Consider the following 144179-nt stretch of genomic DNA (forward strand, 5'->3'; position numbering starts at 1 on the left):
TTAAACTGCAATGTATACCTCTCCAGAAAGTGGTTTAGAGTGCATTTCTGAAAAGAAAATTGTTTAAAAAAAATGACACCTTCTTATCCATAGATTTGTGACTTTCTATGTTTATTTCAAGAAGATTGCTGGGTTTTGGTGACAAATGCACTTTATTACTGCTGTAGCCAAGACAACTGCACAGCAAAGAGGCAATGAACTGTGCATTCCATCCTTTGTGTGTGTTATCATCAGAGTCTTTTTGCTGCCTCCAAGAAGTTGTGCCTCTGTAAAGCCATTGAAAACAATCACATTGAAAAAAAATGCTTCTGAGTGCAGTTAAGGCTGAAAAACTTTTGCCTTTGCTGTAAAATTAATTTAAGATTTCCAGCTCTTAGCCCAAGTCTTGCACACACAAAATAATCTATGAAGTGGAACAAGAAGGTGCTTTTAAGTACACAGAGTAGACTGGTCTTTATAGATGAATAAAATGGCATCTATGCTCATGTGTCTCATTAGATTTTTCAAGTAAATTGTTTTGTGGTTCCATCTAATTCCTAAAGGTCTGTCAATGTCTTGCTGAAATCGCATCCCGTTTTCTGTTCCTCAAAAGGAGGCATAGAAAGGCACAGAGTACAGCCCTACCAAGAATTTGGCATTCCGATTCTAGGACCAAAGGCTCTCTCTGTATCAACAGACAACTTCAGGATCAGTCCCTGGCTCCCTGATAATCCACCCTGTAGTGCTCATTCAGGCTGAACACCAGCACATCCTGGCTGGCCATCCAGACACGGTAGTGGGTTCCGATATGCTATATGGATGTCCAAATATTGAAAAGGTTGGATCTGTATTAAATCCGGTCACCTCCTTGATGCCCCAGCAGGTTTTGCACCCTCTTGTGTTCATCTGTTTCCCCTGTGCTCTTTCCATCAAAGAACCCTTCTTGCTAACCTTTTTCTGGAAATTCATTTCAGAAACACCACAGAGTGTGAGCACTGAAGTCACGGAAACTCATGTCTTAATGGAGATAGCATGGACACACCTGAAATTTTGCCACTGGAAAAACCTGTATGTGCCGTGCTTTGACATCGGATGTGATCTGTGACATATCCCAGGAGGAAAGGGTGAGGAAAGGCAAGAAAGGGAAAAGGGAAGAGAAATAGAATGAATGCAAGCCACAAAATTTGAAACACGAACACTTGTATGGCTAGAAGAAAGAGACTGGAACCTTTTGTACTGGTCTGCATATGAGATAAATATGATACTTCACAGTATCCTGGATAAACTCTCCTCAGTCCTTCAGAGCTCCAGCGGATTGACCAAACCTATCCTGGGCCATATTGGTGTGACAGGCATTTGCAATGAGGATGTTTTGTTATGGGAAATGAGCTTCCAGCAAGAGCACAGGGTGTGATGACGATGCCAGTTAGTGCCAGTCTTGCTCAGAGACAGTGCTGTGCCCTTTTGATCTGTGAAGGCCACCCAGGGCCTTTGGGGAAGGCTAGCAGAGCAGGTGGGTACCTCCTTGGTGGGCACACAGACAGTTGACTTAGCTATGCTCAGGATGAGTAGGGATGCAGCCACAGTGTGGAAAGACTAGCAGATATGTTGGGTTGTTGGTCTTGGGACACCATAACCTCAAGCATTTTTTTTGAGGGGTTCAATTTCTCTTGGATTTTTTTTATTTAACTCTTCAGCCAGACTGATATTTAAATGTGTCTGGTCTCCAGAATATTGTATCGGATTATGGGAGGAGTGTTTTATCTCTGTTGTGTTTGAGACCTATAGGAGGCTCTACTGAGGTGGAAAGCCTTCATTTAAGACTGCATAATGGTTTGTGGAGCATCAACTACACATTGTACGTTTTCTGCTTTTGTTTTGTCTCCTTCAGGACAATGTGCTTAAGACTGGAGTAGCCCCATGTGAAAATGACTCAGTTCCTGAGTCCATTTCATTTGGAAACCGCTGAGAAGCAATAAACATAGAATTCCACATTGGCATTAATGCAAAACCACTTTTTAGAGCAGACGTTGACATTACCAGGCGCCAACTGATGGCTATTATGAGCCACTGACAAGTGCTATTTGTGAAGAAAATTCAGCATATTAACTGTGTGTGGGGAGTAGGAAACAGGGTTGCTTTGTTTTTATCAGATTATTTAGCATAAAATCATCACTTTTGCTTCTTAAATGTTGACTTATTCCTCTTGCTGCTGCTTTACTTGAACAGATTAAGTCAAATTTGTCTAGGGTGCAATTTTTACTTGAATTAAGATAAAAGCCACCTTTAATCAAGTACCTTATGCTCTGTAGCTTCCCAGTGATTCTTTATTTCTTTGCCTACGCATTGCCCACTTCTCTGTAATTTTAATTTTGTACCAACAATTGCCAAGATCGGTTGTTACTGTCCTCCCCGACCAGCAGATACTTTATGAGAAATTATTTGGAATGAGCAGACTTTCAAAAAAAGAAAACAAAGTTTTAGAAATATTGGTTAGTGTTTAGACTTGTCCCTAGAGCCTTTTTGGCGAGTATAGTATTCTGTTTTTTTTAGACAAACTTCTAGTTTTCCGGGGCCTTCTCTATTTCCATACAAGTTCAATGCCTTGGCTGATAAAGTGAGAGAAATCTGAAAATATTTCTCTGTAGACAGATGTTTTGTCCCCTTGTAACCCTGGAAAGAAGGAGAGGTGGCTCTGGGTGGCAGAAGGAAGCTCCCAGGCAGTACGTAGGGCTGGGCTTTGAGCTTTTGACTTTGCAGGGGAGCCGGGCATTATCCCCTCATATATAAGCTTTCCTGTAAACAGAAACACAAGCAGGGCTTCTAAAGTAGGCTGTAGAACTTATCACAAAAGCAATATCTCCAGTTTGGGGTGATTACTTTTTATCTTTTTTTTTTTTTTTCCTGAACAAGATTAACACCTTTACTGGCATTTGCCTTCGGTTTTCCCACTATTGCACCAAAACAACTCATGTGGCAATGGTAGGTAGGAGAACTAGTACAATCTAAGCCAGATCTTTGAAATGGGGTTCCTGACTTAAGTTTGTTCCTTATTTCAGAACTTCGACTGGGCTATGTTTCAGAGAGAAATGATTTGATGTGATTCTCTGGAGAGGCCTCCAGAATCACCATCAACTTTAGAAAGTGCAGAAGAGTAGTTGAAAATAATTGTTGTCAATGGAGATGGCACTGCATATACCCCTGTTGGATTTCCCCTCATCTTCAGTGGGATATGGCGGGAGTGAGTGTCGGTAATAACACAAGCAAACAGAAGTTTATTGTCCTCAAATAGCTAATGAGATATGCTGACCATACATATCTGTTTTATAGTTTTTGAGACTTTCCTTCCTCTTCTCAAAATGAGTTGACAGGTCAAGGCACAAAACAATCATTTTGGGCTGTGATTTGGATTCCTATGGCTTGAGAGACATATTGCTGTGACCAGGACATGAACAAGACACTAGAACACAATCCTTGTGCAGAGATCTGTCAGTAGAAGCTGGTCTATTCCTAATAACACCCAAATATTTGCAGTCCAGTCTTCAGAGAACCCATAAGAGGACCCATTCTTTCAGAAAAAGAATCACTCCTGGCACAAGGTACTTCAAAAAAGAAAAAAATGGAGCAGCTTTGAGCTATTAGATGTTGAAAACAAATCTGAATAAATGGAACATTTCTGATTTTGATGCACAGCATTCAACCCTATGAGCCCCAACACGTTACTTTAAGGGTCTATTTTGTTCTTAACTGGTTTTCAGTGCATTTGGAACAGGCTCTGAAAATGGGAGGGCGTCATATAGGTACAGTGTTACAGTCTGGGCTGGAGAGATACAGAAAAATCTATGCAGTTTGATTTTCAGTCTATGGTCTGTGGTCCCCTGGAGGGAGGATGAGGGCAGGGGGCTAAGAGAGTCTGCACTTACTTCTTAGGGATCCTCAAGGAGTAATTAGGAAAAAAAAATGCTCAGGCTAACTTCACTATCCAGGGGTTCCTGCCTCTGTGGGAAATGTCTGAAGGTCTGCAAATTGTGAAAAAAGAAGAGTTGAAAACCACTAAAATATAGCAACATTGGAACAGCTCAGCATTTTCAGACTGCTACGAATTTGCTCGCTTCCAGGGGATGCTGAGTGAATAGTGTGTAGCAAATAATTTATTTCACCTATTTGATTGTGGTTTTTTTTTTCTTTTTCTTCTTTTATTCCGTCTGTTTATTGATCACAGTTTTCAATTGTGCCTCTGGGCTTGTTCGTAAAATGAGGGCCCTAATGCTCACTTATCACAGAGGGGTCCTATGAGCATAGGTGGATGAACTCCACAGAGTCTGATGCTCCGGCCCAGTGCTGCAGGCTCTTTGAAAGTTCAATGCACTTCGGTGTTGAAGAAGCCAGGTGGGATTTGCCTCATAGAGCTGTGCAAACAGCCTCACTCTAGGTCTGAAAAGGCTTTTGAGGATGTTACATTGGGCTTTGTGAGTGCAGATCCAGCTTGTACGGATTTAAGGCTCTATGCAAATATTTAGAACAGCTCTAGTTGCTAGGCTTTGTTCATTCACTCTGCAAAGCCCTCTTGAAGGATTAAAGGTGTACATGATGAATTATTAATTCATAATAAATGTACCTAATTTTAAGGATACTCTGCACACAAAGAAGCCATGACAGCTATAAAAAAACCCACACAAAAAACAGACTGGTACTTTGAAGAATGGCTCATGCGTAAGGACTCATGCGTATATTATTATCAAGTCATGTAGAAAACATCCCAAGGCTTTCTTCTTTGTCTCATATAAATAGGAGTCCTGGGCTAATAGTACTCTGCCATCCCATGGGGTAACAACAATGGCCCACAAATCACTTGCATGACTTATTGATGCTTGCTTGAGCATATGCTAATTTGAAAGAGCAGAGCTTGTCTTAATGGGAAACCGATGGCAGGAGGTTTAAGTTTTAGATCCAAATGGTGTGTTAAGGAGGACATTCCCAGAGGTCTTTGTTCTGGGACAGTTCAGCACTGGATTGGGACATCCTCCATTACATGCATGAGTATAATGGTGAAGAAAGTGCAGTCTCATAGCTAATGCTAGTTACGTTTTTAAGGCTTCCTTTTGGACCAAAACCTGAAAATCAACAAATACATAATTTTCCACTTAAAACTAATTTTATATAAAATAAACCTCTATAGTATCAGTGACACTCAAGAAACCACACCAGAAATTTCAGAGAAGCTGAAGTTTTCTGAGTTTTTAAATAAACTTTGGGTCTGACTAAGCTGGGTGCATCACGACAACAATATTTCTGAGAGTATTTTTTATTCTAATCATAGACAAATCGAGAGCTATAATAAAAAAAAAAAAAGCAAGCATGAATGCTTTTGTTTATATTCCATCAGCTGGATACAGGTCTATGTGGCTTCTTGGTGCTAATCTCAGCTACTGAGCATTACCAGGCAAAGACTGCACCCTGACTGCTGGTTAACCAGCTCTAGTCAATATGTCTATCTCTTCGAGGAAAAAATGTTGCAGTTTGTTCTCTGTGAAAGAAGTCCTGTTACTGTTTTCACTAGGGAAAAAAAAAAAAGAAAAAATTCCTACATAAAATAACATGATTTATCTGGGAGAGATATGATGAGGATGTTATTTTTAATGATAGCTCAGCTGAAATAAAATGTGCAATGACTCTAGGAGGTTATCATTTGAGAATCAGAATCTCACGAAGACAGAAAAAGGGCAGCATGAAAAATTGATCATAGGGATACCTATCTCACACAGAAGACATTTTTCAAAGGGGAACACCTTTCATGCTTTCAAAAGGAGCCCTAGCACTTGAAAAGGCATTTATCAGAGATAGGAAGCACGAGTGCTGGGAAACTTGCAGTCTGAAACTGAAAACTGCAGAAACATGTTCCTGGTTTTATTGCAAACTTGAGATTTTGGATGTATTCACTGAAATCTCTGTGTAAATTTGTACTAGTATTTGAGTGAATCTGGGCAGGTTTATGGGTGTCACTGAAAACTAGATAGTTCAGTAAGAGAATGTTTTTGTTTTCCGTATCTTGAAACATCCCTCCCAGGATACAAATCTTCAAAGAAATCCTGGCCTTAGTCATGATGTGTGGAAAGGGTCTATGTGAACACTAATGAAGCTCTCCAAATCCAAGAGTTTCTGGCTGGAAGATGGAGAGATAACATTTTAGTAACTTAGGAAGTAAAGTTTTATCTGAGTGATAGGGTCAGCTTGGCCATCCCCAGTGATGGCAAGCAGCTCAGTGGCTCACAGCCCCTAGCTTAGCTCAGGCCAAGCGTCCCAGTTTGACCACCAAAGCAGCTACTGAAGCTGCCCACTTAAACAACCATGGGTCAGGTGATATTGTCCAGTTTAGAAATCAGAGTGAAAGAAATTGATTTGCAAAACTGTGCAGGTGCATTATCGTGTCTCTTATTAACACTTGTGATGTTTGCAGTAAGTAAACAGCGTGCCTTTTTCTCTCCTCAGACATCAGTGCTCGGTTGCAACCCAGAGCAGAACAGCTCTGTAGACAGTGCCGTTGTGCTGATGTTTCCATGAATATGTCTGAAGACAGAATTAACTGATGTAAGCAATTATAAGACTACAAGATTCATAATCGACCTCTTTTGGAGTGACTATATAAGATAAATGGCTATAACGTCACTAAACTGCTCTCTGATTATCTTTTAAAATCACAAACACTCTTGCAGGTAACACTTGGGATGTTATGTAGGAACATAAATACAAAATTAATTGATGGCATATTGATTTTATACAGTGACTCAAAGCATTTATCTTAGCTCTACTTATTACTTATCTTAACTCCAAGGATGGCAGCAGAAACAGATTCTCACTAATGGAAAACGTTTTTCAGGTTTCTCTGAAGAGAGATACAAATTGTTTTGTAACGGTATTTTGCATAATCACCTCTTTAAATAATTACCAATATCATCCTCCTGCTGATGTTCTATAATAAACCTAATGATTTCTGAAAACATTGTATACCTTCTCTAACTGGCTCAGACATGTCAAGGTTTTCTGGTCTAGCAGTCAGCAAGGTGAAGAAATTGTGCTTTGCATGCGTAAGACATTTTCCTCCAGTGTCAAAGCCAAACTTTTCTTGCCAAAACTGCTTGCTCATATGTAGTTTTTTCTGCACAGATCCAGCTGATACTGCCCTACATCACAGAGCATCTGGGTTGCTTCTTAGACCAAGAAGAGAGAAAATAATTTTATCTTTGGGATTAATCTAGTGATTAGTCTTTTGAATTTTCTTTTTTTTTTTTTTTTTCAGATAGAGTAACTATGGTTACTTGATACTGTTGTTTGAATTTATGAGATTTATATACTCTTCCTGAAGGGGAAGTGGGAAATCAACTCCTCAATATGGTTGAAAGTGTGCTGAAATAAACAGCAGTATAAAATGCCAGGCGTGTTGTGATTTTATTTTCCCATTCCTTTCAAAATGAAAGAAAATATGGAGAATACGTTTCAGTGGAAAACTTACTTTGCTTTAATTATGGTAACATTTAACCCTAATGGAAGCCTGTAAGTTTTCTGCTCTGACACATTGAATGCTTATGGTAGGCAAGGATGGTGGCACGCAAAATATTCATAGGTGTGCAGATCTCTTTTGCTGATTCACAAGTATGTGGACCGGGTGGGTTCCTTTGGTGTCCCATCGGTGCACAGTGTTAGAAGAGTTAACATTTGCACTTGAAATGGTGAGACTGTCCCTCATAAGGTGAAAGGTCCTCAGTGAAAACAATCTGAAGATTGTCAGCCTAGAATAAGAGTTAAGATCTGTTTCATGTTTCAATCAACCCAGAAGAAATGTCCTGGAAAAGAGAGGCACCATAATAACTCAAGAAGTTCCCAGCCCCTTGGGGACAGGCAGCGTGCTCCTACTCCTACTCTGGAGCACATCTCCTTCAGCTATGCCTGCCAAGCTGTGCAATGGATCAAACAACAGATCTGCGTAAAAAATATCTTCTCCCCTGCCTCCTTTTTTTTTTTTTTTTTAATTTTTAGCCTGATTCACAAGGCCCCATCATTATTTGTGACACCATCACTGAGAATGCGGTGTTTAAAAGTAGGGTAATAGAAACCAGCACTGCAGTACCATCACTTGTGGCTTCAGTAGCATCAAACCATGGCTCCAGTCTTAACACTTCATGATGGCAGTGGCCCATCCCTTTCCGGCTCTGCTTGCTTGGTGGTTTACTTACTGGTACTTGCCTTTTAAATTGAACGAAGACGACATGTTTTAATTATCCTTCTCAGTTTAGTGGAAGTGAGATCATTATTTAACTGTTTAATATTTTCTGTGTCATCTTCATTATTTTTCCACTAAATGTCCTTATCTTCTGTTGTGCTTTTAAATTCCTGAGAAGATTACAGGTCCTCTGTAGGATGAAACTTTAAATATATTCATGTTAAAATCTGCAGATAATGACTGCCTGTCAACAAACACTGATTTTCACTTATTCCAGATATTTCACCTAACATTTTTGTTCTCAGAAATTAACACTCAAAAAAGTTATGCATTCCTTTAGTTTCTGGGGGAATCTGTTACACTGCTGAGTGCAATTGTCATTCTCAACCTGTTGTGAAACAAAATACTTAATGTTAAAGACATCAGGGATGCTAGGTATTTGGGCCTCCCTTTTAAAAGCACACTGGTCTGTATGCACTGGAGTTAATGCAGTCTGTTTTCCCTTGGTTATATCTTGTGGTTGGCTGTCTAGTGTCTAATGAAGTGTGTGTTCATGTTGCATCTTTTAGTACTTTACAAGCTTTTGTTGGCAGCCAATTTTCATGAAACATCTCTGAGACTTCTGCTTCTGTGTTGTACTTGGGTTTATTATAGCAGGACTGTCACACAGTCTCTCTCTCTTTTGCACACACAGAGGTACAGAAAGTAACTGCTTAAATTTTGTATCCTTAGAAAAAGGGTTTTAGTACTCTCAGCTGCAAATAGTTAAGCTAATTCTGAATTTGCTTACAGGGCTTGCTTGTGTGCAAATCACTGTTGCAATACCTGACTTCTGCATTCTCTGGATGTTGCACAAGTTCGTGCCTTGACCTTCCAGTGACGTTCTTGCAGAAGAAGGTTGCCTTGGGATTGTTTGTATCAGGGAAGTGTGAAGTCTATGAATACTATTGAAAAGAATTTTCTGGTTTGGAGGGTTTTCTTTTGTTGCTAGGGGGTAACATTTTGTAGTTTGTAACTTAACCTGGTGATTGCAGTGAAATTACAGCTCATGGCAGAAACAGATGGTGGTTGTATCTGCGATGCAGAGTCAGAACATTTGAGTGAGGTTTTAATGAGGCAGAATATTGTTACCCAGCCCTAGATCCAATAGCTTGTCATCTAGTTGTGAGCAGAATAATTACCAGTGATAAGGATTCATTAAAAAGGTAAGTTGCTTTTAATAGGAACTGCTGTCTGAAGCTCAGTCTTTGGGCTATCAAACCTCTGAGTGGGACGCAGGGGAAGGCAATGAGATAGCACTCCATGTGCAGCCTGGAAGACTGGGATGGAGCAGAACACTTTATAATGTCACCCTCCATTTGCTAAAAAAGCACATTAGAGAGAAGTAAGAGGAATACCCAGTTGTAAGAACTGCAATGGGACTTACACTCTCAACCTTGTAACTACAGAAAATATGAAGGGCTCAATAATATCCGGCTCCTCAGATGTGCCCAGACTAAATAGCAGGGACAAAGGCAGCAAACTGGATCTGAAATGAATCATGGAGGAAAAGCATTTAGAGCAACAATGACTCCAGGAGCTTCAGAGGTGAAGAGGCATTCAAGGAGACAGGGAGAAAAAGGAAATCCTTTGTCCCTTTTAGGGACAATGTCTTCACAACTTTTTTTGCCCTTTGGGCTTGTGAAGGAGTGATTTGTCTGACTGGCAGAATAGACAGAGCTGTAGAAGTTTGGTGACCTCTATGCACTTAGGAGAAGGATTGACATCACTTTTTGCCCTCTCACTCAGTCACTTGGTCAGAGACTCATAGCTAAATGTCCAGAGATGAAGTTAGGACCAAGTATGCTTTATTTTGAGACTGGTAAAGCATCTTCCTCCATTGCTGTATGGGACTGACTGTAGGGAGGGGACTGTCATTTGGGGAGAGGACAGGCTCCCTTCCCTACTGCACCTCGGGCAAGCAGCAAGGGGCTAATGTAGGAGTATGCTCATGTTCTTACAATGTGACTGGTTCCTGCATTTAGACCATCCAGTTTGTAAAGCATTTCCACGTACTCACAAAAGCTGCCAACCTGTTGTGATTTCACTAGTGGTGTGAAGGCTGGGAGATGTGTAACCAGCTCTCCCCTCTCCAAGGAGGTACAAAAGCCAACTATTTGTCTTGCTGATCTTCAGTGACTGGTTCAGTGCTCAAGGGCAACTGCCTTCGTTGTGTACAGGCTTCAGTGCATCGAAGAGAACATTACCTTGAGAGTCTCCCAGCTCAGGTTTTGGGTATGGTTTCCCTGACCATGATAAACCGAGAATCCTGCTTGGTTCAGAGAGCACTAAAAATTATCTGCTGTGGGCTTTTTCTTCCTGTTCTGATCATTCTTTCCCTTTGGAAATCTTATCTAATGACACATTTTTCCTCTGACTGCCACTATTTCAGTGAAAAGCACAGAGGCTTAATTGAGGAGATGAAAGGGAAGGCTTTGGGGTTTTTAGACACTTTTTAATGGGAATTGTCAAATTTCTCAAGCCCACATTCACAATAGAAGTGGAGACAGACCAAAAAATTGTAATAGCATTATTATACACTATGCATTTTATGTATTGATATAGTTTTACTTTATTAGCAGGTTAACTGTATGGCTTTTTAGTAATTCTCTAGGACACTATCCCCTTCTGAGCTCACCAGTTACATTATCTCCTTCTCTCTATGTCTGGAAAGGCTTTTGATGTAGCTCATTCAGAGAGTAAGGGGATGGTCCACCCTGCACTCTCTGCTCTGGGGGCTTTCCAGCACCCTTCCTCCTGGGGTCAAGGTGTCTCTTCTGATATCTCTCCGTTTACCACTTATACAGCCCTTCTTATACTCTTCAAGGGCATGTGCTGTGAACTGGATACCCCCAGGAACAAAGACAGCAGGATGTCATTTGCATTTCTTTGGGTGTCGGACCATCCTATCTGAGACTGCTCAATGCGTTTCCGTTCTGTAAGTCTAACAAATATTTTGCAGTTAGGGTTGAGCAGTAAAGCTGAAATCCCATTCCTTCTCTCTCTTTACTGTTGTGGTCCTGCAGAGCACATTTTAAAGCACATTTTTGTGCTCTGCTTTAAGAATACAGCACTGACCAGGGGCGAATGGTCCCTGTAGCTCTATTAATGTTAAATGAAGCTTTTCATAAATCATGAGTGAATTTCCTATGTTATATTATGCCAGAAATTCTTATCTTAGTGCTTAGTGAAATTAAAGTAGCAAACAAGGATTGATATTTAAGTTGCAAATTGACCTAAAAATATATTACAAACTCCATTAAAAAGTTGAAGATAATCTAAACACATTAATTTATATTAAGGCCATTAAGTAGAAATACAATATATTTTTAATGCTAAAAAATGTTTATCTGGCAGCTTAATTAAATATTTAGAACAAACAGAAACAGCTGAGATCTAATTTTCAAATGCTACTCAGTCATATTTGAAGAAGGGTAAATATACCTGCATCTGTCTGCCTTTCCAACCAAAAAGGTTGCTAGCTACGGGGGATCACTAGAAGATTTATGTTTCTTTTCATCTTTCATCTACCTAAAACAAATAAAATTCTTGCTGCAGCTATAATGATGGAAGTAATAATGGAAACGGTAATCAAGCAGAATTTAACACTCTGAAATAGTGTAGAAATGAATTATTTTAAATGAATGCTTAAACTGTGTAATAATTTTATTGGGAAATTGGAAAATGAGGACTCATCAGGCACTGCAGATAGAGAGACAGAGAGATAAGGGTCATCCGTTTCCATGAGTTCAGCCCTTGCTGATGAAAATGGTCCTCCCACTGGTTACTGTGAGTTGCCCACCTCGTTCTGCAAGGCTCAATCCCTATTTGAACCTTTACACTTGAGGCCCTATCATGTTCATACCACTTTGGGGCTGGTCTGCACAGCCTTTTCCTCTCACATCAAACACTGGGCTTATAAGAATTGGTGCAACTGTCCTACACTGTCTAGCACTTGTTTGTCCCAGTCCCTCCCTGTGTGTAGACACTGGTTCCTCTGCAAAGGGAAGGCAGCACATAAACGAATGCTGGGAGAATTTATGGTTTTTATTTTCTTGGCCCAGTTGAAAATGTCTCCTAGGGACAAGGCTGGGGGGGTATCTGTGTGGCTGAAGAAGCCAGAACCATTTGATTGAAGGGGAGAAAGCAGTGTCTTGATTCTCTTTTGCTCTTTACAGTCACTTGCACATTCATCAATCAGTGTGGGTGTACTTCAACACATTCATACTGCTGAAATCAGAGGGGGTAATGGAGAATCCCATCTTGGGGCCCTTCAGTGTCTTCAGACTGCAAATAGGGCAGGAGTGTGTCACTGTCTTGGCTAAACCTCCTTGGGTCACTCTGGCTTGGGCCAGTCTGGTGCAAGACAAGCCTTAGCACTTAGGTGTGAGACGAATAGAGATGTTCTGCAAAACTTGCTCTCTCTGCCCCCCCTGCTGTAACTCCCACTGTAGGAATTATTTTTACTGAATGAGAACAATTCAAACTCAGAAGAAAAAGAGTTATTGCTAGTGGCAGTCAGCAAAAGTGGATTTACTAGTGTGGGGTGGGGCTGGTGACGTTCTCAGCTGGTTCAAACTTTGGTTCATGATTGAAGCTTTTCTCCTCTCCTTTCTTAGTGTTTCCCTTTCCTGAGAGCGTTGAAGAGCCTTCCCTGATGGAAAATTTCTCAGGAAAACATGACTCATTTTGGCTGCCCTTTCCTCGTGGTAGTTACAAACATGGCTAAGGGAAAGATGGTAATTGCCAATATCCAATTCCTGCCACATCCACGTGGATCCACAAGACACAACTCGCAGCAGCAGTACGGCTGCTCTTATTTATGGCCAATCCTGAGGAGACATCTGTTGTCATCTGAGACATCTTTGCTCATCTAAGCCATCCGCATGAGGCTGGCAGATATTTTGTAAGGCGTAAGAAGGACCTCATTGTTCCAGGCAACAGCCTCCGCATATGAACAAGCTCTAATAAAGCATATGATAATATTTTTTTCAGGAGTGCTGGCCCCAAAAGGGAGGATCATCCTTATGCTGGAGTCTGCAGACTGTGACAATGCACCTGCTTCTGCGGCAGCATCCCTGGCTGTGTAGTGGTGGTGCGTTTCTCTGTTTCAAAGAAGTAGATTACTGTTTGAAAAAGTTCAGTGGCCTTATAAAGAAATGTTTCAACTGGGAGAAATATTTCTGGCCCTCTGTTATTTTTGTACTCGCCAGCTTCCCCTGTGGATAAGTTTTTCCTCCCTTTGTTCAGAGGCTTAAAAAAAGTCATTAAAATTGCCACAAAGCTGTCTGTTGTGAGCAATTCCTGTGTGTGAAAGAAAATAGACAGGAGGATGTTGGAAGAAATGTTTAGTTTTGAAAAACTCCTTTCATTCTACCGATCTCCTTGTCCTCTTCAATCATGTGAAATAGAAGCAAGCATTTAACTAATAAGACATTTGTTTAAAATAACTTTTTTCTTGCCCTTGTTTTATATTATGTGAATCTATCAATTTTCCCTGCATAAACACTCAAGACGAATAATTTCTGGATGTTTGAGAATGTATCTACCTGTTAGCATCAAGCCCATTCAAATGATTAAAAGAAATAATAAGAACGGTGTTTCATGTTGACTAAAATGTCTGTTATTTGGGCATTAAAGCACTGTGGTCCTTACTTACAAACACCCTAAGCAATTAGATTCTCATGAGGTAGGTTAGCCTTTGAGGGCTAATCAGAAGCCCAACAGAAGTACATTTGAAGGGGCACACGTTTCAGGAGCTGGCTGAAGGATGGAATTTAAGAGGTAGCTTTGAATGCAAATTGCTCAGAGCAGAAAACGGTTTGTTGTCATCAGAATTGAGTGTGAATCCATTTTCCTGTCTTGTGAAAAGCTTCAAGGAGTTCTTCATGCCAAACCCATATGCATTGGAGACCTATGAAAATGTTGTGTTTACTTATTTATTTTTTCTGAGAAAAGAGGAAGAGAGTTGAGGGACAAAGGAGACTTGGGACAGTCTATAGCTTAGTAGTTGAGTTGCAGTCCATTTGGTGAACCACAGTGACCATTTGGGAAAGGTATCATTAAATGGGCAAATTTCTGCTGTTGAAGTCAGCAGGGGTCCACATAGTTTGGGACCATCACCCCAGCCAGGAAGGCACAGAAACATGGTGGTGCTTTTCTATTTCCCCTTTCTTCCTCCTTCCACCCCACTCTCCAAGTTCAGTGTTTCAGTGCTTCTGGGTGCCTGAACTGAAGAAATTACCAGTGGGTGCTGCTAACCTGGTAGATACCAGCAGTGTTCTGGTGGCACTCTACAGCCCACTCTGATACATGCAGAGCTCAACACATCTTTGTCCTCTGTCATATTATACTGGGCTTGGTCTAAGTCATAAAGTTCATGTCTCTCTCTCTCTTTACTTTTCAATTATTTTCTTTCTTTTGGCCTATGAATATGGGAAAGATTTTATGCTGGGTTTATCTTCAGTTCAACCTTCATCAATAAATACTATACAAGTCAAAATTTACCAAAGAAAACTTATTCTGTCAGCACAAACATTCACTCAAGTCATACTGGCTTGGACGGGTGGATGAGGGGAGCATTATCTGACTGACTTCAGAAGGGTTGCTCCGGCAAGTGTCACGGCTGCTTGAATTTAAAATGTCAGAGACTTGCTCCAGTTATGGCTCCTGCTGGGCACCAAAGCCTGTTGAAAAACCCTAAAAGACAGCTGGAAAGGGAATATTGTAGCAAATGTCAGTGTGTTTTAATTGACTGGTCTGAGCAAGGAAATCCACAAAATACCGAGAGGCCAAGTCCTTGCCCTCAGATAGTAGGGTTCAGGAGAACTTGCAGGTGCCTTCAAAGTGTACGTCATGCATCCCTGTTGTCTAAGAAGATAAGAGCCTAATGCAGCTGGTGAAGTTCAGCTTTGAGTTTGAGAGGTGTAGATCTGTGTTCAGCTCCACAGGTCAGGGGTTCAAACCTTGCTAACGACTCTTAAAGAAGCAAATCTCACACATCTATGGCAGAAATCAGCCCCAGAAGTTTCACACTGGAGAGTTCTCAGTAATCTATTGAAAAGCAATACTATGAAGAAGGGAAACTTTCTGCCTTTGAAAATGCAATCTCCACACCCTGCTGTACCTGAAAATATGCTTTAGCAGTGGTGAAAATGTCACCTTATCACCAGCACTGAGCTCATCGCATTGGACAGACTTGCTCAGAGCAGATAGGGGATATTTGACACAGTACTGCAGTGGTGGAGATACTCAGTGTTCAGTGCATTTGAGGACTTTGGCTGAGCTAGACTTCAGCCAACCCAGTGGGGAAGTCTGCTCTTATTTTCCTTAGTCATCTATCTCTTCACACTTGTTCATAACTTTCTTCTAAGGAAAGTAGAGTGTGGTGAGGTGTCCTACTCTTTAAAGAGAAGGCAGGAGAGCTAGGAAGATATGCTATTGGGGAGCTAAGGCCACAGGCACAGGCAGGATCACACAGGTTAAAACATCTTGACTCCCCTTTCAATCAAAGAACCATGAAAGCTTCTGAAAAAAGATAAATCCCTCAGATATCACCTTCTGAGGGGATGCTACAATGCTTTTTATATAAAAATAAGGTCAGTGTGCAGTGATCACTTATTTTTCTCATTTCTCTCATGCTGAGGTTTTGCTCACTTCCATGTATGGGCAAAAACGTGTATTTGAGCTTTATTTCTAGTAATAGTTTTGTGCAGGGCAGAAATGACTGCTAGAGGCTGGGCTAAGAAATAACAACATAGATGCATCTTCCAAATATCTGGGACATACGCAGCATGTTGTGATGTTCATTGGCAAAGACAGACAATATGGGAGAGGGCACCAGCAGCCAAGGAAATTTGGTATCAAGCAGAAGGGGCTTAAGTAATTTAGAGAGAAGATATGAATACCTATTCCCTTTGAAAGTGAGAAAAACCTACTCTACTGTAAATCCTCTGGCATGATGCAGAAAGAAGTAAGTGCTGTGCCATAAGGCACAGCACTTATAAAGAGTGAAAAACATGCTTTTTCTCCCACGAGGTTTACTGCAAATGAAGTTCCAGTTTTGGCTTGTGAAGAAGCCAACCTTGCTGCTCCTTTGCAGCCCTGCTCCCATGTGTGCACACACACTGTGCACAGAGAGAAAAGCTCACACTCCTGAGTGATGCATCTGCTCATGACAACACTCAGGGCAGGAAGGAAATAGCTCATCCTTCAAGTGGGGGTGGAGAGTTAAAACAGAAACATAACTTAAGAGGGTTGGTAGATTTTTTGTGTTGTGAGAAGCATCAGGCATCAAAAAGAAATGAAAGAAAAATCCACTTCTCTCCTCAGAGATGCTGGCAGCCTAAACAGACAAGTGAACAAAAGGTGGGAGAGGAAAGGGGTGCCTGGAGAGGTGAAGCAGTGACCCAAGTCCACAGAGCCAGGGCAGAGTTAGCAGAGGAGCCAAAGTTCTCCCAGCTGCAGCCTAGCCTTTGTCTATTTGTTGGATGATCCTGACTTAAGATGCCTTTTTCAAAGCCAAGTTAGCAACTATAATTGCACTACGGTCATCTTTACTGCATTCTTATAGTTTACTCAGCCAGCCTCATAGGCACAGCGCTTTATGGACCTCTAAAATGGCAGATATCTGCTGTGAGGAGCTCAGCTTAGACTGCGCTTAGCACTGTAAAGTGGTGACAGACAATAAACTAAAGACGACAGGAGGGAGGGCTGTAACATTGAATGTGCTGATATATCAAAGAAAAGGTAATGAAATCCTACGTGGCCAGATCATCCTTCATCCATAAAACAGGACAGTTCACAGCAAGGGAGGATTACATTTAAATGCAGTTCTTCCCTACTAACATTTTTGGCCATCTTCCCTTCTCTCTTGCCTGGGCTGTGATGACCACTAGACTTCACCTTTGATCTCAAGCTTAGTGGTGAACAAGGAAAGAAGAAGGTTTTTGTAACCTTTAAGGATAAAGCAAATATAGGTCAAAACCTAGCTGTTTATCTGGCATCAGTTCTCAAAAAAGACCGTGAGGCTGGACCTGGAAGTAAAGGTGTGCTGGCCAGTGAGAACGCACATATGGAAAAATACATTGCTAAATATGAAGAAATAGTGAACACAAAGACATTAATATGTTTTGCTTGAGGAGACTGGAGAATCACTGTCCTGCAATACCAAAAGCCACGAGGGTGATACTGCGTTCACAGTAGTAATTCTATAAATTTATACTACAACTGTTGGAGAATACAGTATTGTCATTGAGAAATAAAGCAGGGAAAGGGATAGAAACAACTAAACACTAATAATATGATTGTAATTCCACCAAACAGTTCAGAATTGGTGTGACAGCAAGGAACAACCAAAGACATGGATGTGAGCAGAAAGCAAACTGAAAAAACCCACAAGTTTATCACATGAGAGCATGCCCTACTGCCTGATACCTTCCTTTGATATAGACATTATATACATGGGAATATATCCATCACATTCATTTGTATAGAAAAAAAATAAAAAAAACTTTTGAGAGAGTGCCACATGAGAAACTATCAGTAAAATCAGAAAAGATAAGAACTGAGAACATGAGTGCAAGAACCGTGCAGTGAGCAAGGAAATGACTGAAAAGGAGGCTTTAATAGTTGCACAGAGAAGTTACTGAAAATCTTTCTCAAGAATCCTTGCAAGATTGTGTGGTAGACAATAAGGGAAAAATTATGTAGAAGGGGAAACACCTTCTTTCACAAGACAGCTATGAGCCACAGATTGGCATGGCTATGAAAAAGCAAATAGCTTGGTATGCTGTACTGGGAGAAGCACAGCCAGTAGAGGTAGGTAAGTAGTGACACCACTGTGTAAGGCACTGGTCAGGCATCAGGAATTGTAACATTTTTCTATATAAAATGTAAATGTAAAATTTTGGCCATCTACATTCAAGTGAGATTAGTCACAAGTTGACAGAAGCAGGAAAGTAAAGTGGATAAAAGCAACAGAGTGTCTTTTACAGAAAGAGAGTAGATGTGTGTAACTCTTACAGCCTAGCAAAAGAAGAATGAGCAAATACATGACTACTGTCAGCAAATATGTGAGTATGAGCAAATACACAGGACGGGTACTCGGCACCAGAGAAGACAAGATTAATGCAGGTGAAAGAACAGACTAGCTGGGGGTAGTCTTGAGCTAGAAACTTCTAACCATCAGAAGAATGAGGCTCTGGAACAGTTCCTGGATGAGGTCAGGGTATAAGACTAAATTATTTTGAACATGGCACATAATTTAGATGCCTGCAACATCAGGGTCTAGATGCAATGATCTGGGGGATCCCTTCTAGCCCTGAGATCCTCTACATTAAGAAAGAATGGGCAACTTTATGGGTGCCCATAAGGATCTAATCTCCACATGAATTGTTGTTCACTGCCCTCTGGTGAGGTTTTTTTGTGGCTGTTTTGACAGTGTTTGAACATCGCCTGACTGAGTCTTGGATGTGATACCTTTTGGTGTAATCTGCACAGCTTTCTCTGGCAGCCCTGAAAACATGTCATCCAGCGGGGAGTGCATGCCTGAGCATCCTGGTCTCCAAGGAGATATGCCCAAAGGAGCTGGATTTCACTGGGAGAAGGCAATACGTCATTGAGGCATAAAGGCAGGTGTGTAGCTGTAAGAGACGTTCCGTTTTATGCATCTGTTGTGGGGAAGAGGTAGTGCAAAGTGCAGAAAGTAAATTGTGGGTTGAGCACTGTCTTTATGATTACTAAGAGATTTCACACTCCATCAATTCTAGGAAGACCTCTGGTCTTTAATCCAATAGCTGAGGCTTACAAACAACTTGCTACCATAACTCACTAAATCATCATGACTCTCTGGGTCAGAAATGCAGCTCTGGTGATTAGAATTCAATAGATCTCCATCTCTTTACACCAGGATTGTGTCTGGCCACACAGTCATCCTCGTGGCTTTTGGCTTAGACTATGTATTAATTTGGATACAGCATTTATCTTTGCAGTTCAGCAGAGTAAAGTTATCAGTTATCTGAATAATGTAATATGAAAGGGCAATACAATTTCATTTAGAGATCTACAGGGATAATTTAGTGTTCCAAATAGCCTCTTGACAGATACCTGCAAATTAAAGGTTAATTTCTTTCTCAATTTAATAACAGAGCTCTCCTCGATGCATCCATCTTAGTGAAAAAAAAAAACACAAAAGAAATAAAATTCAAGATCTAATTTAGCAAGTCCCCACATAGTAATGGGGTATATATAAGCAAGTAATATCTAAATTATTTCAGCCTTTAATCTATAAATATCACTTACAGGAGCAGATACTGAGATTTCTCCTTCTGTGAGCTGGAATCACTGGGCTACCATTCAAATCCTCCCCAGCAGCTGGGCTTCAGGTTTCTCTCTCCACAAGGAGCTTCTAAATATGGCCAAATCTAAGTTTATAATTTTGAATTATATTAGTTGTATGCAGTGTCTCAGGGCATATTTACGGACATATCTCAAGATTTTCCTAGTAAAAAAGATTATAATCTTATGGAAATAAGAGTGTCCCTTCTGTGACATGTAGAGAATAGCTGTCAGATCTGTCTGAATCCCATCCAGTAGCAGGAGCTTTGCTTTTGCTAGCCCTGCTGATTTCATTATTCAATGCCCAGTTCTCAGCCAGGTTATGGCAAAGACAAGTTCCCAGAGCTCTCCCTCTCAATTCGCTCCGTGAGTATCTGGGGAGAGAATGTGACTTCCTGAACTTGGCAGTGGATCCAAATACTTTGAAGGCCACCACCACATCACCCTGAAGCCCAGACCAGCTGGATGAGATCTGGACTACTGGCAAGCACTGTATAAAGACTCGAAGGCTACCTTGGTCCTTAATTGGGATCTTTGGATGGTGGCACAGTTGGAAAAACAACCGGGAAGCTTTTGATTTGCAAGGCTATGACATTAAGGGTACAGAGAATGAATAGGCCAACCTTATTTCAGCAATTCTCTTAAATTGTGCTATCAATTGTGTCACAACTTTTGTTTGGAAGGATGTGAATATGTCTTGGTGCTTATCTGGAGACAACACTTAGAGTGAGAGGAGCATCACTTGAGAAACAGAAGGCAGCAGCTGCTGGAAATGAACAGTCATTTCTTATCATGCCATTGAACACATAAATTTTGTCCTTGTTTTGACCTGCTGAACTTGAAAAGTTTGTACAAACAAAAGTCATTTGTATGAAAGTCTTGGAAGACTTAGAGAGGGCTTTTGAAACATGTATTTGAATGTATTTCAATTAAAATGTGAAAATGTAAAGTTGAAAGAAAAAACACAGAGTTCCTTTGTCACTGATAATCGTATCTTTCCACCCAGGAAAGGAAAGATAAGATATCTTCTGAAATGAAGAATTCTGCTCATTGACACTTAGGCTTCTATGCAAAAAAATTTTGCCAGCATTTGCTGGTCAATGTGATGAGATGATTTCATCTTGAGCCTGGTGTCCAGGGGAAAGCCCCTAGTTCATCTGCAGTTACACTGCCATTCTGGTGATACAGTTTATGTCGAGATGAATGAACGGTTGCAGGATATGAACTGAGACCCAGATTCTGAAAGGATGCCACTCAACTTTTCCTTACCATCTTACTGATGACGATATCAATTCATTCACTTTCTGTGTTCCAGCAAAAAAGCTTCAGTAGCAGCAATATAGAGCTCAGACAACATACATCTCTTGATCAGTTGCCAGGGCTTATCATCGTGGCCCTTCCCATCATACTCGTGTCTTCCCCTATGTCTGAAAATTACTTGCTTCAGTGGCCTTCTTCAGTGTGCTGAGTGGAGGTATTTGATTTCTGCTAGTCTTTCACATCGTTTTTGGTCCAGCTGCAGGGGACTGCAAACAAAGCAAAGACAACAAAGAATTATCTTGTATCTTGAGCTTAGAGTATCTTTATAATAACCTAACCCGCTGCTAGAATCTGAATAGAAGGTCACAGAGATTTCCATCTCAACTAGAAGGTGGTTGTTCCTTTCACCAGATAGCCAATGTTTTAACATAATAAATTCATAAATTAATAGCATGCTAATCACAATGCATCTCTCTGCATTCAGGAAAATGAAGATGGAAACATAGTGTTGTTTCATTCCTGTAGCATTTCCTGGGATGTAAACTTCTCTGGATCACTATCAAACTACTTTTCTGCAGTCTTCTGGATCTCTGCTCAAAGCTGGGTTTCAGACCAGATCCCAGGAAACACTGAACATTTTATATTCCTGTTGAAAAGGATACATACAGTGACAGTCTTAACACCTGCTCAGGTCAGGTACTTCTTTGATTCTGCTACAAAAGAGGGAAGCTGTGAGCTGCAGTTCCCACAGAGTTATTCAGTGTTTATCTCCAAAGGGGTATGACATTTGAAGCTTAGTAACAAGCACCTATCCTCCTAAGCAGACAAAGCTAAATGCAAATTTCATGGCAATGCAAATGCAGAATTTCCATTTCATGCTTGGAAGAAGGGGATGGCTTTGTATGACCTGATTCAATTTCAGAGTCTTCCTGAACTGATAGATCTCATCTGGTCCAAACTAGCTGCTGCTGCCCTTGAGTGCCTGCAGTCCTTGCTGTCTTCTTGCTGTTTCTGTGTTTCTTTCCTGCAATCTGATCCTCTGCCCTTCCCTGTCCCCCAACACTGACACTATTTCAGCACTTTGTGAAGTTCCTCCTTTTCCCCCGTGGGAGTTCATTTAGGAGCCCACATTACTAGTTTGAAGTTCTCTCTTTGGCCATGCCAGCCCACTCCAGCCTCTTCAAATTCTCATGTCTCCCTATCTACAGCATTAATATTTCTACTGCCCTTCCCCTATCAAAGCATTAAAATAATTTCCCATAGGGGACAGTCCTGCTGGCTGGTAGTGATTACCTGGATAGCAGGTTTAAGGAAAGATAACAGACATTTAAGCTGATTGATGATAATTCTTTATTGTGGTACCACTTCACTGTATTCAGCAAAAAGCCCTGTGTGTGGTACCAAGCAAGAACTTGGGAGCCACCAGCATCTTCCTGCCCTGATGAAGCTGCCCACTGTAGCTCATGCAGAGTAGTGTGAAACCGTCTGGACCTAACACACAACACACACTTCTAAAGCTTCCTTTTCACTGCAGCTGGGGAAGCGCCATGGCTGTTGATCAAATTCCTCCCCCAAGGAGCCATCCATACAGTCTGGGTCCTCTCACTGCAGTGCATTTATTCCACAAAGTGCGCCGTGCGCACATGAGTGAGGTACTGTCTTGCTAACTATTCCTCCCAATAAATTATTGAGAAAGCTTTTCCTTGACAGATTGCAAAGCCAGGGAGCCCTGAGCAATTCTGCTCCTCCCCTAAAATGTTCTAACACTTGTATTTATCTAAAGAACATATGCATGTTTTTCCTGATGACTGTGCAGCTTTTTGAATTGTCATCTTCCTCAGGAACACAAATGCTTTGGCTTCCTGCAGAGAGGAAAACCACTTTCACCCCCTCTATACTCAACTTTTCACGTTGCTTTTGGGTTTATTAGGGAAATACTCTACTGGAGACATGACCGGACTGCTTACTGACAGATCATGAAGTATTAACTCTAGGCTGACAGCTGGCTTTGGTATAAATGAGAACAAAGAAGCAAGTTAACACACAAACAGTATTTTAGCAGTAGCTAACTTGTGCTCACATTGCTCTGTGATCTTGCTGGCAAGGGATGAAGGCAGTGCAAGCTCCAATGGGTTCCTTAAGGAAAGCCCTGTTGGCCAATGTGAATGAGCGGAAAGCAATGGGATTGACTGCAAAATATTTAAACTCCTTGGTTCTGATGCCATTTTTCCCCTGTTTTTATACGCTGGCCATGTATGTGCTGAATTTTCCCCTCTGCAGGACTGTATAAAACCTTCTAGCAGACCACAGAAATGATCCATGAGATGTGGTAAAAGTCTGGGAGTCAGGATCATCAGATTTTATTCAGGAAACCATCCTCACTGCTGTGTGATACAGGAAACTCATTTAGCATTTTCTTGACTCAGCTAATCCATCTAAACCAGCAAACAGTGTCGAATGCTTTTTAAGTTTTAAAAGCATTATGTATAATTAACAGATGTGTGCAGAATGTGTGGTGATTCTCAAAGGAGAGGCCAATTCCAGCAAGATTGAAATTGTTAGTGGTTTTATTACTCCTGGTTCCCACCGAGAGCACAAAGTTTTTCACTGTGGTGGGGCAGTATTTCACAGGTTGTGTTTCTGTGCAGCTGGATATCTGAACAGCCAAAGAGCTTGGGATCATTCAGGTTTTATAAATGCAAGATGTTCTCAGGACAGTAGGAAAACATCATTTTAGTAGTTTTCCCAAATATAGGCTCAAATTGACCACCTGGGAGCCAGCATAGCAATGTGAGCTTCTCAGCAGAGTGCCTGCCCCGAGTCATCCTTGTGTATCTTAGACCATTAAAACATGAGGCAGAGACATATCTCTGCTGGAAACTGAGATCCCCAGGAACGCTCTGACTACAGTAGGCTGTTGCCTTGGAGGTCTGTTGGCAGCCAAAACCTGACTTATCTCTAGAAACAGACAGAGTAACCTTCAAATGGCATCTTAGAATATATTTTATTGTTAGTAATGCCACATAAAGCACTTGCTGTCCCAGCCACAGCTCAGATTGAGCTGGGTTTGGGGGACTCAAAAGTGCTTGAGCTGAACAGGCAGGCTGGGGTAGGCAGCTCTGCTGGAGCCATGCCCGTGCACAGGTCATGTCATGTTTGCTGGGCTCTATTGATTACTGGAAGTTGATGTGCAGTTTTTAGAAAGTGGGGTAACCATCAAACGTCACATTCTTTCCAATTTTCCCCAAATCATCTTTCTAAATTTCTGCATCCATATTCTTAAATATTCCCTTTTTAGTCAGCAAAATCCCCTGCCATTTCCATATTTAACTTCGGCGTTATTTTTATCTGCTCTGTTTTATGCTTCTACAGTCAGGTAGAATCTTTTTCATCTCTTTGAAAGCTGCAAACGCTGCACTGCTGGTCTGGGTTTGTGCTGGTTCTAACCACTGGTTTCATGAAGAAAGCTCCTTCAAATTCCCCAAGGAAGGGGGTATAGAAGGGAGGAGTGTTTGTAAAAGCAGGTGGAGGCTGGAAGGTAGTTGACGCTTATCAGCTCTGTTTCTGTGAGTGGTTACATATATTCTCGTTTGAAGCATTCAGAGTTGTCAATGACAGTCCTCCCATGGTAAGAGCTTACACCTTCAGAGTTTTCTTTTTTAAATTTGACATAATTTTACCTCCGTAAGCCATCAGATATCATAACCCAATGGCCATTGTTTCCTTGCACCAGAGACAAATATAAGCTATTTTTCCTTCAGTATCCTTGTCCCACTGGGCCAATCCTTCATTCACAATGTGAAGTATTAGAAAATTTATGCATGACTGTTTTTTCCCTGTATTTTTCACTATTACCAATACAGGCTTTCAAGTAAAATCCACATATACTAAAAAAACCTCTTTTCTACTTCTTCTTCCAGACCTGGTGGTCTGGCTCAATTTTTGATATGTGGATAAAACTTAAAGGTACAATCTATTAACCCCATGTTATTTTTGCATATCTCTTTTGCTGCCTGAGACCTGCATTTTAAACTTCAATCCAGAGTGAACTGATAGGAAAAACATTACTGCTGCCTAGAAAGAGTATTTCTAATGCATCTTCATCAAAGGTGGGCTCATTTCATCCTTCTTAATCCTAAATTACAACCATTTTCTGCACACCTGGGAAAAGCAGTTTATATTGAAAATAAACTGACTGGAGTGGCCCAGAGCAACATCTGTGGTAGCAATTACCTTCCCAGATGATCCCTCCATTCAGCTTCTGAAGGTTACAGTTTTCAGTGCCAGGGTCTTTTGGGATCTTCAGTCAGGCTTATGAATTTTCAGGGGTCTTGTTTTCTAGGTGGGATCTGTTTATATAACCTTTTTTTTTTCCTTTTCTTAATTACCTGTGAATGCTTTTTAAGTCACCACTGCAAAGGACACTGACAGAAGTGGGACCTCAGATACCCCCTGACCTGTTAGACATATTGCAAAGTACTGTCTCTAACTATTTCTAACTATGAACACAGTTCCTGGGTCCTCATCTTGGGAACAAGGGACTTATATCTGAAACTAATATTGTAAGATTAATCTGAATAAAATCCCTCAGTTTGAGCATCTCAAAATAAGATCTATTCTCATTTACTTGACAGGTTTTGGAGAAAAGTTTCTCAAAGTTTCAGCATTCCCAGCTGTAACTCATCAATTCATGCCCCTGGTGAAAGATTTGCAAAGGCAGCAGGCATGTGACGACCAGCTGTGCCAAGGACTTCTGGAGTCCCACAAACCATAATTGGGGGACCACTGGGTTTGAGCCTCATGGGCATGTGCTGAACAAACTGACTACAAGCAAACACTGAATGACAGTCTTGGTCCCCAAAAATTTGCAACCTGAAACACAAGTACTTTATTCCAGGGACATTTTAAAAACTGAAAGTGTGATTTCACTGCCAGTTTTGTGCCTCAGTAATCTAAATTATGGTATGTCAAACTGTGGGTTAGAATATAGTACAGAGAAGATGAGGGCAAGCAGTGATAGCACCATGTGAAGATGCCAGCTGTGGTCTGGCAACCATAAAGATGTTTAGGCGATGGTCCAGCTGACCTACCTTTCATTTCCACAGGACATACTAGCTCAGATGCTAACACATTACACCACTTCTAGTTCTCAGACTACCTTGGTCATCATCAGCTCCGTACAATTCTCAGTCTAAACGAGCAAACAGCTATGTCCCTGTTCCAGAACTTCTTTTAATTGTCCCCCCTCTATAGTATATACTCAGCCTTTCATCTCACATTATACAGAATCATCACCTCTCTTCCATTGTTAAACAAGGGAGTTAAACCTAAGGTAAATGGCTTTAGACTGAGAGGAGATCAGACTTACTGTCTCAGAATTGCACAGCAAATCTCAAGCACCTCTTCCAAACCATGCTTGTTGTTCTAGATAACAGGGGACTGGAGTTGGGCAGTGAAGTATAAAAGACAGGGATTTGCTGATTCCTGCAGAAAAAGCACCTATCCTGCTGCACCATTACGGGAAATATCTCATCTGAAAAGTCCCTGGCTCACAGTGACTGTTTTCATGCTGAATCCCCTGCTCCCCCAGCCATGCTATTTTCCAGTCATGTGAGACTATTCGCAAACCAGCAAGCTTTTTATATTTCCTGCTATCATGGTTAGAGTTTATGTGTTGATTTTTTCCAATATTCTGGTTTGGAAATTTTTCAGTCCCCTGAGTTTACTGAAATCTCTGGACACGGGTTTTACCTGGGATATGACTGTGCTCTTCCACATGTGCTCCATTCTACTGGTTGCCTGGGTTTTACAGGCTATTCTGCATCTTCCTCCTTATTAAAATAAGAAGCACCATGCTCATTTCATGGTTTGTCTAGGGCTTTATTCGTCAATCCATAATGGCCCTGCCTCTTTTCTTTTTCCTTTTAATAACTAGACACCTTTCACTACCTCTCATTCTTTTTTTTTGCCAGAAATAACTCAGTTTGACTCTTGGCATCTCTCATCTTGTTGACAGCATTAACAGATTGAATATTTTGCTAATGCTTCTGAGATGATGGTGCCAATTTTCCTTCCTTATTCAAGTTGGATTATAGGAGTCATTTGCTAAAGGCGAATAAACAAGAACCCTTTACTTATAAACAGAACTTAACTGGTAATGGAATAATTTAGAGATAACATCACGGTGCCCTTCTGGTGTGGGATGAACCATCACTTTCATGCTCATTGATCCCATTTAATTTCCATGGTATGCAGACTGCAGCTCCCATCAGACCTCCGGAGCCCATCAAGTAAAGGTCACTATATATCTGACACATGCATTTAATTTAACATTTCGCACAAGGGACTGTCCTTTAATTCCCCATTTCCCTGTCTCCCACCTTCAGTGACATGCAAGCTCTGCTGGACAGGCTCAACTTGTTCATTTGATGTGTGGACATCATCCATTCCAGGAGAAGTGCATCTCCCTACAAGGCTCTTAGTCCTTTGTACCATGTCTCTAGTGAGAAAAAATGGTGGTGCTTTGCTCCAGTTTAATAATTTCTCTCAATTTTTTGAGCATTAAAATCACCCAAAGTATTTTCATGTAAGTCTAGCTGACAGCTTTTTTTGTGAATAATGAAAAGAAGTAGGGTGAAATTAAATACCTCTAAAATGTTTTGTCAGTTTTCCCCCTATGTTCCAACTCTGCTTTGCACTGACAAACAAATAAGATGCATATGAAAATAAAATCACCAATGAATAACGCATTTCTCCAGGAGAGCATGTAAAGTCAGGAAGATTGTCTTTCCCGTTTATGAGTTTAAAGCATGAATAATTTAGCAACATACTGGCACACTAAATGTTTATTTGTGGTACTTCTCTGAGCAGAAAAGATTAAAAAAGGTGCAGAAAACAAACTTTACTTTGACCATAAATCTATAAATAGGAGATTTACATACTGACTTAGGTGGTTTAGGAACGTGTACCTCAGTTGAAATAGGATTTATGTTACTAAATCCCTGAGTTTCTTCTGGAAACATTCTCTAACATCCTGTGTGGTTCCTAGATAGTTATATTGATTTGTCTTGATGTGCCTTCTACTTCTGGCACTTTTTGAACAGAGTATGTGCTAATACTCTGGAATCAGCTCTTGAAAAAAGACACATCAGCTGCATTAGTTTTAATTATAAATACACTTCATGCAATTAAAAATTAAATCCCCCATCCTTGACTAGCTTTTTTGAAATTAAACTAACCATCTGAGCACTTGTTTTGCTCTGTGCAAAGCAAATCATGATCAGCCCTCCATGGAATCAGGCTCCGGAGGAAAGATGGGGGCGGAAAAAGCAGATAGCGGAGTCTATTTGTTGTAAATAGAGAGGAAGGAACGTGGCAACATGTTTGCCACCGTGCAGCTTCCAAAGATGAAAAGCAAGCAATAATTAAGACCCCTCAGGCAATGCAGTATCTCTGTTTTCTCTCTCTGTTCTCAGATGTCACTGTATGAAATGGTACTTAGGCTCCTAAATCTCTGAGTTACTTGTCTGTATCAGTTTACAGCAGCGGATGAAGGGACAGGACAGAGAGGACAACATGTTCAGACACAGTCCCGCTTTCAAGTATGTGGCTTTTTGGTTCATACACCATGATTTTAAGATGGAGCTGACTGCATGTAATTTTAGCTGGAGACAAACGGCACAGGTAAAGCTGTAAAGAGAAATCATGCCTTAAATACAGAAGTGCAAGATGCCGGTGCTATGACTGAGCATCCAAGTGTTTGCTTTTTGAGTCATATTAGAAATATTTTTTCAAGAAGCTTTCTCCATGTTGTTCACTTTGCAGCTCACTTTTCTTAACAGCTGATCATATTGTTTTCCTCTGCAAAGTGGTTAAGATGAACACATTTTCAAACTAGTGAATGAGCTGCCTGTATCCTGCAACACGGCATTTAAAACCAGTTCCTGCCAAATGTCCCACACAAGAAAAGTACTTGTGGGTCTAATAGACTGATCATAGCAGAGTCTGGGAAACACAGACTTCAAAAGCAGTCTTAATTCCTGGGAGAGGTGCAAAAAGTTTAAAGTGTCAGTGACACAGCTTTCTGAAAGCAGAGTCCTAGTTAAAAGTTAGGGCATGCACATAGAAACCATTGGATGGCATTCTCCATCCTGCATTATAGCAGATGGTTGGAGTCAGACTAGATAATAGCAATGGTCTTTTGTGGCTGTAAAAGCCATAAAAGGCATGAAGATAAAAATGTATATTCATGTTAAACCCATAAAACCTGTTTGAAACCATCACTAGGATTACAAAATCAACCACATAGAGGCTAGGGAAAACCAGAATTAAGGGAGGACTGCTAATTTATGCACAGCCACTGTGATTGCCTTTTCATTTCATAATTAATTATACACATTGCTCTGTGGTGTGAAGGTCCAGGAGGAAAAAGAGTTCTGGGCACAGAGCTCCCCTCTCTCCCTGCCCAAAGCAGTGAGGTATGGGTTTGAACCCTCACACCGTCAGGGAGGGATTGTACTTGGGCTTTCTTCTTGAATGAGTACTCCAGCTGCAATGACTGAAAGTTTCACCCTTGCAGACATGTTTATGATGACATTGAACTCTGCCATGCCCGACTCCATCAGTGGACTAGAACTCAACCCTCAGGTCCCAGCTGGAAAACAGAGGCAAGAGCATTTCCCTGCTGCACCGGAAAGCTGCAAGGGCAGAGAAGTCCATTACAGCAAGATTGCAATGTGCTCAGGTAACAACAGTTAAATAAATGGCAAATGTCTCACACAAGCCTGTCAGCTCCTCCACTGCTCTTCTCCAGAGCAGAAGATGGTAATTATAGCCCTGTACATTAAATTAAATGGTGAGTCTGTCCAACAAAGCGTAAGTTAATTAATTTTTACTTGTTCTCTATAAGATTTGAACTGAACTCATTTGTGTTCAAAGGACAATGCCTTAACCCACTGCCTTAAGTGTTTTCTAGTCTCACTGTCTTGGTTTAGCTACAACTCAAATCACATTACTCTGAAGCTTGTACCATTCATTGGTCAAATATGTAAGAGCTGATTTCCCCCTCCTCCCCCCCGAGTTGCCTGATGATAGGTGACCACATATCTTAAATTAGAATCATGGCCTTTGTTTACTATTCTGAGTACAAATTTTTCCTGCCTGAATTCTCTCTTTATTCTTGACATGGTTTCAGGGTCTCTAATTATTTGACACAATGAGTATTTTCATCTTCACTTCACAACTCTGTATATTTTAATTTCTTCTCCTCTTCTAAAAACAAACAAACAAAAAAATCATTCGTTTTGCCATTTAGAATAAGCAATCTTCTGGGAGCTTGAGGGAGCATTCATCTTTCATCTTTCATCTGTAGGTGAAAACAAGTGGCTGCCACGAGCTAATCAGTGGCACATGCTGATGCCAGCAGTGTTCACTGTGGGACTGTTTTCCATCCTCTCCCTTTGAATCCTCCTTACTTCTTTCCCAGTCATCTCTTCAGTTTGATAAGATAAAAATACTTTCTTCGCCGTATCACTGCATTGGCTGTGTGTTGTTTATGGATTTGCTTGACAAGGGACACTGCAGTGCACATTGGTATGGGAAGGTGGTCACAGTCCATGTACTTTCAGACACACCAGTGCTGTGGGCAGCCAGGCTTGTGGTAGATTCTGAAGAAGGGGTGGGTTTATGCAGGGTGACAGCTACCACTGCGTGGAAGAAATGTTGTCTATCTCCATCATGAGCAGCACATTGGGCTCCCTGGGACTCTCCTCCCATTCCCAACTATGACTTTTCTCTGTTCCCTTCCCACAGCAGCAAGAGCCCGGTCGAAGCCTGGCACCTCTGTGTGGCTGGGGTAGCAAATTCACCCCAGGAGAGCCAAGAATCCATGTTCCTCCTCTATCTGCTCAACCTGTCACTGTCTTCTGCCCTGTAGATTCACAGAATCATTTAGGTTGGAAAAGGGTCTTAAGATCATCGAGTTCAACCGTATTAGACATTGCTGCAAAGTCCAGTCCCAAGCAATTTTACTTGTATCTTTGTTTTCCAAGGCCCAAACCTCACAGGACATCTCAAAAATGACCCTTTTGAGTGACAGTCTTTGGGACAGCTTATTGTTGGCCTAAAATTTTTGGTTTCTGTTGGATGTTGCCTTTCTGTTAGATATTTCCTTACAATTTCATACCTCTGAATGCTGTATATTTCGAATATTTTTCTCCAGTTCTTTGCATATTCTGGTACCTGGGCTGGTGTGCTATTTTATTGAACTTTAGATCTGGCTCCAGAATATGTACTCGGCAACAATGGAAGATGCATCTGAAAACTGAGATACGTATTACCTTAGTATACATTTAGAAGTCAGGTTCTATGACACACTGCTCCTGGTCGAAAACAATTTCCTTTGAGAAAGACTTACCTTTCTTCATTTTGGGTATATTGATCTTTCTTTAGGGCAACCTGGATTTTGTGGGACTGCAAATGTATGGAAGATTAATACATACAGCACTGAGTGACAGTCCAATCAAGAATATTCAATAGTGAACTTAAACAACAAGAGATCAAGTCCTGAGCCACAGTTTTCAATTCCTTAAATAAATATACAAAGTTACTCCTGCCTACATATATTAAATGCATTTTTGCCTTAGTTTACACTGTCAAAAACTGTTTTGCAAATAGTTTATCTACATCAGAGTGCTAACACTCTTCCTGTGGAGGAAGAGAAGCTTTTTATGGCTTTCTGGGAATAAAGGATGAAGAGAATGTTCCAAACTTTTTTAGTGAAAGATGAACCAATGACAAAGATGTAAGAGAAACCCACAGCCCACAAGTACCTTTCATCAAACACTGCCCGATCAATACAACGCTAAACAAAATCTGGACTGCTGGGGTAAAAATAACACATTCAAGATCACTTTGGAAATTGGACTAAAAATAAAGATTAGGTTTTGTCCTGGGATTAGATGGTTTAATCCTTCTTCTTTTTGTATATTTTTTTTTTAATTACAGGATGGTTTGTTTAGCTGGGGTCCTCTGTGGGAGGCACATGTTCAAAAAAATCAGTGTTAATAGCAGGGGACCACAGAGGAAAGAAGAGAAAATGCTTTTCATACAATCTTCTTATATCTTTGCAGAGGCAGTTTCCAGCCCTGCAGCTCTCCCCAGCCTACCTGCAGCAGAACCTTGCTCAAGAAAATACGATCAAACTTTTGGAAGGAGCTGGAGGCTTGAGCTTTGTGGACTGGACACCTCTTTGGTTTAGTGGAAGTTATAAACTTTCTGGAAGTGTTCAAAACATCAAAATATGTCTGGCAGTTTAGTCACCAGCTAAAATAGTTGCTGGGGGAGGTTGGTGGGAGCAAGGGCATGGATGAAGTTGGCTCAGTACCTCATCTTCCATGGAAATGGGGGTTATCCCCTGCTAGATTAGCTCATCAGAATGAATTAGGGAAGCAAAAGTGCACTGGCTCTGGAACTTTGCAGTCACCTCCATTTGGTTGCATCCCGAGGCTGCCTGGGGTGGAGATGGCTTGGCAGTCGCTGCTGATGAAAATGGTTTTACAACATGTCTCTTTCAAAAGAGTAACAGAGAGATATCTGAGCAGGGAAGATTTGATCTGCAGAAAAGATGCAAACCAGCCATTTTCAAGTAAGTTAGAAAGGATGTACCCTAGACCACATATACATGGTGGGGTCTCACCTGGAATACTGTGTCCAGCTCTGGGACCCCAAGGACAAGAACACATGGACCTGTTGGAGCGAGTTCAGTGGAGCTAAGTGGGTCAGAGGGCTGGAGCTCCTCTTCTATAAAGAAAGGCTGAAAGAATTGGGGTTGTTCAGCCTGGAAAAGAGAAAGCTCAAGGGACACCTAATGAAAGCCTTTCAGTCCTTAAAAGGGGCCTATAAGAAAGACGGAGAGAGGCTTTTTACAAGGATTTGTAGCAATAGGACAAGGGGTAATGCTTTTAAACTAAAAGAAGGTAGGTTTAGGTTAGATGAAAGGAAGAAGTGCTAGAACACACTGCTAGGGAAGTTCTGAATATCCCATCATTGGAAGTGTTGGATGGGGCTTTGAGCAACCTGGTCTAGCGAAAGATGCTCCATGGCATGGGGGTTGGAATTAGATGATCTTTAAAGGTCCCTTCTGACCCAAAACATACTATGATTCTATGAGTCTATATATGCAATAACTTAATAACAAAAAGCTGACAAATAAGCTGAAAAATAAGAGGGGAGCTGCTGTGAGCATGCATAAGAGGAAAGCATTCTGCTGAATTGAGCTCCCACCTCACTGTGGGAATGCAGAGAAAAACAAATTGAGTTTCTGTCCATGATGTCCATTAGAAGTAGATTTTAACAGTAAAGCACAACAAACTAATTAAAGAGCTATCTGTCTCAGGGTGAGTGGGGAGGGGAGAGAAATGTTTGATCTGCCTTTGAGTATTAAAAGTGAGACTTTCCATGATTTTATAATAAGACTTCCTGCATTAAAAGAATTGATACACAACTAGAAAAGTAGTGACCTTAGTGGAATAACCAACAATTTCTTAACATCAAAAGAGATTTTATAGAAAAATGAAAGTCAGTCTGCTGCTGTTATAGGCATCTGTGTCACACAACCAAATTTTTATTGTAAACATAAATATTCTGTATTTTGGCATAATTATATTCCTTCTTACTATTGACTAACCTCAAGGCATTTTTTTACCAATTTTTGCTTACTTTGCTTTAAAAAAATGCAAAATGTTAAGTTTTTATACCTCTTAGACATAATTTTATTGCTTGTTACATGTTCATGGGAATCAGGAGCTATATGTAAGAAAGAATGATAAAATTATCTGCTCTAACATAGGACTGTATTCAGCCCTATTGTAACCTCACAACATTTTTGAGACTTTATTACACTCTATTTTTTCCATTTGACCAACTTGCTGATATAGGATTGTGATATTTTAAACTTGGTCTTCAATATTCTCTTAAACATATTCTTATGTAGTTCTTACTGCTACCCACTTGTTTATCAGAGTCTCTTGTTGCAGAACTACACATACACACTTGTGTACTAAAATGGGATATATTAGCTAAATACGAGTCTCTTTCACTCCTGCAAATATTGAAATCCTGTTAGTTGCAATGGATTGTCATACTTTAGAGAGAGCAGAATTTGATCCTCTGTATGTGGCTCACTACCTTTCTGTGGGTAAATGTTAAAAAAAGTTAGCTCTTCTCTAAAAGATTCATCTCCTTCCAACCCACATCCACTAATTGATTCTTCTCTATAAATTGTTGTAGTGTTTGAAATAGTTTTACTACCCACTGAGGTTTCTGATTCACTGCTTTATTTGAAGTGGCACTTTCTATTTCAAGACACTCTGATTCAAGCACTTCTGAGCTTGTTGTATGAAAAAGGTTATTTTGATCATCATTGCCTTCATGGAAGTCACAATGCCAAGAAGATGCTGCACAGGTTGGGTTTGTGCTGCTACTCTCATTGCCTGGACTGTGTTCAAACGCTGTGAGTTGACAAATGTCTCAGAAGTTCTTGGCATCCAAGCGACCTCATGTTCCCTGCAGTTTCTGGAAGAAAAACCATCTTTGTTTCCATGTGGAGATGGAGATATGACCTCAGTGGCTTCTGGCTTCTGCCTTTAGAATGGAGATTAGAATGGAGATGAAGGTACTTGTCTGGAAATACAATGTGTGGGCAGTGGAATGTAATGGGTGAGCTGGAGGGAGAAATGACATCTCTCTGGTGAAAAGTAGTCAATAGCTAAGCTGAGGATAGACCCTGAAGAACACGGAAAGACAAGTGAAGAGGCTTATATCTGATGGAGAACAGAAGAGAAAGTGACTGAAAAATGGATAGAGTTAAGAGAAACAAAGTAATGGGGAAAAATATATTGTCACAATTGCATGGGAAATATTACTGGGCAGAATTACATTTGCCAAGAGTAAGAGCAAAGGGTGTTAGAAGGACCTTGTGAGGAGAGGCATGCCTCTCCCCTCTAATCAGCTCCTTGTTTCTGTTTGATTATTTTTTTGGTAATATTATAACTAAATGCTTCTTGCAGCTAATCTCTTCCTTCTCTGGTGATAAATTAGAATAGAATGGTTGTGACATGATTATGAAATATGACTTTACTGAGGAGAACAAAGAAAGGTGAATTGTTACTCGGAATGGCATTAGGGTGGTGAACAAGGTTTCTCAGCAGTAGTGATGTTAAAGGCACTGTGTGAATTGTGTGTTGCAGTTTTAGTGTGTCTGCAGAGTGAAAGGAAGATGTATGACTTACAATTTCCTGCAAGGAAATTGAGTGGTAAGGCCTGTCCTAAACTCCCAGGAGGAATCACCAAGAGAAGTTTGAAATCTCAAAGTCGTACTATCATAGCATTTGAAAGGACCTCCAAAGGTCAGCCAGAACATCCACTGCCCAAGGCAGGACCAACTTTATCTGTGTTATTCCTGTCAAACTTGTTCTTGAAGATGTCCAGTGCTCAAGATTCATACGCTCCCCAGACAGCCCATTCTCATACACCCTCATCTGCTTATAAAGTGTCTAGAAATCTTATTTCCTGGTTTACACTCTGTTGATTATTAGTAAAATCTTTTGGCCTCCTGGTTTGAAAGTCATTTTGTACACTCAGTGAGATGGCAGCTTGTCAGCACCACAAGGCAGACCCTTAATTCACTGAGCTCAGTGAAAATGCTGCAATAGCAAGAACTCCATGATTGCACTTTGAGTAAATTTTGTGTCAAAAAATGGTATAGGGACCCTAACTACCAGGCTAAGACACTTGTGCTGCTACCAGTGGGGCTTTCTTCTCTTCCTTCCACTCCCAGTACACACTGTCAGCAGCACTTGAGAGTTTGTGTCTGGTTTCTGCTCTTTCTCTATCTTCCCATGGTTACTTGGGCAAGTCGTAGCCTTTCTTTCTTCCTATCACAACTATATGCAAAGTAGGCAACAGCTCTTCATTTGTGAAAGACGCATACTCTAGTGTGTGAAACATTTAGTGGGGACATCTAGTTTCCTTTCTTCATGATGGCAAATTTGGTGTCCATGGAGAGTTGCCATCAGCTTTGCATGCCTCATTGTCCCCAAGAGTCAACAGAGATATTAACGCTCACCTTTCTTTTTGCACATTATTTTGTTGCTTGCCAATGAAAGATGTACACAACAGCTAGTTGCTGTTGTCATTATCAGTGTTAATACTAAAGATTTCATAAGTAATTTAGGCAGGAGGAAAATAAAGGTACACTCCCCAAAAACCCCAAGCCCTGTCTTTAGGAGCTGGATTGTTGTGAACTGGAGGATGTGCAGCTATTTGAATCTGATCCCTGGATGGAGCTGTGTGTCTTGTGTTGTCCTCCAGGCAGTTCACTTCTGTCTGCTGTCTGCAACTGGGACAGAGTTCCTCTTTCAAATGGCCACTGAGCACTACCAGGGTATTTCAGAAGAGTATTGAGACAGTTCATCCTGGAAATGTGATTTCACAGTTAGTAAAACATTAGACATGGTGATAAAAAGGCTTACTATGTGTTGTTTGTTTTTCTGGCAATAGTGATTTTTTTTTTTTATTGCACTTTAGAAGCTGAACAAAACAAAGTCTCTACAGGATTTTCTGAGTGATTTGGTTTTGATTTTCATCTAGAACATTATTGTTTCCTCACGGATAATAAAAAAAAGACCCACAAAACCAACTGTTTCTCTGGGCTTTTGACAATAACAGCCCTAGACACACCAGCCTTGGAGCTTGCCTGAAACACACTCCCCATGAAAGCAGCCTCTTCAGACAAAAAGGGCTGAGTGCTTTGCTCTTTGTATTGGCCTGTAAAACTAACAGATAAAGAATGTAGTTTAGTAGCTGGTTTAAGACTACCTAAGTCTGCACTGCTTTCTGCCATGCCCCAAAATTGTCCCTCCCAGCATAGCAGGGAGAACCAGAGGAGCTTGATCCAGCGTGATGCTGATGCAGCCAAATAAAGGAGGCTCCATCCCGAGCGGCTCCACGGGATCACAGAGCCCAGGGCAGAGGGAGGGATGGGACCAGCACTTCGACAGCAATATAAAATTATAGAACTACGTTTTCAGGCGATTAAGCCAGGGCTGCTGAAGCTCAGGGCATTAATATAAACTGTAGCTGGTGGTGATTTACATTAATCCAGGGGCTGTGAATTGCAGCAGTTCAGGGGTAGCTGTAAGCTCAGTTTGAATACCACTGTGAGGAGGGAGGCAGAGAACCTAAACTTCATCCACCCTTAAATTGACTGTGAAATGTGAGTCAGAGCCTTGATTTAATTCTTTATTATGGTGAAGAGGTTCAAAGTGATGCGTTACATTTTACCTCTGAGCTCTTAGCAGTAAAGGCAACAGGTTGGGAATAGCAAAAGCCAAGCACAGGGAAGGGAGATTAGTATATGTGCCTTGTGTTTAAAATAAAACATTTTGCTCTCCTGCAGAGTGTCAGTTATGTTCTACAATGCTTCCTGTGTGTTCCAATGACTCATTATTTTCCCTCAAAATGAAGGGCCAAAAGTAAGAAGAGTTTTATGCACTGAAGCTGTCTGTCAGTACTGTGTCTGTGTGGTGGCAGGACTGGGGCAGCAGAAGGGTCTGTCAGGAGCTGTATAACACTCCAGTTTTAATCTGTTTGGGATCAAATCAGTGTCAGGTGAAATGGGGTAGACTGGAAAAAAAAAAAAAAAACACCAGCAAGTGAGGAATAAGCTAGCCAGAGAAACAGAGCTGGGGCTCACACTCTGCCTCTTTAAAAGCTTTCCTGCTCTTCCTGCATTAGCACCTGGAGAGGGGGATGCTCCTGATGCAACTCCAAGAGCTTCCCAAAAGTGAGAAGGGAGCAAACCTCTTTGGACCCACTGGTAATCAAAAATGTCAGAGAAAGAAAACAAAATAAACCTCATGACCAAGGGCACCAAAGCCAGAAGGTGGATCTAAAGGAATGGGAGCAAATGCAGGACTGCAATCCATCCCCAGGAAGATACAGTGGGCTGCAGTTCTTGGAAATGTGTTGCCTGAGAGTGAACTGAAGTCTCACCTGTCCAGCAAACTTCAGGAAATAGCATGAGGCCCTGGACTGGCAAATAATTCAACCTTTTAACTTTAAAAACAATTTAGCCTTTGTGTTTAATAGCCACCAGTAGACCTGCCACCCATTAATATGGCTTGTGACTAATCTGTTTTTAATCCATTTATTCTTCTAGTTTGTATGATATATCACAGCAATGAGTTCCACAATTTGAGTGTGGTGTCGGTGTAAACTACTTATTCTTGTGGTGTGCTTATCATATAGTGAGTAATAGTCAACAACTCAGTCTATAAATGCAATAAGCCTTTTTAGCTCTTCTTTTACCTGTCACATCAGGGCAAAGAGAACTTCTTTAGGGGAGGAATTATGGGGCAGTTGAGATCTTTCACCTGTATTTTCTATTCCTTTGAGATTTTTCCTGTCCTTTACCTCCCTTTTATTTCTTCTGTTGCCATGCACTGCCTTCAGATACAATAAATCACATTTCATCTGTATTTCTAGCAGCTTTCAACACGTTTTGGTACTCCAGACTCTCCTTTAGAGTTTTGCTTTTGTTCTTGTGCTGTTCATCAACCATCCCTGCCACCAAGGCTCACAAAGTGAATTAACACTAAGCACCATTTTTTAACATGAGCCTCTGTTCTATGTAAGTGGTTCCAGCTGGTTTGGTGCACAGGCCCTGAAAAGCCCCAAATCCAGGCATAGGTTTCACTGGGCATGACAAAATGTGGATGATTTCATTAATTAGCTACTTGTACCTTATCAGCTCCAGGTGACTTGCCAGTGTATAACTTTGCCAGTCCATTTATCTTTCCAGCTACTGTATATAGAGGTGTGTATTTATGCTCCCCTCTGCAGAAGTTATCTCTGCCTTTGCAGAGAAGTTATCTCTACAAAGAGAAAGACATCTTTAAACCGATGCAAACCACTAGATTCTTGAGTCTCATGAGAAACATACTGGCAATATAAATAAGATCAAAATTTTTGTTCAAGGAGGCAAATCTAATACAGACGAAGGAAGCAAAGCAGTTGTTTTTGGTAGCAGGTTGGATTTCTAAGGTGACAGAGCCTAATTCAAATCAGGCTGCTACAAGTGAATACGAACCTTCACAGAAAGTTAAGGGTATAAACTCAAGCACTATCCAAATGAAGGTATTAGTTATGAATCCAACTGACTGTACCTCTTCTCTGAGTGATGGGAAAATCACTTGTTGTATATTGATAGAAAGGCTGGCAGAGTATTTAGAAAACATGCAGAGAAAGAATAACTGGCAGTATGTTGATGGAGGCTCAGTCCTATTTGTTTATGACAGTTATAAAAATTGAAATGTTGTTTACTGTTCACATAATGCTTCCCAAACAAGCAGTACTGTAGATTATAATAAAAGGTGCATCTCCTAATCAGATATAATTCTTGTCTATGCTTTTTACATATCTTTGAGCTGAAATGAGCTGAATTATTATTTCTTGTGCCCTAACTTAGAAAGGCCAAAAAGGCAAGTCAGACCCATGCTGCTTCTTGCATATATACCTTCATTGTACGCACAGATGGCTAAAGAAGCATATCTCTGGCAGGGCTGTTGTGTGAACCATCATGAAAGTACTAGTTAAAGTTGCAGTTGCCCATTTTAACTGACAGATTTGTCCTATAAACCATGCGTTGGAATAAACCTTGTAGCAGTGAAGTGGGGAAACTGAACTAGGTTAACATTTTAATGAAGAAATCTTGGCTCAACTGAATTCAATAGAAGCTTAGTGCCTCAACTTATTTTTCAGTTGTTACTGTGTCAGCTCTGGAAACCTGAAGTTAGGTGTTAACCCAAGTAGTCAATGCTCTGCAGTCCTGCAGCTTTTCCAGCCCTGGTGTCAAACAGGGGTAAAAAATACCTCCCAACAGAAATTTAGTCTTTGTGAAAATGGTGATGATGAAATAGAAAGTGCTTAGAACACCGTTTTGGGAAAATGCTTCAAGTTATTGCAAGGAAAAATAGTGTAATCTGGCCCACTGGTACATTACTTACACTGTGATAGCTTTGATGTGCCTGTCCTTCCAAAAGTTTAGCAATGAAAAGGTTTTAACACACGAATGCACTACTGGGGAGTAGTAAGTCATTCTGTGTCAGCTGCTTCATGATCATTACCCAGGTACATGCACTTCTATTAGGAGACCTGACAGTGAATGTGAGGGATTTTGGGCTAACACAGTTAATGAAAAAGGGACATGTTAATTTTGCATTCTTACATAACTGGGAACTAAAAGCACGAACACAGGTCAGTTGCTGTAAAGTAATTGGTGTGCACTGACTTGTTAGTCTATTCAAGGGATTTATATATCAGTGTTTTTAAAACTTTTTCTGAAAATCAGGGTCCCCTCTGGCTGAGAACTACAGCACAGGGTTTTTTTCATTAATAACCAAACAAAGTCTCATTTTCTCCTTGCTTGCTGGCTGAAATTTCGGAAGGGGAACTGTCTTTGCCTTGAAGTGTTTATGAGTCTTTCATGTGGCTGGGTATATGGCTACCGTGTCAAAGGTATTTGGTGATTGCTATTGACTCAGTCTCTGGATGCCCAACTGCAAAAGCTTCCCAGGCATCTCATCTGCATGGCTGGCACTTCAGGTTTCTTAAGAAAACAGTCCAGTGAAGCATTTGAGGCTGATTGCCAGAGCTGTTAGAAAATGGCAGTCCCTGTACGTAATGGACATAATTTCAGAAAGTTGATAATACAAGTGGGAAATCTTCAGGGAAGACTGTGACTAAATTAGAAACATAGAGCTGCCAGGGGCTTACATGCCTATTTCTTGCTAGCGTCAAGAGAACATCTGAGCATCTCCACCCAGAGTGGAGGACTGTTCATCTATGTTGTGCCTCTCCTTCCTCAGTAGGTAATGGATCAGCAGTGGGGAAGAGGAGAAGGCAAGAGTACTGAGACAGCTCACAGTGTCCAAACCCTGCTAGAAGGAGGTATCTCAAGGGAAATAGCTGCAGTAGATCAGGTTTGCCCTGGAAAAGGCAGGAAGTTAATCAGGTCTCTGCTTACTGAATGTGTTCACGATGATTTCCAAAGAAGAGAAGGCTTTTAGTACCACTCAGTGCAAAGTGCTAGTCTCTGCTATAAGACAAGGGAGGCAGCCACGAATTGCAGCAGTTTTTTTCCCTCTTTCTTCCCTCTGTGTTACATCTGCACTATGTTTTCTCAAAATCCCTTTTCCACTGCTGGGCCTTTTGCCACCTTTCACTGTGCCCAGCCTGATAAACTTTTGGTTTACTTTCTAGCATAACATAAGCCTTAAATATAAAAGGCTTTAAGTTCTCACAAGTCAGATGCCAGAGGTAGCTCCTCTGCCTGTGCCTTTATGTCTTGCTCTTTTTTCAGCATGTCTAGGCTGAAGTATTTCCATTAAGGGCATAATATCTGCTCTGTTCAAATGTTGGCATCAAATTAATTAGGAATATATTCAAATGAAGTTAAGGACTTAGATCACGAAGACTTGATCCAAGGACGACAGGGAAAACCCCCATCTTCTCTCCTTTTCTCTCTATGTTTCTCGGTATACAGCAAAAGGAACAAGGAAAATGCAAGGCAGATATGCTGAAGGGTGATAGGACAAATTATGTATTGAGACTTTTTCCTTTGGAGAAATGAATTCAAAGTATGGAAGGGGTCAAGACCCTCTGACCTACACAAAACATCCAGATACTCAAAAGCATTTCTTTTGCTGCTTGCAATAGGTGTCTTCTGAAAATATTGCTCCATTTAGAGCTTCTGAGCACCAAGATTTTCTGAACATTTGAGCTTTGTGGAAATAAAGACAAAACATCCTACAGCTTATTGTTAACAAGGAGACAAACTGCTAAACAGATCCCACTGCTAGATGCTGCCTACTTTGCTTCTTTTAGCAGATATCACCTGCTCTTATACACTCAGTGATTAATGTAGGCCATTCCCAATCCTCAGGCAGAAGTTGTTGCAACTAGATTAATATTAAATACTTTTGGCTTATTAGCATAATAATTTTGTTTTCGCTTAATTAAGATCTTTAAGGGATTATATATAGTTTTTTCCTCTCTGTACGGCAGCCCTAGGAGCTCAGTAGTTATTGATCAGCCCTTCACCATGAATCCTAATGGAACCACAAGAGCGTGTGATACAGCCCTGATCAGTTTCTGCATTTCTAATGAATGCATTTCAAGCAAATGAAATTAGCTTCAGCTTTATGTAGCTCATACAGAAGCTTTGAAAATAAATGAAATAAGGGTCCTCCTGATAATTTTGACATTATTAGAGATAACAGTCTTATCATGACCTGGGGTAGCAGCCTAATTTTTTTTGAAAGCTGCCAGTGTAAACTTGTGGCTCTCTTCTGAATCAACACACCAGGTTTGTTGTGTTCTGCAGGAAGGAGACATCAGTGAGAGATCAGCAGGAGATAAAGGACCATGATACCACCACAGCCCCAGGGGATGGGGTAATGGAAATAACAGTAAATGATGATCAAAACATCTATGGATGTTAAAGCCCAGCCCGGGAACAGTTTGCATCATCTGTTCAGTTTCTTCCTTTGTAAAATAAAGCACTGTCTAATTCAAAAGGTTCTCATAAAGCTCAGAAAAGTAACACATTTTGTCCTGCTTCTGTCTGGAGGGGCAAGATTAGAGATAGAGCCTTGACATCTGTAAGCAGAAGAGGAAAGAAAAAGAGGGGAGCTTTGCAACTGGTATTTCTAAGTCCCTGCAGGAGGACCTCTGGAGTGGTAGGTACCCAAAAGGAGCCTTTAATTATGTTTCCTATATCACTATGATGAGATCCAGGCCAACTGCTCTGCAGAGTATGAGAGGCAAAAGAAGCAAAGTTTGTCTCTAGGTGGTTAGGAGAAGGCTTCTTGGGATTGACTTCTCTGACAACTAAACTAACTTCCTCATGCCCCAGATCTGGATATTGAAGTCTGATAAACATTTCTGATAATGAGGCCTGAGTTATGACCTTTAGTGTGGTGACAATTCATAATCCTCTTGAGACTGCACATGATCTCAGTGCCTGTGTTAGGAGCTTCCATTGTTCATGCACATTTTCTTCAACCATCAATGGCTCATGTCTTTATATTTTACACTACTACATCCCTGGAGTGCTACAAGGCCAAAAAATCCTTAATGATTACCAAGTCTTTGGATACTGTGGTTATAAAGACATATTAGTTGCCAGAAAAAAATGGCAGTAATTGATTGGGGTGATGCAGCATGAATCAGACGACAGTTTATTTTTAGGTAAGAGGTTTTCATCCACTTTAGCAATGTTTCACACTTGTTCTCAGAACCCTGAAACTCTAACGAACACCATTTTAGAAATTAAAAATGTATGGCATGAGGCTATTTGATGCTACCATTAAGGCTCTTCACTGCTGTATTCTCGGATCATCAGGGGAGGAGGAGGGGTGCCCTTCAGTAAACTGCACATTGCACAACTGCATGGAGGGAGCCTGAGTGCATTTTACTCAGGGAAAAAAAAGGTAGTGGTGGCCAGCAAGAACTGCCTTACATAACAGAAGTAGCAAACAGATGTTGGGTGTGCAATCAAGAGGGAGAGAAGCCTCTGGACATGACATGTCAAAACACTTAGGCTGTTTTTCCTCAGGATCCCAGTCACTCAGAGAACCCAGTAGCAGCGAAGACAGCCCATCCTATGCATGTTATTTGTTTTACATATTTATCCCTTCTTTCAGGAGGATATCATATTTTGCATTTCCAGTCCCAAGATTTTTCCTGTTCCCTGATATTGTACAACCTCAAATTGCCTATGTATGCAGATAGTTCTTTGGTTTCCACATTGTGCACGAAGAATTCAGTTGTAAAAGTCAAGGGCTGGGTTAATAATACACTGCTGTTGCTCAGGTGTGCTCAGCACTTGCTTTAAATTCATGTTGACTAAAGAATTCAAAGCCAGGTGGCTGAAACTGGGCAAATAACTCTGCATTTAAACACCTAAATGGAAATAGCCTGACTTGTGAGAAACAATGGATACCCACAGAAATTCCCCACCCTCCTCTGGGAACATTTGGGGAATTCTCATAAAAAGAAGACAATATTAATTCCCACATCTTCCAGCTGGTTAACCCTGATGGCTTGTCTAATGCTAAAGGACTGAGCTGAGATAAAGGACTGAGTTGAGATAAAGACAGTTTAATAAGTAAAGAGAAATCCATGCACACAAACAAAGAAAAATAAGGAATTCATTCACTACTTCCCACCAACTAGCAGGTGTTCAGCCAGCTCCAGGAAAGCAGGGCTCCATCATGTGTAATGGCTACTTGGGAAGACACAACACCATAACTCTCAATGTCCCCCCTTTCCTTCTTCTTCCCCACTTTATGTAATGAGCATGACATCATATGATATTGAATATCCCTTTGGTCAGCTGGGGTCAGTTGTCCCAGCAATGTCTCCTCCCAGCTCTTTGTCTACTCCCAGCCTTCTTGCTGGCAGGGTGGTGTAAGGAGCAGAAAAGGCCCTGACTGCTCAGCAACAACCAAAACTACTGGTGTGTTATCAACATTATTCTCATCCTAAATCCCAAACATAGCACTATACCAGCTGCTAGTAAGAAAGCCAACTCTATCCCAGCTGAAACCAGGACACAGGGTAAATAACCTTTATTTATCTGCAGGTGCTGGAGCACCTTCCAGAGGAATGTGCAGCTCTGAGCCTATGTCCCACCTGATGGAAATGGAACAGCTTCTCTCAGGCTTTTGTAAATGTTCCTCAAACAGCACACAGGGAAATTAAGCTTTGGCAAGTTCTTTCTGTTATCACCACCCCCTGCTATCAGGAAAACTCACAAATTAGTATCTTAGGATACTAATGAATTTTGGCAAGTTCTTCTTTCTGTTATCACCACCTTCTGCTATCAGGAAAAATCACAAATTAGTATCTTAGGATACTAATGAAACTCTCCAAATATTTGGCCATTTCCAAGAACAGCTTTAGGTGAAAGTAGATGAAGGTCATCATCTTGAAGAGGGACACTAATCATCAAGAAAAATCTCTCTACTGTAGACATCAGTAAGAAGATTCTGAACTCTTGAGGAAAAAAAATATTTCAGGTTTTAAGAACTGACTTACATCCATGTTTAAATGAGGGATAGCTCACTATGGTATGATATGAAGACCATCTTTTCCCAACTCAGTGTTGTCATATGACGTTTCACCCAAAGCTTCTTAAAGGCTCACAATGATATCACTTGGTGTCTATCTTTGTGTCCTCTGCTCGGACTGGCTTAACTTCCCAAGAAACTCTTCTCGTGTTTGAAGCTGAAACAGCTTCATTGCATTCCCTCTGCATGGCAGGATGCAGAAGCTGCATTTGTTATGAAACTTGTACTTCTTAGTCCAGACATGAAGCAGTAAATCCCAGGAAGGCAGCAGAAAGAGTTGCACTGTGACTGCAAAGCTGTTAGCACTGCTGTGACAAGCAGGTCATACTTAGCTGAGCAACCTGCTCATTTCTACTCTTCCTGAGCAAGAGGTCAAGAGAAGTTCAGTGTAATTAACAGTTAAGAGATACACGGGATGGAAAAGTATGAGGCAGTGTTTATTTAAAGAGCTATAAAACTGGTAAAAAAAATTATTTTCCTACCAGAGAGGGAGCTATTAGAATCAGCTTTCATTAGGAATGTTTCTGTAATAAAGTGTTGCAACTCCATAAAAGAGTGTAAAACTGTCTGAATAAGACCCAAGGAACAGATTTCTGCAGCCTGGGAGCCACAGGGGACAGGAGTATCAAGTATTGCTCATAGCTCTTTTACCTTGGGCTTGTCCGCACGTGGGAAGCTGCATTCCTGCAAATGCCCAGTGTATAACGATCATATATTGCCCAGTGGCTGAAATGGAAATTTAGGAGTCTCAGTTGGGAGCTGTCCCTCGTGCAGTGCCTGTGTGAGAAATGCTGAAATGCCTTCATAATGCCTGTAATGTAGCTGGGCACACTGTTCTGCATCAGTTCGTTCTGGCTGCAGCTGTAGCCCATGGTAATGATGTTAGTAACTGTAATGCCATGACTGATAATGGGCCTTGGCAAGGGTTTCCCAAAATGCAAAGTGTTTTCCTAGCCTGAGGCTGTCTGCTGCTATGGGCTGTTCTTTCCCCTCCTCTCCAGGGAGCAGTCTGACGGGAGAGGAACGAGAAGGGTCAGAGCCACAAAACGCAGAGCAGCTAGGCTGGGACAACACTGTGACCAAAATCAGTGCAGGGGGAAATGTACAGAGCCTCAGGACTTTTGGGGGTGCCTCCCCCCGGATCTGTTGAGAAGGGCAGCAAACATGCTAGAAAGGACAGTACAGGGTATTGACCCCAAAACTATCTAACTAATACAATACCAGCAGTATTACAGATACGTTTTGCTAGTTTGGTGCCATATGTTTATAATTTAATTCAGAGCCAAAATAAATGTTTGAACGAAGATGGAAGTGTTTTGGATGGATGCTCTTAAAAACCTCTCATATCCTTGAGTTCTCTCAAAATGCCGGTGTTTACTCCGGAGCACAGCTCTGTTATTCTTGTTGGGAGTTGACTTACTGTTTAAATCCTTATAGTTCTCATTTTGAAATTGTTTCTCTTCCCTCCCACACATTATCAGTCATCTCTTAAGCACCAGAAAATAAAAATAAAAATTAAAAAAAAAAAATGATCAGTTGAAATGACAATTGGTGCAATCGTATTTCAAAACATAACAAATGTTGAAAAATGGCTTGCCATCACTTACAGTGGGCATTAACCCCTATCCATGGATCAAATACTCCTTTTAGTTAAATAATTTGTCCTGTTATTGCTCCTTTGCAAGCACTTACCATAACTTTTTGTGCTGTAAAAATAATAAATACTAAAAACCATACCAATCAAATGACACCAAATGTAAGAAATATAAGTTTTATCTGGAAAAGGACTTTTAAAACTGTGGATTTTGGCTCATTGTGAAGAAACATTGTCTGTCTCACACCATTATATGAGCTTTTGGATTTGTAAGGAAAGTACAGATTCTAAAATAAACCCCATTCTCTCTAAAAGCTTAGATTTCACACAGAGTGTTTTATTATTATTGCTTAGTGGGATAAATTTCTATCTAAAATTTACACAGTGTTTTATAAAACTCATAAGACATTTTCTATGTCCCAAAGTCCCCTGGTATTAGGGGAAAAGGCAAGTTCAGGGAATATAGTAACCTTGCCAATTGAAAACAGACTTGAAATCCACCTTGTCTACTACCCTACCTCTGACTCCAATCTGTAGGAAGTGTTTCAGAGGGAAACCAAAGAGCTTGGTAGGAGACAGATAGGCTGATTTGTTTCTCCATACTCCTCTAATCACAGGAGACTGGCTTAAGTCCCAATGAGTGAGGTTTCAAAGTCCTTAAGCATGAAGCACCCTCGGGAAGGAGGAGGTAGGTGGCAAGGAAAGGATGAAGTTAAGAAGCTCACAGAAGTCCTGTGTAGGGAAATAGACCCCCTATGCAGGGAAGCAGCTGAGGAGGCAGATGGGGTCCAAGTACCAAGACTTTCCACTCACTACATGTGGACACTGGAGGAGAATTTACAGTATTTACAGAAGCTTGTGATGGGTATCATAGTGTCCTGATTCTTTTGTGTGTGTGTGTGTGTCTTGTATCTCCTTAAAAAGAAACAGAGAATATCGTTTGAGAGTGTTCACATCAAATCCACCTCCCTTTGAGGCGTCACATGAATGGTTGTCAGGTTGGGGTGCTAAGGATTTGACACAAGTGTGTAAGAGGAAATGTCAGGTGAACCCTCTTTTGAAAGAAAAATGTTTTCCTTTATTTGTTTCTTCTGCTGGGTTTTATCATGAACAACAGTGACAAGAGTAGAAGCTTTCTGTAGCTGAGTTGACATTACCATTTGTATTTGAGAAAGAAGGGGCAGAAAAGTTTTAAACCAGAACTATGTAGAGAAAGGAGTTTCGATACTGAGGGAAATGGCAATGCCTTAATATTTTTTTGTGCCTCAAAATGAAAAAAGATTATATTTTAAAATTGCAGAAGTTCTGCAAAAAGCTGAATCAAAAATTCTGGAAAGGATTTTCTTTTCCACAGTTTCTATGAAAATAAACATTCTGTTTGGAAGTGCCAGTATTGCAAAATATTGATTCACAAGAAGTTCTTCATTCTGAAAGTCTCCATCAGAAAATATAAATTATTCTTGTATTCCCTGGAAAGAAGAACTCTCCTACTTAATTGATTTCTCTGCCAACCTCCTCCTTCCTCTTTATCCTCACTGTGTCATTGAAGAAACAAAGTTAATTGAAAGTTAGTGGCCAGCTACACTTATTACAGCTCACAAGAGTAGAGAAAGAAGGGGCAGAAAAGTTTTAAACCAGAACTATGTAGAGAAAGGAGTTTCAATACTGAGGGAAATGGCAATGCCTTAATATTTTTTTGTGCCTCAAAATGAAAAAAGATTATATTTTAAAATTGCAGAAGTTCTGCAAAAAGCTGAATCAAAAATTCTGGAAAGGATTTTCTTTTCCACAGTTTCTATGAAAATAAACATTCTGTTTGGAAGTGCCAGTATTGCAAAATATTGATTCACAAGAAGTTCTTCATTCTGAAAGTCTCCATCAGAAAATATAAATTATTCTTGTATTCCCTGGAAAGAAGAACTCTCCTACTTAATTGATTTCTCTGCCAACCTCCTCCTTCCTCTTTATCCTCACTGTGTCATTGAAGAAACAAAGTTAATTGAAAGTTAGTGGCCAGCTACACTTATTACAGCTCACACACAGCAAATCACTGCAACAAAACCAGTGTGCAGAGGTGTTAGGGGACGTGTCCCTTTCATATGCTCCTGTGCTCCTCACAGCTGCCATCTCTTGAGTGCACAGACAACTTCCAGCCCAACAATCCCAATAATAGCTTCGTGGATGACAGGCATTTTAAACTCAAGCTCTTATTTACCTTTTATTTTGCTTCCAGTGAGTCACGGGGAGTCTTGCAGTGGGTGCAGGAGGGAGTAATTCCGGGTCCTGGAAGCGAAATAATCTGTGAATTCTTCTTTTTTTTTTTTGCAAATGTGTTGAATTTTTGTGTCAGACTGCAGATTATTCTTTGTTATTTGCCAGTAGGATGCTCCGGTTGGGAAGCAGGGCAGCTGTACAGCATGTATTGCAAACAGTGAAGGTTAAAATGCGGCCATCTGTTAACCTGCTTTTAACTCCAGCTCTTAGTTTGACCACATCACTGCTAACCAGGCAGTTTCCTGCACCAGACTTTTATTGCAGTGCCTCATTATTTCTTTCATTTGCAAATATATAAAAGGACATTTTCCCTCCAGTTAGGATACTGTTATGTGATCCTGCAAATAAGAAATAGCTTCTGTGGCTGTGCTTATAGACCAAATAACTGATATTTATATAGTTCTCAGTGCAGTTACTCCTTTTTGGCATAAAGGACTCTATATTGGTCATTATAAAGCACACTGAATTTGTGCTGTCTCTAGGAATCATAACTGTTGTGGAACATCTGAATCACTGTTGCAGTGGGTGTATCACTGGTATCAACTTAAATCTTAGAGTGTGATTGATCCACAAACAGTTTATTAAAAATTAATTTGATGCCTTATGTAATGTTGGCTCCAGCGCTGCTTTCTCTGAAGTCCTGCTGCCTTTGAAGTTTTGTCACTGTCTTCTTCAATATCAAGATCAGATACGTCTTCTGCATAAGTGTTGCCATTCAGGGCAGTGCTACATAGGACCCGTTTCCTTGATCAAGGCTTTCTGTCGAACTACGCAATCAATTTGTATGTGTTATGGAGCCTGGAAGACTTTATCAGTTTGGCGTTATATTTTGCCGTTTTGAGAGTGTGGCACTTATCCGCTTTTTTTTAACATCCTGAAATGATTAGACATAATGAAATTGATAATCTGAATGCAATTAGAAAGGATTTTGTGTTTCATATCCTTTATTCTTATGTTGTGCCATCGTGACCTCCCAATAAAATCCCCAGGTATCTCGATGGCAGTTGACAAAACATGCATCACTTTTATTTATCATTAGACCCATCCAAATCGAATAAGAATTAGGATTCTGGTTTATAGTCTTTTGTCCTAGTCACAGAAGCAAGTTCACATTTATCAGATCCCCACCAAGTCAACAATGTTGCTCTGCTGTTTTGCAATTTCATCTGTTTACGACAGAACACTTGTTTCCTTCTGGTTTTCCTTGCTCTGAAAGTATTCCTCCTTTGGATACTTCTGATTATTATTATTTAGGTTGCTCTCCTGAGGCATAATAGGGCATATAAGTGTGGGTGTGTGTAATAATTTTTGAACCATTGTCCAGTTTCAGTCAAATGGGTAAGAAGTGACAAGGTAGCAAGAATAATGGAATTCCAAAAGGTTTTGTGGAAATGGGCACCAAGATGAAGTCTGTAATTGCCCCATATGAGCTAAAGCCTGCAGCCTGAAGTTCCACCATATTGAGTATCATAGATCCCAAACTGAAGAGGTGCCAAACAGAGAGAAAAGGGAAAAGAGAGAGAAGAGACATTTTCTATACTCCAACCATAGGAAGTTCTGAATCAAGGTTTCTACTTTCTTTGAGACCAAGCTAGGCACTCCAGTGCTCACAGAATTGTGTTTCTGCACAGCTAATGCATAGAGTAACATATAGAGCAGGACCACCACCTCATTTTGCTTGTCCCTGTTCAATCACCTGCTCTGATGAGGGAAGGTCATAGTACAAGTAGATATGATGTATCCAGGAGACAGAGCTAATGCTGATGGTAGGAACAAAGAGATATTTCTGCCAATTGTCTAGGTCTGGGAACTTATATTCTCTAACTTTTGTTGCCTCATTTTAAAAATTATTTTAGGTACCTCACTCCACTGATTTAATTTTGATTATGTGAGCATTGGAAAATTTTATCCCAGGTACTTAATCCAAGGTCAAGTGTAAAGAGTCTATGTAAGAGCTGGGACCAAATATCTTGAGCCCTGATTAGCCACAGGACTATGTGCCTTTTTTCTTTTAATTCCCTCTCTTGTCATCAACATCACACACTCCCCTCAGTTATGTTTGGCTACTGGAAAAGTTGTCATCTAATATGCTGAGGGTATTGCTTTGTCTCCCATATTTCAAACATCCCAAACTCCAAGGCAAAAGAAAAAAAAAAAATTTCAGGTCTTCAGTTATCATTTCTGCTCCTGCATGATTTGTCACTGCAGAATTTGTTTTCAAAGTGAGTTAAAGGAAAAAATCCCTCTTAATTGCTAAACGCTTCTGTTTCTTCTCTTATTAGCTGCAATTAAAAACATGAATTACTTAGATGTCTGTAGTTCATCAAAGATCATCATAAAACATCTTTTTACAGCAATTCAATTTTTAGTGATACTTTTCCCCTTTTAGGGATAATGTGATGACAACATAAGAGGAACTTGCCAAAAATGCTTTCTGAGGGGGTAATAAATCAATGTAGTAAATACCAGCTCAAGCAATATTGAAGGCAAAAGGCTCTATGGAGATTTGCCATAAGTAGGTGTGTTCTCATCCTCGTGGATGTTTTGTTTCTAGAGCTATCATATTTCACTGCCACCATGTTATAATCTGAGTCCTTTGGAGACAATAAAAACAACAGTCACACTCATTGCTTCCAAATAGTTCACAAAATGTTCAATCCATTTTACCATTTCCTTGGAAAATCAATTCCATGTCTCTATTTTTGCTCTGGTGAGCACAAAGACAACTGTTTGGAAAAGTCCTGGTGTGCCAGGATATTCTGTGGCCAAATGGAATTAACACCTGTCAAAACCACAGTGTTGTTTCAGCCTTAAGCTTTATATATGAAGACCTAGCAAAGAAATGCAAGTATTTCTTCATCTTTGAGGAGAAAGGCATTATGAAAACAAAATGTGGCTATTTGTTTGCAAATTTATGGCTAAAGTAGAAACAACAGAATGCATCTTCTTGATGTGTTTTTCGATTTTGTGAATTTTTGTTTTATTAATAGTAAGAAATTATTTCCTCTGGGTTATCACATAGTGACTCATGCCAGTTCCTACAGCAACGGTACACAGGAAATTACACAACTAGCACTTGGTACCTTTTTGTCACCTGAAGAACCAAGTTACAAATTACTTGGCTGGGATGGTCTTGGCAGAATTATAATTATGCAAACTCACACTTTTTTAGCTTCCACAAGGCATTTAAATTGTTTGTCAAAGCTTTTAGGCAAATAAGGAAGCAAAAGGGCATTTTCAGAAATACTTCTTGCACTGTTGGGAATGGCAAGACCTCTACAAATGTTAAGCAGGTTTCAAAACTGTACGCATCTTAGATATGCACTGGTTAACATGAGGCTTGGGCAGTGTACTTCCCGTGCTTTCACACCAAAAATCTTCTCTATCCAAGTACAGCTTTTGCTAAGATTTCCAGCTGAAGAAGGAGTCATTAGTTATGGTATAACCAACTAAACTCCATTATCAGCTTTCTTTTTAAGTAATCTGGCTGTACAAAGCAGGGAGTAAGACCTGCATGTCAGACTAGGTGCCCCAACAAATAGGTGGCAGCCAGTGACCCTCTGCTCCAGCTGTATTTTGAAGTATGGAGAGAACTCAAACCAGGAAACTATGTTCCACAGTTAAATTCCAGTTACAAAAGGATCAATATTTTCTTTATGGATTTGGGGTTGAAAGAGCAAACCTTTTGTGCACTGTAAGGTTGAGTTGCAACATGCTACAACAGGAGTAGGAAAGAGTTATAGAGGACCTTCAGTTGTCCAGGAGAGGACAACACCTCACAATGCTGCAGCACAGCTGACTGTGTTGAGCATTGTGTGGCAACATCACAGGCACAGGCAGAGACTTAATGAAGCAGAAAGTGGAGATGGGCAAGTAGAAGTGTAAGATGGCCCATCTTTAGCTCCATCCTCATGGCTCCACCACCTTGGGCATTATCTCAAGCACACAGAGAAGGCTGCAGGGCTTGGCTGACCTCTCTCCAGCCCTCACTTTGGTTGTGATGGAGTCTGTTTCTGTGGGCATCTGTTTACATTGTTTGAAATGTTTAGTTTCGTTTGGGTGCGCTGTAAAAGCCTTCTGTTTTTGCTCTGCTCTTCAAATTTAGATCTGTTTTTGAATGGGAAATGGTTTCAAAACAATAACTCAAGAGCTTCATTTAGAAAGCTGTTAAAATGCTCCATCATGCAAGATAGGAAAGAGTTTATTTGTGAAATTTGTAAACAAAACTTCAATATTTATAAAATCCTTCTTTTTTTTTTTTTTTTTTTAATTATAATACTTATTTTGAAATGTTTAGTTTCGTTTGGGTGCGCTGTAAAAGCCTTCTGTTTTTGCTCTGCTCTTCAAATTTAGATCTGTTTTTGAATGGGAAATGGTTTCAAAACAATAACTCAAGAGCTTCATTTAGAAAGCTGTTAAAATGCTCCATCATGCAAGATAGGAAAGAGTTTATTTGTGAAATTTGTAAACAAAACTTCAATATTTATAAAATCCTTCTTTTTTTTTTTTTTTTTTAAACCAGAAACAAGCAAGCAAAAATGCTCAGGAAATTAGATGTGAATCTGCAGGGAGTTTCACTCACATTAAGCTGCATTTCACTCCCACTGAAACTCCTTTCTTCATTCAATTTGATGGTTAAAAGGCAAAAATAAATAATCTCCTCCCTATTTAAGGAAATAAGCAGAAGGGAATGACAGCAATGTCACTTGCAGGCTTGTCCAGGGACTTAGGAGGTGCCAGCACTTCCAGTATTTTTCCATTTCTCATGGGAGTTTGATGATGGGATTTTAGCCAGTGGGTTGAGGGTGCCAGAGATATGCTTGAAATAAAAGCAGCCTGATTTTCAGAAATACCCAATGCCTGCCACTTTTACTGACTGCAGTGAAACTTCACTGAACTGGAAGAAGGGTTGTTTTCATGTAGGTGCTTGGCCCATTAACAGTCAGGTGACTTTATACATTGGAAGTCAGCTATAAGGCATAATTTCTGTTACTAAATTTCTTATCTAGATACAGTCATGCAAACATATTTTTGAAAAGTGAGAAGACCTTCAGAAAAGAATAAGACATTTTCGCACAAGTTAAAAAAATGCTACTTTGCTGCATGTGTGTAGACTACCAAAGGAAATACTTGTGGAATTTGACACTGAGGAGGTCGTGTTAGAATGTTCTTTTTAAATCCATATTTAACAGTTGTCTCTTGTTTTTCTTAATTTGTACTAGCTAATTGCTTTTCAAATCAAAATGAATAGAGGCAGAGCTCCTATGAGACTCTGGGAGTGTGCTGGGAGTATGTTGTGTTACATCTGCTCACTTCACTTTGAATTGCATCAGATTTTGTAGTGTAACAGACTGTTAATGGGTGCTGTCACACACAGTTTGACACAATCATATCTCTACATTCTGAATTTGCAGTCTTCGTCTTGCCCCCACTGGAGACATGAGAAGGGTTTCAGTCCTCTATAAGGGGCTTCTTTTAAAGCTACATTGATGCATTTTGAAAGACCTTTCTGAGGCTACACTATTGCCTAGCTGCCACTGGATTACATCAGGTTTTTTCAGCATCATAGGCCTGTCCCAAAGCTGTTAAAGTCAACAGTCTATGAATCCATTCCTTTCAAAACTGCTGATTCCTGAGTACTGGAAAAAGAGCCAATTTGCGTTACTGAATTCAAGGGCAAAATCACTAATAAGCAGCATAGCAACATACATGATCACAGTGTGTAGGAGCAACCAAAAGAATTGATAAGAAACAAGAAGCTGTAGAAGAAATCTTAGTGAAGAAAAGGGCTAGAACAGTTGTTTGTTGCTACTGCTCCCCCTTTTAGCAGTGGCCTGAGAGGTCTTTGTTCTCTGCAGATGTGCACAGGTAAAACAGAATTCAGGCTGAAAACTGGACCCCTCTATTATGTTTAAAAAGTGAATTAACTACTCTAAGGAGGTGAAAGCTATCACTAAATCAGTCCATTCTGGAGAACGCTGACATATACATGTGGATCTCCAGGGTAATTTGTTGAGCTTCAGCAAAGCGATAGTCATTCACCCTGGGAGCCCTGCTAGAAATCTGCAAAACATTAAACTTGTATCTGATACTGAAGCAGTGAACCAAATTTTTGCCTTCAGCAACATTAATTTCAGACTGGAGTTAGGCAGTGGAGTTGCTCTGAGCTACTAATGGAAATAAGGGGCAAATCTGATCTAGAGTCTTATATGAAAACTGGCAATATAGATTGATTGAGACATTATTTTAGAAATATTTCATAGTCAATACCATGACTTCAAAGCTCAATGTCATCTCAAGTCTCCTGGCATGGATACATGACATATATTAATAGACGTGCTGAAGGACTGGCATCCAGTTGATGTCATCAGACAAATTACTTCTCCATTACCTATTGATTACTGTTCTGCCTGCCAAAGAGTGCATGCTTACTTTTTATACCAATGGGAAATAGAAAAATGTAATAGCTGACCACTTTAGGTAATTATCCAGATCTTGAAATGTTTCATCTATGGCCAGATAGAAACTGCAGCTTTTCCAGCACCCAGTAATGTCTCTTCTCAGCAAAAGATTTCCAGAGAACATATTGCTCTTGGGTTCTTCACATTTCCCTGGATCTTTTCCATTAGATAACAAGTTTAATTCATGCTCCTGTCCTTTTTTACACAGCTGGGGCACAATTAATCAAAGGATGACTTTATTATGTCTAATTCAAAAGATAAGAGAGACTCAGTAGTAGGGTTTGTGGAAAAGTTTGGACGCATCAGGTTTCCACAAAAAAAATATGCATTTATTTAGATAGAAGTGCTTGTAACAATGTGTCAGTTTTCACAAAATATGACAGGGAAAAATCAAAGTGATTTTTTTTCCTCATTTTGCTTTGATAAGACAAAAATGCTTTGTTCTGACTATGTTGTCCAGATTCATTTTGCCTAGACTGCTCTGTCACATACCAATATATATTTTTACAGTGTTGCAAAGGCATAATGTAAGTTGGCTTATTACCTTAGCTCTGCAAAACATTTTGACACTGCTGAAATTAAACGCTTCTGCAGTCTCAAAATCAAACAGTAGATTGCTGTGTATAAGAAGTCTCTTTGTTTCATTTTGTTTTCCCACTTTTCTTGAAACCACCTAATGTGACCACACATGTTATGATGTGTTCTGCTGACAGAATAATATGAGCTATTTCCTAGTCACAGTTGAGGGCATAGTTAGAAGATACAAATTGATTCTTTTTTCAAAGAACTGATAATTTCTTATAGAATAAAGTAGTACAACTCTTCTTCCCATGAAACAAGCCTGGTGTTGTTGCTATATACAGATGATTTGGAGAAGACTGTTCTAATTAAATCTGAGATGATAGGATAGACACAGCACCGAGATAGGAGCACTAAAGGGAAATTCGTCAAGATTGGAATGTGATGGGTAAGTTTTCAGGGTGCAGCCCATTGAGGAAAGGTTGTAGAATCACCAAGCGCCCTTAGAATGGTGATGAAAGAAACTGTTTTTCTACCAGCATTGACAAAAAAGAAGGATTTGTCTAGTCCAGAGTCTCGTGGGTCACTACTAAAGACACAAGAAAACTCACTGGGCAGCTGTGACTTAATTCAGACCTTCAGATCCCTCTGTGAAGCCCAAGGAGAGTGAACTGGGTCGGGCAGTGGCATTAAGATGGAGACAGTAAACTGAAATCCATGGGAAACATGAAGACAGCCAGTGTCTTTGTGCCAGATTTCAACAATGACCCAGGAGATAATTATTAGTATTTTAGTCCTTCCAAATATCTCCTTAAGAGGAAGGATGTGAAGAGGCATCTGTGCTGGAGCTCAGGAACAACTATACAGGAAAATGCAGAAACTACCCCATATTTCAGCAGTGCTGCAAGCACCCATGGCTGTGCTCTCCAGGTCTGTGCAAGGGCAGGCAAGCTGTTGATTTAAGATCTGTAAAAAGTACATAGAAAGGACTTTGACAAACCCTGCTCCAATTTGCGTATTTCACAACTCCAAAATTTCAGCCAACTTCCACGGGGAGTAAATCAGAAAGGGATTTATCTCACTGATAATTTAATTAGTCTGAAGCTGCTGCAGCTCTCTAGATTGGCACACAGTGGTTAGGGAACTTCAGGAGCCATTCTGACTTGTTGCAGAGAATGAGGTAATTAAAAAAAAGTCTTTAATCTATGTTTTCAAGATGATAATGGTGACCCACTGGAAAAATGGTCAGTGAGCTGGATTTCATAGTAAAAAAAACCAACAAAAAAGCAAGGGCTACGGGCTTTGTTTTCAAGACTTCTTGTAATTACAGCTGGGGGAAGGTTGAAACCTTGTACTAGTCTGTATGACATCTCAAATAAATAAATAAAATTATTTAAAAAAATTACTCAAACCAATCATTATCATTTACTTCACAAGGAAGAGCTCAGTATCTCTGATTGTCCCACAGCATTCCCCTTTCTTGGGCAACAGTGAATTCATGGCCAGCTCCTGCTTTCCTTCTTCCCAAACCAGAGAGAAGAAACACCCCACAGGCAGACAGTGAAGATCTTTGTTATTTTGTAGTCTCTGCTTTGAAAACTTCAGATAGTTTCTTGACATCACATGGTTGTCTGAACACTGTGATTATTTGTTAACATTATGAATGGGAAAACAGGATCACCTATAAAAAGCTGAATGAACTCTGAGTAGGAGTCAACATTGAGGAACTATAATTTATTATCTGTTGACAATAGTGTTTTGTACGTGGGAAGTGGGTGCATGGGCGGTTTCAGAGCTACACAAGCTATGTGCTTGACAGGGTGATGCTTTCTTCATTTTTGACTAGGATCAGGCTATTCTTGCTCTACTGCCTCCAGCTCTTTTTACCAGGGTGACCTTTCCTTAGCAGGGCTGAAGTCTTGGCCCTTTCCCATTTGCACAGTGATCCCTGTTGCTCCTATTGCAGTCATGTACTTTTATTGGTAATAAGCAATAATATATGTATTTGTCTATATCCATACTTGATAGTTACTCACATCTCCTACTGCTGAGTGAGATAGCACTCAGGCCATCTTTCAGAAGATAAATAAATGAAGAGATATTAGCTTTTTATTACTTCTGAAATGTATGTTAAGTGCTTTTGGTAAGTGACTGCTTCAGTTTTAACAGCTGAAAGTTAAGCAACCTTAAAAGAGAGTACAGTTTTGTGTTCGCTGAAGTAGAAAGGATAACTTTTCTGGCATGATGGAGGTTTTTGAATGTTATTACATGCCCTGTGAGCAAGTAGGGTTTTAAGATTACAGCTCCAGAACTGAAACCTATTGAGTGATACATCAGGGACTTGAGACTGAAACATAAACTATGGCTAGGTCTTTTATCAAGAATGAGGTATGTATGGCATGTAATCAGCATCCAAAACATGTAAGCGCATCTCTTGAAAGGAGGTTTGTTGCAAATTTTAGTAGAAGTGGTGGAGATTTGTTAGTGTTTCCAATGAATTTCCCTCCATGAAAAACTGAGAGCATAATAAAAGTAAGTGAATCAGGCATGCGTCTGTGCCTCATGTGGCTACCACCCTTCTGTGGTCTCCTGGAACGGGCATGCAAGCAGAAAGAGAAGACTGAAATCCTGCTTCTGCAGACTGTGGCAAATCTTCTACCAGCCTCAGCATGACCAATTTCACCCAGATATTGCACTTTTTAGGAATAAGAGACTGCACTGTTTGCCTTGCACGAGGAGCTATGTATGAAAAAGGCCATTGGTATGAATTATTTCAAAGATGTTTGGTTTTATGTGCCTGTGCAAATTATGGAAAATAACAACTGGAATATGAAACCTAAGGGTGGGACTCGCTTCACTTAATCTAACCATGTTAAAGTAAATCGTGCAAAATTCCTTTTACCTTATATGGATAGAGAAAGATACTTCTAAAGCATAATTTATCGTGCCCATTTCAGCATGGAAAAAGCCACCACACTGAAGTGGCAGTGGATGGGAGGCAACACCTTACATCTTGGAGAAGAAGTGGATATTGTTGATCTTGTCTTTGGCAGGAATTTTGACTCTGTCACTCTTAACAACCTTATAAAAAAACTGATGAAATATGGGCTAGATAAGTGGACAGTGAGGTAGACTGAAAGCTGACTTCACCGCCAGGCTCAAAGAGCTGGGATGAGTGTCATGGAATCTGGATGAAAGCCAGTCACCCGTGGTGTGTCCTAAGGGAAGTTATGGGGACAAATATTTTATAACATCTTTGTTAACGACCTGGACAGAGTACACTCTCAGCCAGTTTCCAGATGATAAAAAACTAGGAGTGGTAGGTATGGCGAGTGGTTGTGCTGTCATTCAGGTGGATTTCAACAGACTGGAAAATTGGGCAAACAGGAACTTCACGAAGGCTGTGCTTCAGGAGATTCCATCAGCCAGCTGTGACTGTGTGGGTACCACTTTGGATTGCTAATGTGAGGTGAGTGGATGCATATACTCTTGCACACACTCTTGCCCTACAGCACAATTACTCTGTGAATTTGAACAATGTACACAAAGTTCCCCAAAAAAGCCCCAATTAGCTTGGTCAGAAGTAGGACTCACACCCCAGTGTTGCCCTACGTGCTAACTTCATGCTCTGCACTCAGGAGAGTGCACTGGTGCAAGACTCCAGGCTAACAAGCAGCAATATCCTCTCTTCATTTTTGCAGAAAGACCTGCAGCATTTTGACTGACTTCATCTTTATTGTTCAGAACTCAAAGTAGAAATAATATATAGATTTCCAAATGGTTGATAACCTAGTCCATGACTTCCCAGTGCTGTTGGCTTCGTCAGTGTGATGGTGTCCACAGACTGATAATTCCCACTCTTCACTGTACCTATTCCGGTATGGTAAATTGCACAGACATTCCTGTTCTTGTTTAATAGCACTTTCTGCAGATTGCTTCCTTGGATTAACATCTTGCCTTTGTTCAGCTGTCAAAAATAATTCATGCAACATTGCAAAACATATTTGAGGCAAATAATAGCACAATAATGGCTATAAACCACGTAGCATTGCACTGCAGGTGAAACAAATGGGGAAGGAGATGAAAGAATTAATAACTACAAGTACTGGAAATGAATTCTTTTTTTAAAGATAAACACAGAGTGATGAATTTATCAGCCGAAAAAGCAAAAGTGTGTGCAGCCTGGAAACAAGGCGTAGACAAGGAGAACACAGTCACCCCTTAAAGCACCAGAAAATGTCTGGCAAGAGAGACTAAGTCATCTTTAAAGAGTGCCACCAAATAACCTATAATGCATTTGATTACATGTTTTGCTCTTTGCATATCTGGAGCTTTTGGATGGTGTCAGAGGGAGATCTGGAAAAGTCAAAGGAGTGAAGTGAAGCCCTGAACAGGAATCCAAGACAAATTCTATATCACGTACATCCTTCCCTGCCTTACGCAGCCTTATAGGATTTTATATCTGACACCTGAAAGTTGATCTCAGCAGGACTGATCTGCATAATGTAGATCTACTTAAAATAATATCAATTTTTTTCTGAATTAGAACTTTATACAATGCAGAAGGAGGAGTAAAGGCGGAGCCCTTCCCTGTGAGGTGTCCTCAGGGTACACACAAGGGAGAGATCTCCCAGCCAATAGTCATGCTCCAGAACAACAATTTTTTCCTTGTCCACACCAGCAAAGGACCAAAAAGGAGGGAGATAGCTCAGACCCCATTAAATTGCTTTCTAGCAATAGATAGGCACTCTGGCCTTTGCAGTCACATCGGCCATTATTGGTGGTGGTTACTGCATGCATGAGAAGGGCAGATCTCATCAGGCTGGTGAAAATCAATCACTTTTTTTCTTAACAATTTTAGTAGTGCAACAAATTTCATTCTCCAAAGGAGGTGGTCCATTTTGGTTTTAGAGGAATTTTTAGTCATTACTTTTCAGATGAACGAAGGTAGTTTTGAACCAAGAACTCCACTTGGGAAAGCAAACCAAAAACCCGATTTGTTTGCTGTCCATGGACATTATGTTTGTGTCATATAAACCCTTTAATTTGGGACTCCTCCTGGACATCTCGGGAGCCAGGAAAGATTTATTTTCCCCATTTTTAAGCCATAGTTTGGCTGCTGGGAGGGAAAAACAATGAAGAATGGTTATAGTTAGAAACACGTGATGGGGAGGGTGTGTTGTATGCTCCTAGTGGCATTGGTTTTTATATCCCCTATTATTGTGTTTTGTCTGTATTGAGGTTCCAGAAAGGGATTTTTCTCCTAGTTTTTTGCAGGTGTTTTGTTTGTTTGTTTGGTTGTTTTTTTTCTTCTGGGAAAGTAGGAAAATGGATTGATTTCCTCTGTAGCTTGGGCTGCAGTTGCTTTCTTAAGGTACCTGGGGAAAAGTACATATCAAAGAAGAAAAGGTACTTATCAAGTCCCCTGCTAGAGCAGATATCTAAAGCAGGGAGGCAGCAGCCACACTCCACTGCACATTACTGATGTGGCATGTTCTTGTGTAGGTTTTGGTTTCCCCACTCCGTGGTTTTGGTCAATGTAGGGTTTTGGGAAGAAGGTCTTCGGGGGGAGGACAAATATTCTCTGAGCCAGCTAAAGAAAAAGTCAGAATGTGTCATTTAGAGAACGTGACAATGAAAGGTGTGAGGCTTGCCTTTTTTTCCCCATCTTTTGTCTTTTGCCAATTTTGACCTGAATTCACAGATTTAGGTAGGGAAGCTCAAAAGGCTGATCTTTTTGAAGGGAGAGTGTTGTACACTGGTTCATTTGTCTGCTCCTGACCTACAGAGCTGTTCAGAAACAAGCAGCTCTGGCTCTTTTTAGAAGCAGGGGAAATAATTTTCTACTAAGCTGTGTCTTTCTCATTTAGAAAAATTATATATGTTTTGTCTATGTCTAAGACAAAATGCAAGCTGAATATCAAAAAGCATTTTTGCATGTTGGTGTTGAACGTGGTTTGCAAAGCACCTCGATGACTATTTTTCTTTCATTTCAATGAGTGCCAGGTGATTTAGAAAATGCTGATAAGTACCTCTCTTACCTTTCTGTAAATATCTTAAAATATCTGACCTGCATGACCCAGATAAAAGCAGAGAGCACAGTTGCAATTTGGATGCTTTGTGGATGGTAAATGATCCATACTGATTGTCTGGCTCCTCTCCACACTAGGGTGTCTCCCTGACTGTGGCTCTGAGAAGGACAGGACTTTCTGAAGATAGTCAAAGTTATACTCATGAGTAAGGGAGTGGAACTGTTCAATGGGAGAGGACTGCCTTGTCTGACAGCCAGGAAGATCCTCCTGACATTGTAGGGGTAACTTTGGGAAATGTTCCTGCAGGGAACAGATCTTGACATCATCTGAATCACTTAAACCAAGACTGGAAATAAGCAGGGTCAATCTAAGCTTTTCTGGATGAGAAAACACTGTGGGAGTAGCTGCATTTCCCAGTCTATTCTTTCTTGCCCTATTCTTGCCTCAGACACCCCTTGAAAATATATTTATTTGCATATGGATTTGCCGAGGTGTCAAACAATTTATAACACATCATTTGAAGATGTTCATATGCTCTAGAAGATCTCAACATGATGTGCTCACATCATGCTGTGTAGAGGTAGGAAAGACTTTGCATGCTTCTTCCATGTCTAATTCTTTCCTACTTTTTGAGACTTCCTTAGCATAAAGCAATTGGGAATTTCTTGGACTTTTGGGAATTAGGGAATTTGGGAACTCTTTTAATCTTAAAAATCTTAAAAAAACCTTCTTGAATTCTTTAAGCCTGGGGGATTCTTTCTTTTGCTATTAGATATTTTTGGGAACAATGATAGAAATATCCTTTGCTCTATCAAAAGATAGGAAATATCCTGTGGAGGACTGAGACAGAAATTCCATTTAGAAAATATTTTTGAGAGGCTTGCATCTCCAGTGAAGACACCTCATTTAATTTCACTTAAAAAAACAAACAAAAAAGACCCCAAAACAAAAAACAACTCTCTCTCAAACTCTTTCCTTTTTCCTTTTTGCCAAACTATAGCACGTAGCAACTACCGCCAACTGGTGTGTCAGGAGATTGGTGCCAGGTGCTATTAACATTTACATGTCCTTGGATATGGCAGGGAGGGTTTCCTTGATAATGTGGTGGGTTTTTTCCTTGTTTGATGATCTAGCTTGTGAAATTTAGGAGAGTGGACTAGAAGAGAGTGAATGCTTCACTTTCTTTGAAATTCCTGTCACCTGTTCTTGTCAGAAGCCATAATATAACAAGCTAAATGCCACAGTACAAAGGTGGAGATCTTCTTCTACAAGCTCTTTTTATTCTTCTGCACTGCCAGCTCATGAGTTGGTGCTTGATAGTTGTGCCCTTCAGCTTGACTTTTTATAGATCCTCTTTACTTGTGGTTAAAACTTTTCAAAGAATGCTACTTTCACTGAACATGCACCAAACACTGTACATCAATATAAAATTGTTCCTAGAATCCCAGCTGTTTTGGAGAGAAAAATTTAAAAAGAAGAGCAAAAAGAAAAACAAAGAAAAACAAAGTAAAAAAAAAAAAAGACGACTGTTCCTAACTCCTGGCAAATCTCTCAAAAATCTCCTGACTTTTGGCCCATGGACATTTTGGCTATTAAAGCTTTTCTGCATGTGGCTTCTTGGATGAGTCTGCATTTGCTTGTGGTAGAGTTCTTAATTCAGCAGGGCTTTTATTTTAATGCTATAATAAAATATCTCACAATAAACTCTTATGTAATTATCAATGCTCTGTTTCCATCAGAAACTCTCACTGTACCTGACTTCACAAGATAAGGTTCTTTACCGGGTAGAGTAGGTCAGTTATGTCTTGTCAGTAAATACTGCATCTAATATCAGATCTATTTTTACTAAAGTCAAAATGATTATTTTAATGCATTATTAGTTGACATTTTTCACCTGAATGTGTCACATTAAAGTATATTATTTAACATCCAGGTGTTGCAAAAAGCAAAGATGTGAAGAAGCACAATGTCACCTGCAAAAATGAAAGCAAATGAACAAAGCCAGGCACTTGCTGGTTGCCTCATAGGCAATGTCATACTGAAGGGCCACATCCTGTCCTTGGTGTCACCAGTGTAACTTGCAACAGGAGCCCTGGCAATGAGCATTTCCATTATATTCTGGTTACAAAGCACAACAGCGAGTGTGATACGTGGCAAGAACTGTGTGCTTGAGTATGGGAACCCACTGTATGAAGCAAAGTGCTAACTGAATCAGTCAGAAATGTAGATGGCAAAGGTATATTGTGGTTTCTCAGCTGGTTTAAACAAAGACAACCATTGAAAGAGAGAGTTCCTCCTCATCTCTGCTACCCTCATCTGCGTGGTTCGTCTCCTCTTCATGGTTCATGAAATTTCATTGGGTAAGTGAAATTTTCAGCTAGCTCAGTGGAAATGGCTTGTGATGCTTAATTTGGTATTTCCAGTCCAGCAGAACTAGGGAACTTCTCAGCTTCCACATTCAGATATGTGCCTTCATCACATCATGATGCAGAACCAGAAGGATACTCAATGGCTTCTTCTCCCTCATCCTGATTTCCATGGGAAAGAATCATGATAAAAAGGAAATCTGTATACCAGAAGGGAGCACAACACACTGTGGTAGATCACCATCTGGATGTCACAGCCACAGAACCCTGGGCTGGTCAAAGCCTTTACCACTCAGGTAGAGACATAGAAAAGAATGGCATAGATTTGTGAAATGCCATATGTGAACTCTGCTGCAGAGCTGGAGATAAATCTTTTAAATACCAGTCAACAGTCTCAGTCACAGGGTCTTGAGATGTCTTCAGCATTTATCACTGAACAGAGCTGTGTCTGAACTGGGCGGGATTGATATGACTGTGATGACTTCTACACCAACAAGTCAGCCAGCTTGGCCCGAGATCAAAGTAGCCAAAGGAATATCACTGTCAATAAGTTATGGTTTCCAGAAGCCAATGTCTTTTAACTATTCTACCACAAGAGTGCTACTGGGACGCGTTTTCTATTATGTAATTTGGTGAAACCCATCCTTATTTAACATTATTTCAAAGTTTAATATAGTTTGTCTTTTTTTAGGTCACAGCACCCACAAATCAATATGTATTGAGTTAGCCAACCGCAATGAGATAGTTAATTCTCATCTACCACACTTTGAGTACTACCTGCATCGACTAGAGAAGGCAGAACTGGCTTCTTACAGTGAAAAGAAAGGAAAAAACCCCACGAACAACATTGCCAAGGACTGAGCCCAAGTTATTTAAGTTGGAATTTTCACTGAATTAAGCTGTCAGTTCCTCCACATTTGAAGTTTTAGTTGCACTGTTTATACTCTGTGGCCAATTTCAAACACATTAAAGGCAACAATGCTACAATCTGACTTATACGGACACACAGGTTCTTTCTCTGTTGCATAAATTGCACTTTTTTTTCTTTCTGTATTTAAACAAGAAGTTCCTGTATAAACCTTGGTGCCACAGGTGAAAATAAATGTACTGCAGGTTTTTGGCAACTAGACAACACCATAAACCCAACTACACAGCCTATTTTTATACATAGACTTTACCAGCTGGTAACAAGTGGCTATCCTACCTATAGGAGTGTGAAAGGTTTCAGCTCTATAAAGCACCAGCTGTCATTGCCAATTTTTTCACAAAGCTCCAAATACTCAACATTTTCCTTCAAATGTTAGTGTTTAGGTCTGTGAGAACATGTGCAGCTCTTTTCTTCCTCTGATTAAAAGCAAAGATATTAATGGCTTTATGATTAATGAGAAAAGCTGGGAAATGTCATTATTCACAACTTAAAACTCAAAAGATAAACAGTAATAATCCCAATGCATTTGGTTTAGAATTAGCAGAGTAATATGTAGATTAATATAAGTTGAAAAAGCACAAACAAGAACCAAATTTCAGACTGGCAGTAATGAATGACCTGGAAAGGCAATTTATGGTTCACTAAGGGGGGGGGGGGATGTATTTTTCTCACCCCCACCATGGCAGGATCCCGAACCCAAGCAATGGTTGCTTAGCATTACTATGATACACATAGACAATATAATTTTTCTAAGAGCAGTGTCAGCATCTTAACATTTTTTAGTAATGCTGAATAGAAGATAATACCTGAAGCAGCTTTCAATCTCTTGGGGATTAAACGGACTACTGCCCAAAGCCCTGTCAAATTATTCCTTGGACAATACCTACCAGGTAGTGAGAGACTAGAAAGAAGTCCTGCCCAACCTTGGTGTAACATCCTACAACACCACAAGCAGAGCAGTACCAAGGTGCAACATATGTGGCAACGATGACACCCAAACCATGGCAAGGTCACTCTTGACCTGGAACAGGCCCAGGAGCTACTTTCCCTGCTTGTGGAACCAGCTCCCACAACCACCATTGATTTAGGCATCTGACACAAGTGTGTCAGCTTTTGTTTATGCAGAGATGGGAGTGCAGCCATTTTAAAACTCCTTTCCTTCATCAGTTCTTTAGAACCTTTTTGATCTAAATTTTCCATATTCAGTTTTGCTTCAAGCTGCATTTATGGAATGTTTTTGCTTAAAGTAGCGCTGCTGTTTTAGAAAACGGATGAGGGATTATCTCAGACAGCTTTTATCAAGACGTTTCAATTTTTTTAAGGACTTGGCTTTGCAATCTGAATTTTTTACTGCATTTTTGTTTGACAGTCTACAATCAGGCAAAGGCCACGTACAAAGGGAAGTGCAGGGTCCTTGCATTTGCCACTTCTCTGGATTTGGGTAGTATGTAGTGATGGGATTTTTTCCACCCTCTTTTGGTTTATGAACACAAAAGCATTGAAAATCATGTCCCTTCTGTGCCATGAAATTTTTATTCATTATATCCCCAGGATACAGCCTTTGTAATGGAATAAAGCCCTAACTATTGGTAAGATTTTAATTTCTCTTAACATTGCTCAAGTCAGGAAAGAAAGTCAACTTGCTACTAATTTTTTTCCATCATTCCCCTATGTTACTATCTTTCTGTCTTTCTCCATGATTTGAGCATAGTTAATTTTCACCTTCATGGTTATTGTCTCTGGTTTGATAAACAATCACAGCCAAAGCCAGACAGTAGCCTTTGTTCCCATGTCCTGCGTCTGGATGAATCCCGCTGTATTTTGCACACAAATACAGTTACATATTGGGGTCAGCTAGCAGACTTATGATGGACCAGAGTCCCACCGACCAGTGATGGGAGAGATGTTGACACATGTTCACACTGAGGCCTGAGATAACCAGTTACTCTGATGAGGTCCTGATGCTGTGATGTTAGTGATGTGAGAGGACACCAAGAGGAGGGAGGAGAGTTGGCTCATCTGACCCTCAGTAGAACCTCTGGTCCCACTACCACTTCTAATGGGAAATAAGCAAAACTCTAAATGGACGAAATCAGAAACAAGAGCACTAGAGATGGAATTTTCTCTATTTTTTTTTTATACTTCCCACAACTCTCTGCAATACTGTTTATGTCTTTTCTCTCCCTGCTATGTGGGTCACAGACAGACTTGGCTGCTCCTAAAAAGTCATCTCATGCTTTTATCTGCCATCAGGACCAGTCACGCTGCTGCAGATCTGCCTGCCCCATACTTTGCTGTGGCTCATGACTGTTAATTCTTCCAACTCATGAGATGTGCCAGATACTGCATTTTCCTACAAAATTGCATTGTCATTACAGGTATATAAGAACTAGAGGGTAGGCTGTGGATGGAAAGAAGCAGGCTGTATCTTGTTTTCCAACCTAGAGCATTGCCCAGCTTCCCCTAAGGGCAGGTCTCCTCAGCCTACCTCCCTCTTTTCCCAGAGCAGGATTGGTCCCCTGCATGCACAGCCTGCTACCTGCTGCGAACTGCTGTGCACAACTCCTACCTGCTGCTCCCTCTATCCAAATTCTGCTCTTGAAGCAGGGCAGTCCTCTTACAAAGAGCGCTCAGATCTGTTTGCAGCAGAATGCGAATTTATCTGCCTGTCCCAGGACAACAATGACTGGGCTCTGCTCAACCTCTCCTTGACAGCATCAGCTCAGGTCTGGTCACCTGCTTTGTTCCCACTGGGAACATCACCTTTTGGTTTTTTTTTTCCTAATCATCTACTAGAAAGGGAGAGAATGTGGGACCTGCATTTCTTAGAGGTTGGACATGGGAAAAGGATAGACATGGGTGCTTCCAATGTGTGTGCAGATTACAGTAAGGATCAAGGCTGCCAGAAATGCCTGCAATACTGCTTATTCAATTATCACATCAGTGCTCTCCACTTTTAAAAAAGCTTTAATATAGGAAAATGCCTAATTTGTACTTTATCTAGAACTAAGAATAGTGGTTGATTACATGCATTGCAATTGTTTCCATGTATTCCTCCAGGTAGGCACCCAGGATTCATTTACTGTAACACATCAACATTGGCCAGTTGGTAACTGTGCTCAAGAGGATGGGAACAGGGGCGATTTCCTTGCCTGGTTGTCAGGATCTTTTGCAAAAGTTTATTTCTGTCTTCACCCTTGTTCCTTCCAAGAGGGGGAAACATTGGCTAAAGATCTGAGCATTGACGTCCAGCTTGTCTAGGTCAGAACCCAGAGGACACAGAATTTTGCTGAAAAAAGAGAAGGAAGGGAATTGCAGCCGTTCAAAGGTCATTCATGCCTCCAGGGCTGACCAAAGAGTCTGAGAAGTTGTTCGGGCATGTCACTAACAAACAGCCATCCAGTCAATCATGTTGCACTTGAGGTCCTTTGCATAAATGAGGAGAAAGTGCTAAGAGGAAAATGAGCAGTCTGCAGAACACATTCCTCAGTGTGTCAACTCAGCCTTTCCTGCCCTTGGTGTATCAGCTGTCTGTCTCGCCCGCTGGAGGACAGGGCTATAAGATATTCTCACTTTGCATGATCTGTTAAATCCTGCAGCTGAGTTCTTCATCATTAGCAACTATTAGTAGCTAACATCTACCCAAAATCTGGATTTGGCAGTGATATGCAAAGTAAGAGAAGAACAACAGCCTTGGGTGATCCCTTCTGTGACCAACTATCTCCACAGCAATGTGGGTTTAAGGATAATTTCAGCAGAAATTCCACACTTTGGGAAACTCCTTCTCGGTCCTCTTTTTACTCAAGCCATCTTTTGAGCACAGGCTGTCAAAGGCCTCTGGAGCCATGCAGGACCGTTTATGTGGATATCAAACTTCTGTTCTAGTGCTGTTCACTTCTTTCTTTCAGTTTCTGCGCAGGCAGTAAACATATCTGAATTCGCAGGATATTTTTGGAAAATGAAAAAGAAAAACATTGTGTGTATTTTGAGAAAACAAAGAAGGCAGCACACGTTCTGTGACAGAGCCAAGGTGGCTGTTTAAAATATTGATACTGATACAGAAGGCCTGTTGACAGAATTATAGTTTGGTTTTGCGTGTATTTGTCTTTCCCTTTGTTCTCCAATGAGACAAGCCTGTTTATTTATGCTGGGGGCAGATTGGATTGTGCAGATAAAGGCACTAAGAATGAGTAATGAACATACTGGACAGGCAAGGAGCATGCAGTAACCCTCTCTGGCTGGAGACTGCTGACTTTAATTTAGCATGGTGTGCAGGGGATCACTCAGCACTTGGGGTGGGAAGGAAGAGCCACCCTTTGAGTTTTGCCGTGCTGAGCCACTTGGGGTGGAGTTAATCTCTCATAGCTTTAGACATCTACAGCATCATCCTGGACTTTCTTTACAATCAGTAAGAGAAACGAGTGTTATAGGTGCCAGCAGTGTTATAGATGCCTGATTTCAGAGGAGGTGACCTCCCCAGACAGTGCTCGTTCTCCAGCCTGGATCCCAACTGACTTCAAAGGCAGTCTTGAAGGACAGTGTGGATCAGGATATTTAGGTGCTGGTAGCTACATTTAGCCAACTGAATGCATCCTTGGTGGGTAGAAGGTTTTTTTTCTTCTATCTACTAGAAGCTCTCTTTGCTCTAAATGTGTATATTCCAACTTTTTACCTGCAACCATTCCCTTGAAGGGAGGATGCATGTGTAGCAAATTTAAGGCTATTGAAAAAAAGCTTCTTTTTCTTATTTACCTTTCTCTGACTTCATAGAAACAGTCCTTTCACTTGCTAGGCTTGGTGGATGACAGGGTATAAACCACCCAGTTTTAGAACATGCATTGTGAGTGAAGCTGTGAAAGTAACCTTAGTGACACTGCTAGTGGCTTGTGGTTTATGAACCAGTGAGGCACCTCTAGAGAAGGTAATAGCAAATTATGGAGGATGGAGAAATAAAAAATAACATTCTGCTCTCCCTACACTGATGGAGGTGTGGAAAATGGTTACTTGGCAGTGCTCATGGTGGGTTTTATCGAACCAGTTGCTGCTAGTCTAATTCTCCTCTCCAGTAAGCCAGGTTTTGACCTTCATGACAGCAGAGTTAAGGCAACCTGAATGTATACTACTTTTCTCCATCATCAAGATGAGTGCCTCAGCCACCAGAAGCATTGAAGGGGTCCCAGTCCATGTGAATAATTTTTCTGCCTTAGACTCAGCTTGACTTTATATTTGGGGGCTATTTTGTCTCCAGGTGCAGCTTCCAACGGTGGACAAGGGACGTCACAGGTGCTTTTCTTTATGTATTGTACCTACAGCGTAAAGAAAGACTGGCTTGATTGAAAAATATACTGTTTTTCTGCGAAACACTGAAATCCCTCCATTGCTTGCTGGAGATGAGGAATAACCGTGCATCTGTTTTACAAAGAGACAGAAGCATTGTGCTTTGCCCTATTAAAATAATGACTGGCATAAAGGAAAGATTTTGACAAATCAAGCAGGGGGAGTAAGAGTGTGTGTGAGTGTATGTGTGTTGCGTAAAAGGCTGAGTGAGGATTAATATGATATTAGAAATTCAAAAACTCTGAATCACTGCAGTTTTCATTTAATGTTTCACCAAATGACTATAACCTTAAAAGTCAAATACATGACAGATGCACTTAATTACCTCACTGTAAGAAAAATAATGCTCAGGACTATTAAATAGAAGAAATGAAACATGACTAAGCTGGCATTTGTTACAGTGCCTAGTTTTAGACTTTTCCAAGCCATTTTCTAGTAAAGGCAAATCCATAAGCAGGAGCTAGTTACTAATGCCTTTTCATCTTCAGGGCAATGGGAGTCATGGTCGAAGTAACGCTTTCTGTGCCACTCTCCATGCTGGGCATGGGGTGGGCCAGCTCCTCACCAGGATGCTTCTGGCAGGAGAAAGGGAGATCTGGGATGAAAAGAGGGGTAGAGCCTGAGAGCACCAGGATGTCCTCACCACTGTCGCCGCTGGGACTGGGGGAATCATCCTCTCCAGACCAAGGCTCAATGTCAGGTGATAAAGAAATTAATAAGTTTTGAAGGTTGAAACTGAACAAAGAAAGATTCTTTTTTTTTAAAAAAACCATTTATTATGGTAAAATGTAATACCTGGTCCTTCACATGCACGGTTCAGCATTCAAGTTGCACCAGCAAACACAACCTGTAGTTTTTGTGAGCAAACACAGCTGGGTGTCTAACACAGAGAACATTACCAGCAGGGGAAAATACTTTTTGACATAACTTGTTATCACCTTTATCTGTTGAGAATCAATTTAGTTTTGAAAAAAAGCTTGACATTAATGGCAAATCTAGCCTTAGGCTGCAAAAAATATACTTTGTGAATGCCCTTGGCTACTCCATCAGAAGACAAGGCTTCTGATTGGAGTACTTTTTAATGTAGTGTTTCTTTCTTCTTCCTCTCCTTCTTCTTTACTCAAATTTTTATTCATTACAAAGTCAAAAACTGTTAAGCTGAAAAATGATCACGTTTAAATTTCTTTTATGTTAAACACGTCAGTGAAACAGCAAAGTGCTTTTTGTATTTCTCCATTGCCCAAGGCATTTCTTAAAGCCTTTTCTCATGAGCTACTTTTACCCAAATGCCTGGGAAAAGGAAAAAAAATCTTCTGAATGAATTGATTTATGAACACAGCTATTGGATTTTAGCACTCGTTTCATTTTTTGTCTTTCTCTCCTGGATGAAAGATATTTAGTCTATGAATATTATTGGTTCTAAAAACCCTCTCTCATATATCTCATATAATCACAGAGATTAGAGAAAGAGAAGACTTATTGGGTCATTTAATTCATTCCCTTACTATTACAGGACTGTCATCCAGACTATATATTGTACTTTGTTTTGTCCAACTCAAAATAATTCGATAGATGTGGGCTTTTAAAATGCCTCGAAAAAAAATTTCCAGTGTCGCATCAGTCTCGTGCTGATGAGGATCAGTTGAGATAGCCCTCAGTCTGTCTAGCACAGTCACAGCACATCTGTTTTTGTGTACAGTTGTACAAGGGGCAGTGATACAACTGCAGCCACATGTGGCTGCTTCCCCAGTCCATCCATTTCTACATAGCTCAGATTTGGGCAGCTTTAGATGTGAGTCTACAGCAATGCTTGTACTTGTACCTTTTCACCCTCCCATCTCTTCCAGCCAGAGTGCTGGGCACAGGAGGGAGTGTTATAAAGCTTTCACCTCCTGATTTCTAAGGACACTCCGTGTACCAGTTTGCTACAATAATGGTGCTTAGAAATTTCAGACATACCTTTCTGGGGGGTGTTCTTAGTTATGTAGCTACTGTAATTTTCATTTCTGCAGACTGCACATTTGAATCCCATGGAGAAGAGTTCAGCAGTAATTTGCTGGTAACAGATGAAAGATGCACACCAAGTATTCTCTGTATATCAGGGACTTTGCCTCAGTTTTTTGTTTTTGCTCAGAATGTCCTAGGTTAAAACCACTCTTTGCTGTCTGTGTCCTGACTGCGAGTCGGTATTGGCATCCTCCTTCCCATGAGCTGCTTTTGGCGGGCAGCTGAGATCCAAGTCGAAGCATGTAGTTGCTCTATTGTATGTGAATGCTTTTGGCATATTTGGATACATTTATTTTTTAATCAGAAATGAATATAATATCCTGCAAGGGCCAGGTAAGCAATTTGTATTTGGTCCTGACTGTGTTTTATTTCTGAGCAGAAAGCATTGCCTTTCCCAGACAACATAAATGCTGGCTAAGGTCAGTATCTTTTCAACAAGGTTTTATTTTGAGGTTTCCATCATTATTATAGTTTTCCAATAACACAGAACACAAAGATAAACATTGACTCTCTTTATTTCCTTGAAGGAACTCGAGCCAGACCCATTTGCAAAGTCCACCACAGGACTGATTTTCCCATTATGCATGAGGCTAGGGTGCATGTCCTCTGCAGAACTGCGACGGTTATGTCTTCAGGTAAGAGGGCTCTCATGCTACAATGTGTGACACATAGTGCAGTGATTACACTGAGCCTACATCAGAAAAGGCCACTTGTTCAAATACCAACTAATTTTTGACATTTTAAGTACTCAAGTATGAGGGTTAAGGAAAAAAGAGCAGAAACCAAGTCTTTTTGACAAGAGGAGCCTTTGGGTAACATTGTGTTGAGGATAATGAATGGAGTGCTCAGATTTTCCTACTTCACTGTTTGTTTCTCTTTGCTTGTTTGTCAATATGAATCAAAAGAGCAGCTTCCACATAACTCAAGCACTTCCAGGGGATGTTTTTAAGCAATAAAAAGCTTCTCTTTTTCAGCCGATGCCTTTCACATCCTTTAGTGCTTATTGCAGTAATCAATTTAGGAGGCTATGGTGAACATTTTTTTAACTTGTACTCCTAAATACATATCCAGGAAACAAAGTAAGTGCCTGGATTTCCATGTGCCAATGCTCACATGGACAGAAGAGACTGAACAAGAAAAAAATACGAAAACTTTATAAAGGTGTCTTATTTCATGTAGCTCACTTTGGAAAAATAGTAGCCACGGAACATCAATATTTACCTACACCTACTCAGGTAGACTTTTAAAACTCAGACTCACCTATAGCACTGAGATGTGTGTCCTGGATATGTGCCCTTCACTGTGGAGACAGCAAGGTCCCAGAAAAGGACCTCCTCAAAGACAGATCCACCTTGGTGCTTGATGACCTTGGGCAGAGAATGTAGATGTCTGTGCAAATGCAAAGTGTCTTGCTGGTTCAGGGTGTTTGCACTGAAATTGGCCACACTAGTTGGGGTCCAGACAGGTTGCCATTCTTCTGTCAGCACAGACCTATCTTCCTTTTCTAACCCCTCTAGTGCTGCACCCTCCAGAATCTGGCTCCTGCTTGTCAGCTCCATGCAGCAGTCTCTGGATTCACCTCAGCTTGGCAGCTTTGGCAGTGGCTGCTGTGAGGTGAACACAATTTGGATAGCTTCTTTCATATTGTAATGGAAAGAACAGCAGCAGAAGAGGCAGCAAATACTATCATTAAAAAAAAAAAAAAGGTTGGAAAAACAGAAGGCTTAGCTCTCTGATGAGCAGCTTTAAGATTCAAGTATTTTGTTTGTTAGGATGTTAATTGATAGAATAACTAGGAATACTGGTTCACAATTGAAGACTTTCTTCTGTAGAACATTGTTCCACTGAAGACCTTTTTAATAACTTCTCATCACAGAGATTATGAAAATAAGAGATTGAGAAGAAAGGATCCAGGCAAAAATTCTAAATCTATTATTGAAACAGTTACTTCTATTTATCATGTGAAATAAAAAGCTTTGCATCCGAAAGACTTGGGAAATTAAAGTTTGGAGTGTGAATATTTCAGGTATAATTTTTTTAGGCTTGCCAAGGGTTGATCTTCTTTCAGTATGGATTTTCAGCTGTAGCAGTCTATCTGACCTCGTCACTGTCAGGGGAGTTTTTCATGGTAAATGAGATGAGAATCTGGCTTTTAGTGTTATAAAAAGTTGGTATTAAGTTCCACTGGCTTAATTTTGTCCTCTGTTCAATTGTAGGGTTCTGGCTAATAGCAAAGGGAGGTACAGAAGAGTGAGGGAGTAAATGAGGCTTCTTCACGTCTATTCTTCACTAAGGCATTGCGGAACCCTTACCCAAATACTTGTGCATGACTGTGTAGCAGCACAGTTTCCCAATTTTTATTAGTGCCAGTTAATGACTCTTCACTACCCTTGCTGTACACTGTTCTGATGTTTTGGGGCTGTATTCACACTACTTATGTAAGTTTTGGCCTAGGAGGCAGTGGATGACTGGTAGGTGTCTGCACAAGCTGTGTCAAAGCATAGTGTGGCTGACTGTGTTTATGCCAAATGGTATCAAAGGAACAATTGCCAGCACATGCTAGCTAAAGATATGGCTTGCTTTACTTTTAAAGAACAGCCTGCAAGGTGCAACACCCACTCATCCTACTCCAGCAATCCATGTCTGCTTAGAGATAAGCAAATATCTGTGAATAAATTTATTGAAATCTGCATTTCTATCTGGATTAATGCTTGCACTGCTGTAGCTGGAAATTACAGTCTTAAATCCAGGCTCTCAATGTGCTAGGTGCTGTACAATGGCAAAAAAAAATAATTGGGGGTGTTATTGATATTTGTTTGTGTCCTGCATCCCTGTTCACCCATTTATTGAATAATCTGAGAACTTGCTCAAGCAATTGTTAATATTTCTTGGGGGGATAGCCTTGGTTTCAATCTACTCTGGCTGTTTCAGATACATTAAAATATTACTAAATAGTCTATCAGTGTAGACAGAGGATCCTTGGTTTACCCTAAAACTGCTCCAATCGTTGGCCAGCCTTCTCTAAATAAGGATGGAGCAGGAGGTCACCACGTAGAAAATCAAAGGCAAAATGGGAAGTAAGCAATACTAAGAAGAAGAATGAATAGAATAACAACTAAGCAGCACAAATCTAATGGTCTCTCCTGTTAAAAGGAATGCACAATACAGGTTTTTCTAGCAGTCTTCATTATTCTCTATAAAGTAGCAAAGAAGCTGACAAAGGAGAAAATATTGGAGAAGCAGTGCTCCCGATTGTGCTTGAGAGACAGCCTAAAATTCTGCCTCCCTCATGCAGCTGCTTGTCAGTGGACACAAAGCCATGTCTGTAATTCAGCCTTTTCAACTCCATTCTAAGCAGGGCACTGACAATATCTGGGTAATTGCAGACTACTTGAAGATATTCCCTTGTTCCCAGTTTAAGGTCTCTCGCAACAACAGAAACAGCAATAACATTGCTTAGATTGGAACTTTGGAAACACTCAGAAATCACTGCTTTCCAAGATGCTCCCTTGAAGCACAATATTACCATTGTTCGTGGGGAAGCACAATGAAAGCCAACCATAAGTGTTGTGACACACATCTGTAGTGGAAAAGTTTTGAAGGGGGGGATGGATAGGAAAAAGAGTGATGGAAAAGTGCTTTCTGTAGCTCTTTGTTGCTGTTGTGAACAGCATCACAATATCTCTTAATGAAGCAGATGTTCAGATAAACAATTTCAGGCTACAAACACTGAAAAAAAATAGAAGCTTCCATGGGGCTTGTGTTCCAGATCTATTTCCCTCTTACCCAGTTTTCATGCTCACATGCTTGGCACACCATAAGCACAAAGACATCTAGTGGACGGACAATATTTTAGAAGTGGTGCCATTACAGCTTCTTAAACACATCTTGCTGTGGTCTCATTCATCATCTTACATGGAAACTTTGTTTTTCACACTTGTGATCCCAATCACTACTTCTCCTTTCCTTCTCATGTGGGGCATGATGGCCCTAATATGCTGCTGTTGTAAAATTGGGAAATAAATTTATGTAAATACAGATGAGTTTTGATTCAATTGCTTTTTTACTCTACATGTCAGCTCTTGCTAACTGGGACCGTGTCAAATAATCTCCAAAGCCTCATGAGAAAATTGTGTTAACATCCACATTTGGTTATATTCTAATACAACTACTTTTGGGACTCGTGCTCATTTTTGCACGTATAGATGATAAAATTCTAAGGTTAGAGGAGAAGACCTTTTGGAGGAGAGGTCTGGTTGGTACTGTAAGTATGGGGTAAGAAAGTCATATGTCACTTTGTACAAACTTGGATCACCTGTGGGTCTCACCATTCCCAAAGTGCAAAACAAGAGATGGCTTAGGAGACTACTCCAGAGCACACAGCAGCTGCTAAAAAAGACTTGGTGAACCTAGCATTAGGTTCAGGGTAAAAACAATTAGACCACTGGGTCAGAAACAGCATTAGCACTGGGAACATCTGCTCTAGGTTTGTGTCCTGACTCTTGTGACCCTCTGCAAGTGAGAGGCTTGGACATCAAGTCCAAGTAGCCACCTAAGGAGTGTCCATCAGGGCACGTCAACTGAAGGTGTGGGCAAAGGAGCAAATCAACCCTGTGTACATCACTTAGATATATGCAATTACTTTTAAGCTGTGATGGCTGGTTTTGAAGTGGCCTGCCTGGCTTGTTGACAAGCAAGAATTTGGCAAATGGAAGCATAAAGCTGGCTAACAGGGAGAGGTGCACAAATCGTTACAAAAACAATAGCTGGCTCTGTGCAACCTGGAGTCAAAGCAAAAACCATCATGTGCACTGAGGTATAAAATGAACCAAATAAAAAGAAAAATGGGACCATAAAGGGCAACAGCAGTGACTACAGTGTTGCTGTGCTGCTTATGGCCTCCCACAGCCCATGTTAGACAGCACAGATGCTGTAATTGCTCCTCTCATGCTTTTGGCTGGGGAGCTGAGTACTTTCCTTGTGATGTGGGAGAGCTGTGTGATGCGGTGGCCAAGACCATCTGCCAGGACCTCCACCACCACATTTTTCCAGCACACAGCTAGATAATGCATGTCCTTGTTGTGAAAGACACAAGTCCCCTGACTGCCCTAACTTAACTCAAATTAAAAAGTAATACGGTCTTGAGTTACAAGAACCCTGCAGTGAAACCTCTGTGGAGACAGCTGGAGACAGAGTAAGTGAACTACAATAACAAGGGGTGGGAGTGAAAATTAAAGCTTCTGAATGCAGTAGTGTTTGTGCAGACTGCATGAATATACATGTGCTTAACCCCAGCACGCCCCAGCCTCCGCAGGTGAGTGTGGGTTTGAGAGTCCTGGGCAAGCCAAGTGTGGGAGTGGTATCTATCCTACAGGACCTGGAGTGGTAAGTTCTTAGGCAAAAAAACCCCTCAGCTTAGTGCTCTACAAGACAGAAAAGGTCTTGAATGTACAAGGTGTTATACAGGGTAGAAGTCACGTGAATCATGCCAAATTTTGAAGGGTTGGTGTTTGGTTTTCTTGCTTACTGCTACATATGTGTGCTTGGTGCTCCAAGGAAGACAGACTGGATGCTGAGACTCATTATGGACAGGCTGCTTTCCTCAGCCACAAGGACATAATAATCTAAAGTTCACAAATGCCAGAAAGAGGGCTGAAAGCAAAATTCTGCCCTGAGGCTCCTGCATCTTCAGGCCTTTGCACCTAGAGACTACAGGCTACCCCCGGGCTATGCTAATAAGCCTGAGGGAGATGGCTTTCCTATGTGAGTCTGTGTCAGGGACTGCAACACCATCTCTTCTTTGTTTATTATTTTAGTTAGTGACTTGAGATGACTCCAGAGAAAGAGGGCACATGAGTAAAAAGGACTTTGTAAGACCAAATAGGCCTTACAGGTCTTAAGACCCAACAGGACAAGAGAATATAGCTTCAAGTAGCACCAGGGGAGGTTTAGATTGGATATTAGGAAAAATTTCTTCACTTAGAGTGTTGTCAAGCATTGGAACAAGCTGCTCAGAGAAGTGACTGAGTCGCCATCCCTGGAGGTATTTAAAAGATGTGTAGATGTGGTGCTGAGGGACATGGGTTACTGGTAACTTGGCAGTGCCAGGTTAATGGTCTGACTCAATGATCTTAAAGGTCTCTTCCAACCAAAACAATTCTATGATTCTGTGATTCTATGATTCTAAGTATGATCACAGAGGAATCAAAATTACTTTCCCCATTCAGATTTATCAAGAAGTTCTGCCTCTGTGGGACTCTGCTGTCAATGGAGAGAAAAAGGGAGTGTAAGAGTGGAGGCCATGTGACCTATTTTAGAAGTCTGTCTCAGTACAATGATTTTTCCCCACTGCTGTCCTCGTCCACTGGATCTCCTTTGACTTTAAAGGGGCCTATAGTAACTTGCCCAGTCAGAGACTTCTCCATTTAGTCAGCTAAATCCACAGGCTGATACAGTGAATCCGAGTCAGAGATGTCAAGTGTGAAACTAATCAATGATGAACAGACACATTCATCAAACTCTTCTATTGGATGAAAAGCTGGTGTGCTAGCAGCAGTACACGGCTTTCTTCCCTTTCATTAATAGGTGTTTAACTTGGATTGCTGTTCATTTAAAATCCTCCTTCACATTTCACCTTTTCCCTTAGAATTAGCCTTGAAACTCACAGCATTTTCTTTGAACATCATGACTGCAATCTCTACTGAGTAGGGCTTTTTTTACCAAGATTTCTCTAGTCTAAACAATGCTGTTTATTAACTAAAATTAGGTCAAAACACTAATTCAGATTCCTTATTTGTGGAGGGGAAGGCATTTTGTATGTTTAAACGATGTTGCAAACCTAATTAAACAAATCCAAAGGACTCTGGGTTTTCCCAAATAAGAATACATCCTGTGCTTCTTTCAGAGAAGCTGATGATCCTTCCAGTCACCTCTTCATCCCTTGGGAGGTGCGAGGCTTTGCAGAATGAGCTGTTTGCATAGAGGAATTAAATGTACTTGGTGCTCTCAGCACCCTAACCGATAATGTGCCCAAAATACAACACCGGGACAACTTTCTCTTCTTTGACTGGGCGCAGGGTGCCGAGGACTGTCTGGAAGCGTACAGACAGTGATTCATCTGGATGCCTCACTGCAGTTGTGGGGGTGATGGAAGGAAGTTGCTGGAGTCTGAGCTGGAAGTGCAGCAAGTGTGATACTCTGGCACTAATAGCAGACTACTGTCTTTCTGTCAGTGAAGACTCTGTCGGCAGTGCCAGTTATGACCTTTTTCAGTCATTTCTGAGGAGCATAGGAGCCAGCAACATGAAGAAACCTGTCAGAGAACATTCTTAATAGCATGAAACATAATGCTAATTCAACAGCCTGTAATTTCAGGTCCTTCCAGCCCTAACACAAAGTGACATGACTTCTGTACTTCATTTTTTAAAAAGTTCTACAATTTTCTGAAGGTCAGGAACAGCTCAAGAGGTCAGATGAACCATGCCAGTCACAGGGACAATTGACTGCTGCTGGGACTAAGTCTGTGAGGAGCAGATTATCCCCCTCAGGTCCCATTGACCTCTCAGTACTGCTGATGTTCCTCAGAGATGTGCTCCATGTTTTATGGAGGAGAACATCTGAGTCATGACCTGTCTGCAGTCAGACATTTTGTAAATCCATTTGCTGCCTGGTCTCTTGATTTTAGGTGATGGGGTTCTGGCATGCAAGGCTGACTGCAGCAGAAATGGCTTCAGAAATTCTTCGGTTTCCAACCCGAATACATTGGCCCTGTTACTGGCCCTGCATGAGACCTCACCACAGTAGTTTTAATATGACCCATAATCCCTAAGAACATTCAGGGTTTAAGTATGTGCCATCCCTTGCTGTTGTGTGCCAGAAGGTTCTTCTGACTGTCACTGCTCACTGCAAGTCATTTCTTCATCCCTTGAGTCTCTCTATGTCACTCACAAGTAGTCTTGTGCAGTTCACATAGAAGGTCTTCTTTGGCTCTGCCTGGATGCGGGAGTATCCTGGATTGGGGGGCGGGCATTTTAGTACGTTATTGACACGACGTGTCTGATGAGATACCATCCCAACATTAAGATTTGCTACTCTTGGGGTAATGAAAGCCTTTTTGTGTGTTGTATTAACTCAGTAATAGATCTGTTCAAAGTGTAAGAACATAAGTACTGTTTACTTAAAAAAATTAACATTTTTAGTTTTGGAACCAAGATACAAAAGAAGATTAAACTACAAAAAACATCAGTGATACCTTTCTTGGCTACTTCATCATCTCATCTCTCTCCCTTTAGGTTCCCTACTTAGTCTCTTCAACCAAAAGGACTAAGTTTGCTTCTGTGCTTCCCCCAGCCTGCCCAAAAGGGTGCTATGGCAAGTGTTAAGGTCTTTTTCCACACTCTGCCCTCTACTTCACATCCATCTTTCTCACTCCTTGCTAAAGACAGTCCATGCCTTGTTTCTGGTGTCACTGCAAGATTCTGTGAATACAGCTTGATATTTTCTTTACCTTTGTTCCTCATCCTTTGTCCAAGTTATCTAATTAATGTCTCTGTTGTAAAATCTATTTGGTACGTTCTATCTCAGCTAACTTAGCTTTCGTCTGCAAACTGGATATAATCTTAAAGATTATATTATGAAACATAATTTATAACATAATATTATGAAACATTTTACATGCTCTGCATTTCCCCTGGCTTTATACCACTTTCGCTTTGCAGATATCATTGACCAAATATTATGCTCCAACTAACAAACTTGCTACAGCGTTCTTCATTTCAGTAGCAACCTCAGACCCTTTGAAATCATCTGTTGTATGGGATCTCTGCTCATCAGAGAGAGTCAGTCTGTGCAAGAAAACCATAGACAAATAACTTACCCAGCAGTCCAGTAGTTGTGCCAAACTTGGACGTAGGTAATGTGGTATCCAGGCTATAGTAAGTTGCACTGGACCACATTTTTCTTTTCAGTGGCACTTCCAAGAAACTCACTATTGACTGACCCGCAAATTTACCAAACTATTGCCTCTCCTGATGATCAGTTTATGTTCCTTCTGCTGGGCCATAAATCATAAAGTTACCCTGAATGTTTGCACTGTGCGTAGAACAGATGGAGCTGTGACCCGTGGCTGAGGTCATTAAGCCTCCTATAATGCCAGCAATAATAATAATAACAAGCTTGAAATAAATCTGTGCCTTCCTAGAGGTGCAGGGAAGGACATCTGCTGTAAGTAATTCTTTCATACAAGATCCAAAGAAATACTGTGAAAGCTGTGGTTGTGATTTGTCACTGATTTCTGTGCTATCGTTACCTTTTCTCTAACCCAAATATTTTCATCTTCAGTTGTTCCCATATTGTTAAACCCTATATTGTCGTTGTTATTTTTGTGGATACAATTTCTCCTCATAAGTGACTTTTTATTGTTACAAGCATTGTTTCATCGCCATATTGTGTTGTACAGCTGCCATTTTCCTTAGAATTGCATTCTTCGTCTGTAATTTTCCGCTTAGTACTTAGCACAAAACCCTATTGTCCTTGCCTATAATTTTTGCTTTTTTTCCTCCTGGGTCCAGTTTTCCTCTTGTTTGTGATTCAGCCTCCACAGACGTGTTTCCTGTGGTATCCTTTTCCCCCTCTATAATTTGTATCTTTTGCAATATTCAGTGTGTTCTTTCCCCATTTCAAAGGAAAGTTGCAACACTGTGTTAATCAGATTGTCTATTTTCCTACACGTTCTTCTGTTCCAGATTCAGCTATCTTTTCTTTTTCCTCCCATTTCACTATTGTACTACCAGAGAGTTTTTTACTTCTTTATTATAAAGCATTCTTTTCTGCGGTTTTGTTCTGTCACTTTCTGCCTGTGTGTTTTTAAGCTGTGTCGAGTTTTTCTACTTCCAAGTTTTTGTTCTCTTTCCAGTACCACATTCTTGATTTACTTGTATTTTCCCACTCTCTAAAGCAATTTCTGATTTGTTACAACACCAGGCTCACACCATTTCTAAAGCTGATGTTGCCCCTTTGACTTCATGTCCTGCTGGTCTGCTCTGGGTTTTGGCAGATGCTGGTGTCCGTCTACTGAGACCAAGGAATCCAGCACTCAAAGACAGACACTGAGCCCACATCTATTGGTGGGTGAAATGCCACCACTGACAGCAGCAGGATTGAGCTTTTGATGCCCACCTGGATACTTCAGACCAGCTGCTGTCGAGCCCTGAGGGCTAATGGAGCTGGTGCAGGAGGGTGACCTCCAGCATGAGAGGGCTTTCCATGCCTGCGGGCAAGTGGTGAAGGTGAGCTTAACCCTCCCTGGAGGCAGTTGGCAAAGCTGCGGAGGTTTGCATGGGGAAGAACCTGGTTGTGTTTGTGAACTGGTGGTCTCCCAGCTCGCCAGGTGCTGTAGGGGTCCCTGCAGGCACTGCACTGAACGGTGGCTACAAGAAACAAATGTGCACTGCTCCCTCCCTGCCAGAGTGAGACTCCCACATTTCCCAAATATGCCAGATCACCCTCTCCTTTCCCACAAAAACCTGATGACTGAGCACTGCTTCTCACCTACCTTCTTATTTCCTCCCATCAGCCTGATTTTTCCTATCTTTCTTTGCCCCTCTACCTGCCCCTTCTACCTCTCTCATTGAGCCTCTGTGTGTCTACATAAGCAATCTGAATAGCAAGATCTAAATAATTATTTTGCTGTCTAGTACTCCATTCTCTTTTCCTTCTCTGGTCTATAGTTCTTCTGTGAATGGTGACTGCATAGTTAATTGCAATTCATTACATGGCTCTCAGAAACCCAAGCCCTTGCTCCTCTTGATATATTTAATCAGTGTCCTTGGCTTGTCTGCAGTAATGTGGAGTAGGCTTTAGATTAAATTGTTATTGTTTTTTAACAGTTTATACATCTTCCAGTGCAGTCATTGCAGGACCTCGGGGGCATTTGGATGAGGAGACAGGGATGGAGTGAGCAGCAGGAGAAACAACTGCTCCCGAGTGTGATCTGAGGAGACATAACATCAGCAGTGGCTGAACCAGGACTGGTGGGAGGAGGCCACTGCCTGGTAGCTGTCTCTTGTGTTCTGTGGCCAGGTAGAGCTTGGAGATCTTGGTGCAGGTTGCAGTTGAAGCAGACAGCACTGCTGCAGTCTGTGAGAAGGCTTTTCCTTTGAAGTCACAGAAATATTTAGCAAGCTTTGAAGCTTGATGGACCAAGGTTGTAAGTGAAGCAAGTTTTGTGAAGAGAGGTAAAACAGATTGCTGAATTGATTGTCATCACTGGCCAAAATAGGGAAGCTTTTACATAAACAAGCTCTTATTTGAGCCCAACTCCCTTGCTGCTACCATCTTAGTCATGAAGGATGTACACTGGTATTGCACCCTCGGTGGGAGAGCAGCCTACAGCCTGCACTAAGGACCAACGCCAACATTTAGGCCAGCCTAGATACATTACCAAGTTCATCTTTTTCATAGCTGTCACCAACACAGTTTCTCCAAACTTTATGAACAGCTGTAGGCACCAAATTGGCTCCACACTGCGACAACTTCATCGTTCAGTGCTTAGGATGTCTGAACAACCATATTTTGAAGCCAACTTTAATCAGCATCTTACCTGAGAAACGCAGATGGCATCTTTATTGTCTGGATTGAAAGCTTGGATTCCCTCACTGGTTTCTACAATAAATATAGTATACTCTAGTCCTCCATCAAACTATCTACTGCTCTACACTTCATTGAAAGTCCAGTAACCCATGGTCAGCATAAAAAAAAATGCTAACCAAAAGGCTATGTTATACAAAAATGTGCAAACCAGCACCCCCTCCTACACAAACTCAGCAACCATCCAAAACATATCAAAACCAATATAATAGGTTATCAGTTTTTCAACACCATCACATCTACCCCTTGAAAGTCTAAAGATGCTGCTTGCTCAACAAATATTTCAACAGAGAGTAAAAAATGATGTAACTTTGAAATTTTCTCAGAGACTTGTTTCGCAAAACTTAAGCTGCACCAGAGATCCCTAAACGCAATATTAAAAGGAAAATACCATAGAACTTAGTGGAATCAGATTATTCCTTGAGTCATGTGTATGAAAATTGTCCATATACTCCAAATCTTAAAAATATCCCTGAATCTTATGCTTGCTACACCCAGAATATAATGTACCTCACCCACTTCATGATGTCCTTGTAGAATTTTAATGTGTGAAACAGCCTCAATGAATCAGAAAGAACTTGCACAAGGAGAGGAAAAGGCCAAATCTGCCCAATTCTTAGAAGACAAACTTTTACAGCCCAACGATTCAATTTTCACTCTCTGTCTTGATGCTCAAGAGAAAGCTATAAAACACTTTCCAAAGGTGAAAATCAAAAGGCATTACTCATGATAAGAAAAAGTCACAGCATTAACAGAGACAAACATTTATGGCATGTTATAATTCTTCCTTTTAACCACCACACTCCAATTTGCCTCCCAGGGAAACCACCCATGTGCCACGAGCTGTAAATTCTCCCTCTTTCTTTTCTCTTGCCTTGTGTACCTCCTTCCAGTAGAAGATACTGCCATGTCACCTTTCACTTTGTCATATCCTCTCTTCTTTTGTTTTCCCCTAACTGATTAAGAGATCTTAGTTAAATTTCATCCTTTGTTCTCAATACTCACCTTTGAAGTTTGGTGTACCTAGTCCTGTCCCAGCAAAGATCATTTGAGTTTGAAACATATCTATTGTTTCAAAGTAAATCAGTTGCCACAAAGGTGCCACCTTTTCTCCACAGTCTCTGCCTAGATTCATGAATAAGTAAGATCAGTGCTGAAAAAATAACACCAAATCTATTTTGCTGCATAAATGTTATTCCAACTTGATTTTCATGGCTCAACTTGTAATTTTTTTTCTGTATATATATATATTTTTTTACACTGAGTAGTAACTCCAGCAGACTAACACTCTCTGTCTTATTAGGAATTATATGAACTGAATCTTTAGAAGTGTGTTCAGGTTTATGTCTATAAAATCCCCTCTGCATTGACCTGGATGGTTTGCTGTAGCAACACAGCGCTTCATTCCTGTTCCTTCCGTAATACATTCGAGGTCGTGTTTAACTGCCTCAACACCTGCGTGTGAAGTATCAGGCTTTTAAAGCAATATGTCTGTCTTAAGCTGTAAGATCTGTGTTTGTGTATCATCTACCGCAATGAGACTCTGATTCATGACTTGGTCCCCTAGCTATTACCACCCAGGGAACTCCATGCAGGGCCTAATCTTGCCGTTCATGTGGAGTGGTGTCTTGAACTTAAAACGACAGGATGCTAGATATGCTGCTCAGCATGGGGATTGCAGGCAGGGCTGGGCAAAAGATCTTTCTGAAGCATGAGTACACGAATCAGAGGAGCACTGGGCTCCTCATAGCAGCTGATCATAGATGGAAAGCCCCCAAGTGATTTACATAGCCTGGTACATCATAGTGAGCAGCAGCTTTGAAACTGGGAAGGTTTTGCCCTTCCTCCCATCGAGAACGGCATGTGATGTGAGTGCAGGAACATGCCTGCTGCTGTTCAGGAGAGTGAAATGGTTTGATAGTAAAGCAGCCAACAGGCATGAACACTTGAATTCAGGCACCTCATTTATGCTGCCTCTGAAATTTACACTGGCTAAGTGACTCCTCCTGAATTACTGTTATCATTCCACAAGGACTATATTTTATCTTCTTTTTTGAAAGACTTGTTTTCTTTCAGTCAGTAAAAGCCCATCAGACTATAAATCACCCCTGTACTACTTGTGTCCTTAATAATGACATATTATCTCCTAATCTCTGAGTACCGTAATGGACTAGGGAAGCTCTCAGGGATTGAAACACTACTGGTCTGATGAGCTGGACCATACTTAGTAGATAGGGCAATGCTATAGGACAAGAAATGCACCGGGTTTCTCTCTAGTGTAAGGCTATGAAAAAATCTGTTAAAAGATACTTCCGACAAAACATATTTCTAGAGTCACCAGTGTTACCTGAAGAGCAGAGTGTCCCTGTAAAATTATAGATTCCTTTCTTAGTCCAGTTTGTGCAACATTTACAAGCTCATTGAGTAGTTGTATTAGTATTAATAATGTATTAATAATGTATTAGGTCCCTAATTATTCTTGCAGATCAGAACAGCTATATCACAACCATCATGCTGTCCAGCTCTGCTTTTCTTATGAGCATTGATATTTGCTTAGCAAGCTTGCCAACTGGATGCTACATTTCCCTTGGTTTTTTTGCAATGAGCATGAACCTGGAAGATCTTATGATCCTTTTGCAAACCATCACCTTCTCTGCATCCCAACTAATTTCTGGAGAGAGCAGAGAGGACTGAACACCTCGCAGGGCCAGATTTGTACACAAATAGAATAACTTAGCATGAAAAATACTGTTGTAGTCAGCCAAATATTTCCCTCTAGGATTAGCAAATGTAACAGGAAAGCAAAGGAAGTTAATGTTTGCCAGAAGGGAAATGAGAAAGCTCCCCAGTATAGGGCTCAACTGAGCAATCAATCTTGAATATGCAGCCCAGCATGCCCAGAGCCAAACACCCTACTCCTTCTCCCCAGCAGGAATTTATTTGTTTGATACACTTTCCACAGCTTTCTCTCTGTACTCTGTTTTCATATGTTAAATGTGCTCCTGGGGGGCAAGCACTCTAAAAGTGTGATTTGAGTAATTGTTGCATTGCTCCTTGAGAAGAGCAAGTAAGGAGCCACAACGCATCCCTTTCTGTGACCAGGATGGCTGATGTACAGCAACATGTATTTTCAACTGAGGAGGAATGTGGCACATATAGATGCTTTTAGGGGGGCTGCCATCCATAGCTCTAAGGCTGGTATCCCACCAGGACTTTCCCCTGGAGGCACTGCGGAGTGTGGTGGTGGGCTTTCCACCTACAGCCAAAGAGAGCCTGAACCAGCACTGCTGGCTGAGTGTGGATTTTGAGACAGATCCTCTCTCACCCGCCAAGCGTCTATTGTAGGGCATTCAGGAAATATCTTAATCTTCCAGGACAACAAAGCAGAGACAGCAATTACTTTTAACCATAGCCGCTGCTTCCTTTAGGATCTATTGCAATTGTGAACAAGGGAACTGATCATCTCTGTCTCTGCTGTGCTGGGATTGCAGCCGATGAGACTTGCATTCATCTCTCCGGCTCACTTGGGTTGGTCTCTGAGGTGGGGTCCCTTTGCCTAACTTGGGATGTCTGCAGGGTAAAAGTTTCCATCTGAGCCAGTCACCCTTACAGGCAACAGGGACAGACAGGCCCAGTCAGGATGTAACTCACCTCATCTCAGTTAGACCTTTCTTTTAGATGACTCACTCTAAAACCACCTATTTCACCAATGACTATAATGGATGTCATGGTCTCTACTCTCACTTCAGACACTCACATTCGATCAGAAGCAGCCCCATCTGTGGACTTGTGCCACATGTAGGAGGTCTCTGGGGACGGGACAATGCTTCTGTCCGTTATACAATAAGGAACTATATTTATTACCAACACCACCAGTTCTGACACCTAGCCTGAAGGTTCGATAATTAACAGCCTGCAGCTATCAACTTGTGGTCAATAATAAACTTGCTATTTCTATCAACTTCTTTTCAGTTTGTTTTCTGGAGATTCCCAAGGCAGTAGCAAACTGACCAGAGGTCAGGTCAGAGACATTGTTGACCTATGTTTGTTGGTGCTACCACTAAATCTTAAACAACCATTACAACAGAGACCATGACACTGTTTCAAACAGCCACTACTTAGTTTGAATGATGTTGTTATTTTTAAACTTCCATTTGTAATGAATGCTGTCAACCTGACAAATCTCCTTTTTGTGGACTTGGTTCAAGATTTTGAAGAATATTTTTGAGGAGGGGATTGCTTTGATGATACACTTTGCACATAATACTTGAACAATCCATATCTGAAAGCTGTGTTGTTAAGATATCATTTTACTTCTGGTGGAAGCAGGGAAATGCTGATGGATTGTCTATAAGATGCATGAGCAGAGAAGACAAATTAAACAGCAAGGTCTGGATGAATAATTATTTTGTGTGCTTACCAGAGGAAATTGATTATCAGACATTCCTGATCAATTTATTTTCCCTACATCTGCTTTTTCACAAGAATGAATATATTTCACTTCATTAAAATTTCATGGTCTAAGGGAGCTTTTAATACTGTGAACCAATAATGCCAACAAAATGTTAGTATGAACAGTTCAGCCTAGTAGTGATGTGCAAAAAGTTCAAATGTGGAAGTAAAGAAGGTGGGAAACACAAGGCAAACAGGAACAGCTCAGAGTTCTGCTTGTGATATTCTGTCCTCCTCTAAGAAATGCTTTCTGCATCAATCTCAAAAGTAGGGATGTTTTCTTAACTAGCTGTAGACTAGTTGGGCAAGAGGGAATAGCAGCAAGGACGAAAGAGATGTCCTTGAATCCTTCATACAAATAATTTAGATTCAATTTGTATACAGAGGTTAGATACCAGTACATTATTCAAATCCCATTAGACTGTAACATCAAGGGTGAGATGGTATTTAGATAGATTCTGCACACATGAATCTCTTTTTTTTTTCTTAATGCAGTTAACCTAACACATTTCACCTTATAGTGCAGAATAAGCACTCTAAAGAAGCAGCAAGGAAACATAATTTAAAGCAAAATCCAATTTTCTTGATTAATCTTGCAGACAACATTACTGTTTGCATGTAACAACTGTATTAATAAGATCATCTGAATTTCCAGGTTAGAATCACAACATTAAAATAAAAGGAAATTCTCTTCACCATGTATTATGAAGGACAGAAGGGCAATCAAAAGACTTAATTTGAGGGCTCCTTGTTGACTGGGATATTGATTCAATGTGATCATTACTGTGGAGTTAATCTAACAGAATTTAGACACATAAAATATAGACTTTTGTGGAGGAGTTGGTAGTTACCCTGGGCTCCCTGGGTGCCTGTTGGAAATTTTCCAATAAGGTAAGATACATTTCATCTCATCGTAAAGACGTCTACAATCATGTCTTTCAAATGTTTGCTTCTCACCACAAACTTAAGAAAACACCTTGGCAGACTCACTCACTTGTGGACTGCAGTAGTGTAATGTTAGCTTAGGTGGAGCCTACACCATTTGTTTATAAGAGAGAAGCTGTAGAAGCACTTGAACATCTTGGCTGAATCTGTGAATACTAAATTATTTTTTTTCTCTTGTTGGCCTGGTTCTGAAGAGAGAGATCACACCACCACAAGTCCATGAAATTCCCAAAGAACCCTCTGGGAATGAGAGCAGGAACAAATCCCTGTCTTAGGCACATCTTACAAACCTTGGGCTTACCCCATGGTGTAGGATTACAGAGAGGGGAACTGTCATGCTCATTTTCAGGATGCTAGAAACAACATAGTTGTAGAAGGTTGTAGGAGAAACTGAAAAATCTTTGAATCTTTGTTAACTGATGGAACTAGGGACCAGCCTGACCCTCTGGAAATGGTTACTTGCAAGAACTGATGAGCTCTACCCATTTCTACGACAGGCTTTGATCAGCGAGTCCCCTTTATTCAGTTGTGACTTTGTGCTGGAGTAAGTGCCTAGATTACAATGTTATAGCTACATATGGTCCTTAGAACCAGTGAATCAAAACTTCCCCGCCTCTCCACAATCGCTGCTGCTGCCAAAACAAGTGTGTTTTGCACTAAACTTAAAATCTATGACTTTAAACCCGTCTTGCTCCAGCAGCTAAGATAACTTAAAAAATGATGGTTCAGCCTGTTAATTTGCTGAAGATGTTATTGAATCTTGCCAAGACACAACAAGAAAAAGAAGATCTGGACTTTTCCATCACCTCTAATAAAAAAGTGCAAGTGGTGAGACAAACTGTGTGTACGCGAAATTGAATCTCTGGGACAAAACAAGCTGGTTAGCTAGAAAGGGAGCCAAGCAACCAGGAGACAGTGACACTGCAATCATAAAACATTCCCATCTTTGGCTGCCAGGTTCTTAATAAATGCTCCCTTTGCTTCAATGTTTTGCTCTCCACCTTCTGTCTATTCATTTCCTTGGCCTGGAACAAAACTTCCCACTTCATTTCTGCTTTTCAGCTCTGAATTCCAGCTTTTTCAGAGTTATCCTGTGTTGTGCTGTGCTGTCTGTAGATGCCAAAGTCTCCAATGAACTGTTGCAGAAATTTAGGAATGGCAACAACTTCCTCTTCCAAGTGTTTTCCCAGCAATCAGCACAAAGGCACACTAGTCTGTGATGGAGTTGGCAGGTCTTTCTGCAGGCACGTCTTATCTCTTCTTACTGTCAGCCTAATTGATTAAAAAGTCTTGAGTCTAACAGAGTAAGAAATTCCAAATGTTGATCACTAACAATAAAAAATGTAAAAAAAATCTACTATTGATGAGAAAATCCATCTTAATCATGAAGACAGTGTTCATATTAGAGTTGTTGGTCCAATGTTTGCTCTCCCTCCTTGAAGATCACCTTCAGGAAGAGGAAGGAGAGCCCTTCAAGCTTGATTTCATGGTCTGGCTTAACATTGGCAAGTAGATTGAGATCTGAGAAACCCTTCCAAAGCAGACTGGGGCAGCAGTCCTTCTGTCAATATGATTTCTGGGAAACTCTGTACTACACCACATGCACATATGTAATCATGGGCTGAAACCTTCCAGGATAACTACATATCAACCAAACCTCACCTTCTGAGTATCCAGTTAGCATAGCAAGGACTGTAACTGTGACTGTCACAAGATACTGTTTCCAAAAGCCAAATATTCACAAATAAGTTGAAGACTGGTTGCTGCTGACTGTTCATTGTTACAATTATTTTTAATTATAGAGCTTGTCATGGTGAAATGTTTATGGGGCTCACAGCTTTCACTGCCTGTCAAAGGGAACAGGAGAGCTTACTCCCTTCATGCCACTGGAAAAACTGGCACAGTATAAACCCATCAAGTGGAAACAAGGAATTAAACACCAGTAGTTTGCCAGGGCTTTGGTGACAGCATTTTCCTCCCCTCTTTTCATTGCCATGCTAACAGCTGATAAATGCACAAGAAAAGGCAAAAGAAAAGAATCCCTTCAACAGGAGACAAAAATGAATCACTTCAGAATAAACATAATTCCTCACCCATGAAGGGCAATTAAACTTATTTTACTAGTGAAAAGGGGAGCTTAATAAAGTTATGAGTGTTTTAAAACTCATAAAAACAATTTTTACATTCCCCCTTCACGGATGAGCTCTCACAAGTCACAAGTTTGTGAGCTCATTATCAGCTGCCATTCAGAGAGCAGCAGGCTGTTAAAGTGCTTTGTCAACTCTCTTGATTTCCAAGATTTTCACCATTAATTTCAGAGGTTTTCTTTCCTTCCATCCAAGGAATTTGAACCCAATAACAATTATGATTAGAACAAGACAAATAATGCATTCAGAAGTCCACCTCCTCTCTTGATGCCAGCTCTGTAAAGTGATCAGCCAAACAATTGATAGATTTTCTGGTTTTTACTCCCTGCTCCACCAAGGTAGCTGTTGGAAAATAGACAGGTGAAAATAAGTTACACGAACACATCACTGGAGAAGCAAAGCTCAAGCCAATGTGGTGGAGCAAATCCTGAAACATAGGAGATGTAAGCAAATAAGCAGGTTAAATCATTTGAAAGCCTGGAAAGTTTAATTCTGGTTCACCCATGAGTAGAATTGTCACCATCTGAGCAGATCGATATCACTTTCAGAGTTTGCATCATGTCTGTGGTTTCATGCATTGTTTGGACTTTTTTCTCCTGGTCTGGATAACTTGACTTGCCACAAATTGACTTATTTTAGTGGCTCCGGCCTAAAATTGATTTGGATTTGCAGACTGAAATTGCCTTATTTTTCAGTGCTTATACAATCACACATACAGTGAGGGAGAGGAGTGAGCTGGGAGGAGAGGTCTTGACTCATTTCTGGTTCGTGGGACCTCCCATACAATAGAAATGAACCTTATTTGTGACCTGCTGCATTGACAATTCCTGCATCTGTGAATGCTTCAGGAAGTCAATGGAATTCCAACGACAACAGTGAGTGAAAGCTGTGTGCAAAAGTACTGTCTTTTAACAGCAGCTATCTTGTATCAGCTAACAACATAAATGAAATTGTGAACTGAGATGCAGTGCTTCAGTCACACTTCCCCTTTCTGCCGTGAGCCACACGAAGGTACCATCTCAGACGAAGTTTCAGACACCTAAAACAATAGCACAAAATAAGCGCACACACGCTGGGTGGTATTTCCAGAGGGGCCAGCACACATGCAAAGAGACTGCTCAAAACTCAGCTTTCATTCAGGCACCTCTATAAGTAGCCACCTCTTAAAAGCCAGCGGCTTTGTTCCCGTACATAAAATGTTGAAAATGTTGAAGCTTTCAAGATGTCACTTCTGAAGACAACGGCACGGCAGGAAAATCAAACTGCCTACATAGTGTTCTCCTGACCTTTTGTTCAATCGCACCCTCCTGCACTTTTAAATGCATTATTTTAAGTGAACTCTAATGAAAGGGTTATTAGGCTGCTGCAGAGGTAGTTGTGCAGTTATCTACAGTTGCCTTTGGAGGCTGATTCAGGAACATTTTTGCTAGAACCATGCACCATCAGGCTTTTTCTCTGAATATGCTCATCAGAACTCCTCAGGATCTGTACAAGCACGCACACTTGCACTTGTGTATTTTAAGAAGCAACTTCTCTTTGAACCCTCGGGTGTCAGGATTATGAATATCCCACTTGTTTGTCAGGACAATTATGCTGTGTGCTTGTGTCTTGCTCATCAAGCCAGGGGCCATATCAACAAACCTACTGGAGATATTCCCAAAGTTAATCTTGTTTGGTCTGAAACCCTTACACAGGAAACAATTTTTGAAACAGGGTGAATAAAAAAAACCCTACCAAGCACACACTTTTACAGCCTTAGCTCTCCTGCAAGAATAAAATTACATCTAATCCTACCCAAACCAATATCCTCTGCAGGTTCCATGGGCCAAAGAGGAATCAAATCTCAATATTCTGCCGTCTACATGGTCATTGCAGGGTAATATGTGAATCAGCATCACTTATAGAATCAAAGTTAGAAAAGGTTACACTAACACCAATGGCACGTTAGTAGAATACACTTCTGAAAATAATACACATTTTTCCCACTAGCAATGGTCATGTTTTTAACAAACGTCCCCTTCAGACACAAATTCAATAAGCCCTTGGTATTCTGTGTGGTGCCCAAATATAATATCGTTATGTGATACACACCATTTTACTTCTTTCTAATATAACAACTCTCCAGTGTGAAATACTGTTAATGATCAGCATAAAATACCGATCATTTTAGTACAGTTGTAAATCAAAATTTATTTTGCACCTCAGCTGCCATGAGGGTATGATTAACTTTTATAAAATGGGCAGGATTTGGGGAACCATTTGATTGGTCAATATTAGCTCTAAGCCACAGGTATAAATCTTTATGACTAAACAGGTCGAAATTCATTAGCCCCATGCCCCTCCTTCATATCACATTGCTGTAAAAAGGCAAGGAAAAAAGTGCCAGTGAAAAAAAAAAAACAAAACCTTTGCATTCATTCCTTGATTTATTTTCTCCCAGCAGAATAGAATTAGACTGTGGGGTTTAGGTCCACACTTGCTGCATGATGATCTTTAAAGGTCTGTTACAGCCTTAGGCTGGACATCTTTGGACAAGTCTGGGAAGTTTGGAGGGGCTTGTGAGAGCCAACATCCTGCAAAAGGTAGTTACACCTCTTGGCCAAGGCCCAAAGCCATCACTGCTCCTTTCTTGTGTCCCAGGCCAAGGCTGAGCAGCATGAAGCCACCTGGTGCTGCTTGGAGAGCCAAAATAAGGGAAAAATGCTCACAGAGATGAGGAGCATTTTATTTCTATCCCTCCCTTTGAGTGGGCATTGGGAATATCTCTGGGCATACCTTGATGGAGGCATTCACTTTCCTGCATAAAAATAGTCAGGAAACAAAAAGCCTGGTTACCAAGTGTGGGCACCTCCAGGGGTTTAACCCTGCTGATGACCTGCTTTGCAGCGATGAAACTATCCACTGATGATCAAACCAGTGACAAGACCACAGGTGGAGCAGCACCCCAGGAATGTGTCCCCCAGAAGCTAATGCCCACACCTGCAGTGGTGTATGGACACTGACCTCTGCTTCAGAGCATCAGCCAGCAGGTGCCCCAGCAACTCCATGGAGCTCATCTCAAGGTGATGGGGATAAGGACACACGGAGAGGCTGTGTCATAGCAGGAGTCTAGCCAGCACCTTTGTCACTCCTCTGTGCCACCTGTCTGGCAGCAAAACTGTAGTAATTGTCTCCAATTACTGTCTTACAGTTAATGGTGTGTTTACGTATCAGAGTTTCTAACCCTCTATATGCAATTCTTATCATCCCTTTCAACATCTTCCTTCAGCCATTTTACACTGCTGTTTAAAGATCCCATAGGATCTATAAATGAATATTATTAATCAGTGAACAATGTTACTGAAGGAATCCAAACAGAATATGTTGCTTTATACTTGGGAATTAGGAGCCTTTATTAACAAAACCCTTCTTACTTTAATTACAACAAGTGTTACTTTTGACTGCATATATTAAAAAATATTCATTTTTCTCCTGTAAATGCTAAAATATTGGCTCCAAAAACCAGTCCAAGAACACAACAGAAAATATGTAGAAAAACATTTATTAGTTTGTTTTCCTTAGAGCAGTCAGGGCATGACTAGTGCACAGTTAGGATTAGGATAATAGTAAAACTCCTATTAGATGGGAAATAGCTTGCTCTGCTCAAAGGAAACCTAAAGAGATTTCCCCACTCTAAGCAACAAATTTTAAATAAAGTTTAATCAAAACGGGAAGGAGCACATATGTAGAACTAATAAGCAAAGAGGACTCATTTCTCATCTGAGTGGTCAGAGATTTATCCTGTCTGTCAAGTAAATATCCTCTGCAGCAGGTTTTAGCACCTTCTTGCCCTGGTGGCCAAAACCCACATCCGAGCAGGCAAAAATGTGTTCACCTCTTCCCACACTCTCACTTGCCTCTTGTTTGGATAAGAAATGAGTCATCTGCAATTTTAACAGAAGGCGTTGCGGGCCTCATTGCACAGATTTTTTGACTTCAGAGGGTACTTCCCAGCCTCAGACTGTTCCTTCCGAGGGAGGATGTGCTGCTCTGCGTCTAGAGCAGCATCAAGCATGGTACAGCACTTTGATGCATAGTGGATTCTTCAGGGTGATTTACTCTGATTTGGTTTGGCTGCTGTTAAAAGAAAACAAACAGATAAATAGCTATGCTGAAATAAAAACTCTTTCCCTTACTGACTACTATTTTGGGAACAGGAGAGCCTCTTCTTCTGAGCAGTGCAGGATGGGACACATTTTGCTTCTGAGATACAAGGAGCATCCCTTTTAACAATGACACCAATAAGAATTACTTAATCCCCCAAACCACTTCTGAGTGGCATCTCTTCTCCATTAACACAGATGGCTGAGTACAGGCTGGGCAGACCTTTAAATGTTCTTGTTTGACTTGTGCCCTCCGCATCCAGGGTTGATTCACAGTCTTTAGTGCCTTCACACGGCCACCTGTTCTCCTGGCTGGCTGCCTGGGGACAACCTGCTCCTACCCTCGCCCTCAGACATATGGTGTCAGCTGTGAGCGATGGCAGCCTCTGCCGCAGGGCGAGAGGCAGCACAGGCAGGGAATTGGGAAATCCAGGGAAATTCTTCTCTGCATACACCTCCCCTCTCAGTCACTGCTCTGGTGGGGAACAGGGGTCCAGAATGGATCTGGAGGGCTCCCAGGGTACCTGGTTGCTCATTTTGTTCCCAGAGGACTTGGAACCAGTAAGAGGGGACTCAAGGCAGGTGACCCCCTTGGAGCAGTTTACCCTGAGCTCCCTCGATAATCCACAGAGTTTTTTGAGTTTCCAGCCCTCTGACTCCCTTCAGGCTGAGTTCAGATGAACACACCCAGCTCTGAAGGGAGCTGGGGAGGGCTGGTTACTGTCAGACACCCTGCCTGCAGACACCTACCCGCAGGCAGGTAGAGCCCCTGCTTCCTACAGGCTTCACCCAGTAACAGCTCCCATGGGATGCTGCAGGAAAAGACATTCTGGGGGAGTGCACAGCCCCGAGGCACCCACCCTTTAAGGCTGGATTTGCATTTTGCACAGTCATTTTAAGGTCTGGATACCAGAGCGTCAAAAACACAGCTGCAGTTCTCCTGGGTGCAACTCATGGGAAGCTGATGTTCCCTGAACCCACCCTCTCTTTAACAGCCATTGCCAAAAAAACATCTCCCTGGCAGTTTCATCTGCATACAGGCTGGCAGAAAGCAGCAGGTTGCTTTCACCACAGGATACACGGACAGGGATAATGAGCTCCAGGCTTTCATGCTTAGGGGTGATTAGAGCTACAGAGTTCTTCGAAGGGAGACAATTTCCCCAGGGGATGAGGAGGCAGCAGGTCCAAACCAAGAGGGAATTAAGCCAGTACTTAATCTGGAAGACAGTCGATTTGCCATGATTTGTCACATATGTATAATTCAAAAATTACTGTGCAGATCTATTCCTTCAATAGTGCCTTCTAATGGGTTTTGGAAAGATTTATTTACAAAGGCTTGTTGTGATATTTTATTAATTTTATTTTAGCATTTTGTTACAGGTAACAGAAGCTGAGGAAATACTTTGAAATACTGCTACCTCTTATTACATTCATAAACTACCCTTGACTAGAGAGTGAAGTACTAGCTATTTTGTGAAAATGTGAAATTAAATTCTTGCTTCATGGTTCTCTACAGATTTGGAAGATTCCTACACCCAAACCATGCTACACAGCTGCAGAGTTGGGAAAAATGTCTCAAAATGAAGTGCTATAGAGGAGATTTAAGAGCGAATTAATAGATTAAATAGGCCCAAATTGCTCGAGCCAGGTTATATTAACTCAAGTGTTCAAACAGTATTTAAATATGAAATTGAGGAATCACTAAGTATTGTTTAACTGAGCCTTTCTATCTGAGAAATGCAGGGCAATAAATACAATCTCAGTGACAAATATAATACTACTCTTTTAAAGAGCTTTAGGAGTGGTGTAAGGATCCAGAGATTAGTGATTCTGTCTTTTGGACCAGCTATAAAAGTATAAGATACAATAAAGGAAAGAATTATAAAATACTGATATGAAAAACTGATGTATTGTGAAGAATTAATGGGATCTTTGTAAAAATGACGTCTCACAAATCTCTTAGGATTATTTGCAATGAGCTAATGACCATGAAGATAAATAAGGTTTTGTTAGTTCAGAGATGTTGGAGTTTCAAAAAACTTAAATGTCTCTTAAAGACTGTTAAGAAAACTAAGTTCTCGTGGGATAAGAGGGAAAGTCCTACTCCAGATTAATTACTGAAAGCAATTAACTAGGAATTGCTTAATTAATTAAGCAATAGGGTAGGAATTAACAGTTCGTTTTCACATTAGAAAGTGAGAAAAAGTGGGGTCCTATATTAAGGATCTCTACTAAGGTAGGTGCTGTTTGCATGTTCACAAATCACCCAGGAGAAGGGGAAGATAACCAAATTGACACCTGGCTGATGAGCTGTGGAAGAGTCTTGTGATATTCTGCAGCTTCAAGATAAAAAGGCATATTTCATTCATTTCAGACCCCATTTCCAGCTCTCACCAACAGGTATGTGATGTGGGAACCTCAGACATGCCTTATCCTTTCTGTCACTGGTACAAGGGAGGTCTGATGGTTGTGGTGTCTGGTGTCTTTACTGCATGCCACGTGGGTGCTTTCTGAAGCCACAGGAGATACCTCTTTGGAAAGTCTTGTCCTTCAGCATGAGACCTCTGGCTCATATGTGATGAGTATGCACATGATGCAATGTGGTTTCCTTGTATGTCTTGTGCCAGAGCAGTGACAGAGGTGGTGGGAAGGAGGAGTAGAGGAAAACATTTGGACTTGTGAGTGAGGTGCCCACATACCCTGAAGCAGCCACAGGACCATGGGCTTTGTGCACATGCTGGAACCCAGAATAAACAATGCAAACAAAGGCAATTTGCTGAAGCTTAATTTTATCTTCCAGTGTTTGCTTAGCTCTACGTACAAATATGAACTGATAAAGAGGGGCAGACAACACATCACCAGTAAAATAAGTCAAACTAGATGGAAAAAGTAAAGCAATGTTACTGCAGTGAAAGTAAAGTCGAATAAACTGGGATAGCAATGATATTAATATATTGGAAAGAATATTTATGAAAGCCTATACTGTAAATCATTTTAAATCTATCCCACTTCTTGGCAAAATGGAAACCTGCTCTTTCTGTGGCTCACTGTCCTGTCACCCCACATAAATCCTTCTAGGCAAAAGAATGATGCTTAATTTTTCTTGGTTTTTATTCCCCCCCCTCCACTATTCTTAAATAGGACAAGTGTCCTGTGCTCAATCTGTAAGCAGTCAGTGTTCAGATTATGACCACTTGACAGAACACACCACGGAAAGCCCAAACAAAGGAATTTTTGTCCTACATGAAGGGAGGGAGGAGGCATCTTCAGTAGAGTCTTTCACCACCTCATATTCAATCAATTTTGCCTCAAAATTGAACCAGTTGCTTTTACTCTATCTCCCTTTCTTTTTAGTCTATCTTTTACTCTAAGTAAAAACTATCCTGCCTTTCCCTAATGTAGGGTGAATCAGTCCCATCCATCCAGTATTTATGGCAACCCTTATTTCATATTGATTATTTTTAGTTCTCAATATTCAGCAGCAGTAGAATTCTCTATTGAAGTTCCACATGAAATCTAACTAGAGCAGCACTCCTGTGATAATTATTTTATTAATTAATTACAGGTAAGTGGCTGTGCATAAGGGCAATTGTAATTATCTGTATCGTACAGTGAACTCTTCCAAACTGCTATGCACTTGGCTTGTATACTTTTCCCCTGCCTCTTGAGAATAAGCCCATTGAAGCCAACAGAACTTCTTGCACCAAAATTTGGCTCACAGGCAGTGCTGATTGAATGCAAAATTTCTGTCTTAGTCTTGTGCTTTTTTTCCCCTGAAGAACCTATTAGCAGCTTTTTCTTCTCTTCGTATTCTTATTCAGTTGCTGTGTGATGTAAGTTTCAAGGTCAGACAATATCACCGTGGGCCTTCATTCCAATACCCCTTCTTTGGGCAAAAATCTCATAAAAATGAATCAGGAAGGAATGTGGAAGCATCTTTCTAATATTTCTAATATTGCTTGCTTGTATTGGGGATCTGCCTAAGCCCTGATTAGTTATGTGGCATCTCATCAATGCCACTCCACTCCGTCTTCTGACTCTTTCTAAGGAGAGTATTAAGACTGAAGCCAAACAATCATGAAATAATACAGGCAATAAATTCAGGGCTTACATATATCTCTCCTCACACATACCCAATTGCAGTTTCATCTCTCAGGAAACTTTACAATCTGCAGAGGTCAAGAGCAAAAGAATTGGGTGTCAATGGTGCATCCCAGTGGGGAGAGGTTATTTCCTCATATCTCTGTAGGGCCAGGTTTACAGCCTAACCAGGATTCCCCCTAGAGGACCTTCTCCAGCAGGAGAAGCTGAGCTGAAGGTACCTCCAGCCCTGCCTGCTCTGCCTGTGGCCTCACACCAAGCCTGGAAATGGTTTGCAACTGTTTATCATTACCACAGGTGCTCCCCAGCTCTGATCATCCCTCTTTGATCCCCACATCCCATGTCCTTCCCTAGCCAATGTTCTTTCAGGCAGGACTCCAGATGCACAGGAGCATTTAGGCACTTAATTCCAGTGTGGAGCGGAGAGGTTTAGGCACCGTTGCAGATCTGAGTTGAAGGAAACTGTCTTTCCCCCAGCTGACTTGGCTGTAAACATCTGTAGAAAAGACAACAAAGTTCGTTCAATATAGACTTGGGCAAAATCTGCAAAGGCAGGTCAGGATTTAATGAGGCATTTGTAAATATTCAGAAACGATCAGTATCTTGCAAAACTAGCACAGAGTGCGTGTAGGGGTACTGAAAAATTTTATGCTGATCAGATAGGTACCATCACAACACTTGGGACATGGGCAAGATCATAGCTCAGCCCTGATCTAAGGGCTTAAGGATCCCTTTGCTTTCCCCATCTCCCATGGGGGCATCTGCGCACATTCTATGTAGCCCCCTAAGATCAGCTCCAGAAGGAAAACTAGTTTTTGAAATCAGAGAAGATGGTTTGTGTGGGAAGAAGAAAAGATCAAAGACTAATTAACTTAGTTCTTAGGAAATGAACCGCAGCTCAAGCAAGAAAGAAACTAGGAAAATAAGAGATCTCAGGCTGCAGAATTCGGATCTGGAGAGCTGAAGTACCCTGCACAGTCTGCAGTGAGACCAAGAGGTCTTGTAGCATTTCAATAACCAAGGTGAGACAGGGTGAAAATAGAAACACTTTTCTACAAAGCCAGTTACAAAACAGTCAGGGAAGGCTAGAGAAATGTATAACCTCTGCTAAGTGCTGTTTCAAATGTGCAATTTTTTCAAATGTCAAAATCCATATAAATTATGAGACATAGAAGTCATTGCCCCAAAAAGTAACTTTGAGAACATTTTGGGTACAGTGATGGAAGGCACTCCATGTTAATTGCTCTTCGGCCCTTATTCAAGAAATTCTGAGTATTTAAAATATCAGTGGTAGTTAGGAGAGCTGTAGCTTCTAAACAACTCCAAAATTAAAACTTTTAAAGTTAATGTAAATCTGGACATTGTAAAACATTTTGAAAACACTTGTGAACATCCACAGGGCAAGTAGCTACAGTCCTTCTCTTTATGGAGGAAAATAATTTTAGACTTTGGTTCTCCCAAATCTCCTGAGCAGAGTTAAATAAGACTACATCGATTAGTAAAATGCATGGGACCAAAACACAGCAAAGGTTGAAACCCAGCCCTGTTGATGTGTATCTAATACTTTCATTGAATTCCATGGGGGCAGAACAACACATCTGCTTTGGAGAGGATGAGTTTAATTTTACAATGGGATTAACACAGCTGCTTTGCATCCCTAACTGCTTTCAATTTTCTGTGACTCTTTTGCAGACCTAATCTTTGATGTTGAAATGGCTAAGAGAGGGTCAAAAACCCAGCTGAGGTTTGGATCCCAGCCTCTCTGGAGAGATGAACCCTCATTTCTAAGAGCAAAATTGGGAGTTGGATTTGCCAAGTCAAGGGTAGAGGCTTTCCCATCCATTTTGCAAGAGGTGTTTCAATGGATGCCCCTGCCTGGAATGTGTCTATTGAAGGGAAAGTGTCCTGGAAGTACCAAAGGACATTTTGCATGAGCCATCACAGTCTCATGATCTTGTCAAGTAACAGAAGTTGGGCAAATAGCCACAAATAGGCTAAACACTCAGCAACACTCAGACACCTCAACCTTGCTTCACAGACCTCTGACATTTAAAAAGTTGGGTGTTTAGCTCTTCTGTAAAACATGCAATGAAGCTGAAATTCATCTGTAGTGTAGACATCCATATCTGAGCAAGCTGATGGAGGCCACAGAGGGCAGGGAACACCTGAGAAGCTGGAGGTGGAGATTGTGAATGGGGGTTATAAGTCATGCCCTAAAAGTGCCTGTGGTCTCTCCGGTGACCATGAAGAGTGATTAGCTTGGTTCATAAGCCAGGTGAGAACAATTAAGATACAAGTTCCTGGTCTGTCTTCTGTAACTGCTGTAGAATCAGAATAACTACTGAGCCCAGTAAGGAGACTTCCCTCACCCTGTAAAGATCTGAACTGCCATACAAACACTGATGAATGGTGGTGTCCTGAAGAAGTTCAGACAGAAACTAAGGGTCATATCACCTGCTAGTGCCAGCAGGAAATCTTGCAATAGTCAGGGAATAAACTGCCCTTGCTCTTAACTTCTGTCTCATGGCTGTCCATGAAACTATTCTTTTTACTGTCCAAAATAAGTAAGAGGATGCAGGCTCCAGAAACGTATTTCAGACTTGCATGATGAATCACCTTTTGTTGCGAAGGGTGGAGAACTGACAACCTGCTGTCTATGCTTCTTAGCCATATCCTTTAGAAAGAAAATTGCCTCTGTCCATTTTGAACTGTTTGTTTAAATGCTGGAAATTTGAAAGATCTATTAACGTGGAAATAGACACATCCATAATCTTGTCTTCTACTGTGGTTGAAGCAAGGTTCAACAGTGATGTGTGGCCCAAGACAGGTTTATGACTATTTCCTTAGAATTACCTATTTATTTATGAGCTAGGTTAGCCTAGCTTATTGGCAGGTATTTTGCAGACCCAGTTCTTTTTTTCAGGAATATAAAATACCATGAGTGTTTGAGGAGTTGATTCTTATTAATCCTCAACCTTTCAAAAGTCAGTTTTACTGCTGTCCTTTCAAGTGTTCCTCTCTAAGATGAGACGTTAACTAAAACATCTCTCCTTGAGAAGGTATCAAAACCACTGAGAGAGCCCAGGAGAAGACACAACTTATAGTCAGACTGGCTCAACTCTTAGATAAAGTGACATCTGTCCCTTCTTTCTCCTTATACTCTTTGAGTAGCTCCCATATCTCAGCTTAAATCTCCGCTTTCCTCAGAGCAGAAATGTGGTGTTCTAGTCGGTGTTCCAACGTGACCTTGGGGAAGCCATCTAGCCATTTATGTCTATAGAATAGGTTCCGTAAAACTGAATTCTGCAAGCACTAGTCAGTATGAGCCGGAGTATCAGAGGAGGCAACTATGTCTCAGATATGTGTCTTTTATTTCCCATTTCCAAGATTTTAAACCCTCCTGTTAAGTAAATGTTTTTACACACCAGAGCATCTTTACAGAGTTGTAAATTATAATGTTTTTCCAAGTTGCCAATTTCCGTTCTGTTATTTCACCTTTCCCTCCACACAGGTGAGCTCTGGGGGCTGAAGAATCAATTCTCATCTTCAAAGATGTTAAAGCAGTTAATAAGATTGATAGTGCTACTTTCATCTCTAGATAAAGCTGGCCAACTTTTTCTCACTGCTCTGTACGTCAAAAATTTCTACCCCTCCTTTAGAAAAAGAAAAATAAAGGTTAAAATTTATTCTTGATCCATATCCTGTAACCATTTGCAGACACAAAGGAAAGGAAAATGGGATATGACTAGTGATAGAACTGATTTTTTCATTGTTATAAAATATTTCATGAAAAGAGCCCCAGAAGTTATAACTATTGAGGGATTTAAGGTTTCTATGTGTCTCTCAGTTACAATTAGTATTTACAGCAATAAGACAATGTAAATCTGCATTTCCTAACTTTTGACTGGTTGACTTTGCAGTCTCTGTAATGATCTTCTAATGAAAGATTTGTTTAACTTAAAGGTTCTTCCATTTTTTAAAAACCTAAACAGAACCTCCCCACCACACAGGATACACCTCACCATATGGTGTTGTGTAGAGTAGTCCACCTGCCAAAACCAGCAGAGTGAAAGTGCAGTCTTTGCTCATGGTCACCTGGACCAATAAAGGAGAGCAGAGCATTGATTTCAGTGCAAGCTGGCACTGAAAAACAAGGCAAGTGGCTAGCCAGAGGGTTTCATACTTTTCCGTTGGTAGCAGGAGAGTCTGATGAAGGTCTGAACCTCTTTTCCATCCACAGCAGTTAGAATTTTTCTGCCCACTTTGTAGCACTAGTGCATCAGGTCTCTCTCCCTTCCCTTCTCTCCTCCTGATCCCAGCCTTATTCCACTTTTCTTGGTTCCTTTTCTACCTCCTAGTGCCCATCTTTTTGTTCAAGAACCTAACTTTCTCTCCTTATCTCTACCTAATTTAATTGCCTCTTTCACCAGACCCTCTGTTTAGCCCAGCAATTCCCCTCCCCATGTTCATACTGCAGGTGTACTGGGAGAAAAGAAGAAAAAGCTGTGGGAAGTGTAGGAGAGACAGAAAGAAACACTTTTGTTTCCATGCTTGGCCTCCCCCTGACATTGGAGAGCTGGATGTGTTGCAAGAACACCTGGGTCTGTCCTGGAGCTGAGAAGACCAAACTCAGACACTGTCTCGATGCAAGTGCAGTTCAGGAGGGGTTAAGAGCTGAAAGGCCAGAGAACCCTCAGTGAAAACTGGAGCCTGGAAGATGTTTACTGTCGAGCTTTAAGAAGTCCCTACTGATCTGGAAAAAAATAAAGTGACTTCCAAAAACTTTAGCTGGACAGGTTTTCTAGGGATTTGCACAATTATCTTTGGCATAAAGGTAACTTTCCTGCCAGTTTTAAATGGGGGTACTAAAGCTGCTAAGAAAAGTCTCGAGGGTTTCCTTGGCATAAGAAGTGCAGCATGTTTTTCTCTATCCTCCCCTCACAACAGCCATGGTGCCTCTGCTGAGAGTTTCTGTGTGAGTTCAGCCTGAGGCAGACACACGGTGATGAGTTTTATTCAGATAATGGATGTTTGGCAAAACTATAAACAGCTGAAATCAGGTTATTAAACAGGGACCTTAGTAATCATGCCCCACTCACATTGTACGCAGGTATGTACCTTTTGCATATGTGTGTTTGTTCACAAGGCAAGAAATATAAAGGAGGTTGTTTTCCATCAAGTGAGTCCTTGTAATACCTTGAAAAAACCCCTGAATCAAAAGAGGTCATGGAAAAGTCCAAGCACACATGCTCTACAGGTCTCAAAGTGGGCTGAATAAGAATTGTTTCAAGGATTAATTCAGGCATGCATCCTGCTCCAGCCAGGATACGCAAGCCCTTGCTGATGGGATTCAGAAAACAGAGAATGAAAAGCAGTGGAAACAGTCTCACCTTGCAAACATTAGTTCAGAAAAGCAGTTCCACTGAGCAGCCATGCTAATAAAAAAAAGAGACGGGGATAGCAGCCATCACCAGGATTTTCATGCTCTGCTTAGGCTGCACCTTTGATCCTGCACAAAATCCCCAAAGCTTCCTGCCACCTGATGCCGATGCCCTGTGTCCTGTGAACAGAACTAGTTTAGAGGAGGGATCTGTTTCTAAAGGACACAAAATGTGTGATACAGGCTCTACTTTGGAAAACCCTTGTGATTTCATGAAAAGAGGGTTATGCTTCACTAGCTTGTTAGAACATGTTGAGCTTTACTGTCAGCGTAAAGGCTTCTGTAATGAAACTGATCAGTACGCTGGGTAAGATATTCATAAAGCTTTTAACGCAATTCCTTGGTTTCCAATTAAAATAACATCTAAGAGGCAGAGTTATAGAGCTATGAGATATTAGTGCACTGCTTAAAATTAGGCTAATTCTAGAAACCGTCTCTTTAAAAAAAATATTTAATGACCATAAGAGACTCTGCAGAAGACAGCTGTGGGATGTGAGCTTTGTTATTGTTTATATTAACACTGGGTATAATGACACTGAAATCAAGGTTTTCTGGTTTGTAAATTATGCTAAAGACCAACACATGATAATGGGCTTTGAAATTGGACTCTGAAGTAATATCAAATAGTGAATGTGATTAAATATAGATAAACAGAGAACAATCAGTCATGGAACAAGAAACCAAAAAAGCAATTGTGAAAATGGAAATCTACTGCTGCAAACTGCCAAGAAAATAGATTTGTTAAAGGAAGAGAAAATGGATCAGAAGATGTCCTGAGTTCAGGCAGCAGTTTCACTAATGAATGCAAACAGGACTTTGTCTGTAGTGCTGGGGAATATAATCATTTGTAAATCAAAGGGAGAGGTCGCACAGTGTTTCTGTGCAATGATTAGTTAAAGGCCATCTATAGTAGCTGACATCATGCTTTTGAAAGAGCCTAATTTCTCTTAATGGGGAAAAATAGAGATGAAGCCTAATATTATAGATTTGAATGATGAAGAAATTTAATGAAAATTAGACTTGTTCTTCAGTGTCTGATGAAAAGGGCCATATATGTAAACATAGAATCATAGAACAATAGAATGGCTTAGGATCATCTGCCATGGGCAGAGACACCTCCCACCTCCCGCTTTGGGGCCTCTCAAAGCCCCATCCAGCCTGACCTTGAACACTTCCAGGGATGGGGCATCCACAGCTTTCGTGGACAACCTGTTTCAGTGCCTCACTACCCTCAGTGAAAAATTTCTTTCTGATATCTAATCTAAATCTGCTCTCTTCCAGTTTGAAGCTGTTCCCCTTCACCCTATCACTACATGCCCTTGTAAAAAGTCCCTCTCTGACTTCCTTGTAGTCACTCTTCAGATACTGGAATACTGCTATGACATTCTCACATTGAATCAGTAACATTGCTCCAAAGAAAAAATACACACAGGAAGGTGTAACAGAGAAGAAATACGGTCACCTCTGACAAGTCTTATCTGAGCGCCCTCCATCCCATGCTCTGCCCCTGCCACACAAGGGTGACTCTGTTCACTGGGGCAGATGGCAGTGAAATATTCAGAAGGGACGTGCTGGGGAAAGTTCACCTCTATGAGGTGTCCTTGGTGCAAGTTGTAGAGATGCCAGAAATGTCCTGAGGACCCAACAGCTACTGTTACATGCATTTACAAGGAGATATGCTTTGTTCTAGAGAGCTTACAATGCCAATAGGGGAAACACAACCAGGGAAAGAAAAACGTTTATTGCAACTTAGATGGGTGGTAGGAGTAGGACCAGCATCCCCACACACAACCGTTTTGTGGGTTTAGAAATACACCACTGTATTTCTGAGTTGTAGAACATATGTGGAGTGAAGATTAATTCTGTTCAAAGCCTTCCCATGGGCTTTTTCAGCAACTGTGCTTCTTTTCATTTCTGACCCTCAATTTCCAGATTTGCTGTGTGCCCCTTTCCTTTATTGGTGTTGCTATACAGCTGAGCTCTCTAATGCACTTAATACATCCATCCTGTACAGCACAAGCTGTTCAGCATGAATGTATTGCTCTTTCTTGTCTCTCCTGTGTTCCCACGACACTATTGTTGACAGGTTTGAACACGTCATAGGCAGAGAGGAGAGGAACAAGAAATGAGTCAAACTAAAATCCCAGGCAATGAGCTTTCTTGCTTCTGAAACCTCTTTTTGCTGTATGTTTGATGAGAAAGTTCATTTATAACCCTGCTTTAAAGTGAGTTGCCTATTCTACCTTCTGGATCCTAATTGCTTTTCAGATTGTGTGTATCACTAATACTGTATATCTTCATTTTCTAGCCTAGGTAGTAATCGAGCGTTCAGTCATTGTTATACTCACCATTCTGCCAACATTTATTAAAATGAAGCAATTAACTATTGTCTTAAATGGAGTTTAGAGGTAAGGCTCATTAGTTTTAAACCCATTACAATTAAGTGGGATGATAAATGTAAAATTATTTTATCGCTGCTTTGTACAGAAACCTTGTTTGATTATGCAATGTCAATGTTCACTTTGTACTGCACTTTTGCAGTTCATCTGGCCCTATTTTATGAAAACACAAGTCATTACATGGACACTCTTATAACTGGGAAATCTATATCCATTCACAGTCCTTACGTTTGACATTGGAGTTGTCCTAATTCACATCCAGTACAAGGCAACACTGCCTGGTGAGCCCTGGGTCTGCTGTCTTCCGAGGGTCTGGGCCAGACCCAGGACACATTTCCTTCTCAGTTTTTTCCTTTGGCGTCTGATTTTTCCAATCACTACTTATGGGTACTGCAGTTTAAAAAGGCCCATTCATTAGCACAAGGAGGCTGCTATTCCTCTGTTCCCTTGGTAAATCCCTCCATTGTACAAATGAGTCTCTCCATGGTACTGTATGTGCTGCTCTCTCTGGGTTAGCTTGTTGTGATGTGCGATGTCCTACTAGAAGACCTGATTTCAGAGGTTGATTTCACCCCTGCGCTCAGCTCAGCTATGAACCTTTCAGATGAAGTAGGGTCCTTAATGCAGATGAACCTAATGATGTAGATAACGTGTTCAAGAACAAGGTCAGAGAGATGAGGACTCCTGATGAGGTCCAGAAGGAGTACTCAGGAGCAAAATGTTAAGGCACATGATTAAGTACCAGGCTGAATGAAGGCCTCAAGATCTAAATATACCCAGCCAGGCCTGCAGATACTGGTGTCAGCCTCCTCAGAGGCCTCAAACTATGCCAGCTGAGACCTGAAGATGATACAGATGCTTCACTCCTTGAAAGTTTCTCCTTTAACACATGATTTCCAGGGTAGTATTTAACCATATTCCCCAGTTTGGTTTGCTCTTTCTCTAGCGACACAAGGGGAAGAAGTATTATTAATAGTTAAGATAGGAGAGCCTGAGGAAAAAATAAATGATAATCATAGTCATGAAATGCTCCCCTAGGGCATAACTCTAAACAGTAAGGCATTTCTGTGCCTCTGGCTAGCACTTGAACAGAGCACTTTGAAGGTGTCTGCAGTTATCAGAGATGGAATATTCTTGTCCAGATATCTAAGTATACTTGCCCTTGCAGGACATGTCTTCTGTTGCAACTTTCATGTCACTTGAGACGTAAATTGCATCACTACTTTGCTTATATTCATTTTAGAGTATGGAGAAAAGCCACCAGAGTAGGGAAGGATCTGGAACTGCCCGGCTCCACACATCACTAGCTCCCTCCCTTATCTCCACAATGAGATAAAAGGGGCACAGTTGGTAAATGGCTCTCTGAAACCTGCCAGGCTTTCCTCTCTGTGACAGCTTTGAGAATTCCTGGGCTGGCTGCAGAAATGCTGCTATTGTAGTCCTTGCTCCAATCTGCTCGTAGTTGCGAAGCCACACTGCTAAAGCCAAGGGGAGTCTGGCTTCTGTCTGCAGGAAGGTCATGAACAAATGCCTAAGAAATGCCTAAGAAAAGTGAACTGAGTCACAAATGATCTTGCTCGTCACAGAAATACCACTGGCAGACAAGGAGGACTGTGTTCACTTCCAAATCCATCAGTGAGCCCCCAAGGTGGACAGAGGAGCTGTATCAGGTCCTAGGCAGAGGCCCAGCCTGGGGATATGTGCTCTGGGGTGTCGGGTTAGTCAAGTCAGCTTCTGGAGAGATGGAACTCTGAGTTTCCTGAGATAAATCTCTCTTTGGAGTCTCTTCAAGATTCACAGTTACTTGTTAGCATGGCTGTGCAAAGACTTGGTTTTTCAGTTCATTAGCCAAAATGAAAAACTGGGCAGGGAGCAGTGGGAAAGAGGAAAGCATTTATCTCAGTTGAAAGTCAAAACCTTTGCAAATGGGAAAGTAACAAATAATTCATGTCATATTGGATAAAATCTTGTACCTGGTCCAAAACAAAATGCTTATGTGAGGAGTCTTTTTAATGTCTGAATGTTTAATAAAAGCAGTCAAATTAAATGAAATCTGACTTTGAAGGAAGGCCTCTTCCTTTTAAAAATGTCAAAGCAAGAGGTGACAAAGCAAGCCAGAAACCTGCAAAGTGCCGAGAGAATCACAGAATAATTTAGCCTGGAAAGGACCTCTGAGGGTCTTTCTGGTCCAATCTTCATGTCAGGGCAGACCTAGCTCAGATCTGCTTGCCTGATGCCATGTTCAGTTGAGTTTTTAATGTCTCCAAGGATGGAGATTTCATTATGTGTCTGGGCAGCCATTAAGCAAGACAGTCATGGAGTACCACTAGATGTGCTTCTACCGGAGGGGAAATCAGGAATGCACCAGCTACCTGCCACTGCTCAGCAGCAGGGTGACAGTCATACTGCCCAACATTCAGCATATTTAATGTTTTCAGGGCTGCTCTATAACTGAGGAATATAAACAGATTTTTCAGACACTCTGAGAAAATCAGATTTCCATCCAGCCACCACTCACACGCTGAGTTAGTGAGTAAGGCTGAACCTGTGTTGTGCACAGGTCACGTCACTGTAAGCCCTGGGCACCACACCGACTGATGGTGGTGGTCCTTAGCATGTGAGTTTCGCGAGGAGTGACCATGCCTTTGGAAACCTGCAGGAGTCACTATTCTTTCACTAGATCTGCAGATAGAGCTTATAAAATGTCAAATGCAGCCCAAAGTGAGACCAAAAAAGCCAGTTTGGAGCTGGCCAGATACTTGGTAGTCAAGTGAGATTTGGAGATAATACTTATATTATCACTTTGGCTTGTAAAAGCCTTTCCTTGAGATCCTACCATCTTAACCAGTTTTCTATAAATTCAAAAGCCTCACTTTTGCCAGTGGTTTGACCAATTAATTGTAATGTGCAATGCAACATACAATTTAAAATAACAAAATTAAACCAAACATTTGCTGATTAAACTGCTGATTAAATTAGTTGGTCTTTTCAAGAAAAAATATTTCAGTAAGAACAAGTACATTATTTCAAACTATTCTGTGTTAGGGCTAAAAAAAAGCCCACAAGCCACAAACAAATAACTCTGAGCTTGTGTTTTCATCATAGTACCAGATTAAATTTCAAATCTGAGAATGCTTCCTGGGTCAGAAATTTTGTTTTTCAGCTTGTTCTCATTTCCTGGGAGACCAGGTGAGGTAGCAAAGCAGACTCCAGAGAAGCTACAGATACTCTGAAAACCTGTAAGTAATATTCCAGGAAAGGTCCTTTGTGGTTTTGTTTGGGTAGTACTACTTTGATGTAATCAAGAAGAGAATTTGTGCCTTTCTGGGGAACTTTCACAGAATTAGTCTCTGCCGTTCTTCAGTGTCAAATCCTCAGGAGCCAGCAGATTCATACTTTCAGCAAATAAATAATATCAACACTGAATTATTGACTTCAGCAGTAAAATTCCAGGCAGTGAGCCTCATCCCTCTTGTTTGGAAAGGGAATTTAAAGGAATGAAACTCAAAGCATCTGACTTAGAGTCCCAGACTGCAAATGGCTCATAACTCCTGTAAATCACCCTCAATTGCCAGCTTACCTGAGAGTTTCTGCTCGTGATACAATCACTCTGATTTAAAAAAAAAAACAACTAGCTGCATGTGTAGGAAGCCTAGGTCACCTGCCTTCACCCACAAGTCCTGTGTTCACCCAGAAAATAATGGTAGTGGATGCACTGATTTATCAGATTAGACATGACCCTGCTTCATATCTTGCTCAGAATAGAGTGCCTGTGATTAGTAGCTGTCTGTGAAATGTTGAAAGTGAATTGAGACTTAGCGGTCTCATCTGACTCCCTAATGGTCTATAATCCCTCCACATGGGGGTTGAGATGAGTTGATGTGACGTAATTTGTAATTAGGCAGCTTGAACAGCAGAGAGCCTTCAGCTAGCTGGGTAAATCCCGCTTTCTCTAGGGAGTGTTTTACACAGCAAAAGGAAAAAAAGCAGCAAATCAACTACACGGCTTCCAACAAAGCCAAGAAACAGCCACTCACGCTGCCCATGGCTCCTTGCTTTGCTTTTGCCTTGCCTGCTGCAAATAGCCTCTTCCCTAGGAGGTTCCCTATGCCTGATAATGTGGCTTGTTTCCAGAAACAATGATTGCTTCCCATACTGGTGATGTGAATATCCCAGTTGTGCCTCTAAAGAAAAGGAAAGCAACACTACATTCATTCAGATCCTCATTTCATGCCTATTTATATCATTGCTGACTTCAGTAACCCTGACATAATTTTATTCCTGTTTGTAGCAGATTTAATGGTTGGTTGTCACTCTATTTTAAACTTTAATATCACAATTTATTTCTATAAACTGAAACCCAGGTGTTTTCTCAGCATTAAAAAGGTCTGTTTCTTGTCTTCCTCCTCTTAAATTTCCTGCTACAATTCAGAAAGAGTTGGATCCTGGGGATCCTGACTCTAAATCCTTGCGAGAGTGCAGGGGTCATTGTCAGGGCTTCTGGGGATCTAAGCCTTGCTCTGGAGAGGACTGTTTCATATTGCAAGTTCATTTTAAGCCACTGCATTGCATTTTCACTGTTCAGCCTCCAATTCAAGATTATCTTCTCCCATCTGTTATTTATCCTACCGGCTACATGACCTGTGGATCACCCAGCTTTTCTTTTAAAATCTCATTCTGTTTTGTGCAGGTTTTTGTGTGTCCATTCATTACTTGCTGCTTATTTGTCCAAAAATATTGCCAGCATGCAGTTTTACCTGAAACAGTAGTAAGATGCATAATGTACAACAGAAGTGTTCCTGCACACTTCTGTAGCTGTGTGTGTTACTTTAATGTCAGCTCTCTGCCCTGAGTGTGTGATCCCTGTGTCACAGGGACAGAGAGTCTGGAGAAGCACATGGGTAGACATCGCAGCCCCTGACGAAGTACAGATGGCCATGATGTGAGATTTTGCATGTGTGATGCTTCTTGAACACACACATACCCATCTGCGTGAGCTGAAAATCGATATTAGAAATTTTCACGGACTGTTTTTTCTCTGACCTCTGTAATTTGCACTCATACTCACCTGACACTGCCTGTGTGTGAGCACACAGCTTTGCAAAAGTACTCTTTGGCAAAAGAAACAGGTAGCAGTTTTGCCGTCATTCCTGAATGTTGTACTTCTGCCTTTCTGGGTTACAAAAGAGTTTTAACTATGCCTACTCTTGCTGGGACATATGGTGGATGTTCTAGTACTAAGGTGCAACCTTTGATCAAAAAGAAAATCCTCCCATGCCCAAATAGTTCTAATACAACTACAGCTATTGCAGCTGAAACATGAATTAATGCAAAGCTGTACCCTGGACTCATGTTACCAGAGGTCTAACAAGTAGTTTGCACAAAGTCCCTTTTGGCTTTAAAGATACTCTTCCTGTTTTTCTTTCTTACTAAATAATTTCTTGAGAGGGAGACTTAAAATGTGATATTGCTGCTACTGATGTGCACTTTGCATCGTATTGCATCTTTAAAGCTTCACTCAAGGCTGTGTCCCATTATGCGGGGAAAGTCAGGGGAAGTGAAGGGAAAGTTACTGTCGACCTCAGGGAAATCAGCACTTAATTTAATAGCATAAAACGAGTAGCTGTGAAAACTTGGGGATGTCAAGGCCTGGGAGTATGCTGTACAAATGGAAGGCAGATGCTAACGGCAGTAGTTCATACAGGAGGAGAATACATGGAAAGTTAAACCTTGAATTTTTTTCCATTTTAACTCCTCTCCACTGCAATACCTTGTTCAGGTGGCTTGAAAAGCAGAACTAGTCCCAACTGTTTTGTTTCCATTCCGGTGTAAAATATAATAACTTTTTACTCAGTTTTAAATTCTTTAAATTCTGTGTTCTTGTAAAATTGTTGATGTCACTTAATGCTATGCCCATCCTTTTTGGTCAGGATCTGCATATACAAGACTAGTGACTGTTTACAGAGTGCTGCTACAACCAGCACTTGGAGCAAAGCCTCCTACACCCAAACTCAGCATAGTACCCACCACTTGTACTCCCTGGTGCTCCCTCTTTCATGTGCGTGGACAGGTTTTTGCTATAAAGGACAAATAATGATATCCCTAGGGAAAACACAGAGGTGCCTGGCACCATCTTTGTCCTTCAGTGACAAAGGATTCATCAACAGGGGAAGAAAAGCTAGGAAATAGATATTACTCATGTTACTGGTGGGCTCTGACTGCTGAGCTCATGGACTTTTCTCTATTTTACATGAGGTAAAACATCCTCTACCAAGCTTGGGATGGAAGCAGGGGGCCAAGAAAGGCTGCTGGTTTTCTCCAGACTTTATTTCCTCCATCCCTTCAATCCTGCAATCAAAAATATTGCCCTAAGCGGCTGAGAACTGATAAAGTCCAATCAGGTTTTAATGGGTCACCCATAGAAAAGAAAGTTCTACTGGCTATGCCTGCAACATGGTGCAAAGAGAACAAAGACACATTTCTGTTCAGAGAAAACTTAGATTTCTACTAACATAAAAAGAGGAGCTGTGACTTGTCTCAGCTGCAAGAGGATCCAGAACAAGTGACTGTTCTTGTGTTCCCTAAACGCCTTCCTGAAACTCATCTCAGGCATGTGCCTTAAAATTCTGACCGTTGCCGGTGGAAAGAAAAAGGAATCTCTCATGTCCCCTTGCCCCACTATTGCCCATGTCTGCGCCGAGTAGATGGGTTCTGGCAGCTGTGTGCAAAGACACCTCTGAGTGGAAGAAAAATACCTTTTCCACAACACCAAACTAAAGGCAATTTTTTTTTTCCTATGCAGAATTTACAAGCCATTACCCATCACATCCAGAGTATTACTGGACCTGTCAAGAGAAAGGAATCAGAGTAGAAACATCATTCCACTGGGAAATGTAAAATGGCAACAGGTTGGTCCCTCTACAATATGTCCAATGCTTAATATAAAATGATATACAACTAACCTGCAATGAGTTCTGTGCAGGAACTCTCTTCTGGGATGCTTGTTTGTGATTTTCTTGCTTGTTCAGAAAAATAGCTTCCTATAAAAAAAATATCCTTTTTTCCCCCTTCTTTTTTTTTCAGCACATACTAATGAAGAAGCCAAGTGATTCAGCTGTTAATGTGATCATGGGGGGATATATTTCATTTATAATGATTCTACGGTGATGATAACTCCCTCTCAGTTACTTTCCATGCCATGCTCTCTACAACATGAGTAACAAATGGCTTCAGGCATTTTTTTCTGTGGAGGATGAAGTGTTGGCTCAGTGACCAAGTCTTCTCCTCTCTGGTCTGCTCTCTGTCCTTGATGCCTAGTGCCCTTCTCTCTTCCATTTGCTTTCCCTCACGTATTCAGTCTCTTGCCAAAACTTCACTTTACATTCCAGCTTTCATTAACCTGTGCCAGTGCATGGGTTCTCCCAGTGAGGGCTCAGGGACATTGGAAGAATTTCCTGTGAACTCTTGCCCTGTGCTCCTTCAGCTTTGCTTCTGGCTCCCAGATTGAATCCCACACTAGCAAACTATGTCAGAGGCTAGCAGCTGCAACCTCTTCCATTTTTCCTTCTTCATGATTTTCTTGTCTTTTCTTCCTTCATTCTCCCTTGATTTTCTTGCTCTGACTTTGAGGTCTCTTGCTTGCTCTGTATTCCCAGTTCTTTTCTCCACTGGTAAATCCTGCATTCCCAGATATTGGCTGTCTTTATTTCTCTCATAGCTTCTTTTCCTGAATTGGTCCACTCCTTCAATACTCAAATACTTCTGAGGGAAAAAGCAGTGTTTGTATCACTTCACTACCTAAGCTAACTTTACAAGCCATTGCCCATCACACCAGCACATTACCAGGGCTGTAATAACCTGTTTCCCTAATAACCTTATCACCTCCCTGGCTTCTTCCTCCTTTCAGCTCACTGGGAATGCTGATGACAACGATGAATTCAAGTTCATATTTCCTCAGCCATTTTTCTGTCTTGCTCTTCACCCGACTTGTCCCTAAACACCCGCTGACAAGATTTTTTTGGCCATGTGTTTAGGTCTCTATTCACTCTGTCCTCCTTGATGTTTAGGATGCTTCTGATGGTATTTCTCAGTCTTTTTCAGCACTTTATGGCCTATAGTCTCCTACAGTAACACTCTCTTCTAACTATCCTTGCATCCATGTTTTTTGTTCTGTTATTTTTATAGATCTCTTTCTGATCAATCTGTTCCATAAGTGGTACCAACTACTTTCCTCCCTTCACGGTTCCAGTAATCACCCATGTCCTGCAATCAGCTTTCTCTGCCACCTTTCCATCAGGCTTCTTGGCATCCCAGATGCATCACAGTCACCTTGATTCTCCATACACAAAAAACAAACAGGTTGGTGGCTATGGGTAAGCTTTCCATGGGAGAGTTTCAGTGTTGAACAGTTTTCTGTGTATTTTGCACTTCCATGTAAATTAAGATGAGTTATTTGTAAATAAATATTGCAGAAAAGGCATTTTATGGGTGACCCAAACATTTGTGAAAGTTAGGTCATAGGCAAGCATATCGTTACTGTACGGCAGAAGTTTTACAGCAGGAATTTTCCAGGGCCTGCTAGACACTATGTACTATTAAGATGATGTGTTGTAACCACTGTTCCTCCCTTAGGATACAGTAAAGAGTCATTCCTTATATATTATTTACACTGAGCTCTAGCCTGGATAAATATATATGGTAATGCTGAGTATGTAATTTTGCAACTGGCTATATTCATGCTATTTTACTTGCTGCGGTAATACTCTTATTTGCAGTGGCTGTTTCATCAGAATATCCTTCAGCAGGACTAGTATGGTCTCTCAGGCTGTGGTGCATACATTTTATGAGGGATATAGAGAAAATTGAAATAGAAGAGATTATTTTTTAAAAACCCAAGATGTTTGTCATTTAGGCAGTCAATCAGCTGTGAATTATACAGATACATTACTGCTTTTTAAAGTGTTTGTATTTGAAAATCAACTATGGAGGAAGCTGCAAATTCCCTCTGGACTTCCTGTCATTAGAATATTTTAATCATAAAGCAACTTCATCCTCATTTTCAATACAAAAGGCCTGATTTTCATTAATATTAAAGACCCTCAGGCACTTTCTAGCCAGAGCAAAGGAGTGTTTGGAGCAGCTTAGACCTCTTCAGGCTGGTGGGGCTCATGCTTGCTCCCAACAAGCTGCCAGCCTCACCCAGCCTCCCACCGTGCCTGGTCCAGGCAACCCCTAGAACTGGGGTGGCACCAGTGTAACAGCACTTGATTTTTCTGCCTTGAACTTCTACAGCCATTTCTTTAAGTCTACGCAAACTTTCAGCATTTAAAACACCTATACCTCTGACAAACTCCCACAGCTTAAATATTCATTGTGCAAAAAGTACCCCTTCTGTGTTTTTATTTAAACTTGCCACCTCACATCATCTGTAATTCCTGTATTATGAAGCCTATGTGCAGTCGTCACCTTGCCACCTCCACTGTGACGTTCACAGCTTGTATCTCTGCTCAGTGGTTCTGCTCAGTCTAATCACTTTTTGTATGAAAATCATTTAATACTTCTGTTCACCTTTGCGACCTCCTCTGAGCATTCTCCAATTCTCCATATCCTTTTCAAGATAAGAGATTAAAGTTGCAAACATTACTTCAGTCGTGGGATCATTTAATGGATTCATATAATGGCATAATGATGTTTTCTGTTCTATTCTCTATTCTTTTGCCTTTTTTTCTTTTTGATTGCAGCTGAGCATCCAGCTAATAGTTGTATGAAAGCGACTCATAACCTCAAGATGTTTTTCTTGAGTGGTACTAACTAACTCAGAGCCCATCATCATGTATGCAAAGTTAAGATTTTGATTTCTTTTTTTTTTGAGTTTTTTAAATGAAGTACATCACTTCACACTTAGGTGTTACGTTTCATCTGCCATTTTATCACATAGTAACACAATACTTTAATTCTTCTGCAATTCTTTACCGTTAATTTCTCTGCTATTACTCTGAATAACAAAATATCAGCAAGCTTCTCCATCTCACTGATAAAACTCTTCCCCACATCCTCTATCTATAATTTGAAAAGTCCACATGCTGGAACCATCCATAGGATGGGACTGGTGGCATCCCCACATGTTCCTGGCCTTTTACTCCTACCTTACAGCTAGCTGTTTATCCATGCAAAGACCTTTACATTCATATACAAAAACAACTAATTTTTTTTTTTTAGAATTTCTGATAAGAAAGATCTGAAAGAAAGACAAAAGAGTTTCTCAAAAACCTTTAGGAAATGTAAGGAAATCTATCATCTGACTAGAGTCCTTTGTCCACAGACAAGGTTCCTTCAAAATACTTTCAGACTTGTGCAGCATGACCTTTTTTCTACACAAGTCTTGACTTTTCCTAATATATCACTGTTTTCACCCATGCTGGTGACATTTTTCAAGACTGATAGTTTTGTTCTATGCTACAGCTTCTACCAATTTACCCATATGAATGTCATCCTTCCCCAAAGCTAAAATTTCCTGATTCTTCTGCCACCATCTTTTAAATTGGCGTCATATCTGGTCACCGTATGGCCTTCTACTCCTCTGGTACTAAGACAGTTTTAAACAGAAGACTAGGTATTGCCTAGTAGCTCACCTATTTTATACGTCAGTACCTTCAGTTTTTGGTGAATACCTCCTAGGCATACTTCACTAGGTCAGTGGTCTTATTTGGCCTTATTTTTTCTCAGAGTTCTTGTTATGCCTTGATCATATTTTGGCACTCTAAGCTTCCTGCAAATGATGTGTCCAGAAAGGTTACTCAAAGATTTAAACAAAAGGAATACTTACTTATTATCATTATGGGCATTGGGTCACATTCTTCTTGTGCATTTATTCTGATAGAACTCATGATTTTTTTTTTTCTTTTGGGCACAACTTCAGCTACCTAAAAACTATTTTCTTCTAATAACTTTATTTTCCTTGTTCTCTAATCATGCTAGCATTCCTTCTGTTTTTTTTTTTTTTTGATTGTTTGTTTTTGTTTTTTTTTTTAAAATGCATTAATAATATGCTTTTTATTTGTATTTAAATATGTTATATTTAAACAATTTAAACATTCTCTAAGCTGCATGCCAGCTTTTTACCTTTTCAGATGAAACTAAAAGCTAATAGGTAAAATGCTGTAGGCAAATTGGGGACTGAGTGCTGTGTCAGACAAGCGATTGATTAGCTAATTCTCTAAGCACATGACTTTACAAGGACTGCATAAACTAGACAGGTTTAACAGAATGTACGAATCTGCCAACTGAATTCAAAGATCTCTGAGAGAAACTTTGAGTGGTTCACCCCTCTGCCTTTGCAGCCTGTGCTCAAATCTCTGTGCCATCCCAGCCCTCCTGGACAGAAGATGATCCACTGTAGTGTGTAAAAGCTCTGCTGAAGTGAAATAGCAACAAGGGCCTCTTCCCTCTCATTGCCCACAGGCATTATTCATGAAATGTAACACTGGCAAAAAATCCACATGTATGTGGGGTCTGTGACTTGATTAAAGAGAGCAAGAAGGGAATAAATGAATGGGTAAAGCCACGTGGTGGTTCATGTGACAGGTAATTTGTCCTTCAGACAGATCCAGATAGAGCTTCTGAAACACCTGGAAGAAAATCCTGTGGCTTGAATACCAGAGAGCTTTAAAACAGGGGAGCAGAGAGCAGAAATAGAGGTGAGCAGGTTGATGGTCCAACTGTCTTCTGTGGAGCAGATATTCTGTTTTCAGGACTAGACCAAGGCAGTGATGGATTCCTGGCGTCTAGTGCAGTGTGATTTCCAATAATGTCATGCAGCTGATTAACTAAACCATACCGATCAGAATGCTGTAGTAAGTTCAGACTTCTTAATTTGAATAGGGACCAGGGAGATGAAGGTGTGTATGAAGCAATTATGCTGGTTTTACATCTGTAGCTTTCCTTATCTGCAGATCTTGTTTCAAATCCGAACTCTAACCCTGTGGATTATATTCTTCTTGTCTTCAAAAGATAAAACAGGTTACATGGTTTAACAGAGCCTGCTCTAGCAGCTGAATTCCAGTTGCCTCAATAGTATTTCACCATGGAGTTAATTTATTCCCCCCCTTTTTTTTCCCTTCAGAAAAAGTCTAAGCTTGAGATGTCTGGCAGTGATGTTTTTGGTAGAACTGGGCAAGAAATACTATTCTGTGATCTCAGAACCTTCACCAGTACACTGGCCCATTTAGTGATTTTCCTTTGTACTGCAAAATCCATATATTGGAAATTCAGCATCTAAACACTGCTGAACCACAAAATTATTCACTGCAGCCTAAAATAGGTATGCCCGACTAAGGTAAAACAGTTAAGTGCCTCATAAAAAGTAAATCATTATCTGAAAAATATAGCCTTTGCTTAGTAAATCTTCAGAAGATGTGGAAGCTCTGTAGGTAATAGCTCAGATAAACTAATGAATGACAGGAAAACTTCACTGTATAATCTTGTTGTATATACGTGGGCTGCTTATCAGGCCTTGTGGAATGAACTTTTATTGTCTAATATACAGTCTTTACAATAAGGCTACATCTAGTGGACTTCACTGGTGCAGGGCCACACTGTGCTGAGGACTCTGGATATAAAACCTGTGTAACAATGGAGCAGCAGGAACTAGTAAGATTATAAAATCAGTTATGAAGTACTTATCTTAAACCTTCTTTGAAGTCAGAAAGATTTTCAATGCAACAGTCCCTTGAGTTGAAATTCAGCCCTTTCAAGACTTACTACTTCTTAAAATTGCTAGGGACTGTTGGGTCAGGTAGTCTTACCTCTTACATAACAAGGACAAAAGGCTTTCATTTAGGTGTTCACACAGATTTTATACAGGGAGCCTAAACTGTAGATAATCTTTAAGCAGCTACGTAGGAGCAGTACGTTTCTCCTCTGATGCTGTTCCTGAAGTTCTTCTGAAAAAAGCACTTGCAGGCCATAAACTTGCAGCATCAAGTTTTTTTCTCTTCCTTTTCAGTCAACTCAATAGAACTCTTCCTCTGGTGAAGAAGCTGAGGGGCTAAACTTTGAATTTCCAGAAAGCTAGGACTGAAACCTCCATGTCTGAAGAGAGAGAGGTTGAGGTTAACATCTGTCACCCGTTTAGTGGCCAGCCCAGCCCAAACCACAGCACAGGGCTGTACAGGTTGCAGACACCTATGCCTCTGCTGAATTGCAAAGGGCTGAAGTGGTCCCAATCTAAATGGAGAAGCAGGGGCTTAAGCTGCAACTGAATCATGCAACAGCAAACTAATTACCACATAATCAAAGGTCAATACTTCCATCCAGGCGATGCTGAACAAATGCACAGCTCGTACATTGTGCAGTAGATGCAATACGTTCCACACACATCAGAGCCTATGTGCCTGTGCTGTAGTACAGTTGCTGTGTTACACACAAGACAATATCTGAATGTTTTGGACAATTTTTTTTTTTTTCATCCACTACAGCAATATTTCCTGAAGAGGAGAAGAAAGAGAAAAGACAGTCACCATCAGGAAAGCTAATGGCTCTTGTATTGAGTTTGCTCCTCATAGCTCTTAATCCATATTTCACACTCTGTTAATCCGGAAAGGTTTGCAAATGAAAGCTCCAAACATCATTTTAGTGTTAGAGAAAGTGTCTTAAACCAGGACACTTAGATTTGCCCATCGAGCTGATGGAAGAGATTAGAATCAACTCAGATTGTTGTTATGGGAGTTCTGATGTGCAGGGAAAGTTCTGCTTCTGAAAGGGATCTTTAACCTAGAAAGGGATAACAAGAACCAATGTCTGTAAGGGAAATAAAGGTTAATTTGAAAGAAGGACATGTTTTGTATTAGAGTGACGATGTAACTGCTGGAAAAAATTCCCCAAAGAAAAGATAGATTTTCAATCTGGTTTTCCTGAAAATCAGTATAGTTTTCTGGAATAAATGTTATAAACAAACACAAAGTTTTGGGCTAAACAACGGTATCTGTGAACTGTAATGATGAGGGACACAAAAGAGGTCAAAATAAGGAATCTAATGATCCATTTAGTATTTAAAGTCCTCTGAGTTCGTGAAGTTGATCTTGTACCTGGTTTCATTATGGCCGTAGGGATGCATGAGTTACCCCAACTGTCTGATCTGGCCTTGTTATTATTTATTTGCAATTAGACAGATGGTCATTGTCACTTTATGTAGTACTTGGCAGCCTATTACATTTTTAGGAAACAGGGCATTACCCTGAAGAGACAATATGTGCAGTCATGTTTGACCGGGTAATGACATGACCCTGAACAGGGGTTTCAGCTTAAGCTCTCAAAAGAAAAGGGTATCAGAGAAGAATTTCATACCAGTTTGAACTGAAATTACTTGACTTCACTTCCGATATGCTTGCTTTCTTTTTCTAAAGAACATAGATCCTCTAATATTAGGGTTGTCTTCTGGATTGAGGGAGTGATACTGTCAACACAGCTTTTTCAAGACTTGTCTTCACTTCATCTCCATTTCCTGTAAGAAGGCACCACACTGAAATAAGATGCATCTTAGCAATTTAGGATTTTACTATCTAACCCTTTGAATTTTGTCCATTCTTCAAAAAGCATTTTCTGATTTCCTAAATGAAAAAGTATATGTCACAGAAATCAAACAACTTTAGTAGAGATGAGGGGCATCATTGTCATTTTTTTCATTTTTAGTCCTACAAGAAAATCCAAGAGGAATTGTTATAAACAGTTCTCAGATCCTCTAAGACGTTTATTAGAAAAGATGTTGTCTTTCTCTTTTCAGCTGGGTTGTAACAGAAAAAAATAAATAAAATCACAATCTATCATCAAGAGGGAAACTTGGCCCTAATTCAATGCCGTCTAAACAAACATTTTTGGTACATTTGCTGAAAAATTATGTATGTGCTTAAACATGTAGTTAAACCAGGGTATTCCATGTCCCAAGACAGACTTCATTCATCCTTTTCTCTCAAGCAGGAAATAGGAAGATGTGTAGGTTCATATTTAACCCTTCCCTTCACTAAAAAGAGTTCACTAAAATGCCTAAGAGTAGTTGGCTCAGTCACTGGTGAAAATAACTCTCTCCTCTTGACATAGGCAGCATAGGGGTACAAATCTCTGGAGGCCACCCCACACCCCACTGTCTTCAGCCCCCTGGAAGTCTACCCAGCTGTTTTCCAGCAGCTGGAGACAGCGGCATGATCCACACTGGGCTCAGCTTCCCAAGCACCAGTAAAACCACTCCTCCATGAGGATGAGCAAATACGTGCAATGCTGCTGACCCAGTGGGAGGGTGGGAAGAGCTGCTGTTCTTCTGAGAATTCTTTGCCAAGCTGGCATTGCAAAACCTGCCTCCTCCCGAAGGCAGTGTCCTTGGAAACCACTTAGCCACGTTATCCATTATCAACCTGTCTTATTAACAAAGCTGTGATTTTGCCTGTCTTTTGTTAGGAAGATATGTGATGATAAATCTTAGGTTTCCATGCTCTTACCTCTCCATCTATCACTACTAGAATAACAAAGATACAAAAGCTTAACTCTGGGAGATGAAAATTATTGAAATGAATAGCAACTGAGCCTTTTCTGTCCAATTTTATTTTGCACTCTCTCCCTCCTCTTCTTCCTGCTTACCTTTGAGAGTGGAGCTCTGTCAGTTATCAGACATCAACAGAATCAGAAAGGAATCATTGAGGTATGTCTATCTGCAGCTTTCCTTGTATTGCTTGTTCTCTCCCCTCTCTGTGCAAACCACTGACAGTCTTTTATTTTTTTTTCCACTCTTGTCTCTCACTGTCTGTTATAATTTTTCACCAGCTTCACAATTAATGCATCTGAAAACCGTGCAGGATGTTTCAGGTTCCAAACAGAGAGCAGCAAGGACTTAAAAGTGAGGGCAGCAAACACACAATACAGGAAAAAAAAACAAACCAAAATATGATTCCTTTGTTGTCAAGCTTTGCTCACACTGTGAAACAAATGGACTCCTTTCTACAGCTTTGGACAAAATATTTCTTGCTTAGAACGTTCCCACATTTCTTTTCTGCCTGGTTGAAAATGTAGATTATGGATATTTTACTTCTGTGGCTTGCATTTTCCATTTATTATGTAACTTGACTTCCCTTCTTTAATTCTATTTTGGGTTGGCCACACTGGAACTGCAACTCTAGTGCTCACTCCATGATCAGTACCTGTGAAGGGATGAGCCATGTACAACTGACATCTCGCCCAGGTGTTCCTAATTCCTGAGACCAGGAATTAATTTCCCATAGGAAGGAAAAGGAGAATCTATTCCTCTCTCCCCTTCATCATCATCAATTTCTTAGAAGGAGGGAGGAGAAGGGATTGTATCCTTTCCCCTTTCTTCCACCATCCCCCTGTGAAGGACGCACTCCCTGTTACCTGCTGGGTGAAGCGGTGCCCTGGCAGAGCACGAGGGTGGGGGGCTGGCAGTGGGGCTGCTGGTTAGTCAGGGTCTGTGTGCCTGCAGGAAGGAGGCAACACACAAGTCATGATACCAGGTGCTGCAGGTGAGCGAGAAGTGTTATTCCCCATCTGCACCTCGGTCTGAATTAATCTTATCTAATATGGGCACTTAGATGTGCTGGGAGTCCAACCATTTCTACAGTCAGTGCAGGAGTCACTAAATCTTGCTGCTCTACTAAGCACAGCAGGACCAGTGGCCTATTAGTTTTATAGCTTAGGGTGCTTCAAGTAAGTGGCTTTAATTTGGTGAGAGGGAAAAGTGAGGGCCGTGGACTTTCACTCTTGAAGAGAAGGTTTGGGTAGTTTTTTTTTTCTGTAGAGAAAGTGGGCAATATTACTTTACAACCTTAGGGAAAAGACTTAGGAAAACTGGCTTAGAAATATTCCTTCAACTTCCTCCTTTAATCTATATATGATAAGGGAAAGTGATGATAAAGTGTGAATATAGGCCATACTCCAAGTAAAAGTACAGAGTAAATAAATTTATTCTAAGAAAGTATGAGAGTGGATATGTACCGAAGAAGCTTGGCTAATGTTGCCTCTGCAACTTGTAGAAGTGGATGGGTCATAAATCACCTTCATTGGAGCCATAGGAAAACTGCCTGGAAAAACAGATTCTAATGCAGCTTCATGATGGCAAAATTGCATGAGAAATCTCAGGCAGCTCAGCTGTAACTTCATAAGAAAATTAGATGTCTGTTTTCCCTAGACCTTGCCTTTTCTTCAAAACAGAAGTCACTCTACTTAAATTATTCCTTTCCACATGTCTCACGTACATCAAGTGGGTACATACATTTTGACATAGACTGAACAAGGCCAATTTACTTCAGTGCTGCTGGTACGCGGGCGAAATCTGTTACTGAAGATATTTTTAGTAGAAAATTATTAATACATTGTATATACAATGAACTTCACTCTGGGATGTACCTCACTGCATTAAAGTGGCTCTAGCAAAATACATTTAGAAAAATGCAGTAGTCAAAAAGTCCCTTGCAAATTTACTTTTAGAGACTTTCAGATGTATTCATTTTCCTAAACAGCTTAATCTAGAAAGTGGAAGGAGTGAAATGGGTGGTATATTTATCAGAAAAAGCAGATTTCTAATCTATCAGATTTACATGTAACCTGCTATAGCAGTATCTATTACATGAATTGCTATGTGTGAGGCAAAAAAACATCTAGTTGTTATTCAGCCCATATTTATCATTAACTGTGAAGATTTGTGTGGTTATAACTGTGAAATCTTATTAACTGGCACGTGACTTATGGCACCATAGTCACCACTCCAACATCCGGGGTGTTTGTACATTGGAATACTCTGGATAACAGTAAATCCCAGGTAGCACCAGTACCCTGGGATGGATGGGGTCATTCAAGGTTATGAGGTTTGTTCCCTGCTTACCCCAGGCCCAAGCAGGCTGCTGTTTAGTCACTGGGTTTTTGCTGTACTGTGCTTTTCATGCTTTGTTATTCCTGTGATTCCTGGAGGAATCACTTACAAGCCACAGGACGGTGCAAATGCTTGGAACCAATTCAAATCTGGCTTTGTAACTGCGCTAACAAGGAAGAGCCTGTCTGGATTCAGAAGGACTTTTCTGATCCAAACCCAGCAGTTTGGGACCCAGGCTCACTGCTCTCTGCTGTAAAAATGTTTGGGTTATGCCTGCACCAAGGAATTCAGGAATGCTTTCCTAGCCTCAGTCTCACATCCTGAATGCATGGCACCACCGGGCAAAATGCATTCTTCTCTACTGTCCCTCACTCCCCATGGTCATAGGAGTCAGTGCATTCCAACCAGTCTGCAGATGACAGCCTGGCTATCCTGAGACCAGTCAAAGTCTCAGTGTCTTGCACAGTTATCTTGACAGTGATTCTGCAGAGCTTTTGTTATCTCAGTTGTTATTCCTTGCAGGAACTAGGAAGATGCATTTGTCTGATCCATCATGGTTGGAATAATGATTCCAGCTCAACCTGAGCTGATTGAATGTGGAACTATAGGGTGGGGGGGGCAGACCTTGGTCCAACCAATATGCAGGAGGCATACCTGTACCAGATATAGATAGAGTAACTTTTATTCCCACCAGATTTTTAATTCAAGTTGGCACAGCTCAAAAATGAATGGCCTTATTTCTGGCCCTAGAAATAATACAGCTGTATCTCCATGTCTTCCTAAAACAGCACAGTTAGAGCTAAGCCAGCTCTGTAGCTTTGGCATGGATAACCCACAGCCCAGGTAGCCAAGAGTGAGCTTTGCTCGGCAGTACTTTATTTTACATGTGCATTTTTCAGGAGGGCAGGAATTCAGTTAAGTGCTGGCATTGTAAACTTCAGTAGAAGAAAACCTTTGATGTCAGCTAAGTAGCTAACCCAATGATATCCTCTGGGAGAGTAGATGATGTAGTTAAAAAGAGCAAAGATATTATGTGAAACCCAGCCCAGTAATCCTCACATTAGCAATACAGATGTTTAACAGGTACAGCTTTTCCCCTCTCCACATGTAGAACTCTCACTGACATCACTGCACAAATGTTTGCACAATGGTGGTGGGATCAAGTCTGTGGTGATCTGAGAATCTGCAAGTGGGAGCTGACTGCCTTTTTTAAAGAGGAGAGTGCACAAGTTACTGTAATTTAAAATGTTCAGCCTCACAGAACAGTGAAAAAAAAGATTTTTCATTTGAAAATGGCTAGTCAAAACCATGTCTCCAGCACAGAACAGTTGACTCTTAGACAAAAGGGATAAAACACATATCTTTCTTTGGAATGGCAAATATCCCAATGGCCAAAGCTCCTTCCAGCCAGAGGAGAAACCAAAGGAGAAGGGTACTATGACTCAAGTGGGAAGATGGGTAACCAATATCACAGGTTTTCAGCTATTTTGAGGTTTCTTTGTTGAATTTTCCTATGTAAGATCTCATTTTATTACTCTGATCCTGAACAAAACCTTCAAAACCTCTTTTTGTGTGTGAAAAGTACACTGTTTTGTTTTTCTGGCCAGGCTGGGCTGCCAGTTCCTTTGAGGAGCGGAAACAGGGAACCCACACAGCATATGGTAATAGTTGGCTGCATCTCTGTTTCCAAAGAAAGCTGTCTGGCTCTCCTAAAATGCTGAGAGCCAAAGCATGTGAGGAGAAGTACTGTGGATTAGCACTGATGTACTGTGTTACCTCAGACACCATAGTTATTTTTCTCAGAATAAGACTCAATAAGACATGACACTTAAACACACACTTAAAATAGTGAGTATTCCTGGGTGAATCACTGAAATTACTCAATCTAGCAACCTCCCAGATTAGATTTATACAAGTATGGTGAAAGTCTAACTATGGCCTCTCAGAGTTCACATTTACTGCTAAACATAAGGTTCACAGAATGGGTTCAAGCAGTGAACCTCTGATTTTACACTCCATTTGGTCGTTAGCTGGTTCCTTGGCTCTACCATGGGTCTCCCTATGTCTCTCCAACAAAACATTTGGCACGGTTCTAGGGAGGTACTCTGCACAGATGGTGCTCTGAAGGCTGCATGGACAAGGCTCTCTTGTTTGCTCCCTTCCCTGAAAACGGTCTTCCAATAACCCAGAGCCAGGTCCTATGTAGTGTGGATGTTGGTCTTCTCTAACAGGAGCAAGCCCCAAGCAGGGTGCACACAACCCAGTCTGTGCCGCAGGGACCAGGGACCAGGGATTAGTGCCTGACCTGCCTTTATTATATATGCTAAATAATACATTTATAGTAGATATGTTGGTATATTCATAGCCCCAAGGCATGCTGAACTGGTATCATAGCCCCCAGTCTGAGTCCTAATCTGGTTACCATTCATGGACTACTGTGAGTAACCCCTAAAACTCTGCCTCTTTAGGAATGTTGCTAGGAGGTGAGATCTTGTGCCAGTTTTATATGCAGTGTAAATGTACTCGAACAGGATTGCTTCAGGCAATCTCATTCAGGTATGCTCCTGTAAAGGTTGTGCTGAGCTGCGTTGATTAGGAACGCTCCCTGTCAAGTGTATTTACCAGCAGCACTTGTTCCTAGCTTTGCTGGTGGTCAAATGCCTGCTGAAACACCAAGAAATCAAGAGCTTTGCAGTTTTAATTCAAATGCTAGTAGGTCATTGAGAATTATCAACAACCTCCCTGCCCCTGGTTATTAAAAGGCCTTGGGAATAAATACTTCAGGGCCAGCCAACAAAAGCTATCTGAGAAGCCCTCCTCCCTGCCCCTTTCCTGCATCATGACTCATCTGGTGACCACTGTCCCTCTGATTTAAGTGTGCAAGTTGCTAATGTAGCAATTAATGGAAGAGCTTAGAGCAGGGCAGGGACTGTCCCTAGCAGCATGGATAAGATATTTGTGGATTTTGCTAATCATTTAAGTGGATTTACTACGTGCCTAGTTTTCTCAGTTCTCAGGCGACCTTAGCTGCTAGTGCAGTTTTAGGTAAGTTGAGGGGAAATACAGGTTTTCAGAGATGATTAATCTGATATATTTTAGGTGTCTATTCTACAGTGAGATTATCATGTTTTAGAGTCCATTGAGTGATAGATGTGATCTGCATTGACTAGAAAGGAGCTTGTAGTGTAACCCAGAGGTTGGCAGCTCCCTTGTAGCTGCCTACTGCTTAGGCAGATGAGTCCCGTACTAAATACTTGTCCCAGCAAATTCAACCAGTCTGAGCCCCGGGATTTTTGACATGTGAAAGGGGAATGTGCCTTAAATTGACAATTTGGGATCCTTCTGCTTACATTTCATTAATATTGCTGTCAATAGAAGGATGGTTGCTTCATTTCATTAAGCAATTGAGTACTGGTACTGGCTCTGCAGATCTTATTTTGGGGAGAAAAGCAGTTGGGTACCCAAAGCACTATAAATCAGTTTAATCACTCTACCTATCTTGGTATATGGAGTGGATACAACAAAGAATTTAGCTGACTGTCTTTCTTTAGCTGTCAGCTGCTCTGGAGCACTGGAGAGATTTCTATCCTTTAGAAAGAGCTCTGCAGCTGCCGAATGTCTAAAGCAATTCAGGGACCTGTCATAGGCTTTCCTTCTGACAGCCCTGAGTGAAATCTCACTACAGAAGGGAAGGAAGTGAACTTACTTTGCTCTTTTAGTATGGATGTAATCAGCATCATTACCCAAGGGAATTGAGCTGTAAATCTAATGTCAACTTCAAGGTTAGTATCATCCAGAGGACTTCCCAGGGAGAGACAGGTTCACTGTGATAAAGTATTTTGACTTACTGCTGTTGTGTTACTTTTTGATTATATAGCCCTGCAACTATACGAGCTGTTACCTCGGTGGCTATTTCCTACCTGTGTCCCTTTATGAAGGTGATTTTGAAGACTCAGACAGTGTGCACTGAAAATCCACATTTCAGAGGAGGGGTCAAAGTGTAGTGTTGGGGGCCAAAGTGTTAAACTGCGGTGTTCCTTGGCCACCACAATCCCAAATCAGCAGGAGAGGGTGGGTTTCATGAAACAGGAATTTCAGGATGAATTTCAGTTCTAGCCCCTTCTTCCTCTGCAATACTGCCTTCCACTCTCCTGCACAGCCCGTGCACAGGGTCTTGCTATATGATGACTGGCCATGGATTATATTGGAATGGTGGCATTTCTGAAAGAAGCCAGAGATGTTTCTCCAACATTGCTATTTCAAAAAGCTGCATTCATTTTCTCACTCCCTTTCTTATTGAGGCTAAAGCTACACCTTTCTAAATGTCATTCTGGTGAAGAATTTCAACACACAGAGATTTTATGGTCAGTGGCTTGATATTTATTGTAACAAACACTGAGGCACTCCACCGAGCACGGGCTGTGAGTGGCTATAACTGCAGATAATACAGGACATTGGTAGGACCCTCCCGTGGAACATAGTTTTAAATCAGAGATCAAAACACAAGACTGAACAAAACAATCACAGTAAAATCAATGGTGCTGTTAACCAGCAAAGTCCCATGAAAGAGACATGAAGGGGGGTTGGTTTTTTTTCTCATAACTGCTGAGTGTGCTTCATCTTTAAGAATGCAACCTGTTTTTTTTCACTACCACATCTCAATCTCAAACTTGCAAAAATGCTCTAAATGTTATTTCCCCTTCCTATGCCCTTTATTATCCATGTTCCCTTCTCTTTCTTTTTTTTTTCTTCTTGGCTGAATAACCTGAAAGTGAAAAGTCATGTTTAAACACCTGTGATTGGATATTTTCCTGTCCTAACTCAAATGAATCTGCTCCCAGCACTTTACTTTATAAACTGCCTTCAAATCTGATTACTTGCTGACATTGGGTGGACATTACAAAATCTTCTGTTGGAATTTCACTGCACTTTCTAAATTCTCAGAATAAATTATCACAGCAATTCCTTGCAGTATGAATGAAATGGTAGCAATGCCCCCAGTAAGAACATTCCAAGATGACAAACTTTCCTCTTGTTTTATTCCCATGTAAACCCACAGGCAAAATTTCAGTCAAAATACTTCAAAGCAACATCTGGGTAAAAAAAGTTTTCAATTTTGCAGAGCTCAGTAAGACCTCGCAGGACCAGATTTCTCTAATCTGATGCCTGGTCCTAATGCATATTTACGCACATGGAGGCTCACCACTGTGCAGCCAAATCATGTAAACTGCCATTTGTATACGATAAGATTTACACATGCAAGGGCTTGAGCTGTTCTTGTAAATAAACAGCTTGTAAAGGCACTGGCAATTCTGTGCAGGGATAGCAGGTTCCTGCTGGCTTTTGCTACCACATTTGGGTGAGAAACAGACTTCAACGTGGCTTTTTTCAGCACCCTTTTTATCATAACTGCACGACTTCTTCCACTGTCTGACTGTTGTGGTTTAACCCCAGATGGCAGCTCGGACCACAGCAACCATGAGAAAGAAAATTAACTGTCCCAGCAGAAACCAGGACAACTGTGCACCACTAGATCTTGGACTATCGGCTCTGCTTTCTCTAAAGGAAGGTTAAAATCCTACAGTTCGGCTGAAAAATGGGTAGTGTATAGTGTGCAAGTTTCACTGTACCCTCCTACGTTCAATTTCTACTATATAAGTTCAATTTCTACTATGTAATGCAAGCTATTAAGACTAGAAACTGCATTTGTAGAAAAGCACGTAATAGCTTCTCCCTAGATTGCTTCTTGGCATAATAACTTTATTTGGTGGCATCTCATCACAAGACTGATGGGGCAATGCCTCTTTGTGGAGAATGGATAATGAAGCACTGCAAAAAGGCCCTGCCATTGTTTAATTAGGAAAAACAATACATTATAAACTAACTTGTAATGTCTGGGGCAAGAAAGAGATTTGAAATGTAACACATTTCCTGCCTTTTTTTCCTGTTACCTTTTTAGCATAGAAACTAATAACCTATAACATATAATTATAATAGTTAGAATTCTAGTACATAATGACCATGAGTATAATTTAAACCAAGCAGAGCTGCATGGTGACAGAAAGAAGTCTTAACTTCCATGACAAAGTGTAGTGTAACAGTCATCATGCACAGGTTTGTGTGAGTCCTGAGGAAGGATTAAGATCACGTATTACAGGAGTCAGCTCCATCCTGATAAGGTTCTGTACATTTCTGCTGGTTATTGATGATATAGTGCCAAACAAATGTGGCCTTATACCAATGTATCTTTCACCAAAGTCACCGTATCTTAAAAGTGCCTATTGCCTCCTAAGCTGATTTCTTTTCACAGAGCAAACAGTCTTATGGGGAGAATGCTGACCCAGGTCCAATTTCTTGCTTTGCCAAGGATTTCTTCAGAGATGGGAGCAGCCTTTTAGTCTCCCTGTCCCATTAGGCCCATGAAGGGCTTGAATACTTGGCTCTTGGACTTCTAATTGGCCTGGCATCATCTTGCTGTCCTATGCAACGCTTGGGGAAAGCAAGTGCCTTGGAAGGGAGTTCACAACCCAAGCAGGAAGCTGTCTGCACCAGCTGACAAGAGATGCAGCAATCAGATGTGTTTCTTAAATCCTGCTCTCTCCACAGTTCCAGCCCTTGATGCATCACTTTCCTCCATTCAGGATTAAGTCCTGAGCTCTATTCTTTCCTTGAGAAATACAGCAGAGATCAATACTGCCTTACAAAGGGTAGGCTGTAGTAGTGGCAAGGCTTATGTATCACACACACACCGTGTTGGATAATTCAGTGGCCATAAGGCACCAACATCCCCTTCAAACATATTAAAACCTTTAGTACCTGCTATCTATAGAGGACAGAAAGCAAGCTAACGGCCTCCTACTTCTCCCCAACTACTGCAAGCGACTGCCTAAACCATCGGCCTCTTGAGCCATGCGTTTGAGTCTGGAGAATCTTTATTCAAAATGCAATAGAGGAGCTGCAACAAGAGAAATGAGAGAGACTTTCTTGCTTCCCAGCTTTCCCTCCCCAAAAAGGAACCCTATACATATTTCAGGTTCACCTTCGGTCTTAAGGTAGGAAAAGTATCCATAATCACCTATGATAAAAGAAAACTGAACCCGGGTCTCCCAGATCCTGGTGGAGTGTTTTAAGAAGCTGGTTATTTCAGAAAAAAGGAGACCACACACCCATCTCAAGCCAGGTTTTCATGGAATGCAACAACCAATGCTTGTTTATCGCAGTCCAGCCTCAGCAAGATGCCTGTCAGCCTGGATGTCCACCAGAAAGGCAGATGGAAAAATACAACCAGGCAGTTCTCTTACCTCTCCCCACATGCAGAACTTGAGACACGTGTGGAGTTTTCACATTCAAATTGAAGATGTCCAATCTTTCACTATACCAGGCTGAGGTGAGGGGGCAGCAGTGAGTTTTGGTGCTTTCTTTGGATCTAGGCCTGGTAGCCTCCCTCTAACAGGGAAGAAAAGCATTTCTGAGAGTAAATATATGGAAAATTGCAAGAAGCATACTTAGATGCAGTGGTAATTGGACTGTTGTCCCAGTTGGGCAAAATCAGATTCCAGGCAAATCTATCTGCCAGCAAAAATCAATCTGAAGGGAAAACCAAATCAAAACCATGAAGAGAATGGAATTAGAGTGGAGAAAATCCTAGTCTGCCACTTCCCAGACCTTATAAAAAGAACAAGCCAATTCAACACTCTGCTGAAACGGTATTACTTTCTTATCAAACAAACTGAAAGAGAAGGTAAAGCCAGTGCTTTTATGTACACAAATTGCATTTGTACCTATATTTTCTATAAAGAAGTCCAGCAAGAAAAATGTGTTTAATTTCAATATTTTGCTGACACAAATGAAAGAAGTCACTGAATCCTTGTAATCTCTACTATTTTTTTTTAGTTTTCTATTCAGAGACCCTCTAAAATCATAATTTCTGACTACATGAGATGACCTAAAATGAGATTGCTACATAAGTTTCACTTTCTTTTTCTGTACACTAATAAACATTTACAGTATAAAGAACTTCCTGTCCAGTTGACAGCTTCTGACCTATTCAATCAAATTTACTGAGTTCACAGAAATGCTGGACATTGCACCCGAGCTGTCACAGATGACAGCTAGAAAATGCTTAGCTCTAAAATCTGAATTAATAACTATTATTTTTTTATATGAAACTTGAAACCTACAAAAGATTAACTGCAGTTTAAATTTCCTACCCACTCCACAACTCCAAAGGTAAAACTGAGTAAGAATTAAGGCTTTGATTAGCCTCCAGAGATCAAAATGTGTTGGGCTTTGTCGTGCAGAGAACAAGTAACCCAGTAACAACTTAATAGGCTGAATTAAGATCACCCACTGCAAGACTCACAATAAATCTGTATCATCCATCAGGAATCACCAACTTGAGAAGAAATGAGGTGGATACTGGCAGACACATAATTGATCCTTCAAATTGTTTGCTAAATATGTAGATGTAGATAGATAGAGATAGATGCAGATATGATCATACTTTTCATGTCTGGGTGCATGTTTCTGTTTATATATATTGGTCTGTTCATCCCTTAAACCTTTTGTAGGAACTAGCCATTTTAAAGCGGATTGGATGGATGATTAAGAGTCTCAGAGTTAATATGAGATTTATGTAAATAGTTATCTTCAGAGAGGAGGGATTGAGACTGTACCAGTTCCTCTGTGAGGAAAGGGCTGCAACATGAAGCCAACTCGTACTAGAGAATGCAAATCAAGGACAGCTGCTATGAACATCCCAGCTGGAACAAATGCTTCACCTGAGCCTTGCCCTGTTTCGGAGACCAGAAAGCTCCTTTCCTAAGAACCTGGTCTTCATTTCCTTCATGTTTGTGTGTCTCTTTCCCCTGACTTCCCCCATGTTCTTCTTCCACTAGTAAAGTTTCTGTCTTGGTTGTGCTGCATGGTATGAGAGAAATACGAGAATTTTTAATTAGCCTGGAAAGGGAGAAGTGTAATACTCTATTGGAGGACCGAAATAAACCGTGAGGAGAGAAGGAGCTGGAGGAAGAAAAAAGAAAAGCAATCCGTAGGTAGATTCGCAGAGTTTGGTTTTTTTCAATAACGTTCACTTTTTTATTCCTGCATATGTCTGTTTCTCACATTGATATTTTTTTTTTGGTGATTTCTCATGCTTAGTTTAAGATCTCTGTTTTCAAGAACTTGGTGTGGCCCTCAGTGTGAAATGGGTGTTTTCATTTATTGCAGTCAACATTTTAGAACAAATAGCAGGAGCAGTTGTGTTGCTAAAGAAACGTATGCGCTGAGTTACTGCTGACTCACAGCCCCTGGACACAGAACTTAGGTTAGCCCTGCACATACTGACTCAGATGAGCACTGTCAGCATCTGGATACTCTTTGGGTCACATCTGCACTGGACACAGCATATGCAGGAATCCTGATCCCTCCTTTACTTTCTTTTGTGGTCCCATTGACCCATCCTGACATGGGCCGAACCAGAAGCTTTTCCTGAAAAGAGTTTTAAGACCAGGCCCAGTGGCTTTAAAGCAACAACTACAGTCTAGTTCTTTTGCAGCAAATAAGTATGCACTTGAAATGATTGCTAATGCTGGGTGATGTTTCTGTCTAACTTTTAATGAAGAAAATGAGAGTTTTATATTTGTAACAACTATCTTAATAACATATCTCCCAATCAGTCCTGCACTGATTAATTCTAAATGTAACCTGTCAGCTAGAGTACCCCAGTGGCTTAATTTATTTGTCAAATTAAGAGCGTGCATGGGTTGCTATAGAACCACCCATGTGTAGTGTGAGGTTAATGTGTAGGGCTTGGTGCTAATGCTGCGGTCGATTGTTTTTATTTTTTTTCATTTTGAATAATTCATCACTAAAAAGATCAACTTAATTTCCCTTCCCCTTCCCAGACAGACTGTAATTAACAGACACCACATTCCTTATGAGGTTTTACAACTTTAAGTACATAAGCTACACTGTGTTTTTGGTTTAAAAAAAAACTGGACAGCATCCTCTTTTAATATTAATTAGAATTAGGTAGTGTCTGCCTGTATTGCAAGAGTTTTCGTCTTATTGATGAATTCTTTTGAGTTCCTATAAAGCATCATAGTGCAAATTATTCCTCATTGATCTCTCATATGGAGGTGGGGGGAGAGCCTAGACAGAGTCCTTGTTTCAAAGTAACTGGCTGTTAAATATTGATCCATTTAAGTTAACAAGAGCTGCCTTGTCAAGTTTTCTCTAAGCTCCTATATGATTTGCACTTTTATTTAGGAGTCCATATAAAAGAACTTATTTCTGTAAATGGTTTGATAAAGACACCAGGAACAGCATGCAGGAGGGGGAAAAAAATAAGAGGAAAAGGTACTTACACCTGCACAGCAACACATGATTAATTCCTTTGGTAACTGCTATAGCAATGAATGCTTCATTTGCTGCCCTTGATGCGGGGAGAATCTGTCATCTCAAGGGTTTTTTCTTGCTGTCTATGAATTCTCCTTAACATAGCTGTTGTAGGATAGCTCACTTGTCTTCCCAGGCAACTAAAATTTGTTCCCATGCAGCAACACCGCAGGTAACTACCCCTGGAGAGGTAATATAGCCTTGGTTAAATCAAAACACCAATCCCAAAACAAAAACAAAAACCAAAAAACAAACAAACGAAAAAACAAAAACAAAAACAAAAAAAAAAACAACCCCTAACTAAACTGTAACAGAAGTAGAGGCTGAAATGCCTTGTTAAGTAGAATATGTTATAATGTGTATTTTTAAGTTATAAGGGTACTTTCAGCTATAATAGTTTTTGTAGGCACTGTTAAGTTGGAGTTAATTGTTGTGTCTGAAGATACCACCTTATTGAGTTGATGGAAGGCTTGACCTAAGGCACATACAATCTAAGGGTTGATTGCAGCCTACAGTGTTTTTTGGGAACCATGATCCTACCGCCAGGCCCTTCCCTGAGGTTGGCTGGGCTGAATGTCCTGTTGAAACTTTCTACTCACAGGTGGGAATCACTGGGGTGAGATGGGGACTGCAGTTGAAGAACAGATGAAGGGAAGGACCCAAGTAGATAGTCAGGCTTGGTGAGTCTGAAGGATGAGCTCTGATGATGAGATGAAGGAGAACATGCTCAGAGCCACATTCAATCTAAGTTCAGACCATAACTTATATGCAGGTAAAAGGCTTCAGTAGGAAAATATGGACCATAAGATACATAAGGGTGTTTTGTTCAGTGGATGAACAGCGAAATCTTGCTACCACAAACTGCGCTTGAATTCTTCTGAGGCCAGCCCTGAAACTCTGGAGCTGCAGAAGGTCTTGTGAGAAATGAACAGTATAATGCAAAAAGATTTTTTCTGCTGTGAAACTTGGTCATCACCATCTGCTTTTCAGGATCTACCTTTGAGGTCAAATTTAGCACTACAATATAGAGCAGGAGCTGCAGTCTTATGTTAGAGGGTGCCCGATCCCACCTTCTTGCACAGCAAAGCCACCTGTCCTGGTCTTCTGTCTGTTTCCTCCTTGGGCAGGAGACAAGCAAAACTTGCCCCAAACTGTGTATTCAAGGATAAATCCTGTCCTTTGGTGCACTGCTGCTGAAGGGGGGAGGAAGACTTGATAAAGTTGCATCTTTATGTACAAAATGAATGCACCTCATTTACTCCTGATTTTTCTGTCCATCAGGTTGCAGCAGTCATTGCTATCTTTCAGCAGATGGATTTGTTCCACAAAGCAGAACATTGGTATTTGGGAGGTCTGTAGTATTTCAGTTATGGTTGCCAACACGTATCTCTGTCTTTGACTTCTTCCTGTGTTTGGGTTTTTATTGTGTGTTTTTTGGTTGGGTTTTTTTTGTGTGTGTTTTTTTTTTTTTTAAATCTCAGTGGTAAGCAATAACTTCTTTTGTTGCTGCTTTACAGATTGTGTGTGTGTGTGTGTGTGTTCAACAGCATCTCTTGCAATAATTATAAGGTAAATTATGTCCAGGCCAATGATACTTACACTGAAAATGCAAGGTAAAATGTTTAAGAAACAGTAGATGGATGATATAGTGGATTCCTGGGCATTCACTCCAAACGTTATGTGGCAGTTTGATAATTTCAGTGCCATGTAGCTTCACGTCCTTGCCACAGTGTCCTCTAGAAATATGCTTTTAGCCTCTTTGACTTCTTCAGAGCCTGTGGTGGCTGTGATGGGAACTGGACTCTGACCTGTGGTCCCAGCCCAAGGCTCAGTCCACTGAGTTGGGTTGTTTCACACTGTTGAAATAAGGTGCAATGGATATTCCACTCCAGCTCTCCTCTCATTAGTCACAGCTGTACCAAACTGACCTGATCAACCCTTCATCACTGAAGAGAGATATCGCAAAAAGGGAATATGGATTAAATGTTTCTGTGCAGTTCTTACTGGCTAATGTCACCTTCACCAGCTTATTTGTATTTCTGTACACCTGGTTTTCAAATACTGGAGTGTAAAATATTTCAACTTCAAATCGCTTTTTAAAAATTTTTCTTGTAAAATTTGGAGGTTTGAACAGTGAGTCTTGGAAGATAATAGAACATTTATAGACAGTCTTTACATGAAGTTAGTAGGGTTTTGTCATTGACTAACAAATGGACAAACATACAAGTGGCAATATTGCATTGAAGCAGTCAGAAGACAGTATTTGACAGCAGTTTACAGTCCATTTTGGACTTTCTAATCCAAGTTGAGAGCAGGAGGGTAGAGGGAAGATAAAGTCCCTTTAAACCAGAAGGGACTGCCCAGACAGACGTTTGGGGACTGACTGTCTGCTGGGGGCTGTGATACAGACCGCTGCAAAATGGAGGTACCTTCTGCAAGCTGGTGGGTCATATGTTGATCATGCTCTACTTCAATTCCCACTGCAAGTTGATCAAATAAACAGTTAAAAATGCAACTCAGAATTCAGAAGCTGCTATTTGATTTCTTCAGGAGCCTAAAGCAAGTCTTCTTAAAAGCACCTGATTTTAGGGAGTGAAAGCTCACGGCTCGGCACTTTCTGAAAATGGGGAAGGTCTTTCAGGCTGGTTGTCCAATAACTGAAGCATTCAGAATAACTCATCTGGTTTCAAGAATCTTGGCTTAAAACAGCTTTTTGCTATTCCTTTTCCATCTAAGCAAATGCTTTAGTTGCCTCGGGGATACTGTGTGTCTGTGTTGCACATCCTTCATGCTAAAAAGTAGTTCACACAGAACAAAAATGAAACTAAGGCTGCTTGGGGATTTTCCATCAAAATTGGCCAATGAAAAACACTGTGTTTTCAGCCCAATAAGGACAGTGTGGATTTGCTCACCTTCTCAAAGAAAAAAAAAAAATTTGACAGGGTGGAGGAGGACTTTAATCTTTTTTTTGCTGGAACTTTTTATAAAATTATATAATAGATATAATTATTTATTATTATTATATAAATTCTAATCCAAGTCTCCTTATCCTTCTCTGATGTTCAGGATCCACACAGGGACTCCAGACCCCATGCTGGGTTTCCTGCTGCTTCTCCAAAAGAGAACTGTTTCACAACATGACAGATGAAGAGCAACTGCGAAGTCCAGGGAAATGGACTTGAATTACTGCTCTCCAACAATCTTTTTAACTACTTTTCTTTTTTCTTCCCAATATATTATGGATCTTGAACTTTTAATGAAAATTTTTCTTTCTGAAAAACTTGATTTGTTTTTCAATTTTTATTTCAAAAATCTTCCTTTCTAAGCAAAAATCTCCCTCCAGTTTGCTCTAAAGTTTCTCTAGAGAAGTATCTCGTAGAACTTTTTTTTTGTTTTTTTTTTTTTTTCATTTGTATGGATTTTATACATGTTTGACAGCTGTCAAAAGTGATCTGAAGTTTCAAAGCAGTGGTGACCAGTGCTCTTTGAACTTGTCACCCAACTCCTACATGGCCAAAATGTTGCACCATCTTGTGGTCAGCAGAATTATGGCATCACTGCCGTAACCCATATGAAGGTAGTGCTTGAGCTTTTGTTCAATAGATACCCTTCATTTTCAATACAGATATATCAATCTTTTATCTCCTTCAAACAGCTTGCTTCTTCTCAAAGGTGATATTTGGATGAAATTAGTTCTCATTGATTTGTTAAATTAAAAGGCCCCATGTAGCCTTAATCTAGCCTTGAGTACATTTGATGTCAGAGTTTATTGGATGATTTTTTAATGTTTATAATCTGTATAATTATGCAATATTTTTGTAACATGTCATATATCATGATGTGATTTAATATCCCATATATATTCTTGCGCCTGAAAGTAATGTGGAGAAATGTCTTTGAAAGGCCATTAAGTATAAATAAATTAGAGTGAGAGCAAGAGTGGTCCTGATGAATAATATTCCTTGATAAGGAGACCTCATAGACTAAATGGGATGAGTAAATTATTACTTAATAATGCCATGCTTAAAACATTCCAAATAGTTAGTGCATTCACCTGGGAACATTCACACATCTGGCCAAAGGACTGCTTACCCAGCAGCTGCATAACATAAAATAAAATGCAGTTCCAGAAGCAGGCACAAACTCCAGAGATACAAATAAAATACCCTTATCACCAGATTGTAGGTGACGTTCACCTTGGACATGTGCTCTCTAGCCATATAAACCCTGATTTCTCTCCTGGGTGAGTTCATGGGTTTCAAGGGACACTGGCTGAGTACCTCAGGTGGGGCTTTCAGGGTATCCCTGGTGGCCGGTGAAGTTAGGAGCCTGTGGGACCTACAAAATACAAAAGTGAGGTTGGCTGTTTTCTACCTAACTTGGGTGTTTTGCTTCCATTAAAGTCTTTTACCAAATCTAGTGTGTTCTGTGTGCTCCAGGGGTCTTAGAGCAGCTTCTTGGCTGGAAGAAAAGGTGGATGATCCAAGGAGCTAGAAGGACTCGGTGCACCAGCAGCTGTGCTTGGATCCTGGATCCCATGCTTGTGCTCAAGTGTTTGAGCTACCACTTCCTCCTCAATTATGACAGTGGGATGAGATAAGCAGGCAGAGAAAGGCAGGGGGAGTATTGTGGGCAAGCAGAAGGGTCCAGCATATGTGGAATCAATCTTTGCATGTTTTTTAAGCTCCCTTTTGCCATCATGTCCTGGGGGAACAAGAGGCCAGGTAAGAAAAGAGTTGGGAAAGGTAACTGAGGAGACAGGATGGGCATGGTAAAGCTGAGAGATGCTATGAGAACACTAGGAGGAGAATGATATCAGAAATGTGTGGAGTTTTTTGGCTCACACACTTCTCAGATTCCCACTGGGTCAACTTCTTTCAAGCATGGTTTTGCCACCAGCCAGCACTGCAGCCTGCAGGGGACTGCAGAGATGCTGTGAGCTAGCACTAAATCCACCTGCTTCAGTACTGAAATTCATCCTTCTTGAGGGGAGGGTATTGGACCAAGCTGGGCTCTGTGCTGGCATCATCAGCTTGGGTATTCACCCCAAGTTACAGTCAGGATATGTCCTGGTAGAGTGTGCCAAGCAAAGATTCTTCTGTGTGACTGAGGTTTTGGGGAACTCAGAACACCTTTTTCCCTGACTTTTCACAAAGCCTGGAAGTCCACAGAGACAGCTCTGTTCTGGGGGGGCTCAGTGAAAGTGAGAGTGGTGACTGCCTTTTTGCAGTTTCATTGCAGAGCCACCAAACACAGTGTGGACAGAACAGGTCCAAGTGCTGCTGGGGTTATTCCTGCTGTTCAGTGTTTTGCTGGAGCAGTAGTCCCAGAAACACAGCTACAAGAGGAGATGCTCAGCCTTGTCTGCAGGTATCATTTTTCCATACTGTGAGACACCCCCTGTGTGTACTGGTGGGTTTTTACCTATATCGCCCTAATAGAGACCAAAAGATTCTGTGGACCTCCTCTGCACTGCTGTCATGAGAAGAACTGTATCAATTGAGCCAAGCTCTGCATTAACTGTGTCCACTTGAGCGGATTCAAAAAGCTCAGTCAGGCTCCTGGCTATGACTAAATCATCTAATTATAGCCTTCCCATGCTGTGCTTTTTGCATTCGTTCCTGATCCATCATTGCATTGATTTTTAGAATTGTGTTCTTTAGCACTCCGTGGTCTCAATTTTCACATCCACCTCGTCTCCTGTGCTCTCCAATTCTCTGTGCTCACTGCGTGTTGACTACTCATCTCTCCAAGGGTTTTCCTTAAACCAGGCTTTTAATCACATTTCTCTTCCAAGGTGGAGAGCGAGGTGAGCCTTGATGATTTCTGCAACACTTTGACCTCTGTACAAGTGCAAATTTGCATTGGACTTTCTGTGGCCCCATACTGTGGCTTCTGACTTGCCCAAAATGGATATACCTTTTTGGTTGTCACAATGATGTCAAAAATTGCAGTGGTAAAGCGTTAGGCTCTCTTGGCCAGCTTTCTACTGAAAATATTGGTGAAGGAAATCAGAAGTGGTGTGTCTTTGCCATGTTATTGTGAAAACTTGAAAACCCCTGGAGTTCACAGAGCAGTGATACCATGCCCCCGACAGCTCAAATTCAGATCAAAACGGGCTCCTGGGAAGAACTTATAAATATGGGGAAATATTTCACAGGTTCTCATCTGAGCTGGAGCTCTCAACTTGCTGAATGTAATAGTGTTGGCAGTCCTGCTGGTTTGTCTTTGACTTTTGTGACACCGGATGGTTCTCCAAAAGCCTCAACTTCTGGAGTCAGGATAAATATGTAAAGCTCTTGATTTTCATTTTCTCTCAATTTTATGGGGTTCATCTGTGAAGTATGAATTCGAAGAACTCAGAAAAGTACTTGACACGTTATTAGATTTTATGACATAATTTTGGCTTTAAAATATTGTTTTGTTTTTAAATCTTATGTCATGATTGCATGAATTTCCTTGCATCCCTTTTGCATAGATTTAGCTCAGCTCCAAAGACAGATTAGCTCTCTTACTAAATGTGCCCAAAAAGTATGACTGAGATTCCTTTTTAATACTGTTCTCAGCTGAGCTTATGTATAATTCTTTTCAAAGTGTAAAATGCCAAGGGATGTTTATATGCTACAGCTTATATGACAGTATATTGTTGTTCCTTCACACTTCACTGAACAGTCTACGAATACTAATCTATAAATCACTTTTCTCACAGGCGCTTGAAAACTTCGTGCTGTTTGTGGCATTGTCTGCTCTTTTCTAGATATATAAACCACTTCAGTTTAAAGAACAGCAGACTGTAATGATTTCACATGTGTTTTTCAGCAGTATATTGGAAGCATCACAGAAAAAAAAAGAGCCAAATTATGTTGGAGTCTGTAGGGCTGCATGGGTATGTCCTGCTTTACGGAAGTTATAAGTGAATGGGCAGAGGTGGGATCTTCCTCAGTGCAGGAGAGGCACTGAAGGGCAAAGGAGGATGGTGGTGGTTTTTCCCCCAGGATCATGTGAAGAGGCCTGGGCAGAGTTTGGAATTGAAACAATTCTTCCTGAATTTCAAAGGCTGCACTTCCCCTATGCATTCAGCAGTCTCCTTTCACGGGTTAGTGAACATGAACATGCTTACTCATATTTTTGAAAACAAAAGTCTTCTGCTGTGAACTCTCCCCACTATCCCAGTTGGAAGCTGCCCTTTCCTATATAGAAGGGAAGTTCAATGCCATAAGGTTTGTTCTGGTTTTAGGGGAACAGAGATTTCAACGAGTGGGGCAGGCATTAAGAGGAAAAATGAGAGGAAGCAGGAGACTTTCCCTGACTCTTTCTCACCAAAGACAAAATGTGCCCTATGGTGATAACAGACTCCCTGCCTTCTCTAATAGACTGGCTGCAGAAGAGAAGGTGGCTCCTTGGAAGGGTAGTGGAGTGGTGTCTTTCATATGCTGCTTTGCTTCAGGACAAAACTGTGGTAAACCAGCATGAGGCAACACTCCCATGATCAATCTGTGAGACGCGAAGAGTTTGTTGTGTGAGAAAGAATGTAAGGCAAGAATAAATTTTATTCTTTTTTTTTTTTTTTTCCTGAAGAATTTGCCTTAAGAGGTGGGATAAAGGTACAGATTCTTCACCTGCTCCATGTAGTGGCCAGAAGGTTTTACCATGGATTTAAAATCTCTTTGGGCAGTTTTTCTTGCCGATCTCTTTTTTTGAAAATTGTCCTCTATGTTTGTACAACTGCAAATAATTCCAGGGATTTCTGCATGTCTCAGTACAACAAAACATACTGAGAAACATAATGTAGCCAGGGCCCACCAAATATACAACTCAAAGTCTATAATTAGATTTATTAGCCGACATTTTCCTTAGGAAGATATGAAAACCAAACCGCTGAACAGAGCAGTTGGAGCAGTAAACTTCAAACTTTAATCAGTACAAAAAAAGTAAAAGCCATCAGAGGGGTGTAGCAGGGAACAGTAATAATGTGGTATTTGGGGGTGATCACGCTTGATAGCTCCAGGGTGACACCACGCACAGCTCACAGATATTGGTGGGACACTCATCCCTGAGGGGGACTTACTGGCAGCACTTCTGAGCTCAACACCTTGTT

The sequence above is a fragment of the Calidris pugnax genome, unplaced genomic scaffold (genome assembly GCF_001431845.1).
Source record: "Calidris pugnax isolate Ruff unplaced genomic scaffold, ASM143184v1 scaffold54, whole genome shotgun sequence".
In the NCBI taxonomy this organism is placed as follows: Eukaryota; Metazoa; Chordata; class Aves; order Charadriiformes; family Scolopacidae; genus Calidris; species Calidris pugnax.